The sequence below is a fragment of the Notamacropus eugenii genome, chromosome 2, assembly GCF_028372415.1.
Source record: "Notamacropus eugenii isolate mMacEug1 chromosome 2, mMacEug1.pri_v2, whole genome shotgun sequence".
NCBI lineage: Eukaryota > Metazoa > Chordata > Mammalia > Diprotodontia > Macropodidae > Notamacropus > Notamacropus eugenii.
This window is the reverse complement of record NC_092873.1, coordinates 151,265,531-151,409,709: the sequence shown is the minus strand read 5'-3', so window position 1 is coordinate 151,409,709 and position 144,179 is coordinate 151,265,531. Positions and strand designations below refer to the sequence as shown.

General features: G+C 36.3%; 1 protein-coding gene across 3 annotated transcripts; it reads left to right on the top strand.

Moving 5' to 3' along the window:
• Positions 1-38,996: 38,996 nt before the first annotated feature.
• Positions 38,997-95,247, top strand: LCA5 (lebercilin LCA5). 3 transcript variants are annotated; one of them, XM_072642662.1, is made up of 9 exons: positions 39,043-39,296; positions 48,166-48,430; positions 63,395-63,918; positions 69,639-69,776; positions 70,546-70,642; positions 71,931-72,073; positions 79,384-79,504; positions 82,055-82,907; positions 84,518-95,247. In XM_072642662.1, the coding sequence occupies exons 2-8, from the start codon at positions 48,226-48,228 to the stop codon at positions 82,885-82,887; spliced, it is 2,061 nt and encodes a 686-aa protein (XP_072498763.1). In that variant the 5' UTR covers positions 39,043-39,296; positions 48,166-48,225; the 3' UTR covers positions 82,888-82,907; positions 84,518-95,247. The 3 variants fall into 3 exon arrangements, with proteins under 3 accessions (XP_072498765.1, XP_072498763.1, XP_072498764.1); XM_072642664.1 differs by having other exon boundaries at positions 38,997-39,296; positions 82,055-95,247; XM_072642663.1 differs by having other exon boundaries at positions 39,222-39,744; positions 82,055-95,247.
• The last annotated feature ends 48,932 nt before the right edge of the window (positions 95,248-144,179 follow it).

Genomic DNA, 144,179 nt, shown 5'->3' with positions numbered 1-144,179 from the left:
GTTATATCACTGAATAAGTAAATTAACTTAGGTAGACTTGTCATTTTTATTATATTGGCTTTCCTTACCTACTAGCAAATAATATTTTTCCAATTATATATCTATATTATATATATCTGCCTTTATTTGTATAAAGTGTTTTGTAATTATGTTCATTTAATACCTGGGTTTGTCTTGGCAGGTAGATTCTCAACTATTTTCTATTGTCTGAAGTTATTCTAAATGGAATTTTTTTTTCTCTTGCTGCTGGATTTTGTTGATAGTATGATCTTATTAGGAAGGCTTCAAATTCATCCCCATTAGAGATAATTCTCTTGATTTTAGGTAGATGCTACTTATAGTTTTAAGATCTATGTTTTCTAGAATTTTTAATATGAATGGGTGCTGTATTTTGTCAGAGGCTTTTTCTGCCATCTATTGATATAATTATATTATTATTGATATAGTCAATAATGCTGACAGTTTTCTTAATACTGAACCAGCCCTGCATTCCTGGTATAAATCCCACCTGGTCATAGTGTATAACCTTTCTGATTTAGTGCTGTAATCTCCTGGCTAGTAGCTTATTTAAATTTTTTGAATCAATCTTCATTAAGGAAATTGGTCTATAGTTTTCTTTCTCTATTTTTCCTCTTCCTGATTTAGGTGTCAAAGCCATATTTGTGTCATAAAAGGAATTTGATAGGACTTTTTTCTTTACATATTTTTTCAAATAATTTATATAGTATTGGGATTAATTGTTCCTTAAAAGTTTTGTAAAATTCACTTGTAAATCCATCTAGTCCTGGGAATTTTTCCTTCAAGAGCTAATTAATGGCTTGTTCAATTTCTTTTTCTAAGATAGGGTTATTTAAGTATTCTATTTCCTCTTCTGTTAATCTGGGCAGTTTATATTTTTTTGTAAATATTCATCTATTTTATTTAGACTGTCAGCTTTTACTGGCCTATAAAGGGGCAAAATAATTCCTAATAATTGCTTTAATTTCATCATGGTGAGTTCACACTTTTCATTTTTCATATCAGCAATTTGGTTTTTCTTTTCTCTTATAAACCTATCAACCAATAGTTTACCTAGTTTATTGAGTTTTTTCATAAAATCAGCTCCTAATTTTATTTATTAGTTCACTTTTTTTTTACTTTCATTATTATTAATGTCTCCTTTGATTTTCAGGATTTCCCTTTGGTGCTTAATTGGAGACTTAAAATTTCTTCTCTTTTTAGTTGCATTCCCCGTTCATTGCTCTGCTCTTTGTTTCTTTTATGGATGTACATGTTTAGAGATAAATCTCCCCTTAAGTACTGCTTTGACTACATCCCACAAATTTCAGCATGTTTTCACAGTATTTTCATTAGATTTCATGAAATTATTGTTTCTCTGATTTGTTCTTTTACCAACTCATTCATTAAGTTTAGATTAGACATTACTTCTCAGAGTCCCTGATCCCCTAGGGCCAGAAGTGATACTGCCTCTCAGGGATCACACTCCTTGTTAATAGAAAGTGTTCCTCTCTGCTCTTTTACTATGATCCAGAAGTGGGCATAGGCAATGGACTTGTCCAACAGCATCTGATCCTACATCTCATGCTAGCACAGGGGTACCTTGTAACTTCTTTGACCACTTACCAGGTCTCCTTACTATCTTTGGCTTGAGAGCTTCCATAGTTGCTGCTGTTTCTGCCACCACCTAGTCCTACCACTGGTGTCCATCCATATGGGCTCTGGGCCAGCCTCTTCCTCCATGTCATAGATCTTTCTTTTCCAAGAGAAATGGAAAAAATGTCTCATTCTGACTTTTTGGTTGCTCTGCCACTCCAGAATTCAATTTGAGGCATTATTTTAAAGTTGTTGGGAGGGGAATATTGGGAGAGCTCAACTGATTGCTCCACTATCTTGGTTCCGCCACCCTATCCACCAGGATCATACTCTTTGAAGCTGCTTCATTCCTCAAGTGGCTATCTTTCAGAATCTGTATTCATCCTTGGTGTATATCTCTCTCTGCTTCCAATTAGATTCATATTTCTCTACTATTCTCTACTCATAAGTCTCTCCAATGGCATAATTAATGGTGGGGAGGGAGAGGAAAGGAACAACATTCCCTGTTAGCTCACTCCCATACCTGCTGTCCTCTGATACAGGTTCCAGGGTCTGCCTCCTCAAAGTGCCCCTAAACCTGGAATCTACCACCATTTGCTTGCTTTGCTCTTAGACTTCCTTTTGTTGAAATTCCATCAGGTTTTTAGCCTCCAGAGGTACATTTAGCTATGTTGGTCAAAAATTTTCTTCTAGACCCAATCAAAAAATTTCACAGGAGATCACAGTGCATGAACACATTTAGTCTTCATATTTAAAATTTATACACTTAAAACTTCATTAAGCCCTTACACTGACTATATTACATTAATTGAAAAGAGATTGTAGAACTCCTCTGTTACATTTATATTACACAAATCTAGGATTTGTATTACCTTCCGTCATGTCTCTATAGAAGCAATGATTGAATTTAGATGGAATAGCTGTTATATATTTTATGACAAGTCCACCAAGCAACTGGGATGACTCTTGATTGGCTGAAAGTGAACCTGGGATTAGAAAATACAAACTATGGATTAGAAAATACCAATTTAGATTAGAAAATTTAAATTAGAAAAGGTCTAGACAATCCAGGTAAGTGTTTTGTCTTGGGATATATTCTAAAGAGCACTCTAATAATAAGCATCAGGCAAGACATAAATAGAGAGACATGATTGCCAAAAGTATTTGCCACTGTGATACAGGAAATCCAACGGAGAGTTTAGTTGAGGACAGATTCTGTGGGAACTGTTAGGTCCTCCAGATACTCCCGTTTATTGAACAACAGTGTATTGACTATGTGAAGTCCTAAGACATTGCAAAACCTCCTGAAAGAGAACTGTAATTTCACAAAGGAGTTTGGCCTGTTCATCTACAAAGAAAGACCAAAATGGACAAAGAATATTTACTTCCTAAATTCAAATATGCACCAACCATGAGGGGCAACCATGCATCAACCATGAAAGTAGACTTTCAGGGGCTGCCGTTCTTAGTTGAGAGGAAATTAAGATAACCAGGTTGGGCCTGGGATAATTTTCGTACTGAAGAATTTGGGAAGGTTAGTGTCACCTACTTTGGAACTGGGTAATTCCTTTTTTTTCTTTACTGTTTAACTTCTGAATTTGTATATTCTCTTTTCCTTTTACAAAACTGAAAAATGGCACTCTTGTGGTCTAGCACCTGTGGAGATTGCATAAAAAGAAAAGAAGGAAGTGCCTGCTAGAAAAGGGTACCTAGACATGATTGAAATGGAAGAAAAGGAATAGGACTTACATGCAGCAGATTTCACAACTGAGGAGTCAAATACAGACAAGGCCCTAGATGGTTAGGAAACTTAAGTTGAGTTTCAAGGATTGGATAAATTAAATGTGGTGTATAATATAAAAGAGCTCTAGGGCTCAAGGTAATGAGTAAGTTGCTGATAGTCAATGAGGCCTAAGCCTCAGGGTTGGAAATTTTACATCCTTCAAAAAATAACCCTTCAATATTAAATAATCAGCAATGTTATAAATTAGAACATGTTACAAAGTATATTAAGAAGTAATTAGGAAGTTGGAAATCTGTAAGAAATCCAGAAAAAGGAGAGTTGGAGAACAAAATATAGGTATTTTTACTGCACCATTCAGTGTGCACCGTGAGACGGTATCTGGACAAGACTGAAAAACAAATTCTGGTTTCCCAGGGGTAATTTCATTAGTGGGGAAGGGTACCTTGGGCTACCTTGCTCAATAGCCTAATATATTTCTTCTGGTAAGCTATAAATTCCTCAAGGGGAGGGCACATATAATTTTTCATCTTTATACCATCAGCACCTAGCACAATTCCGTGCACATAACACATGCTTAATAATTGCTTGTTGAATTGAATCAACAATTTCAATTAACTTCCAGAAAGCATTCCTTTTGTGAGAGATTATGTACTTGGAGTCAGGCAACCTGGATAGAATCCCAGCTCAGACACTTTATTAGCTGTTTGACCTTGGGCAAGTCACTTTAACTGTCCAAATCTGTTTTGTCATCTGTGAAGGAAAGGGGCAAGGTAATATATTTATACTACCTACTTCATAAGAAAGTGCTTTGGAAACCTGAAAACGTTATATGACTGTTATTATTATCATCAGGGTCAAAATACTGTGTAACCTGGGTACTGCATTTCCTGTATGGAAATGGTTATAAAGGCTATACTCTATGCCTCAATGCTGGTCTATCTGACCTTCAACATTTAAAATTCTTGGTTTCCTTAATGACTTTGCTCAAGTGCCACCTTGGCAAGAGACCTTTCCTGGTGCCTTCAGGTGCTGGTATCTTCTCATCCAAACCCACCTTGTATCTGCTTAGCATGTGCCTACATATGCACCTTGTATATATTTATATCATACACGTATTGTCTCCTCTTTAGAACAAAAGACACTTGAAAGCAAGGATATTCAATTGTATCTTTGTAATACTTGGTGCTTATTTGAAACAGTATCTGGCACACTGAACACAGAGCCTAGTCCATACTAAGTGCTTAATAAGTGCCCACCAAATGGCAGATTGTCCTTTTCCATTTGTGGCTTTTATGTAAATGGTTTAGAAGGCAGAGAAATTTCCCAAATAAAAGCTGTTCTCAAAAACCATAAAATACAATTCTACTACTTTCTTTAATCCCCTGGAGACTGGGACTATATCTCGTACATTTTTGAATTTTCCATATGCACCTAGAACTATGCTAGAACAACAAAAATGTCAAATGAATGAATGAAGTGGAAATGGATATTTTTATTACAGTTTTTTTTTCAAGCCCTGTGAATATTTTGCTTCATTTTGCTTTCCTATTTCTCTCCTCCATATGTGCCACTCAGTACTAAGGCTCCACCTAGGGCTTTTTTCCGTAATTACATTTATATTCACTGTAATTCATTTTCTTTGTGACTGAAATACGAAAAAAGGTTATTGGAGAAAAAGAGAGTTCATTTGACTTGGCTTTGCTGAAAGTGGGGGTCTCTCCGACACAATGACAGCTCTGTTCATTATTCAAAGGTGAGGCAACAAGCAAAACCCCTGCAATGCATCCCAAGCTAAGATACAGTTAAAACCTTATCTCTGGCTCCCTGGGAACCCTGCCTTGCAGGAATGCAGCCAGGTGAACTGGAGTAACAGGTGGTCCTAGCTCAGCTCAGTGATAACCCAACCATGCGCTAATGGAGGGAAACAATTACCTCCTTGTGCACTGGGTATGGCAGGGAGCTTTGTGAGACTAGAAGGTGTAAATATGATCAGGGAGGAGAAAGGGCTTTTGTTACAGAACTGTTAGGACAGTATATATGTCCCTTAGGGTTAAGAGAAGACGTTTAAAACCTCAATTGTCTCCTTATATTTTGAAATTCTCTACCTTTTAGTAGGGGTTGTCTGCTCTTTCACAATTCTTCCAATGAGTAAACTGGTGGTGTTCTCATTTCTGCCCCTTCCCCCTCTCTCCCCCCCATCTCTCTCTGGGCAGTGAGTCCAGCGCAATGAATTGAGTTTAAAGACTCCCAGAGTGTTTTGACTCACACCTTCCATCTGTCTGCTTAGTCAATGTGCAACCATCTTTGTCTTTCTTTGATAACACCATTTGGCAGGCAGAACTTGTTATGCTAGGAGAGTGCCTGAGTCTGAGTTTTCCTTTTTCGTGTGTGTGTGCTAATAACAGCCAAACACGTTAATGTTTCAGGCATTTACTCAGCTTTTTTCTCTGGATAAACATACAATGCTTTCTAAAATCCATAACGTGGAGAGAAATTTGTGAGAATGACATGAAACTATTTCCAGAAAATGTTGTTTTAAAAATATTTATAATTTGTGTATATATGCAAATACAACATAAAATGGGGCAGAAATTTGGCAACAGATCAATGTACCTGCAAGGTGCTATGGCATAGTAGATAGAGAACTGGCCTCAAAATCAGAAAGACCTGGATTCAAGTTCTGCCTTTGACACATATGGGCAACTTGACTCAATTCAGTAAGCATTTACTAAAGAGGCTTCTGTGTGCCCAGCAATGTGCTAAGTGCTGGAGACTTACAATTTAATCAGCCCGTTACTCCCCCACCAACTCCCTGAGACTATAACTTATTTAGGAGTTTAGAGCCCCCCAAAATAATAACAACTCTGAATTCAGCCTACAACTCCAAAAAAACCCAATAAGTTCCTCATAATCCCAGTTCTATTTCATAGGTTAGAAAAACCTAGGAAATGATTAATTCCTGAGCATTTATTAGAGACAATCCTTTATAGGAAGAAATAGGTATAAAGAGAAACTTTGATCATCATGAGTTTGGGGGTGGGGTAGAAATAAACAGAAAAGACAGAGTGAATTTGACAATTTATCTGGTAGATATGCATCAGGCTGAAAAAAAATTGTCTTTGGGAATCAGGATTACAAACAGGAAGCAGAATTATCTTGTTTAATACCCATGAGTTCTAGCAATATTTTAGCCCAGGTTTTGTTTCTTGTTAATTTTGTTCCTCTATAATGTGTGGATGCTATAATAAGAGTACTAAGATAGATATATGGCACAGGTAGCTATTTTTCTATTATTTTCAACACTTAGTCACCTCAATTCTAAAAACCTAATTAAACTGACACAATTCTATTAGCTGTTAGGACTAAAAGCACAGACCAGTTATTAGCTGATTTCTGGTTATCATAATAACCTACAGTAATTCATCCAAGATTAATGAGATGAACTCCAATGAATTCTAGCCCCACCACTCTGAGTTTCTGTAAAATCTCTGAAATACCTATGTTTCTTTTTTTATAATCAATCAAAAAGGATTTATTAAGTACTTACAATGTTTGGGCCAGTAAGTGGTACCAAAATATGTTACAAAATCCCTTTCCTCAGAGAGTTTACAATCTCTAAGGTATAGAGATTAGCACACATGAAATAATGCAAAAATAATTAAGTTGTTTACATAGCATTGACTTTATAGCCTATTCACTCTTAGTGTAGTAGAGATGGATGATCTCTTGTCTCTTCCAGATCAAAAATTAGATCTCTGTGGGCTGAAGTAATTTGGAAAAGTTTTCAGTAGATTGTAAACTTCTTGAAGGCAGGAGCTATATTTTTCATTTTGTATACCCAAGTGCTTGCTACAGGGCCTTGAACATCATAAGTGCCTAATTAAAGCATAGAGAACTTCCAGTTTTATATATCATGCCCTAATCTCTCTCTCTCGAGTTCCAGAGCTGCATCAAAAGTTGCCTCTTGTACATTTCTAACTTGATGAGCCGAAGGCCCCTCAAGCTCAACGGATCCAAAATGGAACTCATCTTTTCCCCCAAACTCTTACTTCTTCTTACTTTCCAGACTTCCATTGAGGAAACCACCATCCTCCCAATCATCCAGGTTTTCTTTTTTTTTCCAACTAAGTTTTCAACCTTAGCATCATCCTCAGCAATTCACTGTTCCTCAATTTCTGTATCCAATCAGTTGTCAAGACTTGTCAATTTTACTTTCATGATATTTCTTGAATTAGTCTCCTTTCCTTATTCAGAATCCCCACAAGTTTTCGTCACTTCTCACTTGGTCTACAGAAATAGACTCCTAATCTCCTTTCTCTCCAATCTATTCTCCAAATAGCTGTGAAAAGTGATATTCCTAAAGCATCATTCTGACCATGTCAGTAATCTTCATTACACTCCAATGTCTTCCTGTGGCCTCGAGGATTAAATACAATCTGTCTGTCATCCTCACTCTGTTCTTCCCCCTACCCCTGCCATCAGACCTTTAAAGCCTTCACAACCAGGTTCCAGTATACCTTTCCAGGTTTATTACACATCATCCCCCCCCTCAAACACTCTATCATACAACTAACCTAACCTTCTTGTGGTTCCTAACATGATAGTCCATTTTCTGTCTCTGTGCCTTTGTAAAATTACCTTCTATTTATTCTGTATTTATATGCATATCATCTGCCCCCCCAAAAATAATGTAAACTTTTTGATGACTGAGGTTGTCTTATTTGTATCTTTGCATCCTTTACACCTCCCACAGTACCTGATAGATCAAGTGCTTGATAAATACTTATTATTTAATAAATGTTTGTTGGATGTAATGAAAGAGGTGATAATTGATGTGCCTCCTGAAAGACAGAATCTCATACTCCGACATTTTGAATACTTCTGTCTGTCTCCCGGAAGGAAGGCACCAGTTCTGTGTTTTGACTCTTCCATTATTTGTACTTTTGTACTCATCCTAAATCACCAGATGACCAGATCTACAGAAGAAAAAAAAAAGGCTTTATGGTAATAAATGCCTATTGACTGACAGGAGAATGATTCAAATGTTCCTGATAAGAATGTGTTAATGAGACTGAGACACTTTGTTCTATTAATCTTTTTGTTAGTCTGTTGACGATGTATTTATTCAGCTCTTACTATACCAGTCACTGTACTAAGCTCAGGAATACAGCAAAAGGCAAAACAGTAAACAGAGCTCACAATTGAATAGTGGGAGACAACAGGCAAACAACTATGTGCAAACAAGATATATAAATATAATATATACAAACACATATGTGCATGTGTAATATAGGCATACACATATACTGATGTGTCTGAATATGTATATGTATATATACCCACATGTGTATATATGCATGTACGTAACGTATACATATATACATACATATATATACATATAGTGATATATTTGTGCGTGTAAATTGGAAGTAATCTCAGAGGGTAGACGCTGGCAGTAAGGGGGACCAGAAAAGACTCTATGTAGAAAGTAGGCTTTTAGCTGGAAGGAAATCAGGGCAGCTAAGAGGCAGAGGTGAGAAGGGAGAGTATTCCAGAAATGGGAGACAGTGTATTACACACTTAAATACAGATGAGGCAATAACGTAATAACTCTAGCAGGGAGCAGTGAGGAGTGCTTTCTCCTCTCCTTCCTTGACGAGCTCTGACCACAAAGGATTTTTAGAAAAACAAAAAAATCTAATTCCTGAATTATTGCTATCCCTTGAATAAGTAGATTTTCATACTACTTCCCAGGCCCTCTAGCCACTTGAGCTGAAGATTACCTTCCTACTATTGTGTATGCATCTTGTATGATCCTCTCTCCAAACTGGAAGTCTCCTCTCCCAAGTTCTCAAGTCATCATTCTCTCCACCAATCAGGAGAACCTTATAAAAAAGCTCAGATTTGTACATTGAGTTCCACATATAAATAAAAGGTAATACTTCTTATATGTCTGTTGTCTAAATGTATATTTTTTAAATGTGTTTTTCTCCTCCACTAGAATGTAAGTTCCTTGATGGTAGCAACTATTTTTGTGCTTTTGCCTTTCTTTATACTCTCAGCTTTAGCACAATGCTTGACAGACAATTGAATGACTGGTGGTTCCCTCCCTAGTCATTTACAAGGTTAATGACTTTCCGCCAGTGGAAAGTTCTGCTTGAGGCCTATAAAGGAAAATAGTAAATCACTAAGGAAAAAAAATATTATTGCTTAGGTAGAGAGAAGGGTGAAATAATATATTCCTTATTAGAGAAATGTGACAGAGATAGAAATGAGCACTGAGAGGGTCAGTGAGGAGGCTGGCCTGATTGTAAAACAAGGTGATGTGTTGAAAATATAGGAACTAGTCCCATGATTTCACTGATATAGGGAACTCCTAGGTAAGAAAATGGAAGGTATTCAGGTAGGCTCCTACTTTTCAATTCACAGTCTTCCAGAATTGCCCAGGAGCATTAGACGGCACAGTGGATGGAGTACTGGGCTGAGAGTCAAGAAGACTCATCTTCCTGAGTTCAAATCTGGCCGCAGACATTTGTTAGCTGTGTGACCGTGGGCAAGCCACCTAACCCTCTTTGCCTCAGTTAGTCATCTATAAAATGAGCTGGAGATGGAAATGGCAAACTATCTGTGCCAAGAAAACCCCAAATGGTGTCACAGAGAGTAAGACATGACTGAAAAACAATTGAACAGAGTTGCCTAGAGTACTAAGAGCTTGATTGATTTCCTTAGAGACACAATATGTGTCACAGGTGGGACTTAAAATCAGGTCTTCCTAGTTCCAAGACCAGTTATCCACTAGCCATTTTTGTCTCTGTGTTGGAGAGTAGCACAAAATAAGATCAAGTTGAAACCAGAGTATCAATAGCTCTGGAAGGAAGACAGTAGAGTTTAGGTTTGATAAGTTAATCAATAGTGATTCTTCATAGCCTCTTGAGTAAAGAAGTAACTTAATGAAAGCAGAGCTTTAAAATCCATCTAGTCATGATTCAAAATATGTGCTGGAGGGAAGAGAGAAGGGGGTGAGAGATATTTTTGCATTAGGTAATGAAACACTGGGCTAAGATGGCAGCGATGGAAATGCGAGGACCCGGAAAATCTAAAAAACAATTCCAAGAAAGAAAGAACAGAATGTGGTAACAGATTTGCTATGAGTACAATAACCATATGTCCCAGCTTTTCTAGGTAGTCTCCATTTCAAGAAAATAAAAGTTTGTTTCTAATATAGATTTGCAAAATTAATTTCTCCTGTAAAACCATGTGCTCTGATTTTTGGTTAGGTAACTATGATTACCATCGACACAGAAAAAGGAAGATTACTTCAAAGTTTTTATCTGGCTAAGCAAAATATGAAATGCTAACTGATGAAATATCACATAGCTATTAGCAATGAAAATTATATATCTGGGGACTATGTTCATACATGGACATATATGTATATATACATACATATGTCTGAAAAATTCGAAATAAAATAAATATAACCAAATAGCACATACACATCAGTTATAAGCATATAAACTACATACACATTAAGAGGGGAAGAGGATATGGCATGACAGTTTAATAGCATTGGAGTTTGTTTGGGAGTTGGAAATGTTTCCAAATACAATTTGAGAAAGGACACACAAAAAGTTCCTTATTGACAAACATGTCAAATCTGAACTCTACTATCTGCCTGTAATATGCTCTCAACCTACCTTGTTGGCCTTATTTTGTGCTACATTCTTACAGAGGCAGAATGGTAAATGGATAGCTGGCCGTAGAGCCAGGAAAATATGATTTCACATCCCTTCTAACACATATTATACATCCCCGGGCAAACTGGGAATGTGAAATAAAAGTAGCACTACTAACAGAGTGGGAAGGGGGAAAAACTAGGGATAGGGAAAACGAAAGGTTCAGTTCTCAGACAGGATGACTTTGGAATGACAGTGATATTGCAAAAGCAGTTGTTAATATGAGACTTAGACACAGGTGAGAAGTCAAGGTTGACTGAAATAAATAAATTCAGGAGTCACAAATAATGGAGATTTTAAACGAAGTCACATAATTGAGGAACCATAGTTGCTAAAATATTAAGATAGTGAAAGAAAAGCTTACATGAATATAAAATTGTATTAGAGGCAGCTAGGTGATACAGTGGATAAGAGTACTGAGTCTGAAGTCAGGAAGACTCCTCTTTCTGAGTTCAAATCTGGCCTCAGACACTTACTAGCTATGTGACCCTGGGCAAGTCACTTAACCCTGTTTGCCTCAGTTTCCTCATCTGTAAAATGAGCTGGAGAGGGAAATGGTAAACCACTCCAGTATATTTGCCCCCTAAATGGGCCCCCAGAGTCATACACTACTGAAAATAACAGAACACAAAATTGTATTACTTTGAAGCACAAAGATTACTTTTATGCTAATGATTAAGCTGTTTTTGTAGGAGAATTTTAAGACAGCAAATCCAGCAAGTCCTAGACTTGAATTCTAATGATACAGGGAGCTATCAATGCCTTCATTTTACAGATTAGAGACTTGAAGTTCAGAAAGATGAAGTGATTTGCCCAGGGTCACACACAGTTAGTGGAAGATTTGAAATTAGAATCCAGGTCTCCTAATTCCTTGTCCAGTGCTCTTTCCACAATATTACATAGGAGCAAGTACTCTGGCCACACTCTCCCAGAGCAAGACCAGCTATATCTCCCTAAGGGGATCCCTGAGCCATTGAGGTATGTCTTCTTCTGATGTTCTTCTGAGAAGAAGGTGTTGTCCTTCCTACTGTGTCAGTTCTAGTTTTAATTAACCAATTAACAATAATTTGTTCTTGCAAAGGGTATTTACTTTGAAGATATAGCAAGAACAGAAGTCCAAATATCCATTTCCTGCCGACACTTTATGGGCACACTCTCCCTAGATCATCTCTGTCTCTGGGGAAAATGGATTCAGACAATGCAGTTGCTACATAGTTTATATCCAAATGGGGCATCACTGCTAGATGAACTGTTGTCTCACCTGGGTCTGAAGATCTCTCCAGAGACCTTCTTAGGGACCTCAAAGTTGGACAGACTGACTGCAATCCCCAGCACAGACTTTATTTCTGGAGCCTTGGTAACTTGCTCTCCTAACCTTTCAAAACTTAGAAGGTTGTAGCCTCCAATACCCTTCTCCTAAAACAAAAGAGCAAAGAACTAAAATCTATAGTCACATTACTGGTGTGGATGGGGAGAACTCAAGGCTTCTCTCCTCATAGCATTTTATCTCTTTTCTCATCAGATGTTGCCAGTCCTGAAGAAGACAGATGATGACAAATATCAAGGTCAATTAATATTGTTTGACTATACCCTCCCCTCTTTTCAAGCTACACTGATGTAGCCAACAAAGAACCTCCTATTCACCATGTAGCTGACGTATTGGAATCAGTTACAGAATGTCTAAGAATGCTCTAAAGTCCATGTAGGAACTGCATTAAGCAAGCACTCTGCACAAGCTCCTAAAGTCTGGGCTCATGTGCCAATTCCCATTCCATTGGCTGTGTGTTCTCTGCTTCATGCGGGCTGGGGGTGAGAGGGGGTAGAACCTTGTTACAACTTTCCGTGAGGTCATCTATGCATGTGAATGACCGAAGGGGGAAAATAGGTTTTTAGGACATTCACTTAACTTATAGTCACTACCGTGACCAATCAATCAATCCATAAAAGCATCTATTAAGTGCCTATTATGTGTTAGGTGTGGTACAGGTGCTGTGCCATATCAATCAATAAACATTTATTAAGCACCTATTCTGTGCCTGGCACTGTCCTAAGCATTGGAGATGCAAAAAGATACCAGACAGTTCCTGCCTTCAAGGAGTTTACAGTCTGGTGGGGGAGACAACATGAAAACAAATATATACAAAGAAAGCTACATATAGGATAAATTGGTTGGTTGGTTGTTGTCCTCCATTCTTGCAGAGGACCAAAATGACATCACTATGCTAGAATCAAGTTTTATTGTGTCCAGCTTGTGGCTGATCAGACCAATCCAGGCTTGGAATGCTCTACTACAGACTGGACACAGACAGTCCATGTGAAGATTTGGGGTGGTTACTCCAGATTTGTGTATCTTATGTTTACTTTATTCTGTCTCAATTCTGCTTTGCTCATAGAGCACAGCACCCTTTCTGATGCTGAGCAGTCCTGTGCCAGTGTCTCCCATGTCCCACAATCAATTCCAAAGTTCTTAAGAGAGACCGTGTAATCAACAGAGGGAAGGCACAAGAATTAAGAGGTGCTGGGGAAGGCTTTCAGTAAAAGAATTTTATATAAATTGTGCTAGGTACTGGGGATACAAAGGCAAAAAATGAAAAGTCTCTGCTCTCAAGGAGTTTCCATTTTTATCAGATTAGTTGGATTAATTCATTTATTGCTAGGCTGGGTGAGAAGTTTCAGAAATGCATAAGACAGTTCCTAACTTCAAGGAGCATACAGATAACACAAATCACTACAACAGAAGGCAATGAGCATTATATGACCATTGTATTGATAATGCATTTTGCTTATTGTTAATGAAATTTTGCTTCTTAATGAGAAGATCTTTCCCATCCATTAATAGGTCCACATGACCTGATTGGATCACATGAAAGTCTGAATCACATGGAGCCTGTGGTGGGAGAAATTTGCTGAATGGGGGGAACAGGAAGAGGTAGAACAGGAAGGGATAGATCTGGAGCAGAGAGGAAATTGGTCAGTGGTCAGAACTGAGGGAGAGAGAAAACAAGCAGCTGGCTAGCATGAGAGAGCTTGTCTGTGACTTATTTAAGGGGGATGGTTTGTGTGAAGTCCAACAGAAGGAAGGCTTGGGGATGGCATTGCCTTCTGCATTGTTGTGTGTAGATTTGTTGCTATGATAGATTTGACTTTCTGGTATCTAAATAAGGGTTTTGGTTCTGTCTTCCATATGGAGAGTCTGTTGTATTTTGTGATTCAGAATTGTGCCAGCATATTCATGGCTGCCATAGGAACTGTGAATATCATGTTGGTGCTACAACCACTAGAATATCAATTTCACACTATTAAATAACAATACAAAAAAGATCAAATGAATATGAAGGAAATATAAACCATCTTTAGCCTACTTGCTCAACTGATCTCTGCATTATTACTGAGGACACACCTAGTCAAAAACTTCCATCCATAATAAGCACCACTAAGAAGTAGGCATACTGTTACCATGTTTTGGGGGTGCCAGAAAAATGATGGAAACGAAAGCTAAATATTAATTTTAAAAGGGTAGAAGGAAAAAGGAGTCAGACATTTCTGCCTTCTGGAAATCTCAATAGCAGGGCTCCATCTCAAGGGAGGCTATCCCACACTAATAGCAATAATGAAAGGTAGGAATTGAATCCCTAGTGATAATGGGTTGGGCAATAAGTATATGACTTTGGTTGGAGGACACTCTGAAGGACAAATGACTACAGATCTTCTCATTCATTTTGGCCAGAGGGTTGGGAGGGATTATACTTAAAGTCAACAGCATTTATTGAACAGTTGAGTTTCTCTGGCTTTGTTCTTACCAATGCCTTTACCTAGAATAATGTCCTGTCTTTCCTTTTTGAAATCCTACTGAGCTTAAATGCCACTACTGCTGTGATGCCTCCTTGATCCAGGCTCCCAACCCCCAAGCTGGAAATGAACTCTTCCCTCCTTCCTTTTAACTCCCACAGTACCTTGCTCATAGCTCCCTTATGAACATCATGTATCTTAGTGGTTATTTTGGCAAGGTCATTGAGGATAGGTATCTGTAGCTCCCAATCTGCCTGATAATCACATGCTGAATTAATCCATCTTTTGCACTGTATTATACTGTGATGGAGAAGTTACAAAAGTCCTGTGCTTCACTGAATGTTTTACAATTTAATACTCTCTGAGTAAAAATGTCAAAACAAAACAAACCCAAAAGCATTACTTTACTATGCCCTAGCTTTTCTGTGTTCCTACTTCAAAGCTCAGAGATCATTATAAGCCTATTATCACTGAGCTCTCTTCTCAAAAAGAAGTAGAAATGTTCCTTTTTTTTCCCTAGGGTCCAGCAGAGAAGGGATTAGTGTGCAAGTCATGTGATTAAAAAAAAAAATCAATGGGTTAAAGAAGGTCGTCAAATATTCTCTGTTTCCATAGAAGATAGCACTGAAACCATTACAGACAATACCATTGTGGTACTGGTAGTCTTCCAATGGGATTGGGGTGGGAGAATGTGTGCATATGTGGGGGGAGGGAAAATGAGATGGTGGGGAAAGAGAGAGTTGGGTGGGGAGAGGGAGAGAGGGAGACAGGGAGAGAGGGAGAGAGGGAGAGAGAGAGAGAGACAGAGAGAGAACCTAATCAGCAATCCATTCCTGCCCCTTATAACCTTTGCATTTAGTTTAATTTGGGGTATGTGACCTACATTCTTCCTCCTCTACAATTGAAAAATTCCTTTCACCTTTGTTCAGTTGCCAGGGAAAATTCCACTGAATGATTCTAAATGCTGCATTTCTGGGTAAAAAGAGATAAAAAAAAGATCCAAAACAAATAAAAATCCTAGTGGGCTCTTTTCCAGAGAACACAGAAGTGTGGAAAGGCAACCCAAGTCAGTTATCTAGGGACTGAAAAATCCATCAGAAGCTACAAAAGTGATTCAAGATGGAAGTCTTTCATTCAGTTTTTCTAAACTAGGAACGGTAAAAGAACAGCCAGTACTATAGCTTCTCCTCTCTTATAAGTCATTTTATCACTAGTTGCTGAAGTCAAAAGAAACAAGTTGAAAATCCCCAGTGAACATCTCTCTGAGGAGTTTTTGTAGATTCTTAAAAATGGGAATATTACTTGCCTTTCTCATCTTATTTCATAAGGGGGAAATTACTTGAAAATTGGAAGGCTACCAGAATGGCAGGAACTAAGTAGTGGTAAGGATGAAATAAAACATTTTTAAAATTTTTTGTGGCTTAATAAACAGTTTGCCCTTCAGTGAGAAAATTGCTTTTACGAGAACTCAGGCTAGGCACAGTGGTGCACAACTGTAAAAACAAAACAGGACAAAAATTAACCCACTTCCTTCCTACCTTTCCAGTCTTCTTAAACCTTATATCCCTTCCTTGAGCAGGCACTCTTCAGTCCAGTGACTGACCTCCTTGCTGTTCCCCAAACAAGACACTCCATCTCTCAGCTCTGAACATTTTCTATGACTGTCCCCCATGAGTGGAATGCTCTCTACTCATTTCTACCTCTTGGCTTCCTTCAGATTCCAGCTAAAAATCCCACCTTTTACAAGAATTTTTTCCTAATTCCTCTTAATTCTAAGGCCTTTCTTCTGTATATCATTTCCATTTGTAATATATATAGTTACTTGCATGTCGTTTCTCTCATTCAATTATGAGCTCCTTGAGAGCTGATACTGTCTTTTGCCTTTTTTATTTGTGTATTCCCAGTGCTTAGAGCAGTGCCCAGCACATAAAGGGCTCTTAATAAATGCTTATCAACTGACTGATTAATTCCAGCTACCCAGAAGGCTGAGGCTGGCAGATCTCTTGAAATTAAGAGTTCTGAATTGCAGCACACTCTGGCAATAGGGTGGACACGCTAAGTTCAGAATTAATGTGGTGAGACCCAAAAAGGGAGGGACAAGCAGGTTGCCTATGGGCAAACCAATCAAGGCAGGAAATGGATCGAAAAAGTCCATTTTAGCCCGCTCTGGATTAATTTCTTCTAAGTATTCACCTAGTCTTTGTGGGAATCCATATCCTCCCTCCCCTTTGAGTCACTGTTTGCAGTTGTTACAGTCATTCATTTTTTTGAGGGGGAAATCTATAGATATACAATAACTTTTATACAGCATTTTCTTTGATTTACTCATCTCTCTAGCTTTAATCCCTGAACTGGGAATTTATGAATGTAGGGCCAGAACCACCCTTTGATATATTTTTGGGTAGGGTACTTGGCCCTGCTTGGTCTTACCTTAGGTTGCTACACTGATCACGACCCTTCCAATTCACCCCAGTAGACTTTCCTTTTCCCCTCTTAATTATCCTCCCAGGAGCAATATCATATTATAAGTAGTAATTATAAAGATGACCCAAAAAGAGAAAAAGACAAAAAAATTAGCACAGTTGTTCAATCCATTGAAAAGTCTGAAAATAAAATATGTGCAACGTGCTACACCTGTGGACCTCCTAGCTCTGCAAGGGGGTGTCTCCTCATATCTCCTCTTTTGAGCTTTGTTTGCTCTTTATAATTCTGCAACATTCACGTTTGATTTTGTGCATGTGGTTGTTTCCACTGATGTTGTTGCAGTTATTATATGTATTGTCTTTTTGACTATGCTTATGTCATTGTTCAATAACTCATAAAGCCTTTACCAATTCTCTCAACCATTTGATCCCTCCTCCCCTACCTTTTATTTAATCACTTTGTATTTATTTGTATTAACTCCATATCTGAAGCACCTATTTTCTAAATGTCTTTGCTGTGTAAGCTTTTTGAGGGAGGGAGGGAAGGATTATTTTACTTTAATTTGTATCCCAAGAACCAAGCACAATGCTTGAAAATAGTAGGCTTTTAATAAATAATACATGCTGATTGATTGTTGAATAAATGCTTATTGACTGACTGACTCCCAGGTTCTCATCTCACACATATCTGCAAAATAAATATCTCCAATTAGTCCTCTTTCTTGGGGGGGGGGGAGTGTAGAAGAAGTTGAGTAGATTATTTCCTTTCTCTCATGTTCTATTCTCCTATAGCCCTTACAAAAGACAAAACAAACATAGCAATGTGTCATTCTGCACCCCCCTAATTTTTCTTCCTATTGTTTCTTCTTTTTGATCATGTTGATTTCTTTCCATAATGTACCACGTATACAGGCGAAACTTCCTTGACCCTCATATTAATATTAAACCTGCTGGTAACAAAGCCATGTACTGTGCTAAATTCGGCCTTCAAAACTGTTTTTCTTTTAAGTAGATTAAGCATCTTTCTCCCTCCCCTCAATCCTGTTAATGGTATTAAGCCCATTCTTATTAGAGGGTACAAAGGCAAACATTAGCCCAGTCTGTATTGAATTATCACAAATTCCAAATTAGCAAGGTTCAAATTAATAAATCATGCGTATCTTAAAAGCTTGCTCATCCAGCCTAGATGAATACAAACTCACTATTATCAAGAGTACTTTTCTCCTGGAAACAAGCTAGAAAAATTTTAGCAAGCCAAATGGGAGCTATAGATGGATTATTACAACATGCGAAATTTAAATTAGTTTTGGAGAAGGCTGCATCTCAGGGCTCCTAATGTTATTAGCCAGTCAATGGTCTGTGGCATCCCAGCAAGCTAATTTAAGGCTACTGATAACAGTCTTCCTTCTTTACCTAGTCCAAATGAAAATAAATATATTAAATATAATTATATTAGGAAACTGTTATACAATAAAATAGTTACCAGAATTTGGGGTCATTTCTAATGTAATGGAGTGGCTTCAATTTTCACATTTCTCTTTACAGATCTTCTTTAACAATCAATACTGAATTTTTTCTTGTTTCAGGAGAATTTAAAACTTTATGCTTTTGAATTACAATTCAGAAGACTCAAAACATCTTCAATGATTATAGTTGTTTTTTTTCTCCTGTGAATAGCCATGCAGATTTATTAGGGGCCTAGATATAAGCAAAATCAGGCTGCAGGTAAGCATACATCAAAGTATACATTCTAATAAAAAAACATGACCCATAGCACTCATTCTGTATTTCTACAGGTTGATAGTGTTTCCTACCACCTTAATTCACTATCACTTTGATGTCAAATGGTCTGTAAAGTTTGCTGATAGTTTCCATAATCTGTTTATTAAAACTCCATGCTTTCCAGATTTCCTGGTCAAATGTATTAGAAATATAGATAGCCTCAGCCCATATGGATCATGGCAATTCAGAACTGTGAAAGTACAAAGGCAGAAATATGCCCAGATGACAGCTCTTGAATTATACATGCTACTAGTAGTCTTCATTTTAGGAATAAAGCCAATATCTCAGTAGTTTGCAATACAGGAATATTAATGTTAATTGCCTTGACATGGTTGTCCAGAATGAACACTATTTTAATCCTATTCCCCATTAGGGTGAATAATTAGTTTTTCTTCCATATTGCTATGAATCTACTGAAATATTGAGATTGCTTGTTTGGGAACCTAAGTTTTATATAAAACATACTTTTAATTGAGTATTGGGAGATTGAACCTCAAAGCCTTTCTAGCCTTCCAGTATCTCTCCCCCTACTTCCCCCAACTCCTTTTTAGAGCATTTCCTGTTATAATCTTATTCCTGATGCTGGCTCACTGATTCTCAAATTATAACATCCTTAAGAAGACCATCAGATTATGGCCTGATCCTATAGCAAATGACAGCGATGGCATATGGTTCAGAGAAATTTCTACCTTTATGCCCCAGGGACCATACCTGCCTGAAGCCTTTTCTAGCACTGGATCTAATGACTAACAGGGGAATGATAAAGACTTCAGATTCTGCTAACTAAATAAGAATCCCATCATCAGGGATTCAACTTAGTCAATGACATGAATTGCATGCTAATTAAGCTCTGGGTAGTTATTCAGAACTTGTTAGCTCTTGGTCATTGGATGAATGGTTGTTGATAGAAAACATTTAGAGAAAGTAACTCACAGAGGTATATAAAAAGGAACATTTTTAAAATGCTTTAATCCTTTGATAGATCTGGGATCTTGTTGCTATGGATGTAGTGATACAGAGGACAGTCCAGCTACATTTTCATCCTTTACAATTTGTCCATGTCCTCCCACAAACCCCCATAACACATTGGAGGTCAGTCACTAGATTTTTTAAAATAGTTTTTTAATTGATACCTTTATTACATTGTATAAATTTCCCTCTATATTCCTCCTTTTCTCCTCCTCCCCTGCCATCCCTTATAGCAAAGAATTTTTTAAAGAAAATTTAGAAAAGCTAACCAATACATTGAAAAAAATCTGGCCTAATAGCTAGGTTCTTGATGAGTATGAATAATGAATACACTTGAAGTGGTTATGTTATTTGAAGTCGTACTGCATATTTCCATTGGGTTGGAACCAATGACCAGATTTTACATAATTATGATTGCAAATAGTGCTAATTTAAATACACAGGATATTCAGGGGATTCATTATTCACATTTGGGATCTTGCTGTTTATATAACGTTCCACACTCATTGATTCTGCAAATGACTTAGGGAAAATACATTTTCTTATCTTTTCTTTAGGAGCAAGTTTGCTCTTTATAACTTTGAAATACTTATTTTTGCCACCAGATCTTTCAATACTTCATGGCTACTAGTGAAGTACTTGGGTTTTCTGTAGATTACTTATCTTTTGTAAACTACATGACCAAGATCATTCATTTCTTAGATAATCATTTTATGCGGCTTCTTGCTGGTAATGCTACATACAGTTTTGACTGCCTTTGGGGTCACCTGCAATTTTGATTCTTCAAAGAGCATGGTGTTTCATGACATTCTAGCAATAGAGGGCAATTGGGGGAACTTTTTTTTTTTTTTTTTTTTTTTTAGGATTGTGTTATTTCATTGGTATAGGAAACTCAACGGACTATTTATGTAATGTTATTGTCTGAGCAACACAAGACATTCTCAATCTGGTGGATTGTTAAAGCCACTTTTGAATTGCTGTATACATCACTTAAGAGACTATATAGCATTATGAAGCTTGATGCAATTAGGCCAGTGCCCTCTGCAAACAGAATTAGCTGAAGGACATCACCATTTATGGAAAATCTAACTTCTATCTGGACTTCCTTCATGGTAGTGGCAAGTACCTTTGGCAGACCTGTTTCTTCCTGTTTTATACCTGGTTCAATATTGGTAATCAGAGAATTTCTGAATAATTTACTGAGAAAATCTTATGACCAACATATACATGGGAAATTCTGTGCTGAGATTCAGAACTTGGGGTGTGGAAGAAGTATAATGATTGACATAGATGATGTATTGGTTAGATTAGTTTTTCTCATCTATTTTTTTCTCTGTTATATAACCCTTCTTTCTCTCCCATCCCTCCACAGTGGAGAGGGGTAAAGAAAAGAGGAATATATTGGTAAATGTAGATTATGTAAAAACAAAGATTATCAATAAATTTTCTAAATATTCAAATGACATACATTATTGGAAGACAGCCTACATTTTCCTCTTTATATCTTCTAGATATTGCTTCTACTTCTTTCCTCTGAAGTCAGGCAGCACACATTCTAAACCCTTTTCCAGATGACAGTCCTTCAAATACTTTTAGATAGCTATCATGACTCCTCCATCCCAAGTTTTTTCTTTTCTAAGTTAACTATTCCAAGTTCCATCAACTAATCTTCTGGCATGATGGTCCTACACCATTCCAGTCACCCTTCTTTTGTGCACTTTCTAGCTTATCATTACTGTCCTGAAAAGTACCTGGAATTATACACGATAATACAAATGTGGTCTGATCAGGAAAGAGGGTACCACAGTACCATCACCTCCTTAATCCTGGAAACTGCCTCTCCTGATGAAGCCACATCACATTATTGACTCACACTAAAACCTTCTGATCTTTTTCAGATGGAGTGATATCTAACCACATCTCCCATTTGGCATTACAAGTCCTTTATAACCTAGAGGCCTACCTACCTTTCCAGTCTTATTACATCTCTCTGCTACATACTTTTTGATCTGATGACTCTGGCCTCCTTACTGTTTCAAGAACAAGACACTCTATCTCTCAGCTCCAAACATTTTCTCTGGATGTGCCCCATGCCTAGAATACCATCCCTCTTCAACTCCACCTCCTGGCTTCCCTGGCTTTTAAGTCTCAAATAAACTGCCACATTTTGTAAGACTTTTCTCAATTCCTCTTCATTATGGTATCTTCCCTGTTTTATTTTCTGCTCATTCTGTGTATAGTTTGTTTGTATATCTTTGATTGACGTCTCTCCCTTTAAATTGTGAGTTCCCTGAGGCTAAGCACATAGTAAGTGTTTAATATTTATTGGCTGACTGACCTGAATGATATTTATTTTCTGAACCCAAATATACAGTTTCAGATTCATTACCACCAAATATAATCTCATTAGGTTCAGCCCTACTCACTCAGTCTCAGTATGGCCACATTTTCCACTCACCACTCTAGGGTATACTCTGAGGAGTAAAGGTATTTCTTCCATTGGATTTCTGCCATTAAGGTATTTCTGCCATTGGATCAAACCCCACCAGATGTATTCACCCCATTGTCAGACCAGACACTAACACCCTAGTGTCATGCTCTCTTATACCAGTCACAATTCTCTGAGAAGTAAGCTCCCTGGTTCCTATATGTGGAGAGGTTGCATCAACCAAGTTGGTACATTCTGCCCATTTGCTAAATCCATTATAAAAATATGCCATAGGAATTAAAATAGTGCTTACAGGTTGGGATGTCACAGGTATAGTGTGGAGGTGGGATTTGTCCTGGGCCTTCACTGCACAATAACAAAAGGCAGAATTCTCCTTGAGGAGAATGTTAACATTTTTAGCATTTTTTCTTTTGCATGAAGCAAGTTGTTTTTTTTCCTTTTCTGGGGGAGCAAGTCTGAAACTAGAGCATAATAAAATGGACAGGAAAACATCTGCTTTGCCAATGGCCACCCCACACATGTCTTTTCAGAAATGCATCTCATGTGTAAAATGGGATCAAGTTTTACAGGAGTTTTACAGGGAAAGTGAGCTGTCTCTTTGTAGTGATGACCTTGAAATAACGCCAGTGAACTAGTTTTAAGGTACTGACTAGAAAGACAACAGTTGTGGATAGAGTTGACTATAGTATGGTAGGACATGGGGAGAGTAAAGGGTGGAAATAATTTAAAACTAAGAAGTCAATGAAGTTGTTAATCCAATTCAGACAGAAAGATTAGAGAGATAAGGATAGGGCATGGTAACTGTCTTAAAATGAGGAAACATGGAATGGCAAATAAAGATGCTAATAATTCACATTTATATGACACTTGGAAGTTTACCAAGTGCTTTTCTCACAACAACCCTTTGAAATAGGTAGATTAAGTATTATTACACAAAGATGAGGCAACTGAGATTTAGAGAAGTGAACTGAAGTGTCCATAGTCCTATAACTAGTAAGCATCACAGGCAGGATTCTAACCTGGTATCTCCAGCACTCATTCTACTACATCATGCTGCTGCCTGGTAGGTGGCAAACCAACAAATATGTCTTTTAAAGATGAGATCAAAAGGGATACTTGAAAATGGCTCGACATGGAATGTCACACATACTTAAACCCATAAAAATGTTCCTTCTAATAATTAAATATTTCAGAGAGCTGGAGTTATCAGAAATAATCACCTGTGTGTACAATAGACTTCATTTGGATGGATTAAAGTTCAACTCAAAGCAGCTTACTTCTTTTAATCCAGGCTACAAAAAAAAAAAAAAAAAAAAAAAAAGGAAATGTGAAGGGCAAGTAATAGCATCAGAAGCAGAGACAGACAAGATCCAGAAAGGAAGTGCAGGCACGGATGAACTACCAGGAATCATGACAAAAAGAAAAGCAGCAAAGTGAAGGAGAGAGGTGTTGTTTTTTTTTTTAAAGAATAAAAAAGAGGTCATAGTTAAGATGATGAGTCAAAAGTTCAGTTGAGGAGTATTACTATAAACATGAGGAGAATTTAGGCCAACTCAAAGGCTTGATGGCTATATCAATCATTTACTTACATTCATTAACCAAAAATTGAACTTCAAGGAAAAATGTATTGTTCCTGCCTCACTCACTAGCATTCTGGTTCCCGAAGTATCTTCAATTTTCCCAGAATTTTTTATCCCTATGACATAATTTGAAGTAGTGTAACAAAGCCTTGAATTGACTGTTCTATAATATCAGAATTTAATTTTAATAGACAAAATCCCCTAACGTCGCTCAAATCTACAGACTGCAGCTGATGTCTTTATCCCTCACCAGGCTATATGGCTGAGTCATCACCACAGGAATTTCCTCTACCATGATCTATGATGAGAACTTTCTTCCTTATTAACCTTCCTTTCTAGTTCCCTTTTAAATGTTTTCTTCCTGTACTAAAATGTAAGCTCCTTGAAAGCAAGGACTATCTGCTTTTATTTGTATATCCAACACTTACTTAGCACAGCGTCTCTAGACACACAGTAAGCACTTAGCAAATGCTTGTCAATTAGCTGACTGACTGACTCCAAAGAACAATTCAACAGAAATAGAAGAATCCATACTAACTAATATGCTATGGGAAATTACATACACCAAGGCAACCTGACCCTTAGGGTACTTGTATCTGCTGATAAAAAATAAGACAAAAGTGGACACTGTTTTCTTATTATAAGCTTGATTTTAAGTTTCATTTTCCTTCCAAGGGTAGGAGATTTTTCTTATGTACTTTTTTTTCTATTTGCAGTCAGAGATTAGAATAATAGGAGTAATAACAATTTATATAGTACTGATAAGTTTGTAATATACTTCACCAGTGAAGTAGATATTACAGATATTATCCCCATTTAAGCAATGAAGAAACTGAAGATTAGTTTCATGACATGCCTAGGTATCAGATATGGGATTTAGGCCCAACTCTTGTTATTTTCATGTTTTTACTTGTATTTTTCTATTTCTTATATCTCTTTAGTTATCCCAAATATCTGTCCCCATCCAAGACAGCCAGTCAATATGACAAAAAAATTGCGGTTTTTTCAAATAGTATTTTTGTAAGAGAGAAAAAAGTCAACACAATTGATCAACACATTGAAGAAATCTGAAACCCTGTGTAATGTGTAGCACTATGGACTTAGTGGATTGGGGGTGTCTTCTAATATCTCTTCATTAAAGTTCTGTTTGATCTTTATAATTGTTACATTTTCTTGAGTTTTTTATTTTTAAATTTATTTTTAATATTCATTTAAATTTTTTTTTAATTTCAAATTCTCTCCCTCCCTTAAGTCTCACCTCCACCCCTTAAGAAGACAAGCAATATGACATCAAGTATGTTTGTGAAGTCATGCAAACATATTTCCAACTTAGCCACATTACCAAAAAAAAAAAAATCTCAACAACATTAACAACAACAGAAAGAAACCTTAAAAAAGTGAAAAACGTACACTTTGGTCTACACCAAGAGTTCATCAGTTCTTTCTCTAGAGGTGAAATGGTATTTTTTATAATGGGTTCTTTGAAACAGTTGTAGATCATTATATTTTTAGGTTCCCAACATGGGAAATACAGCACCCTGGGGTGTGCTGGAATGATCCAGGGGGACTGATAAACAGCCTTGGGGCCAAATGTTTCATCAGTTGTGTAACAGAGATAAAACTGTAGTGATTACATTATTTTCCAAACAAACACCCAAAATGCAAGTTATAATGGTTATAACAAGTTATAATCAGTTATATAACTAATCAGTGGTCAAGTCCTCCAACAGGTCTTAACAAGCAAGTGTTGGCAGGCAAACATGTTGGTCATTGTCAGGAAGTCCAGCATGCATCAGCAGGAATATGAGCATGGAATGATGTGTAATGACTCAATATTGCATCATCAAAATTTCAATACAGTAAAAAACCCCACAAATTTACAATAAATTATTAAATTTAAGATGCATCATTTTTTGAAAAAAATATTTTTTTAAATGATGCAAATAAAAAAAAAATTGGTTGTCAGTTGCTGTCCTTTGTTCTCAAAGAGGACCAAAATGACATCACTGTGCTAGAGTCAAGTTTCAATGTGTCCCAATGTGGTTGATCACACCAATATGAGCTTGGAATGCTCCACCACAGGTCAGGCACAAATAGTCTGTGTGAACATGTAGGGTGGGTACTCTAAATTTGTGCATCCTGCGTTTCCTTTGGGCTGTTTCAATTCTGTTTTGCTCACAGAGCAAAGCACCTTCTCTGATTTGGGCACGCCATGCTGAGCAGTCCTGTGCCAGTGTCTCCCATGTCACACAATCAGTTCCAAACTTCTTAAGCGAGACCTTGAGATTGTTCTTGTATCGCTTCTTCTAACCACCATGTGAACACTTGCCCTGTGTGAGCTCTCCATAAAAGTCTTTTCGGCAAGCATACGTTTTGCATTCAAACAACATGGCCAGCCCATTGGAGTTGTGCTCTCTGAAGAAGACTGTAAATGCGTGGCAGTTTTAAAGGGTTAAAGAAAGTAGATTGGTGGAGGGAGGTGTTAGTAATTTTTTTTTTTTTAAAGGGAATGGCTGGCCAAATAAATCTGGGAACCACTAACTGTATTGGTCAGAATAGCTAAGTCTTTCACAGTTGATCATCATTATTAATATTGCTGTGACTCTGCACGATGATGTTCCATTTCTTCTCACTTCACCTTACCTCTGTTCATGTGAGTTTTCTCAAGTTTTTCTGAAACCATCCTACTCATCATTTCTTATAGAGCAATAAAATTCCATCACAATAATTTACCACAACTTGTTTGGCGATTCCCTAACTGATAGACATCTCCTCAATTCCCAATTTCCTGCCATCACAAAATGAGCTGCTATAAATATTTTTGTACAAATAGGTCCTTTCCTCTTTTCTCTAATCTCTTTGGGATATAGATCTAGCAATAGTTTTGTAACATCAAAGGATATGCACAATTTTCTAGCCGTTTGGATATAGTTCCAAACTGTCCTCCAGAATGATTACGCTTGTTTATAACTCCACCAATAATGCATTAGTATCCTAATTTTTCCCACATCCCTTCTAGCATTTAAAATTTTCCTTTTATGTCATATTAGTCAATATGAAGGATGAGGTGGTATCTCAGATTTGTTTTAATTTGTATTTCTCTAATCAATAGTGATCTAGAGCATTTTTATGTGATTATTGATAGCTTTGATTTCTTCTTCTGAAAACTGCTTGTTTATACCTTCTGATCATTTATTAATAGTTCTAATTTTAAAGTTTTGGCTTCGTTCCCTATATATTTGAGAAATGAGGACTTTATCAGAGAACCTTCCTATAAACATTTTTTTGCCCAGCTTCCTGCTTTCCTTCTAATTTTGTCTGCATTGCTTTTGCTTGTGCAAATTTTTTAAAAGTTTATGTAATCATATTTACCCATTTTACTTCCCATGATCCTTTCTATCTCTTGTTTTGGACAAAAACTCTTCCCTTATCCACAGATCTGAGAGGGAAAATTTTCCATGCTTCTCTAATTTGTTTATATCAGCCTTTAGGTCTAATTCATTTAACCATTTTGATCTTATGTTGGTATACAGTATGAGAAGTTGTTCTGCCAAACTGCTTTCTAGTTTTCCCAGAAATTTTTGTCAAAAGGTGAGTTCTTGCCCCCAAAGTTTGGTTCTTTGCAATTATCAAACACTAAATTAGCATGGTCATTTACAACAGCGTATTGTGTCCTTCATTCATTCCAGTAATACATTGCTTTATTTCTTAGCTAGTAACAGTTTGTTTTTGTAATTACCACTTTGTAATATAGTTTGAAATCTGGTAGTGCTAGGCCACCTTCCTTCACATTTTTTCATTGATTTTCCTGATATTTTTGACCATTTGTTCTTCCAGATGAACTTTATTATTATTTCCAGCTCTACAAAATAATTCTTTGGTATTTTGACTGATATGGCACTGAATAAGTAAATTAATTTAGATAGAATTATAATTTTTATTATTTAGATTCTAAGAGCAATTAACATTTCTCCAGTTGTTTAGATCTGTTCTTTATTTGTGGGAAGTGTTTTATAATTGCGTTCATATAGTCCCAAGTTTGTCTTTCCAGGTAGACTTATATTATCTTCAGTTATTTTAGATGGAATTTCTCTTTCTATTTCTTCCTGCTGGGTTCTGTTAGTATCATATAGAAATACTGATGATTTATGTGAGTTTATTTCATATCCTGCAACTTTGGTCAAATTAATTGTTTAAACTAGTTTTTTAGTTGGTTCTCTAAGGTTGTCTGAGTATATCATCATATTGTCTGCAGTGTGGTAGTTTTGTTTCCTTGTTGCCTACTTTTTACGCCTTCAGTTATTTTTCTTGTTTCATTGCTAAAGCTAGCATTTCTAGGACAATATTAAATAATAAGGGTGATAATGCACATCCTTGCTTCATTACTGAGCTTACTAAGGTTTCTAGCTTGTCCCCATTACATACAATACTTACTTTTGGCTTTAGGTAGATATTATGCAACATTTTAAGAAAGTCTTAATTTATTCCTATACTTTCTAATGTTTTTAATAGAAATAGGTGTTGTATTTTGTCAAAGGCTTTTTCTGCCTGATATAATCATACAATTTTTTGAGTGGTTTTTTGCTATTGATTTGGTCAATTATGCTAATAGTTTTTCTAATACTGAACCAGCCTGCATATCTAATATAAATTCCATCTAGTAAGAGTGTATGATCTTTGTGATAACATTATTGTAATCTTTTTGCTAGTATTTTATTTAAATTTTTTGCATCAATATTCATTAGGAAAATTAGCCTATAGTTTTCTTTCTCTGTTTTTCTTTTCTCCCTGGTTTGGGTAAAAAAAAACCATAGTTGTGTCATAGATAGAATTTGGGAGGACTTCTTCAATACCTATTTTTTCAAATATTTTATGTCATATTTAGGATTAATCGGTCCTTAAATATTTGGTATTATTCACTTGTAAATCCATTTGGTCCCGTAGATATTGTCTTTGGGAGCTCATTTATGGCTGATTCAATTTCTCTTTCTAAGGTAAGGTAAAGTATTCTATTTCTCCTGTTAACCTGGGAAAATTTTATTTTTATAAATATCCATTCATTTCACTTAGAGTATAAGTCTTACTGGCACAGAGTTGGGCAAAATAATTCCTACTAATTGCTTTAATTTCATTGTCATTGACAGTACATTCCCTGTTTTCATTTTTGATACTGTTAATTTTGTTTTCTTTTTTTTTTTTAAGGCCTGCAAAGAACCTTTTTTAAAATTTTATTTGATTTTTGATTCATGGAATAAAAACGTATTCCCATAACACATTATGATAAGAAATATGATGATACATGAAACTACAAATTATGTACAATTTGCTATTCCTTTTTAAAATATAATAAAGTTATTGTGTAAATTTCTTTTTTTCCCTTTTTTCTCCTTTCCTTTCCCCCCACCCTCCACCACAATGGCTACCATTACATGCAAATAGGTAGGAAAGGCATGTTGCAGAAGGTGGGCTTTTAGTTCAGACTTCTTATTTTCTTTTTTTTTGCTTTGTCTTTTTTTAAAATTTATTTATTTAACTTTTAACATTCATTTTCACAAAATTTTGGGTTCCAAATTTTCTCCCCATTTCTCCCCTCCCCCCACCCCAAAACACCAAGCATTCCAATTGCCCCTATCACCCATCTGCCCTCTCTTCTATCATCACTCTCTTCTTCTCTTTTGTCCTGTAGGGCCAGATAACTTTCTATACCCCATTACCTGTATTTCTTATTTCCTAGCAGCAAGAATAGAACTTGACAGTTGTACCTAAAACTTTGAGTTCCAACTTCTCTTCATCCCTCCCTCCCCACCCATTCCCTTTGGGAAGGCAAGCAATTCACTATAGGCCATATCTGTGTAGTTTTGCAAATGACTTCCATATTAGTCATGTTGTGTAAGACTAACTATATTTCCCTCCATCCTATCCTGCCCCCCATTACTTCTATTCTCTCTTTTGATCCTGTCCCTCCCCATGAGTGTTGACCTCAAATTCTCCCTCCTCCCCATGCCCTCTCTTCCATCTTCCCCCCCACCCTGCTTATCCTCTTCTCTCCCACCTTCCTGTATTGTAAGATAGGTTTTCATACCAAAATGAGTGTGCATTTTATTCCTTCCTTTAGTGGAATGTGATGAGAGTAAACTTCATGTTTTTCTCTCACCTCCCCCCTCTTTTTCCCTCCACTAAAAAGTCTTTTGCCTGCTTCTTTTATGAGAGATAATTTGTCCCATTCCATTTCTCCCTTTCTCCTCCCAATATATTTCTCTCTCACTGCTTAATTTTATTTTTTTAAGATATGATTCCATCCTATTCCATTCACTCTGTGCTGTGTGTGTGTGTGTGTGTGTTTGTGTGTATGTGTGTGTAATCCCACCAACTACCCAGATACTGAAAAGTTTCAAGAGTTACAAATATTGTCTTTCCATATAGGTATGTAAACAGTTCAACTTTAGTAAGTCCCTTATGACTTCTCTTTGCTGTTTACCTTTTCATGCTTCTCTTCATTCTTGTGTTTGAAAGTCAGATTTTCTCTTCAGTTCTGGTCTTTTCATAATGAATGTTTAAAAGTCCTCTAAATCATTGAATGATCATTTATTCCCTTGAAGTATTATACTCAGTTTTGCTGGGTAGGTGATTCTTGGTTTTAGTCCTAGTTCCTTTGATTTCTGGAATATCAGATTCCACATCCTTCAATCCCTTAATGTAGAAGCTGCTAGATCTTGTGTTATCCTGATTGTATTTCCACAATACTTGAATTGTTTCTTTCTAGCTGCTTGCAATATTTTCTCCTTGACCTGGGAACTCTGGAATTTGGCCACAATGTTCCTAGGAGTTTCTCTTTTTGGATCTCTTTCAGGCGGCGATCTGTGGATGCCTTGAATACTTATTTTGCCCTCTGGTTCTAGAATCTCAGGGCAGTTTTCCTTGATAATTTCATGAAAGATGATGTCTAGGCTCTTTTTTTGATCATGGCTTTCAGGTAGGCCCATAATTTTTAAAGTGTCTCTCCTGGATCTATTTTCCAGGTCAGTTGTTTTTCCAATGAGATATTTCACATTATCTTCCATTTTTTCACTCTTTTGGTTTTGTTTTGTGATTTCTTGGTTTCTCATAAAGTCATTAGCCTCCATCTATTCCATTCTAATTTTTAAAGAACCATTTTCTTCAGTGAGCTTTTGAACCTCCTTTTTTTTCCATTTGCCTAATTCTGCTTTTTAGAGCATTCTTCTCCTCATTGGCTTTTTAAACCTCTTTTGCCAATTCAGTTAGCCTATTCTTTAACGTGTTATTTTCTTCATCATTTTTTGGGGTCTCCTTTAGCAAGGTGTTGACCTGCTTTTCATGCTTTTCTTGCATCTCTCTCATTTCTCTTCCCAGTTTTTCCTCCACCTCTCTCACTTGATTTTCAAAATCCTTTTTGAGCTCTTCCATGGCCTGAGCCCATTGAATATTTATTTTGGATGTTTGGGGTACAGAAACCTTGACTTCCATGTCTTTCCCTGATGGTAAGCATTGTTCTTCCCCCATCTGAAAGGATGGGAGGAAATATCTGTTCACCAAGAAAGTAACCTTCTATGGTCTTATTTTTTTTCCCTTTTCTGGGCATTTTCCCAGCCAGTGACTTGATTTCTGAGTGTCCTCTCCACACCCACCTCACCTCCAGATCTGCCCAGCTAGCACTTGGGGTCTGAGATTCAAATGCTGCTTCCCAGCCTCAGGGCTTTTGGCGGGGGTGGGGCTGTTATTCAGTGTGAGATTAAGTTCAGCTGCCCAGGTGGGGGCAGGGCTGCCACACTGGGCTCAGTTCCCTCAGGGGGTTTATGAGGAGACCTTCAACAATGGATCTGGGTTCCTGCCTGCTTTGGGAGCCCTTGTCTGCTGCTGCCTCTGCTGCTGCCTCCCGAGGGGACCTAAATTATGGGGACACCCCACTCCCCTCTCAGCCAGCCAAAAAGACTCTCTCACTGACCTTTGGCGCCTGTAGGTGGAGGGACCTGCGCTGCCACTGGAGATTCTGCCCCTGAAGCCTGCTCAGATCTGCTCCTCTGGGTGCCACGCAGCCAAGGCAGGGCTGGGCTCTGCTCCAGGTCCAGTGTGCAACGGACCTTTCGGATCAGTTTTTCAGGTCTCTCTGGAACAGAAATCTCCTCCATTCTGTTGTTCTGTAGCTTCTGCTGCTACAGAATTTGTTGGGAGTTCTTCTTTACAGGTATTTTATGGGCTGTAGGTTAGGAGCTAGCATATGTGTATCTTTCTACTCCGCCATCTTGGCTCCTCCTGTTTTCTTTCTTTTTTAAAAAATTGAATTAACCAATCATTTATGTCTCATTGTTTTTTTCCATAAAACTTTCAATTTTTAAATGTTTTTTTACTTTCAATTTTTATTAATCTCTCCTTTGATTTTTCAGGATGTCCACTTTGGTATTTAATTAGGGGTTTAGAACATAAATTTTCTCTAGTTTTTTTTTAGTTGCATGCCCAATTCATTGATTTGCTCTTTTCTTGATGCATATGTTTAGAGATATAAATTTTTCCCTATGTATTGCTTTGACTGCATCCTCAAAATTCTGTCACATTGTTACATTGTTGTCATTATCTTTTAATGAAATTACTGATCATTTCTGTGATTTGTTCTTTGACCCACTCATTTTTCAGGATTAGATTATTTAGTTTCCAATTAATTTTCAACCTGTGCTTCCAAAGCCCCATATTAATAGTAATTTTTATTGTATTATAGCCTGAAAATGGTGTATTTAATATTTCTGCTTTTCTGCATTGGGTTGTGAGGTTATATTATGCCCTAGTACATGGTCAATTTTTGTGGAGGTGCCATGTACAGCTGACAAAAAGGTATACTACTTTTTCTTCCCATGTAGTTTTCTTCAGATGTCCATCATGTCTAATTTTTCTAAGATCCTACGCATCTCCTTGATGTCTTTCTGATTTATTTTATGGTTAGCTATATCTAGCTCTGAGAGGGGAAACTTGAGGTTCCCTACCAGCACAGTTTTACTATCTATTTCTGGGGTGGCTTCAAGGTTACACATGGGCCTCTGTGTCCTCAAGTATGGCTCTTTGACTGAATCTCCACTTCACAGAACAAAGCCCTTTAATAAAAGGATTTGTTCTGCAAAACTTAGACTCAGTCAAAAGACTGTACCCAGGGACCTAAAAGGCTACATGTAGACGGAAGCCTAGTCTGTTTCCTCCTTTGACCCATTTAACTATGCCATTTAAGGGCAACTAGGTGGTACAGTAGATTAGAGTGCTGGGCCAGGAATCAGGAAGACTTATCTTTCTGAGTTCAAACCTGGCTTCACGTACTATCTGTGTGACCCTGGGCAAGTTCCTTAACCCTGTTTGCTTCAATTTCTTCATCTGTAAAATGAGCTGGAGAAGGAAATGGCAAACTACTTCAGTATCTTTGCCAAGAAAACCTCAAATAGGGTCATGAAGTGGTGGCTACATCTGATTTAAAAAAACTATGTCATTTGGCTCATATATGTTTAACATTGATATTACTTCATTGTCTATGGTACCTTTTCCTTTTGCTTTGAGATGTTGATGGCTAACCCCTGTCTTTTTTACTTCAGCTAAAACAGAATAAATTTTGCTCTGGTCCCTTATCTTAACTCTGTGTGTATCTCTTTTTCAAGTGTGCTTCTTGTAAACAACATATTGTTCAGTTCTGTTTCTAGTCCATTCTGCTTTGGGCTTCCATTTTACGGATTTAATTCTTCCTGTGAATTTCATAGTAATGATTACTAACTGCATTTCCCTCCATCTTATTTTCTTCTCTTTATCCTCCTTTCTTTTTATCCTGTCCCTCCTCTAAAATCTGTCTTGCTTCTGACTACTGCCTGCCATTATCCTCCCTCTCCACTTCTCTCCCCCTTCTCTTATATTCTTTCCTTCCTACTTCCCTGTTGAATAAGATAGATTTTTGTACTCAATTTAGTGTGTATATATATTCTTCCTTCTTTGAACCAATTAAGATGACAGTGAGGTTCACAAAATGCCAGCCACTCTTTCACTGTAAAATCTCTTCCTTCTATACCTCTTTTATGTGAAATAATTTTCTTCATTTTTCCTCTCCCTTTCCCCTTTTTCCCAGTCATCCCTCTTTCTCAACCATTCCCCTTATTTTTTAACATTATCCCAACATAATCAGCTCATTCTCATGCCCCTTGTCTACATAGAGTCCTTCCAAATGCCCTAACAATGATAAAGCCCTTAGGAGTTACATACATCATCTTCCTATATAGAAATGTAAACAGTTTAACCTTATTGAGTCCCTTATGATTTCTCTTCATGTTTTGCTTTTTATGTTGCTCTTGCATTTAAAATCAAATTTTCTATTGACTTCTGTCTTTTCATAAGGAATGCTTGAAGCTCCTCCATTTCATGAAATATCTATTTTTTTTCCCCATGAAAAATTGTAGTTAGTTTTGCTGGCCAAGTTATTCTTGGTTGCAATCCTTGCTCCTTTGCCTTCTGGAATATCATATTCTAAGGTCTCCCATTCTTTAACATGGTAGATACTAAGTCTTGTGTGATTCTACCAGGGGTTCCATGATATTTGAATTGTTTCTTTCTGGCTGCTTGAAGTATTTCTCTTTGACCTGGGAACTCTGAAATTTGGCTATGATATTCTTGGGGTTTTTCATTTGGGGATCTCTTTCCAGATGTTATCAGGGATAACTCTGCTTCTAGGATACTGGAGAGGTTTTTCTTTATGTATTTCTTGACATGTGATACCTAGGATCTTTCTTTCATCATTTTAGGCAGTCCAATAATTCTTAAATGAATTTTCCTTGATCTATTTACCAGGTCAATTATTTTTCTAATGATACATTTCAATTTTTCTTCTGTTTTTTTCATTCCTTTGACTTTATTGCTTCTTGATAGCTCATGAAGTCATTAGCTTTCACTTGCCTAATTCTAATTTTTAAGGAATTATTTCCTCAGATTTTATTTAACCTCTTTTCTCATTTGGCCAATTCTGTTTTTTAAGATGTTATTTTCTTCAATTTTTTTTATGCCTCTTTTACCAAACTGTTAATTGATTTTTACTTTCTTGCATTAATCATTTCTTTTGTCAATTTTTCTTCTACCATTATTATTTGATTCTAAAAATAATTTTTAGCTTTTCCAGGAATTTTTGTTGGACTTATGTCAAATTCACATTTGTCTTTGAGGCTTTGCCTGTAGTTGTTTTGATATCATTGTTTTCTTCTGAGTTTGTATCTTGATCTTCCCTCTCACCACAGATTTTTATGGTTAGGTTTTTTGTTTTTTGCACATTTATTATTTTTTTCATTTTGAACTTAAATACAAAAAGACAAAAAAGAGTACTTCTGTAAACACAGCACAAAATAAAAAGATTCAATATAAAACCATGAATTCCCATTTCAGTTTACTTTTTTGAAAAATTATGTAATAAATGCTACACCTATTTTCAAAGCTGCCCTGCTTTTTTGTGCTACTTTCTAAGTTTTCTTTTGTTCTCTGCTGTGTATTCCCCCCTCACCATACCCTAAAGAAGGCTACTGTGAAACATAAACCTATTTTTATATATATATATATATATATATATATACTTAAATATATACACATAAATATATATATACATATATGTAAATATATACCTATAAAAACATGCATGCATATATGTAGATATACACCTACATACATATATATTTATGAGTATATATACATATATATATAAAACCACAGAATACTTCTTTCTCTGGATGTGGTTATCATCTTCCTTCATAAGTCCTTTGCAGCTGATTTATTTATAAAACTCAAAATGACTTAGTCATTCAGTTATTCTTGGAACAATATTTTTATTATTATGTACAACATTCTTCTGGTTCTGCTCATTTCACTCTTCATTATTCCATGCAAGTCTTTCCATATTTTTCTAAAATCATTGAGCTCCTCATTTCTTGTAGCATAGTATATATTACATCACATCTTACCATATACTACAACTTGTTCAGACATTCTCCAATTGATGGGCATCTCCACAATTTCTAGTTCTTTCCCACCACAAGGAGCTGCTACAAATATTTAGACCATGTAAGTTCTTTTCCTTTTTCCCTACTCATCTTGGGGAACAGATCTATTAGTGATATTCCTGGGTCAAAGGGCATATACAGTTTAATAAATCTTTGGACAGAATTCTAGATTGTTCTCCAAAATGGTTTGATCAATTCACAGTTCCACAATGAATTAGCATTCCAGTTTTTCTACAACCCTCCAACATTTCTCATTTTCCCCCCTTCTATCATTTTAGTCAATCTGATAGATGTAAGATATCTCAAAATGGTTTTAAACTTGCATTTCTCTAATATCAATCCCTTATTTATGTATATGTTCCTAAACTTTTTTTTACCTTTTTGGTTAAATTTATATTAATGCACTGATTATGTAGTATTATGAACTGACCTGCCCACTGTAGTCAACTTTTATAATTCTTATTGATTTTGGGGATCACCCATATTTTTAATTATTTTACCCATCCTATGTCAGCAACTCTACGAGAATAAGCAAAAAAAAGTGTCATACCTCAATTGTTCTACTTTGAGCAATTCTGTGTAAAATTGGTATAAAGAAAATGATTATCAGTAATAAGCTCAGTTGTCTTTGATTGCCTATAAATATTACTTTTCCATCTCCTGTGTTTTTCTATCCATAAATTAAATTCAGCTATATCTAGTGATGCTTTTCATGTTTAAGTAAAATATTTCAGGTACTTTTTTCACTTATTTCCAAAAGGTTAACAATATCCAACCCAATGTTTCAACTCAAATTTTTTAAAAAAATCAAATTATACAGACTGCCTCTATTTTAGGCTATATCAATGGTCCTTGTGCTACACAGTGAATTTAGAGAAAATAAAGACTCAGTAGATTGGTGTTCATTTCATCATTGCAGTTTCATTTTAGGGATTCATCCTACTTCCAATGTCATATTGGATAGCTTTTTACAAATACTTCTGATGCAACAAAGTACATTCAAACATCGCAGTATTGGTGGGTATCTTCCACTTCATGCAAAAATATGCTGACTTGCATCAATTAATACCTTTTCTTGTATTGCAAGACCAGGTTCAGTCAAAAAGCAAAAATACCTTATTTCACATATTAGAAGAGCTAGAGGAGAAAACATTTAACCACAGTTCTCTCAAGAATCATCAAAAAGCATTAAGCATTTATGCTATGTTAGAACTGAATTTGAAACCTTATCACTTACATGTTGAACTGAATTTCTTCAAAAACATATCTCTAGTAAACATACAATAAGTGAATAGGAGAATTTAATCTTCTCCCCTCTCAAAAAAATACCCCCAAAGTGTCCTATCTGGCAGTAAGAGAATAGAATTTAACCTTCTCCCCTCTCAAAAAAATACCCCCAAACTGTCCTATCTGGCAGTAAGAGAATAGAATTTAACCTTCTCCCCTCTCAAAAAAATACCCCCAAACTGTCCTATCTGGCAGTAAGAGAATAGAATTTAACCTTCTCCCCTCTCAAAAAAATACCCCCAAACTGTCCTATCTGGCAGTAAGAGAATAGAATTTAACCTTCTCCCCTCTCAAAAAAATACCCCCAAACTGTCCTATCTGGCAGTAAGAGAATAGAATTTAACCTTCTCCCCTCTCAAAAAAATACCCCCAAACTGTCCTTTCTGGCCCATGAAAACAGGAAAGCTAAAGGCAAAGGATCCTAATGTTTTTCATTTGTTTTTGTGGTCCCAGTCTGCACACAGTGTACAGCTAGCTGTACACCTTAATAAAGGTGGGTCCCACCTTTATTAAAAGGTGTTTAATAAATGCTTATTGAAATTGGATCCTAGCTACAAATGGTACATACTCAATTTCCTAAGTACAGCATATAAATACCATACATAGCATACCTCTTTTAGAACTTTTCATAATTTCCTGAAAATCTATTTAAAAATCAGCCAATAAACTAATGAAACTTCTCCATGCCAGGCACTGTGCAAGGTGCTGAGGATATGAAGACGTTAAGATAGCCCTTGCTCTCCACGAGCTTAGCCAGACTGGGGAGAAGAGATGCAAACTTGTGCAGGCTACACTAACAACAGGATACATTGTGGGTCCGCCACAGAGATGAGGCTGGTAAGGCTTCTCATAGAAAGTAGGATTTTAGCTGTAACTGGAAGCCAGGAAGCAGAGATCAGGACAGAGAGCGTTCAGGAACCTGGGGTGAGGCAAATGAAGAATTATTTTTTTTAAATAAATGGTTTCCTCCATAGTCCTACGCATTTCATTTCATGCATTGAAAAAACACTCCACGGGAGAACAAAGGCTTCACCAGACTGCCAAGGGAAGGGAGTCGGTCCCATAATGCAAAAAATAAAAATTAAAATTAAAAAATCCTGCAAAACAAATAAAACCGTGGATGGCGTTCTTAGAAGACTATTTTTATTTAAGCTTCTCAGGCTATTTTAAGAAGATCCCTGGAAGCGGTGAATTTGTTCCAATAACTGGAAAATCAGACCCCAGGAAAAGGGAGCAGTCTTTGAAAGGGCCGACGCTAGGGGCCATCCACGCTCGTTTCTACTACCAGAGATTTCGCACCAATTCACTCCGCCCTTCCCCCCTCGACGGTCTTCCTCTCGCCTGCTTCCTTTCCTCCTCCTTCCCCTTCTTCCTAGGTCGCCTCCTTTTCCGAATCCCCTCCCTCAACCTCCAGGAATTAGGGAGGGGATGTCCAAGAAGTATATAGTCAAAAGCACCCGTTAGAGCCCGACGGAAGATACCTGGTGGGCGTTCCCTGCACAGAACCCCACGAGGTACAGCTGGCCAATGCTAGAGCCTCGCCTGCAATAGCCCCGCCCCCTCCGCTTCATCCGCTAGGGTCGTAGCCAATAGAAAAGACAGGCTGCTAGCACCACCCAATCAGCGTCGGAGAACCGCCACCATGGGCTGGGTCTGTACCGCAGTGCAGTCTGGGCCGCTGCCTCCGTTACCCTGGAGCCCGAGTCGCTGCCCCAAGAGCCTCTGCCCCCGCCCTCGTCCCCGCCCCCGGCTTCGGGTTCAAACACAGCGCAACCTGGCAACCGCAGCCCATAGTCAGCCCCGCACCCTCCCGGGGAGGGACTCCCCCGCCGCCCTCGGGCGTCTGCCCATTGGTGGGCTGACGCGGAGATCTAGGGCTGGGAGGCTTCTTAGCGGAGAGGAAGGTGGAGAAGACGGGCCAGATTTGGTGAGGGAGGCCTGGGCACTAAGAGGACCCAGGGAATGGGGCGGGGACGTGTCTGTGGGGTTTCTTTTTTGGAGGGGAGAGGGTGACGAGAGCCTCCAGTGGAGAAGGCTGTGGCCTTGCCGATGCCCTTTGGCAGGGGGTGACCCTGCCAGAGTTGGGGCGTGAGTGAGGCCCTCCTGATGGAGAAGCGGGGATGAGGCCCGGGGGTGGGGGAGGGGGAGGGAACTCTTGAGGGCCCGGTGGCCGTTCGGATGGTGCGGGCTCTTGGCCTTCCTGAGGCCTGGGAACGGACGGGTTGGTGAGGAGCGGGGCTTAGTAGGGGAAGGGGTGGAGGCTGGAGAGCGACACTGAAAGAAAGCTGCAAGTTTGAATCCCGTCCCTGTCTCCACACCATCCTTAAGACTTGGTTTCCTCATCCGTAAAGAACGTGTGTGACTTTTCAGAGAGGGTAATGCTTTATTATTACAAATATTCTGTGTTTTCAGACTACTGAGATCAATCAGAAAGCATATGTTAAGTATCTCTTTTTTATCCGGAAGCACCGTACTGAAATATAAATATAAAAAAGGCACCCCACCGGGCCCTGGAATTTTGTCAGGAAGACCTGGATTCAGATCCGACTTTAGACCATTCCTAACTGTGTAACCCCTGGGCAAATCTCTTAATGTATTAATTATTAACAAAATTATCAATAAATAATCATTATTAAGAGGGCCAGTTTGTTTCCTCATCAGTAAAATGAGCGATCTGGTGAACGAAGGGGATGGCAGAATTTGAAGGTTGTACCTGTCAGGAATAAATCGATGTGCTCTGAAAATTAAAGGATTCAAAACTGGGTAAAGTGAATTTAGGGATTCTCTTCCTTCTCCTCTCCTCTCCCTTTTTTGGTTCTTGGGTGCAGATGAATATAATGGAGGTGGAGTCATGTTTATATGATGGCATCTGAAAAGTAAAGTATGGAACTTAGTTGGAATTGAAATTTTCTTTGAGTCATCAAGCATGTGTTAAGTACCTTCTATGTGCCAGACACTGTGCTAAGGCACAAAGCCTTTGTAACCTCTGTAGCCTTTGCCCTCAAGGAGCCTACACTTTTACATTATTTGTTTTGCTTCTGACTAGTAAGAGGAATATTTAGGAAAATGATGTTTAAGAGGAACATTACAGTTAAGCTTAGGACTTGAGAATGTGGGAGCAGCTTACTTTTTGAGGAGTTTTCAAGAACAGGGAAATGATACAGAACTGGAGACAAGTGACAGTTTCACAAAGGGCTTAAAAAGATACTTGAAATAATGGGTCATTTAACTTTTCTGAGCCTCAGTTACCACCTCCATAAAATGGTGTAATTTGCTTCATCTCAACGGGTTATGAGGAAAGTACTTTGTAAATGTTAATAAATTATTTAATGTGAACTTTTATTATTCTTTGAAAATTCTAGAATTGATGAGCTCTTAGAAAAGAAAGAGCCACCATTGGTTCATTAAAAATTACATTCTAATTTTCATTTCCTTTTTTTTTTAGTAGTTACTAGATATAGTCCATAAATTTCAGCAAGCTCATGATGTCCTTATAGGCAAAGTGGAAAGATAAGGAATATTACATGATAGCATGGTTAGGTAGATTCTTTTCTGGTTGATTAACTGAAAGCAAGAGTATTAATTAATGCATCTATATGATGCTTGGTGCTGTACTGATAAATAGTTTGATGTTTAGCTTACATGAAGATGTCTGGACATAACATACAAACTTGTAGATGATCCTGAAACTAGGAGAGTAACTAATGATTGGATGAAGTTACTGAAAGCCCCAAAGATCTCATTTGGCTAGAATATGTCTGTAGCTACTAAGATGAACTTTTAGCAAAGAGGGGAATATCATAGATTTAAAACCAGAAGGGAGATAGATCTTTATAGATCATCTAACCCAGAGGTGTCAAACTGGCTGCATGCAACCAGCAAAGCTCCTAATGAGTCTGAACCAGATTAAAACTGTCTTTGGGAAATGCTTAACAAAATAAATACAGTATAGTGTTAATTTGTGATTTTCTAAGTCAGTATGCTGCTGGCAGAGATCCGTTTCTATTTTAGTGTGACACTATTAATCAAATCTAATCCTCTAATTTTAACAGATAAGGAAACTGAAACCCAGAAAAGTGATACAACTAAAGGTCACATTAATTGGGAGAGAGGGGATTTGAATGTAGGCTCTATCTCCAAACTCAGTACTCTTTGCAGCCTTCCTTGTGTCTCATTAATTAAAGGGATAAATGTAAATTTGTGTTCAAAAAATTAGCTGCACAAGTATGGGATGGGGGAACATAGTTTAAAAACAGCTCAGGAAGAACCTAGGATATTAGTGGACTTTAGGGCTCTGTTTAAAAGCAGATGTCTGCTATAAGCCGGGTACTGTAAGGCCACATGTATATAAAGAAAAATGAAAACTGTCTTGCCTCAAAGAGATTGCATTCTTTTGGAAAGGAGGGTAAGAAGATGTGTGTATAGAGATAAATAAATACAAAAGTTTTGAATGGAGAGGGAGAACCTCTACAAAGGTACAACAGGTAAGCTTACTGGGCAGGAAAGTGGCGTGGTTAGACCTATACTTTAGAAATATTGGTTTAACATCTTTATAAAGGATAGACTGGAGCAGGAAAAGATTTGACGCAGGGAGGCTAATTAGGAAGCTATTGCAGTAGTCCAAGTGAGAGGTTATAAGAGTTGAAACCGAGCTGAGTGGAGTTAGTGATCTGGTAGCTAAAACAAACAAAAACCATCTGCTAAAGTGTCGCTAGCAAGAGAGATGATGCTGTTGTCTTCTTCCTTCCAATGTGAGCCAAGCTGCATTTGGAATATCATGTAGTAGGTACCACTTCCTGAGAGGGCACTAGCCAGCCAGTATCATACTTCAGAAGAGACATTGACAGAGGGTAGCAAATAGTATAGGGAATTTGAAATACTGGATGATAATGCGTCCTGTTTAGGCTGGAATGATGAAGGCTTAGGATATTTGCAAGGTTATCCTGTGGAAGAAGGGTAGGACTTGATATGTTTGGGGCTGAGGTAGGGCCAAGAACAGTGGGTGAAAGTTACAGGAAATTAGCTCCTGAGTCAGTAACATTTAAGCTATCCAAAAGTAAAATGGGCAGCTTCAAGCAGTACTGGAGTCTCCATTGCTTAAGGTCCTTAGATGACTACTTGTCTGGCATATATATAGAATTTCACTTTGTGTAAAAGGTTGAACTAGATCCCTGAGTTCACCTCCAGTTAATCAGATTCTGTGATCCTGACTTTGTAAGGTTTAATCTATATTGATAAGTATATAATGGGGACTGACAGATTTAGAAAATTCCGTCCAGGCTGAGTTTGATGATATATCATCACATATAAGTGCGTGCACTTTGGGGGCCTTTTAAAGAAGGGATGTGTGTTTTTAAAATTGCATGAGGTGTTGTTGGAGAGGTGACAGACTTTAAAGGTGCATATGAGACATCTTCAGACATCGCCTATATATTAATATATTTTGTTTGACTGAGCATTTACAGAGGGGCAGGGGAGGAGTGGCAGAAGTGACAAATTCACTTTTTGTTTTCCATCCAGTCATTTTGAGTCATATTGACTCTGTGACTCCATTTGGAGTTTTCTTGGAAAAGATACTGGAATGGTTTGCCAATTTCTTTCCCCACCTCATTTTACAGATGAGGCAACTGAGGCAAATAGGGTTAAGTGACTTGCCTAGGGTCAAATACAAAAAGAAGCATAAAAAAAATTCAAAAGGGGCAGAAACAGGGCAATTTTGTTATTATCTTGTTAAATTTAGTTTTTGCTTTAAAAAAAACACAAACATTTCTAACAATTTCAGATACAGTCTCTTGGTTTTTGTTTTTGTTTTGTTTCAGTAATTAAGTTCATAATAAGAAAACGTTAAAAAAATTCACATGGGGGAATTGCATGGTTTTTTTAAATAATAAAATGGGATTGGGGTAATTTTAATTGTGTTTTATTTGTTCAATGAAAAATAACATTCTCAGGTAATGAGATGTATAAGTGTAGGAAATAGATTATGATTCTAACTTCATATTTATCACATTAATATAATGTTTTATAGTTTATACAGTGTTTTTCCTCATAATCACCCTATGAACTATGTACTGTGTTTTTATTGTCCTCCATCTTACAGATAAGGGAATTGAGATTTAAAGAGGTTAAATGACTTGCTTAAGGTGACACAATTTGTAGGGATCAGGGCCATTATTTGAATCCATTTCTCTTTATTCCAGTCTGGTGCCCTTCCTTCCACATTAAATGTGGTAAATGAGCTACAGGTATTTGGGGGTAAATTGTTTATGGAAGGGAATGTACATGTTATTATCAAGCTATCTGTAATGTATCTAACATAAAGAATTGTGGGAGGGCTAAAATCCAATTAAATCTGATTGGGGTCAGTGATTATAATTTTTTGTAAGAATAGTTTTTTTTTTTTTAACTTAATTGCTTTGATAGTGATGTGCTTTGGATAATCTTTAAGTTAGAATCAGATAATAGATATGTGTGTGTGTATTTTATCTCTGTGCAAGCTATAGAGAAAAATGAGACTTAGAATAAGTTTGGAGGGATTTTTTTTCCTTCCTCCTTTTCATTAAAAAGACCATTACACATAAAACACACTCAGGAGGCAATATTATTGTTTTAATATGAGTGGCCGGTCAGTTATTTTCCAATATTCTGTTGTTTAATGCTAAGTGAATTTCACATTGGGATTTCTTTGTGGTGTTCATCTGTATTAGTACGCTAACATTTATGTAAGTCATTAGTTTATATTTGGATTCTTTAATAAAGTATTTATTCAGATGGAGAATATTAGTTAGCAACTTTAAAACAATGAATTATCTACATATCTTCTGTTACTATTGATATGCCAACCTGGAAAAATTTTCTCTATGAGGTCAAAAAAAAGGACAGTGAAATTTTGATAGTTCATTATTACCCAGAATGTTTGTGTGTGTGTGTGTGTGAAGTGTTTGGTTGTCTGACTTTTTCTGAGGTATCTGATCACTGTAAGTTAGGGGGAGATCAGACACTAAACCCCATTAGTTTCGGTGATTCTGTATTTTTAAGGAACAATTGCTTAGCTGATTAAAAAGTTGCCTTGATTATAAGATTATATATTCCTAAAAGGCTGCCTTGTTTAACATAGGTCAACTCATATTCCATAAAACAGAAGCCAGATGTGAGATGATAATAGTCCTGTCTCTTAACACTAGAGTTATGATGGTAATACTGTCTCTTAACACTAGTGTTATAAAGAGGTTCTGCTTTATGAAGAATGGTCAGACTATAGCCAGATTATATTCCAAAATTTCATTTGTTACATCCCAACCTCTGAGACCAGTGTGAGCTTTTTGTTTTAGCACATTTTATTTGTGCACGTGTGATATTAGCATTTGGTCACAGATCTTTTGTATTTGTACATTGTATATATTAAAACAATAATATTGCTACCTTAACATTAATTTTTTAATATAGCTTAAAGATCATAAAAAAATCATTTGGTTTTTCTATTTCATCTGCCAGTGACTAAACTTACCATGATTAGTTTAATAAAAAAAAGAGATTATTGTAGTAAAAAAAAAAATTTATGCGAGGGGTGGTCAGTGACATCTTTTATCACATGCAGCACTTCATTTACGTACTATTGGCAAACCTTAAAAAATGGGTTAGGATTAAATTAAAAGAGAGAAAAAGACAATTAAATTGGAGAATAAAAGATGATATAAAAGGAGAAAAAGATAGCTGAGAGTGCCAACAAGGGATATCTACTCAGACATAATGGAAATACTATAATGACCTGAATTGTTTTAAACTAGGGATTCCCAGTGAATTTTTTTAATGTTCTCATAATTGTATTGTAAGTTTCTGTATAGACTACAGGAGAAAGGTAGAATAAAAGTTGATTTTCTTACTTTTCCCTTTTGGAATTTAAGAGAGGCTCCAGAAACCCTTGTCAATTCATTCGAATACTACTGCCTTTTAAAAATAAAAAGTAGATAATTTGAGAAAATAGCTTTTAGTGTCTATTTACATTTTCTAATCCAGAGGCAAATATTTTAAAAGTAAATATTTTAGTAATGTGCAGATTTCTCTACAGTTGCATTCCATCTTGATGTGAAAGTCCTTGAAGGTTGTACTAGTAGGATATAAGCTCTGGCATTTTCTAGTAATCTAAATAAGTTTTGATTATAGACCCAATAGAAGGCTAAGTAGCTGTTTATCCTAGAACCAGCATATCTAATTTGGAAAATCTCATCACCAGATAAATTCTTTGGTCACTGTAACTCTTGAAGAGAAATTGTAGAGTGGTATGATCAGTACTTTCTAATTATCACATAGATTTTTGAAAATAAAGATTTTTTATGTTAAGAATTTAAGTTGGATTTATCTTTCCAAAGGGATGGGAGTGTTATTCTTAATAGGTATTTTCAGTTGATTTTATATGCAATCACAATTGTAGAACTAGGTTGAAAATACTAGTTTTTTAGATGCTCATAATTGTCACAAAATACAAGAAAATATTCTGTTTTCATTTTTGCCTGTGGATTTTGTTTGTAAGGAAAGTATTTTTCATAGAATTAATGTGAGTTATCTTTGCAGGGGAGGTAAGAAAAAAAGTGAAATAAAGTACCCAAATTTCAAAAGATAATCCTTGAATTCACTGCTGCATGTGTTTTTGACCAGTTACTTCTTATGTAAAAATGCTTAGTATAATTTTAAAAACCAATATTATTTTAAAAGATTCTTTATTTAATTGATACTTGTAGCAGACCATGTAAAGATTTATAATAGCTGTTTTCTGCTTTAGGATTTGACCTGGACCCTTCTAGAAGATGCATTAGGGAACTGATCTCTATACATTCAGTTAAAATCAAGCATCTAATCATGGATGATAGTTTTAAAAACTCATCCTAAAAGTCTTTGGCAAGAGATATACATTTCAATATATATTCAAAATATATTTGCGACTTTCCCTAGTTTGTTTCTTTTATAACATATATATATACATATATATAGTATAACTAGTTGGTTATTATTATTAAAACTCTTTGAAAACAAATTGTTGCTTTTCCACAGTTGATACACACACATACATAAAGTCCACAGATTTTTTTTTTTAATAAGGTAGCATTCTTAGTCTTTTAAGTCTCAGAACAGTTGATGATCTGCATTGGTAAAGGAAATTTCCTCACCAGGAATTCACTATACCAATGAAATCAGAGGTCTGGATGAAAAAGAAAGAAAACGCACACACAGGTCCAGACTAAAGAAAGCTTAGCATGTGTGCACGACTGTCCATGATTGAGTCTATCAGTTTGCTTTACAGTTTTGGAATTTATCTGGACTCAAAGATGATTTCATGTAGAAATGAACTATGAGTGAGGTTTTATTGCTGTTGATAGCATTTCAATAGATGTAACTTAAATAATTTCATACATAACATTCACCAATAAAAATCTAAGCTAGTACATTTCTCATGTACACTATTCTTACATGCTCAGAGGTATAGAGAATTTTTATTGTAATTTTTATTTTTAATTATTGTAATTGTAATTTTAATTATTTAATTAATTTAATTTTAATTTATTGTAATTTTATTTTTACACAATATATATGCATTCAGTTTTGAGTGCTTATAATTACATTATTTACATGGTAGTCTGTTAACGGTGCCTCTCATTATCCTAAGGTTTATTGAACATGTTTAATATCCAAATATACAGTTATCTCTTAATGTAAGTGGACTATTCTGCAGACTTCTACCTAAAACCAGTTTTTACACAATGCAAATTTGTTCCTACCTACCATTACACTTACCTTATATAACAAAGGCATGCACTAAATAAAGGATTTACTTAAGTCACAAAATATGCTAAAATGCGGACATATTAAATAATGTACTATGATAATAAACAGATTTATGAAATGAAAGGTAAAGTTAATGTAAAGTTAACATAGGTGTGTAGTATTTTATCCCTTCCCTACCCACTGCACCTAGCCTTTATCACTGGTGGTTGGATGGGCGACTGTTTTTAATGAAGCTATCGAGAACTGTTTAGACAACAACTCTCTTTACTGTATCCAACAATAGCAAGAAAAATCATCCTCAACTCATCTTTTAACTTTTAACAATTCTGGAGTATTTGGATCCATCTTTTCAATATTAGAAAAAAATTCACTCAAATGACGAAATGCTTCTCCTAGTTGTTTCACATTGTGAATCTTTTTGGTTTGACCTTGGGTTCTGAAGGTCTTTCTTCTTCTGCAGTCTTTGCAGCTAGCAATTCAATCATACCCTCATTCAGATTTCTTTCAGAATTTTTTATGGAAAGTTGAATTTGTGTAATGCGAGTTTATATAAAGTGAGAACTGTATAATTGAGAATTCAGAATTTTTGTAGAGTTCAAAATCAGAGTATTATGGACTTCTAGGAAGTGGCGATAACTATGTTCCTTCTGCTAGTATTGTAAATCATTATGTATGAAACTTTAGTTCAGATTGTGAAATATACCCTACCTTCCCCATTTTTAAAAAATGTAAGGCAGAATATGATTATGTTTTTCCTTTAAAGCACTTCATTGGTATTACCTTTATAACACTTAAAAGTAGCCTATTTTAAAACTGTTATTAATCATAAAGCTTTTTTTAATTATACAAAAATTATAGTTTTTCTATAGGAATAAACTTTTTCTACTTTTGAGTGATATTATCAATTACTAATATGAAACTTAGACCATTTGCTTATAAGAAAAATAGGAATTACAAAGAATACGGTATATTCACCAGAATAGGAAGACTATTAAAATGTCCTTCCCTATTATCAGGGACGCTTCTGGAGAAAAGGATCCGTGAAATTATGTGAATACAGACTGTATGTCAAAACAATGGGAGAAAGAGCAAGAAGCACAGATTTCAATCATGACAAATACTCAGAACAAGAACGATACAGTGACTCCTTTTGTTCCGATGATTTTGAAAATTCCTTTGCTTCTACCATGTCATCAATCCAGAAGGCCTATCATACTCCATCCGTAAGGAAGAAAGGTACTAAGATACACAGTTCAGATAGTCAAGTACATCATCACCAAGGTAGGTTCAAGGTCTACTTAAAAAAAAGGTTCATTTTTAATTTTCAAGGAAAGTTTAGGTTACTTTTTAAAGATGTCTATGGATGAGGTTCAGAGCTGTGACTAGGAATAGACGTGATTGGTACCTAAGGTACAACATCAAGGATGGCTGAGTGGGAGTTCAATTTTAATATTACTTGAAAATGTGTATATTTTTAGTGATAACAAATTACACTCTGGCAGGTAGGTATTTATTTTGTGGTAACCTGAGTTTAATGTCCTACAATTAGGATTCAGTCTCAGTAAGCAGTAACACATATGAAGAGCAATTTTCAAACCTTACCAAGGGTCCTTATGTAGCTTGCTTCAACTCTAAATTTGTACATATATATGTCTACTAGTGGGATTGTAGAAGTCTTTTGTAATCTGTTTTGGAATGATTATAATGTTGCTTTCAAGGTAGAGTGCTATGGTATTTCTAGAATAATATTTTATTCTATGCATAATACAATAAAACATTAAGCTAAATTCAGTATGTGCTTGCTGTCCTCCTAAATACAAGCCAAAATCACATAAGATGATTAGCTTCTATCCCTGTCCATCCTTATACATAACACATTTGTAGGCACTAGTGAACCCTATTGAACAGAACAGTGAGTGGGATAATACTTTTTGCTGTCTTATTTTCTTTAGGGCCTATGATCAACTACTAGGGGAGAGTACAAACTGTAGTTAGATAAACATAGTGGCCTGCCACAAACATAGAGAGGCATATATAGACTTGGAGTTAAACCAGTATTAGTTAAGTACTCCCTGTGGATGGAGCATTATGCTAAATCATGCGGGATATAGAAAATTTAAGTAAGACACTAGTTCCTGCCCTCATGGAGCTTATAGTTGCATGCATCATTTCAGTTGCATACTACTCTGCATGATCCCATTTGGGGTTTTCTTGACAAAGATTCTGGAGCGATTTGTCAATTCCTTTTCCAGCTCATTTTACAGGTGAGGAACTGAGGCAAACAGGGTTAAAATGACTTGCCCATGTTCACATAGCTGGTAAGTATCTGAAGCCAGGTTTGAACTGAGAAAGATGTTTTCCTGATTCCAGGCCTAGGGCTTGTGCCACCTAGCTGCCCTGCAGTCTCAAGATGGATATAAAACACAGATAATATACAGGATAAAATAAATAATTCAAGTGGTACAGAACAAGTGCTTTATATGTGGTTGATGTGAGGAAAGGTAATTTCAAATTATGGGATCAAGCAAGACCATGCCAGAGATCTCTTTTGAGTTCAGTTTTAAAGGATGTATAGTTAGTTGCTCATTTGTCAAAGAGTGAGAGAGAGGACATTTAGTGATAAGTATCAGCGAGAGCAAAGACATGATTATGCAGGAATGCATAGGACATAGAGTGAATCATCTGGTTTGACTACATTGTAGATAATGTGACCAAAAAGGAAGTAGAATACCAGATTGTAGAGGGTTTGAATGCTAGCTAAAGGAGTTTGAAGTAGGGAGCCATTAAAGATTTGGGAAGGGCCAGATCTGTAAAGAAGATTAATGTCGCATCGGAATGAAGAATGGATTGTATTAGGAAGAAGTGGGACCAGGAAGAGTGCTGTTGTAGGACCAGCAGATGGGGATAAGAGCTCGTGCTAAGGTTGAAACAGTGGGAATGGAGGGAAGATATGAAGGTGGAATCAACAGGTCTTACTAATTTTGCCTGGAAGAATTGGAACACTAACATTTTGAACAAGGAATACTGGGTAGTACTGCTGGGCATGGTAGTACCACTAACAGAAGGAGTAACATCTTGGGGGTGAGGGAGGTGAAACATGTTTACAATAAGATAAACTCAGTTTGGAGCATAGAATTTTAGAACTGATTGGAACCTTGGAGGATATGTTGTATTTACAGTGTTAGGAGGGGCATCTAGGTGGTGCAGTGGATAGAGCACCAGCCCTGGAGTCAGGAGAAACTGAGTTCAGATGTGACCTCAGACACTTGGCACTTACTAGCAGTGTGACATATTGCCTTGACCAAAAAAAAAGTTAGGTTATGCAATAGAGAGAGATATTCTGTAGAGAAGCACAGATGGGAGCTCAGGAGAAAGAAAGAGGCTGGTAGATTTAGAAGTCATCTGTATAGAAACAATAGCTGAAGCAGTGAGAATAAGATTGACACTAATAATAATAATAAAAGGTGGCACATGCTGAACACTCAATAAATGCTTGCCGACTAATATTTATGTATATACATGTTCTCATTTGAACTTCCAAACAACCCTATGAAGTAGGTACTATAATGGATGTCCTCATTTTGTAGATAGGTAAACTAAGGCACAGAGAGATTGAGTGACTTGGTCATGGCCACATAGCTAATAATGGTGTTAGAAAGAATCTGAACCCAAATGTTTTGATCCCTTTCTCCCCACTACATGGCACTGCCGCTAATAAGAGAAAGTGTTACACAAAGACAGAACTTTGGGAATTACTGACTTTTAAAAGCCTGGAAGAAGAGAAGGAGTATTTAGTCAAGAGATTCAAGAAAGTATCTCTGAAACCCAGGAGGAAGACTCTAGCTTTAGAAGGAAGAGATATTTACATGCTGCAAAGAGGTGAAAGAGAGTGAGGACCAAAGAAAGTATTTAGATCTGGTGCTTAAAAGTTTATTTTTCACCCTTGAGTGTGCAGTTTCAGGAGAGTAGTGGGGAGTGGAAGCCGGATTTCAAGGGCATGAAGGAAAGAGGATAAGGAAGTAGGAACTTGGATAATTCAAGAAGTTTAGCAATAAAGAGAAAGAGAGGGGATATGATGGTAGCCAGATGTTATATATGGAATAAGGGGATGCTTTGGGGGTTTTTTTTAATATTGGGGAACGTGTATAGGCAGGTGGGAAGAAGTTAGTCGAGAGGAAGAGATTAAAGATATATGAAAGAAAAAAGGCTAATTGCTGATACAAGATGCTGGAAAAGATAGGCAGCAATAGGTGCTCATGCAGAAGGATTAGCTGTAATAACTAATAGAAATACCTCTTCCTGTGCGGCAAGAAGTAAGAGAGTAAATGGTAATGTGGAGAAGTTTTGAAGAGTAGAGAATGAAAAATGAGGGAGTTCCCTTCAGGTGATCTCGGTCTTAATAAAGTAGAAGTGAGTGTCAGGGCTATGGTTGGAGCATAAGAAGAAACAATTTGGAACACTGGTTGCAAGGAATGATAGTAAGAATAGAAAGTTTATTGGCTGCCATTGATGGTTTAGCTCAAGTTGCGTACCACAAATTTATTGTAGATCTTTATTTCAGTGGTTTTTCTTTGCATCAGAATTCATTGGATAAATCAGATCATTTATCTATCCAGGAATGAAAAATGAATGTCTGAAATAACAAGCATAAGGGAATTTAGAGTGGTGGGTTAATGAAACATTTAACGTAATGGATTGTATACTTAAAGCTGGATATGGAGATAAGTAAGGGCAGTGGAAGAGATAGAATGTTGGTTCAGTACAATAGACTATAATGGAGGTTAAATTAGGTTTAGTGTGAGGAAATGGGAGAGTTGGAAGGATAGGAGACTATGGTTGGTGGGTAGCAGTTCAAAATAGAGTATTTTGGAATACCAGAAAGCCAGGTTTCAATGAAAAGAGAAGAGGTGAAAGGATTATTGGTTGAAAAGTTTAATGTAGCAAAGTTTAAGAAGTGAGTAGGGATTCAAAAGGATGCACTAGAATGAGCCAGGGCATGGATGAACTAAACTAGAGTAAACTTGGAGAAAAGTAGGGCTGCTTAGAATTGTGCTCATGGGTTCAGTTAGAGGTAATAGGAACATGCAGGCTGTAACTATAAGTGAGAGACTGCTTGGAAGAAAAATGTTGGTATCAAGATTATAAGATAAAAAAAGTTCAAATAGCTCTTTAATTTTAGCAAAGTGGTTTATATACATTTTCATGTACATTTTCATTTGATTCTCACAACAATTCCCTGAAGCAGGTGCTGTTTTTATAGATGAGGAATCCAGAGTCAGAGAGGCTAAATGATTTACCAAGTCAGAGAGTTAGTATGAGAACTCGGGTTTTCCTGACTCTGAGTCTTGGGCTCTCTGTGCCTACTCTGTGGTGCCTTTCCAGTTAGCTGACATTTTATATAATACTTTCCAAAGTTTGAGAAGTACTTTATATCCATTATCTTACTTGAACCAAAGATCAAATGAGATCTAAAAATATTTAAGCATTTATAGTTTAAATTCTGCCAGTCAAGGAATATATCTCACATTTGGAACAATGACTCTACAGAAGTAAGTGGTGGTTCCCTTATAATATTATTTTACCTAATTTCATGTATTTTTGGAACCAGTTATCTTTAGGTGGGGTGTGTATGTGTGTGCATATCTACATATTTGCAAATATACATACAGATACGCATAAATACATACATGTATGTTATATAATTAGTTCTCATATGAGTTTATGGGAGTTATGAAGATGTTAATAATCTCACTAATAATTTGACCATTTCCCCTTTCTATTAATGACCCTCAATATTCCTTTAAAAATAAAAGAATAATAGAATTCAGTTTCCATGAAGGATGGCATTATCTCAGTTATAAGCCCTTTTATTTTATAAATTAGGCAAAATACTTGCTCCAAATAATGCAATAGGTCTCTCCATAGGAGAGTCAGAACCAGAATCCAGAAATAGAATTTAGCCTTTGAATGAGATCATGTTCTAGTGGAACAGAAGGAAATGATTAGGATGAAAATGTCACCAATCTGGAACACTGAATCCAGAGCCTGTGAAGTGGGCAAGTATACCATAAGCTAAACTAAGCTAATGAGAAAATTATAATATATAATAGAAAATTTCATTATAGCTATAACATATAAATAAAGTGTTATATATGCTACTGAAATAAAAGATTAAGTAAGGTCACATGTACATCAAGAAAATAATCTGAGACAAAATAAAGCATATAGGAATTAAGATATGATTTTCCTGTTACTTGCCTAAGTCTTGTGTCTACTTTGAAATTCAGCTTTGAAGGGCTTATAAGGAGAACAGTGATAGTGATTTTAAAATTTGCAACATAGAAATTAGGTCTCACTTCGCTTCTTCTCTGGGCAAAATAATTCAAATAGTTTAAAAAAAAAATTATTTCATTCGTCCACAATCTGCCTTCACATCCTCCCACCCCAGTCCCGTATTCCTAATTAAGAAAGAACTCAAGAAAAACAAAACCAAAATCAAATATTTTTAATCTATCAAAGCAGATTTTCACATCCATGTCCAAAAAAAATTTGGCCCATTTTACATTGAGTCCTTCACCACTCAGTCAGGTGATAGGTAGTATGTGTCATCATTTGTTCTCTAGAATACTGGTTGGTCATTGCACTGATAAGAATTTTTCTTCCATTGACTTGGAGGCCACATGATGTTCTAGGGAGTTTTCATTTTGGGCTTTCTTTCAGAAAGTAATTAGTAGATTCATTCCATTTCTCTATGGTTCTAAGAAATGTGGGCAGTTTATTTTTAAGGTTTCTTGAAATGTGATGTCTGGGTTCTTTCTTTTTTACTTTTGGCCATGGCATTCAGATAGTCCATTTATTCTTATATTCTTTTCTCCTGAACCTGTTTTTCAAGTCAGTTGTTTTTTGGGATTTTGTTTTTGTTTTGGGGGTTTTTTTGCTATGAGATTTTTTTTAATTTTTTCAACCTTTTGACTATTTTAATATTTGTTGCTTCCTAAAGTCATTGACTATTATTTGGTAATTTTAATTTTCAGAGTTTGTTGTACGAACTGTCTCTTGTGTCTAGTTGTTAATTCTTTTCAATTTTTTTCTCTAAAGCATTCTCATTCCGTTTATAAAAAACATTTTTAACTCTTTTTTTAAATTCTTCATTTCTTCCCAGAATTCTAGTTGAGTTTGAGCCCAGCTTATGTTTTTCTCTGAGGCATTACTTGTTGATGTTTTGGAGATAGTCTGTCCTCTGCATTTGTGTCTCAAATGTTCTTGCTACCAAAATAGATTATAGTTAGGGTTATTTTTGTTCATTCTTCCAGTCCACTCTCTAATTTTGGATTTGATTCTAGATCTGCAACTGTGGCACTTCTGGAGGGAAAGTCTAGGTTGGTACTGTTGCTGCTTTCTTGAGGTATTGAGCATTGTATTATTCCAGGATCTTAGGAACAGCAGGCTTTTGTTGCTCCCAGAGTGGTCTGATCCAGGTAAAGTCCAGTATGAGCTGCCATCTGGTATGAGCTCTGCAGGCTCCTGACCTGGGTTTTGTTCTGTGTAAGAGTGAACTGCTGCTGGTCCCAGCCCTGTTAAATATCTGGAAAGCTCTGATAGAAGTATAGGCCCTTTGGTCTACAACTTCCTCCTTTGGTTATTCCTCTGCAGGCTGAGCTAGATGCCAGAAAGATCTGAGCTTGGGGTCTGATCCACCTCTCTGCTACTTGCTTTTGAACTTCCTCCTTTCCCCATACACAGCCTAAGGCCTTCCTATCTGGAGACTCTACTCTCAAAACAAGTCCCCTTCTTAACTCCACTCTGGATTCTGCGATCAGGAACTGGATAATGGGTAACAAAGTTGCCAGTTGACACATGGTACGGGTCTTGTGGAGCCCATGCATCTTCTGAGACATCTTTTTGCTGATATGCAGCCTCTCCCAGAGTAACACTGCAGTGTTCCTGACCTTTACCTGGTGTCTAAAGATCTCTCTGTTTCCCTATTTAAAACTGGACTCACTATGTCTTTTTCTGCTCCATCAAGATCAGTTTGGTGTATTTTCTGAATCTGTTTGGAGGAATCTTGTGACAGGGAGCTTGCTACACTCCTTCTTACCACTCTGTCCCAAAATGGCAGTGTTCAAAAAGATTTTATTTTACAGTACTCTTAACTGACCAAACAACAGATGAATTTTTTGAGCACTACTATATGCTTGCGGGAGTGAGGGAATGGAAGAAAAAGAATCTAGTTGGGTTAAAGATATACACACAGAAAAAAGATAACAGTAAGAGGCATATATGGAAAGTGGCAGACATAAGGTAATGCATACAATATAGGGCACCAGACAGAGAAGGCTGATTTAATTTCTGTCTTTGGTACCCCTAGCACCTAGTGCAGTGCCTCAACACAGAGTAAGTACTTAGTTGTCAACTCCTGCCAGACTAACCTCAATTTCTTTTTTCATGTGGTAGATCAAGGTGGACATAATTAATCAATGCAACATACACAAAGCTGGGAGAAATATAGTTAACACACTAAAGTACAGAATCAAGATGCAAAAAGATCCTGACAGAATGATAAGACTTAAGCATATTAGATTAAATTTCCTAAAGGGAAATGAATTTGGTAAAATCAGTTTTACAAGTACAAGATAGAAATAGTAGTTCATGGGGAAAAAGTTCCAAGGGGTTTGAGTGAACTGAATTGAGTGTAGTAAGTGTTTACAATGCAACAATGCAGCCAAATAAGTTATTGTTCTTTTAGGAATCATGAAGACACATTACCTAGTCCAAGAGAGATGATAGTCCTGCTGTATTTTCCCCATTAACCACACATCTAATGTACTTTTTTCATTTTGGGTGCCATCTTTTAAAGATGACATTATCAAGTCGGCATAGTTTTCAGAGGAAGGTAACTAAGCAGGTAAAGGTTTCAAGGGGTCGCCTGCCATAGAGGGATCATTAGAAGGAATTTAGGATGTTATGCTTTGAGAAAGTAAGTCTTGGGGGGGATCAGGAAAGATGAAGACCTATGTAATGAGTTGCCTTAATCATTAGTTGGTAACCTTCTGTTCGCCAGAGATCTTCTGGGAGAGGCTACATGATCGCTTGTTGGAATTATTGTAGGAGGATACTTGCTAAGACCTGAGCTCTAGAGGAGTGACTGTGACAATAAGAGCATTTAATACCCTGCAGTATAAAGTTGAAGAAAATGGAGGTTGGTCTGGAGAAAATAAAACAGGAGGGACATTATCACTGTCTTCAAGAATTGGACTTGTTCTCCCTAGACCTAGAGGAAAGAATGGGAACAATAGGTAGATGTTTGTGCTGTGGTTTTCAACAAGTAAAATAAATTTTCAACAATTAAAATCTGTTCTAAAAGTGGATTTTCTTCATAGTATTGAGTTCTTGTTGCTGAAAATTTCTAAGGAGTGATTGGATGACTACAGTATAGGAGATTTCCCATTCATATATGTATTGAACTAAGATGACCTGGTTCTTTCTAATTCTGTGTTTCTGTTTATTCATAAGGTGTTTGAGAGTTGGTGAGTAGACAGATGTGACTGCAACAAAGAATTCCTGTATGTGAATAGTAAATGGTAAAGGATGGTAAAATAGATTGGACCAGATTTTGGAGGTCTCAAAGATCAGGCCATATATAGTTTTTACTTTATTCTCAAACTTTTGTTTCATAGAACCCTGAATTGTCACAGAGCAGCCAAAGAGATTTCATGAAGAAAAAAATTGAAGTGGTGATAGACACATACAATAAACCTGTCAGCTTTGTTGTCTCAATTGGTTGCATTTAAGCATATGCATTCAACTGATGGAGAAAACCATCAACTCTTAGTTTAATTCTATTATGTGATGAAAAATATTTCATTACAGACCAGTATTATTCATTGAATGCATTCAGTAACATGGTGCGGACAATTCTTAGTATAGGGAATGTAAAGTAATCAGTGTCTGCATATAGGCTTGAGTTTTTTAATCTGTGAATTGTATTGTTTGTTTTTTGTTTTAAATGATAACGGTCATGAGAAATTTGAAGAGAAAGCAAAAGTATTCATAGCCAAGACTGACAATGAAACAGACATGCATGACTCTATTTCAAGTACTAAATATAGAACAAATGCAAAAATTGTTATAACTCTCTCTGATTTGCAGATTTTATTTACCTCCCTACTACCTACTACCTACTACCTCCAAATTTTGTGATCTTGAATCCATATTTTAAAAAATTGATCCATGGTTCCAGCAAAATTGCAAAGGTATTTACAAACAAACAAAATAAATAAAAAACTTAAATCTTTAAAGCAAAGATATTGGCTTATGTAAGTTAAGAGGAAAATTAAAATTATTGTAAGGCTCCCTACACATAAGCTATCACTTCCAGTGTTTCCAAATATAAAACACTAATAGAATCATCATGTCCTCATTATTAAGCAAGTGATTTGTATGATCATTCAATTTGGAAGAAAAGTTATATTTTTTAAAAAATCAGACTTATGTGATTTGGTAGCATTTCTAATAGTCATTGAAGGTTGTTGAGAGCAGAGACAGTGTTTTTTGCCTTTTGTGTGTGTTCCCAGCACTTTAACACAGGGCCTGGCACAGAGTAAGAACTTGATTAATGCTTGATGACCAACTGACAAAAGTAACTTAAGATTATGCTGAGTTTTTGTTTAAGTGTAGGATTCTATGGGGTTTAAAAAAAAAAAAAAACCTTGAAAATAAATGTAATAGCTAGTAGCTTTTGGAAAAAAGGAGTGAGATGACTAAAAGTAAATTTTGGACAATAGTTACCATGTAGTCTATCACCTGTGAAAATAAATAATTCAACTTAGTGAATTATGTGTGCCTACAATGAATGTGCCTATAATTCCCTACAAGGTGTAGAGAGTAAAAAGATAAAAAATATAGTAGACATGTAGTGGTACTTAAATATTTATTGAACTGAGTTGAAACCAACACATTCAGTGTACTTGATGACATTTAAAAAGTAAATGTAAAACACCGACAGGAAAAAATTTTAAGTTAGCTCTGATGAAGCAATACCAATAGTGAAAGTTGATGAGTTTTTGTAATAGATTAGAGAAGTAGGAAGACAATGAACTATTTCATTGATGATCATAGGTTACCTATAAATCAGATACTTAAGCATCTGCATGATGATAAGTAGAGAATTTCTGCGACTTAAAGTTGTATATATATTTTCCTAAATAAAAATAATTTCTATACATTCATTCATGGGCTTTTTATTTCTCATGTTAGACACAAGTGTTTAATTTGTTTTTGAGTACCAGTAATATATTAGTGATAGCACAATTGATGACTTCAATATTAAAAATTTAGTAAGAATATTAACCTCAGTATCTAGCACTTCAGTTTGGAGAAAAAATTGTTGGTTGAAAGAACCACAATTAGGTTAGAGGACATGATTTGTTTCCAAACATCTGAAGGGCTATCACGTAGAAGAGGAATCACACTTATTCCTTTTGGGCTGCAGGGCAAAGCTAGACCAGTGGTAAAACCTAGGAACACACATTTTGACATAACATAAAAAACTTCCTTATCAGTAGAGCAGTTCTAAAACAGAATGGACTGCTTTGGAAGATTTCCAAATGACGTTTAGTATTTATTTGTAAAGGGGATTGTACCGCATGATTTTTAAGGCCTATTCCAATTTGGGGATCATATGATTCTATGAACTCCAGAGTTGAACTTCATGAACTTGCTCATGGAAAGCCTTATTTGGAGGCAGCCATTTCTTTTCCTATGCAGTTTTGAGTACTCTTCCCCAGTTAAAGAAGCAGAATTTGTGGCCCTGATAAAGTCTCACATTTTAAATTTAAGCCATTTTAATATCTTTTGCCACAAAAACCCCAGAAGGGGTCACAACTGAAATGACTGAACAACAAAACTGAACAACAGAAAAATTGTTGAGAAAGCTATTCACATCACCTTGACTTCACAGATTTTCTTTATTCTCTGACTTGCATTTGAAATCTTTGGTTAGTTTTTTCTCTTAAATTAAAAGCAAATGATAGAACTAAACTGACTCATTTGGAACCATCAACTATTAAAATAACAGTAAGTTAATTTCAGCTGGTTTAATTGAAGTCACTGAGTTATCTGAACTAAGAAGAATATTGTGACGTAAAATATATCGTTTAAATTCTTTCCTTTGTGCGTTTGTTATTTAGCTGTTTTAAGTTGTGTCCAACTTTATGCTCCTTTTTGGGGTTTTCTTGGCAAAGATACTGGGGTGGTTTGCCATTTCCTTCTCTAGCTCATTTTACAGATGAGGGTTTAAGTGACTTGCCCAATGTCACAGCTAGTAAGTGTCTAAGGCCAGATGTGAACTCAGGACTTCCTGACCCCAGACCTGGCACTCTTATCTACTACACTACCTAGTTGCCCATAATTCTTTTTTTTTTTCAGCATTCACCGTCAGTGACTGAGTAAGGTCAGAAATAAAAGTATATTTAATATTTTTAAAAATACAGTTGCTAGAAAAATAGCATTAAACATTCCTATTGCTTATTTGATCAAAAATGTCAGCATTGAATAGTAGTTTTGCTCTAGTTCATATTTTGGCATTCTCTGTTTAACCAGATGCAACCACATTACATGTGTACACATATACATGTAAAATACACCATAGCCATTTTGCCTTCTCTTTCTATCATAAATAACATTTATCTTCTATTTCACTACTCAAAATTTGGTAAATCATATACAGGAAAACCCAGAATTTTTTCTGTATTAGGACATCATCATGTTTATTGTTTAAAAGATAGAGATATAAATATAGATATTCTCTCTCTCTTTCTCTCTCTCTCTCTCTGTTGTGAGAGGGAGAAGGTTTAAAGGCCTTTCTTGTACTCAGTTTTACCCAACTCAAAAAAAAAAAATGGAAATTTAATGCCAGTTCTTATCCTACTATTCAGTAAAATTACTACAAAACCTTGTCTTCAGTGCTGGACAATTCAAATCATGTGTGTATATATATGTCAAGAATAATAATTTGGGTGTGGAGTGTTTCCCAGCCAAAATTAAAAGCATCATGTGGAAAATCCACGTATTTCCAAGAGTTGAACATTTCCTTTATTGTTACATTATTAGACACTTATTAGCTAATTATACTATCTAATAATAGCTAGTATTTAGTGCTAGCAAATAGCGTTTTACATATATTATCTCATTGTGATTTATCTTATTTGATCCTCACAACACTCCTGTGTGGCAGGCTCCATTAATGTTCCCATTTTACAGATAAGAAAACAGATGAGGCCAAGAGAGGTTAAGTAAATTGCCCAGGATCACACAGCTAGTAAGTATCTGAGTCAGGGTTTGAATTCAGGCTTTCCTGGATCAAAGTCCAAGCCTGAGTGTGACCCCAGGGGATCAACTCATCTCTGGCAGTGAGAAGGTGCATTTTATACTCCCAGTCAATGGACTTGTCCTCCAATTCAGTCATGCCTTCCCTTATCACCACATACATTATTCACTCAACACTTTCCTCCACTGTTCCAAGTTTCCAATCCCCTCCCTTCATCAACCTTTCAGGGAATGTTTGACACACGTATAACCCTCATCCCTACCCCAAACCCCCATAGCAGCAGGTACCATTGAAAAATTCTGCTAGCACCTAGCTTATATACTCACCCCCAGCTTATAGGCTCTGGAGCAGTGACATAATGAGTTAGGCACACCCCTCCTTGCCCCCTTCCCTTTTTGTTTTGGGTGAGACAGTCAGTCACACAGGATGAGCTAATATGGATGGGTTGCAATATACCTCAAAGATCTTATGACTGTCTTTACTTCCAAACCCAGTTTTCTTGTGAACTTTCTTTCTGTGAAGGGTACTACAGTCCTCATCAGACAGCAACCTTGGTCTCATCCTCAGCCCTCGTAACTCACACATTTGTTACCAGTTGACAAAAAAGCATCTGTACCTCTTGCCACTTGTTCAGGTCCTGATTACCTCTGGTGCAGACTTTTCTAACAGCCTCCTAATTGGTCTCCCTTCCTCAGGCCTCTCTGCTAATCCATCCTCCAACATAGCTTCCAAAACTGATTTTTTGAAAGCATAGGTCTGGTCATGTTTGTTCACTCCCCTATTCATAAACTCTAGTGGTTTCCTATTTATTGATTCCAGAGTCAGTTATTCTATCCTTATCCTTTTTCTATTTTTTTGTATATTTATAATGTGCATAGTTGTATAGTAATGTATATAAATATAAGTAAATATACACAATGGTGCTGTACATAAAAAAAATTTATTTCTGGGGTGCACTGGTTCAGACCCTCCTCTGACCCCACCACATACATCTAGTATAAATTACTAAGAGATACTTAAGTTTTTATTTTTTTCTTAGGCTTTTTTTCTCCCTGTAATTTCCATTTTACATACTACTCCTATTGTTAGGGTAAAAGGGAAGAGATGTAAAGAGAGCTAGAAAAAAAGATCCAGGAACTTAAGTATGTCAGTTTTTCTTGTATATTGTATCTCTAGCTGAATCATCATTTAAGAAAAATAAGCTTTCTTTTTATAGTTTTTCCAAATTTCTTGGTATATAGTTTTCTTTGTTTAGTTTAGGGATCAGACCTGTGATTTCATTAGTAGGGACAGCCTGATGGGGAACTTTCTCTGCCATAGCAAAATTGTACTTACCGTCTATGCAATTTAAAAAGAGCCTTTACAGAGTTGCCTGGGGGAACTAAGAGATTCAGTGACTTGCACAGAATCTGTGCAGCTAGTTTATGTCAGCAACAGATCTTGAAACCAGGTCTTCTTGATTCTAAGGTTCATTCTTCATTTTGCCACAGCATCTCTCTGGTATGTCAATAAATATTGATTACACTAAAATTTCAAATCTTATTCACATAAATATTCTTGTCACTCTGTCTCCTCATGGTTACGCTGCCATAATCATCTGGGCTATAATTTTTCATAATCTGAAATGGGAATGAATACATCCCAGCCTTATTTTCTGTTATTTTCAGGTGTATTGGTTTTTTAAAAAAGAGAAAATTTTGCTTCATGAGTTGTTGCTATGGTTTGTTAGTTATTTATGCCTTTAGTTCCATTCACATTAATCCATTCACAGAATTGAAACCTCGAGACAGTTTTAGACTATTCAAAACAGGTTCTATTAAAATATTTTTTTTAAAAGCAGCATCATGTAGTTAGTTTAACTCCTAGCATTTCACTTTATCCCTACTTACCTGTTTAAATTGTATCTGATTTCAGTCTTATCATGTAGTGACCCCAGGATGACCCAGGGAAGTAGGAGAGGTTTGCTTTTTCAGTTTTTTCTAGTGCTCTGTGGCCTAGAGTGTGTTTCCCTCTGGAAAACACTCAGTCACCTCGGAGATGATTCTAAACCATAGCAATCTTACAGATGCCTCTTTTAAAGGAATACACCACAGACTAAGGCCTGAGATTCCTTGTTAACTGGTGTATATGCCAGCCTCTCTAACTGGTATTAACTCAGACCTCTTGGCTCTATCTTTACTATATCTGATGACTTTTTGTCAGCATTGCATAGATCCATTGAAATATGCTGTAATTAAAGTATATTTAAAATCTTTGTCCATCTTTTTGGGTTGGCTTGCTGCATTGATCACTTGATCGCTGGACAGATAGATGGATGCATGGATGGATGTCTTTGGCTTGCATTTATACCAAGGAAACCCTAAGAGAAACCATTCAGTTTTGAATCATTTTGAATCATTGGTGAATGATGTGCTTTTAAAAAGTATCTGTTTGGGGAAAATAATGATACAGAATTATAAAAATTGATTTTTCATCAATTATACTATGTCACAAATTGGTCTTGAAGGTTTCTATGGGTTTGTTTTGTTTTTGCTTAGTTTTTCTGGTAGAAGTGTTTTTTGTTTCATTTTTCTAATTAAATTACAAACTGGTTAAATCTAAAGCTACTTCTCTTTGCTAGAGTAACAGTAATAGTAAGCCTATAAAACAGTAATTCTCTAGAAAATTTTAAAATAGTAAATATTAGGATTTGTTTTTAATTTGAATAACCATTTCTAGTGCATGGTTTTTGAGTTGTAGCCGTTGAAAAAGAAAGCAAACCTTGCATAAAGGAAATAAAAATTCATCTCAGTATGCTAAAATATGAAACTTAGTTCATTCTTCCCAGAGAGAAAGTTTTTAGTAATATATAGTATATGTTCCATTGATACTGTACTCTGTAAAATTATGTATTGTATATAACTATTATTTCCTTTTAGCCCATAGAAAAATAAGCTCCAAGTTTCCACTAAACAGAAGAAGAATTCGAATGGGACGTCATAGTGTCAGTAGGGAGCCTTCTCAGAAAGATATTGATCTTCTCACCAAACGGGTTCTTTCTGCCAGACTGCTGAAAATCAATGAGCTGCAAAATGAAGTGACTGAACTTCAGGTCAAATTAGATGAGCTGCTAAAAGAAAACAAGGCTTTGAAAAGGCTTCAGTACAGACAGGAGAAAGCTCTGAATAAGTTTGAAGATACAGAAAATGAACTCTCACAACTTATATTCAGACATAACAGTGAGATTAAGGCACTAAAAGAGCGCTTAAGAAAATCTCAAGAGAAAGAACGGGCAACTGAGAAAAAGGTGAAAGACACAGAGTGTGAACTTTATAAGACAAAATGTTCTTTAAAGAAACTGAAAAAGCTCTCTGAAGCTAAGCACTTACCTGAACGAGAAGATCTAGCGAAGAAACTAGTCTTAACAGAGAACAAATTAGATGATACTGAGAAAAAAATTAAGGTGAATTTTAAAGAAACTCCTCTAATTGTATTGTCTTGCGTCATTTTCCCATTAGAAATTTAATAATGTGCCCTGTTTAAAACCAGTTTCTGTTTTACTGAAAGCCCTTGGTAAATGAAACCTTTTTAGTAGTTTGTGTGTAAGAAGCTAGAGAAGATCTCAGGTAAACACAAAAGAGAAATGTGAAGAATTAAACTGTCAAAAATTTTATTAGTAGATCAGCTTTTGTGAGAAGTGAATTACTTCTTGGTTCTGTCATGCCATTCTTGGAATGTTCTCTACCTTCTTTGTGGTTTACCAGCTTACTGCTATGGTAGTTCTTGTCTTTCATGCACTATTTCGGGTCTGTTAAGGAAAAAAAATGCCGCAGGAAAAGTTCTTGAGGAAGCTAGATGGCTCAGTGGATAAAGCACTGCACCAGGAATCAGGAAGACCTGAGTTCAGAATCAGCCTCAGACACTTATTTTTTTAAGCTATTATCCTGGAGAAGTCACTTAACCTACCCACTTCAGTTTTCGTATCTATAGAAGATCTATAAAAGCACCTCCCTCCCATGGTTATTGTGAGGATAAAATGAAATAATATTTGTAAAGCTCCTTGCAAACCTTAGAGTATTATAAAAATATTAATTATTATTATCACTCTTGTGAATTTCTAAATTAGTTTCTTCAAACTTCTTCAAAGTTTCTTCAAACAGATACAATACAAATTAGGAGTCTATAATAGAAAAGACTGTAGTAAGATTTTTTAGCACATAAAAATAATTCACTAAAAGGTAGTCTCAATGCCTGAAAGAAGTAATGCCTCTCCAATAGTATATATAACACAGTAATTTACTTATTGTGATTTAAGCTTGAGAGACGGTCTGATATAGTGGATAGAATTCCCCACTGAGGACACAAGATCTGAGTTCAAGGCCTCCCTCAAATATGCTGATTCTCTAACCCTGGTGAGTCATTTAATTTCTGTGAGCCTCCAGTAATCCTGTAGGACTATAAACTGCAGAGCAGATACTGATATGCATTGGTAGAGGGAATTTGCACATGCAAATTCTTATGCCACAGGTCTGATCCAAACAAAAATCACTAGACCAGTTACTTTCCAGTAATGAGAAAGCTATGTTAGCTGAGCAGGGAAATTTTCAGCTCCAGTTTACTCTTCCATCAAAGGGCATCCTATAAGTCTGAAAGTACAGGTTTGCCCCCTACTCAATGCTATAATACTAATTCCCCTACTTTTTTACTTTTCCTAGGTACAATTGGTTAAAGATCAGGGAGTGTATAATAAGTTGGCTTTCCTGTAAATTCAAGTACTTTTCAGATTTTCTTGATTTTTCCAAAGTGATATAAAGGGAGGAAGAGATTTATTTCTGTCTTTATTTACTTTTCAATTTGAAGGGGAAGAAAATGGCCATAAGCAGCAGTGGCAAATTCTGTCCGGCTTTAGTTAAGCTATTCATTTTAAAGAAAAGTGTTGTGTATTAGGGACAGTACTACTAACTTAGTAACAGTTTTTCATGCTATATTTATCCCATAGTGTTTTCATAAATGAATTATTTAAAATACAGCATAAGGTTATTGTTGGTTTTTTATGGAGGGTGGGGGAAATAAGAGTTAGCTTTTTGCTATATCTCCAATGCTTAGCACTGTGCCTGGCTTTTTAAAAAAGCAGTTTCAATTATTTTCACAATGAATTCCTAGAAACTGCACATAAAACCAATCACTGTAAAACAAAAATCATTTTTCCCATAAAGATCATGTTATAATTGAGGGTAGCATTCCTGAAGAAGTACTCTTACTTAGAACAATAACGTTAGAGCCAGAAAGGGGCTAAGAAGTAATCTAACCCAATACCTTCATTTTGTAGATGTGGAAATTGCAGCAGATAAGTCATAGGTATCATATATAATGTCATGAAAACAAAGATACAATTTAGTCATTTAAAATAGTATAATTATTCTCTAAGTTCCATAAACTAAGTTCCATATATTATATGAATTGGTCATACATACCTCCTCAGTGCAAATTAAGTATTGAATAAAATTCGAATTAAATTGAATGTTTTTAAGATATGTTTGTCCCACTAAAAGGTGTTTTTAAAAATGAACTAGACATTCCTTTTTTAAAAAATTTACTTCCTCCTCAATTTATTCAGAATTGTAAGTGAAGCCACTCCATGTAGACCAAAGCAGTGTTACCTAGAAATAAATGCTGTCAGGTCACCAATTCTTTTCCTTCACTGCTAACCAGTTCTGCCATTGTGATTCTAGTATCCCTACCAAAACTGATTAGAGGCCCAAATGCAGACTACAACACTCTAAACACCTTCCTGCAGAATAAAGCTTAAAAAAAAGGAAGAAAGCTAATTAGGACATCCCATTAAAATGCCTTAAAATCATTAGACAGATTTCTCGGTATAAGATTCCAAGATTTATTCAACAAATATTTTTTATGAGACCAAGTATGTGCAAAGCAGGAGGTATATTCTTATATAGTACGTAACGGTCTTCCAGTGTAAACTTCATTGGAAAGCCATAGTAATTACCAAGTCATCAACACAAACTTAAAAAGCAACTACAAAAAAATAAAACTCTTTGAGAACTCTCAAGATTGTTATAAGACAGTACCTTCATCTGTTTGTGTTCTATTGCTTTATTCTGTGAAGAGACTGCCAAATGATCAATAAAAGCAACAGAAAATGAGGAACAGGTTCTGATAAGGTTGTTCAAAAGGCTGTTATGATATAGTAAAATCTCATGAAATTAAACCCTGAAAGTCAACTAAAGTTGTTTTTTACTCTCAGAGGGTGAAGCATAGTGCTGTGGAAAGAATGCTGAATTTGCAATTAGAGAACCTAGGTTCATATTCTGACTCTTATTTGCTGTGTGACTTTGGTCAAGTTATTTAACTTCAGGGCCTCAGTTTCTTCATACATAAAATGAAAAAGCTAAACTACATGATCTGCCCTCGGGTCCCTTTGAGCTCTAAATCTGTGATCCTAAGCAAATTAACAAAATAAACCATAGATGTTTTATAGTAGCTTTTTAAAAATAGTCATTTACATTGCTTAAAAGACCAAACTTGTCAAACCTGTAATAGGTATTTATTTACCTAGAAGCTAGTGATTAAGCCATTATAAATACTTTTTAACTATCCAAGTGGCCTTCCAAGGACCATTTATTAAATAATATTTTGTTAATCTAGTTTTAATAATTATAGGTGCTTGAAAGTAATTAAACTGAAATCCTTTTAAGATATTCTGACACTAATCATTTTTGCTAATTGAAATTGGTCTTGCTCTCAGTTTCCTTATCAGTAAGGTGTATTTGAATTACATGTGTGCAAAAAGCTTATCTTTAAAATGGCGCTGCTATATAAAATTTGATTTTTACAAACAGTGGGAAAAATATGGACAAAGGAAAAGTTAATGAACTATAAACAAATAAAAATGTGGCATTTGTGATACCACAATTTAAGCAGTTCATTTCTCAATGTAATTTAGAATTTTGTACACATAATATATAGAGATTTCAGATGTTAGTATTATATATTTCTTTGTCATTTATAAATTCCTGTGTTGGAGCTTAGTCTTAACAAAACTGCATTTGTTCTTGTTAGTAGTGTGTTTTAAAGGTTACTATATCTAATGATGAAGTTATTTTATAAAATTATACTAAAAACAAGTACAGCTGTCAGGTGATTATTACTTAACTATCACTTTGTACCAGTGCTCAAAGTAAGCTCTTTTAAATTATAGCCTGGAATTTTAGAGCTAAAAGAGAAAGACTGTCAGTGTCAAAAAAAAAAAAAAAGACTTGAGAGAGAACATCTAGTAACACCTAATGATTTGATTGAACAGGAAGTTTGGGGCCTATACAGAGTGACTAGCGTAATAGAATAGTGAGTTAGTGGCACAGTCAGGATTAGAAAGAACCTAGATCTGATTCCTAGTGCAATGTTATCTCCATTTTTCTAACAGTGTTCCAACTAAGGTCCACAATACAAAGTTCTGACCATTCAAAGTCATTCAAAAGTAAGTTCATTTTAAATTGCATACTTTAATGTATGTGGGTTTAAAATCTTTTTTTCTAAAGATAGCATAAAGTGAAATATGAAAATCTAAAGTGGTCACTTGGAAGTCAAAATATTTTGCTCCTGGCCCTTTTTCCTACCATCTACTAACTGTATATCCTTAGAAGTAATTTCATTTAGACCAGGGGTGGGAATCTGTGGCCTGCTAGGTCCTTGGATGTGGCCTTTTGACTGAGTCCAAGTTTTACAGAACAAATGCTTTTATTGAGAAGATTTGTTCTGTGAAGTTTGGATTCAGTCAAAGGACTACACTTTAGGACCTTGAGAGTCACATGTGTCCTTAAGGCCCCTGGTTCCCCACCCCTGTGAGATTAGACCATCTATTTAGAAATGGTAGAGACCCTAGAGATTATCTGGTCTAGTGCTCTCAATTTATAGATAAGGAAACTGAGGCTTACCTGGAATTCTAACCAGAAACCTTAGATTCTAACTAGTTTTTCTTTCCGTGTAGCTCTCTGAGACTCATTTTTCCTTATGTCGAAAGTGGAGATAATATTTAGAATCAGGATTGTTATTGGAATCAAATGAATTAATGTGCTACATACGTGTAAATTGCAGTTTATTTTGTAAATAAGTGCCTTCAGTGTACTTGAAAAGTTCTCAAATTAAGTTGTTTAGACTTTTGCAATTGTTTAGCATTTTGTCCTTTATGAAAAGAGGCTCTTCCCTTTAGCCCAGCCTATTTCCAAATTATCCTAAAACTTAAAAGACAGCAAATTAGTGTTTTGTTGAATTGTAGATGCTTTTTTTGTTGTTTTTGCATTATATGCAAACACATATAATCATGTTTTTTTTTCTTATAATCTAGAAAAGGAAAGGCAAGCAAATCTTCTTGACTTGGATAATTTGCATAAATCTTTCCACTTCTACTTGGCCACCTTGTGTGCTTTCATGACATAATTACCTACTTCTTAGACTTTTTCCCTGAATGCCTCTTTATCTGCTAGTTTTCATCTTCTTTATCTTTCAGTCAGGATCTAATCCTGATTCTTCTTTGATTGCTTTTTCTCCATTTTAAAAGAACCATGGATGCTCTGATAAAAAAGTTATTCCCATCAGAAGAAATAGGGATGGGGAACAATGTGAATGTTAATTATGTTCTTGATTTTTTTTTTAACAGAAAGGCATGTTATTTTGTTGATACTTTAAACCAAGTTAGAGGATATTAATCAATTTTCTCACTCAAACTATGTATTATTGAATAATGTTGCAATAACTTGTTGCTTTTTATCTTAGGAATACTTTATTTTACTCTGGGCACCCTTTAGATGCAAAATATTATTTAAATATTGCCATTGCTTTTCTCTTTCCTGCCTCCCAAATTTTCATCTGCCCACAAAACTTGTTAGCTTTAGCCCCTCCTACTATTCCATCAATGTAAATTTCAGACTGATATATGCTTGTATACAAATTGTCAAAAAAAGAAAAAGAAAAATATAATGGACAAAGCTGATTTAATCTGGATAGTTATTCCCTGATCTCTTCCCTGTAGACACAAGATGATTTGTGTGTTTAGGCCAACAACAGATATAGCATCCCATTTTAAGGTGATGGTAAAAATGGTGGTTCACTAAAAGATTTCTTTTGAAATAAACAGTTGTTTTTTTCATTTGTTTACACATATTATAGGAGCTGTCAAAAAATCTTGAGCTCAATACTAGTAGTTACCAACGACAGTTACATGCTGAAAAGAAAAAGGCACATGATGCCCTGGATGAAAATAAAGTTCTCCAAAGGGAGGTACAACGATTATATCAAAAATTGAGGGTAAGCTTTTTAAAAAAAAAAAATGTTAAAACTGCAGTACTTTTCTTATATGTCATTGTAGTCTTATATGTCATGTTATAATTGCTATATTTTCATTTGGAAAAAGATGTACTTTGTATATTATGACATTTCAGTATATACGTTCATTAGCTTTGGCTCTTGGAAGTAAAAATTCTGGTAATATAATGGTTGTAATGCACTCATAATGGTGAATTATTAAGTGCTCTGTTACAAATATACTACCATAATCAAGTACAAGAAAACTTAAAATATATTGAAAAAAAATTAAAATACCTTAGTCTGTTTCTACATATACCATTCCTATGTAGAAAACAAACTTTTTTGGGGGGGCTAGAGAATTGTTACAAATAATATCATTTTAACTGCAGAGATACTTCATATTAGGCTGATTTTAAAAATAAAAACCTCCTCCTCTCTACTCCATATTTGTTCTGTTACAGAACTATTTATTTAAATTTTGAAGGAACTGCTTGCTTACTTATACCAGTGTCTTAAGACTCATGGGGCAGGCAAGAAAAAATTTGGGAGGTTGGCAGTCCTGAGATCTGTGATGGGGAGGGGGATGGTGGAAAAAGAGATACTCTCTTATTCCGTTTCTCTGAATACTCACTTTCAGAGCACTCTTAACTTAATCAGTAATTTGAGCTTGAGTAAGCCAAATACCAGGGTGAAGGGAATTTTTCTTTAATTAACTGAGTTATAGTGGAGATTTCAAAATCTCAGCTGATTATACTGACTTTATTTTTAGGAAAAAGAGAGAGAACTGGATGTAAAAAATATATATTCTAACCGCATGCTAAAGAGAACTCCTAAGAAAGACAAAGATGCTTCTCCAAGAAAATGTGGTACAGTCAATATTTTTAATTATGTATTGACAGGACTAGGGTGCTGGGGTAGAGGGGTTGTTAATCCTTCAATCCAAAGTGAAATAAAAAGCCATGTCAAAATCTTCAAGTTTAACTTAAAACAAGTAAGAAATTCTGACTCCAGCATTATGAAATCAGGAGAAAGGCCCCTCTCTCCACATCAATTTCTCCTGCTACAGAGTGTGGTTAAAATGTCTATCCTATCTACATCACAGGGTTGTATCAGAGAATAGTATATGTGAAAGTCCTTGGAAATTTTAAAGTTATATACAAATATAAGGTTGCACTAATACCCTTGTTGTTAGTAAAGTTTTAAATTCTATGTTATAATTTCAGTATACTCTTTACTTGTTTTTGAAGGCTTGTTAACTTTTCCCTGTAGATGTTTTTCAAAAAAATTCATCAAGGTGAACTTACATACTATTTTCTCCAAAAATTTAAGTATTTTTCTCTCTCAGCACTGAAAATTGAAAAGCATAAATTAAAATATAAGTTGAATTAACCTAGTCATAATTCACACCCCCACAGTATTCTTGCTCCCACCCTCACCCCCACATACCTTCCAAAAGACCTTTGGGAGCTGCATATCTAATAGAATTGCCTATCTTTTACAGCATTCTGCATAATAGTTTCATACATCACCAGACTATTTCACAAAACCCTGATATTCTATGTGATGTCAATAAGGTTCCATGAAATGGGGTGGGGGTGGGGGTGAGAATACTGTGGTAGCAATATTATTCCCATTATGATATTTTATATGTATCAAAACTACTTAAAACATGAACTGGTTTGGAAGTGTGAAAATACGTGTTATTTCTTTTATTCCATTATAATATTTCCCCATGTTCAACATTTCTGTTTATCCAGTGGTATTTATTAATTGTAGACACTGGTTTATCCAATATATTTCAAGCAGCAGTAGATTGGATAAAAAGCCATCTTCAGAGTCAGGAAGATCAGAGTCCACATCCTGACTCTGATATTTAGTTCTGTTACTCTTGGCAAGTCGCTTAACCTGTCACCACCCTAGGCGCTAATCTGGAAAGTGGTTACCTTGCAGAACGGGATTTGTTCCATGGCATATTGCAGAACAGTAGTTGATCTGCACTGGAGGAAGGCATTTCCTCCCCAGTGATTTCCTGTACTGATGAAATCACGTGTCTAGGCCCAATTCTAAGCCCCATAGCATTTCATGGCCACATTAATTGGAGAAAATAGCAACTTGAACAAATTTTAAAATATTATTTGGTTACAATTTTTTTAGTATCTGTGACTCACAGTATTAAAGGAATATATAGCACAAAAGGAGTGCAAACCAGTGAATATGGTGAAGAAGATGATCTGTCAGCGACAGCTTTTGTTTCTCCAGACTCACCCAGACCAGAAGAAGAGGAACATCTTGCTCTGGTGAGTTTAACAATCTTAAAACCAAATTTTAGGCCCCACTTTTTCCTAAAAATAAAGACTGTGTTAAATTTCCTGAAATGTAAAAAACAGTGTCAATGGTATATCTGTCTTTCTGGATCCAGGCCAGGACTTAAGATCTATTTTCCTCTTTAAAATTTTAATTGCATTTTTATAGTCTATCCATAGTCTCCCTACTTCAGATGTGTACCTCTGAACCAATTTTTTTTTTAAATCTATACTGACTGCTTTTTTCTAATTCCTTCTAGTGATTGCAGCAGGTGCTTTGTAAATTTAAACTGCAGTCATTTTTTCTAATGGAATTTTTGCTCAGCCGATGCAGTTGAGGGAAAAGAACACTAAATTTGAAATCAGGAAACATATTCAAAGGTTGACCTTGGCTTTGTCTTTAGCTAGCTCTGTGACTTTAGACAAATCACTGAATCTTTCTCAGTCACAGGGGTGATGCTTCCTGACCTGGACATCTGGTTTAAAGCATGTTTCCAGTGTTTACTAGCTGCATAACCCAAGTACAAGTCATTTCAGTTTCTATGTTTCAGTGTATTTATCTGCAAAATGGAGACAGTACTACCTATAGTACCTCTCACCCTAAGTTTTTATAAGGCTCAAATGAAATAATGTATTTAGAACATTTTACAAACTGTAAGGTACTTTATGAACATCAGTTATTTCTAGAGGGATAGTGTGGTTTAATGAACTGAGTGATGTATTTGGACTCAGGAAAACCTACAGTCCAGTTATACCTTTGATAATTTCTAGCTGTGAGGCTATAGGCAAGCTCCTCTTTGAGCCTTAGTTTTCTAATCTGTAAAATGGGGCAAATTATACCTGGATCACACAGGATTTTTATGATGCTCAAATGAAAAATACATGAAAAGTGTATGCAATTTATTTTTAATTTATGGAATAAAACAAGCATTTGTATAACATAGTATAATTAAAAAGATAGTTGTGCATGAAAATGCAGATCTACTACATGCAACTTGCTTTTCCTTTCAAATATACAACAAAATTATATAAATATCTTTTTTTTCTGTTTTTCTGCCCTGTCCCCCCTCAGAGATGGCTTACCATTGGACAGAAATAAGTATGTGTATATATGTATGTGTGTGTATGCATATATATACACACATATACATATATACACATATGTGTGTATATGTATATATACATATATAAATTATTCTATACATCTGTTTATCAGTTCTTTCTCTGAATGCAGATGGTATCTTTCTTCATATGTCCTTTAAAGTTAATTTAATATTTATAATATTTATTATATTTGTTTATAATATTTATAAATATTTATAATTTTTTATATATTTATAAATATTTGCTCAATTTATTTATAATATTTGCTCAAAGTTTTTCTTTTTTTCTTTTTCTTTATTTTTCATTTTTAACACAGCTCATATCACATAAAACATTTCCAACTTTTGGTCAGGTGATAATTCTTTTAAAGCATTTACAATATAGACCACAAATGATTTTTTTTTTTAACATTAACCACCTGAGACACAAATAATAACTATGTATGCTAACTTCACAGGCCCTTGACCTAATTGTCTCCACACTATTACTAAGAACTAAAGGACCCTAACTTATTGTTGTTGGTCTAAGGTCCTAAACCTAATAGCTTAATTTTAGACTTAACCTCGGATGTTCCCCTACCAATAATCTATAATTGAATAGATCTGGTATGAAGCTTACAAACCTTTTGACTGTAGGAAATTACCACTAAGAGTAGGGGCATTGCAGGGAAACTATCTCCCCAACTTCATGTCAATTCCTGATAGGAATAGATTGTCAACGTGCATTGTCATTCCATTTCTCCCTTTGTCCTCCCAGTATTTTCCTCCCTCACCCCTTAATTTTTATTTTATTTTATTTTTTTGTGGATATCATCTGTTCTGATTCAACACAGCCTGTGCTCTCTGACTGTGTGTGTGTGTGTGTGTGTGTGTGTGTGTGTGTGTGTGTGTGTACAATCCCTCCACCTCTACCCAAATACTGAGAAAAGTCTCAAGAGTTACAAATATTATCTTTCCATGTAGGAATGTAAACAGTTGAGCTTTAGAAAGTCTTTTATGATTTCTCTTTCCTGTTTACCTTTTCATGCTTCTCTTGATTCTTGTGTTTGAAAGTCACATTTTCTATACAGTTCTGGTCTTTTCATCATGAATGCTTGAAAGTCCTCTCTATCATTGAATGACCATTTATTCCCTTGAAGTATTATACTCAGTTTTTCTGGGTAGGTGATTCTTGGTTTTAATCCCAGTTCCTTTGACTTCTGGAATATCCTATTCAAAATCCTTCAATCCCTTAATGTTGAAGTTGCCAGATCCTGTGTAATCCTGATTGTATTTCCACAATACTTGAATTGTTTCTTTCTAGCTGCTTGCAATATTTTCTCCTTGACTTGAGAACTCTGAAATTTGGCCACAGTATTCCTATGAGTCTCTCTTTTCAGGTCTCTTTCAGGAGGTGATTGGTGAATTCTTTCAATATTTATTTTGTCCTCTGGTTCTAGAATATTAGGACAGTTTTCCTTGATAATTTCATGGAAGATAATGTCTAGGCTCTTTTTTTGATCATGGCTTTTTTTAAATTTTCTCTCCTGGATTGATTTTCCAGGTCAGTTGTTTTTCCAATGAGATGTTTCACATTATCTTCTGTTTTTTCAAACTTTTGGTTTTATTTTTTAACTGCTTGGTTTATCTCATAGTCATTCATTTCCCTGAACTCAATTCTTTCTTTCTTTCAACGAACTATTTTGTTCAGTGAGCTTTTGGACCTTCTCCTCCATTTGGCTAATTCTGCTTTTTAAAGCCTCCTTCTCCTCATTGGCTTTTTGTACCTCTTTTTCCAACTGAGTTAGCCTCTTTTTAAAGGTGTTATTTTCCTTAGCATTTTTTTGGTTCTCCTTTAGCAAGCTGCTAACTTGCTTTTCAAGCTCATCTGTTGCCTGAGCCCAGTTTAAGTTCCCTTTGGAGGCTCTGGAGGCAGAGGCCTTGATTTCCTGTGACAGTAAGCCTTGTTCTTCCTCATCCAAAAGGATAGGAGGAGACATGTGTTCTCCAAGAAAGTAACCTTCTGTGGTCTAATTTTTTTTCCCTTTTTTGGGCATTTTCCCAGCCAGTTACTTGACTTCTGAATTCTTTGTCAAGAGGATGGTCCTATTGTCCCTCCTCTCCCTAGTGCTATGTTCAAGGCTGAGATTCTACTTAGCTACTCGATTTCCTGGGGCTTTGGGTCAGGGCAGGGCCTTCACTCAGGGCTGAGGTTTAGATCAACTGCTCCCTACCACTGGTTGCTGCTGAGGCCTCTGCCGTTACCTTGGACTGTTGCTGGAAGAACCATGTTCCATCTGGCCCAGCTGGGAAAGCCCTCCCACACTGACCTTTGGAGGTTTCTTTGTTGCTTGTGAGTTGAGGTATCTGGGACCTTCCCTGCTAGGAATCTGCCAGGAGGTCTGTTCAGGTCCTGTTCCTCCAAGTGCTGCATGGCCAGGGCTGGGTTCCACTCTGCTCAATGTCCCATGAGATAGACCTTTTCTGTTGGCCTTCCAGGTTACCTTTGGGTGGAAACTGCTTTTGCACTGTTGTTCTGTGGCTTCTGCTGCTCTAGAATTTGTTGAGAGTCATTTTTTACAGGTATTTTGTGGGCTGTGGGGGAAGCACTAGAGTACATGAGTCTTTCTGCTCCACCATCTTGGCTCTGCCCCCTCCAAAGTTTTTCTTAAAACAGTATTGCTGTTACTGTACAAAATGTTCTCTTGGTTCTGCCTCACTTTGCCTTCCATTATTTTGTGCAAGTCTTTCCATGTTTTTCTAAAATCATTAAGCTCTTCATTTCTTGGCACAGTGGTATTCCTTCACAGTCATGTGCCTCAATTTGTTAAGCCATTCCACAATTGATGGGAATCCCTGCAATTTCCAGTTCTTTATCACCATAAAGAGAGGTGCTGTAAACATTTTATAATATATAGGTTCTTTTCCTTTTTCCCTAATCATCTTTTGAAGTAGATTTAAGTAGTGGTATTTCTGGGTCAAAGGGTAAAGGTAGTTTTATAACTCGTTAGGCATAATTCCAGATTGCTCTCTAAAATGGTTGGATCATTTCACAGTCCCACCAACAAAGAATTAGTGTCCCAATTTTACCACATCCTCTCCAATACATATGTCACTTGCCCCCTCTATCATTTTAGCCAATCTGATAGGTGTAAAATGATATCTTAAGGCTGTTTCAATCAGCATTTCTCTAATCAATAATGATTTAGAGCATTTTTATATGACTGTAAATTGTTTTGATTTCTTTATTGAAAAACTACCTATTCATATGTAGGGTGAATATATCAGTAATGAAGATAAAATTAGAACAATTATAAGAAATTATTTTTGCCTAGTTATGTGCCAATAAATTTAGCAGTTTAAGTGTACTAGAAGAATATTTACGAAAATATAAATTACCTAGATTAGCAGAAGAAAAATAATATCTAAATAGAACTATTTTAAAAAAGAAATTGAATAAGCCATAAGTGAGCTTCTTAAGAGAAAGGCACCAGGACCAGATGGATTTACAAGTGAATTCTATCAAACAGTTATAGATCAACTAATTCCAATATTGAATATATTATTTGGAATAAATGGAGATTCTACCAAATTCCTTTTATGAAACAAATATGATACTGATACCTATGCCAGGAAGAGTAAAAACAAATAGAAAATTATAGCCCAAACACATTAATGAATATGGGTGCAAAAATCCTAAATAAAATATTAGTTAAAAGATTACAACAATATATATTACAAAGATTATACATTATAATCAAGTGGGATTTATACCAGGGATGCAAGAATGTTTTAACATTAGGAAAACTATTGATAGAATTGATTACATCAATAATAAAAGTTAAAAAAACGATTATATCAGTGGATGCAGAAAAGCTTTTGACAAAGTTCAACACTCATTTCTATTAAAAATACTTCAAAGTATTGGCATAAATGGATTTTCCCTTATATTTATAATAAGCATTTATCTAAAACTTATCAGCAAGCATTATTTGTAATGGGGATAAACTAGATACTTCCCAGGAAGATCAGATGTGAAATAAGGATAAAAAATTTAAAGTGCTCTGTACATGTCAGTTATTGTTATTATGCTCAAGGTTGTTTTGAAAAAAAGTGTTTTATAAAGCACTTTATAAATGTGAGTTGTTAATAATATTTTTAATCCCACCAGGCACTAAATAGAATAATATGCTGTGCTAGGTGTGGTTTTAGGGCCCAGCAACAGTAGGGCATTTTCTTTCCAGAGGTATTTTAGGCAGCACATCCTAAGGTAAGACACTTAAATATTGCTGCCTTGTTTATTATAACCAATATTAGTGACTTATATAGATTGTTTTCTTTTTGTTCCGTCCATGACATTAAATTTATTTATCCTTGGGTACATTTACATTTAATATGTTAGTAACATGGAAAATAAGCATGCTGGAATCTTTACAGTAGCTTCTATTGAGTGGAAAATGGTAGATCTGTGTTGGGCTACATCCTGTAGGATTTAGTTATACATGTAAAATGACAAAGTTGTAAAATTCTTTCATTTATAAAAACATCTGACAATCAACACCTTAAGCAGTGTAGTATAGTGAAGCTTGAGTGTATTTCATAATTGTGAATGTTAGAAGATTACAATTGTCCAGGTAATTCTGTAATCTCATGTCTGTTGGAGTGGTTAGGATAGATCTTTTCCTCCACTCCCATATACCCAGGATTGTTTTTCCCCTGCAAAGTTGGTGAGCAGGTCAATCGAGTCTCATAAATGTCTTTCTTTTAAACTTGCACCATCAGTGAGATAAACACATTGAAGATGAATTAGCTTAATGGAGATGTAAGCTAGCGATGGAAAGGTACTTATTTAAGTTGGAAAACATCTTTTTTAAATTGCCCTCAGTGTCACATGACCCTGCAACCATTGTGCTATGTCACATATTTATATATTTTTCTTCTTTAATGAAACATCTTGGAAAGACAAAGATAAAATTTGTTAATTTCTGAACATAATATATTTTTCAGGTTGATGCTACTTGTGTTTTAGCATCATAACATTTCAGTTGATGATTGTGGCTGGGGAATAGGGTTTAGATGTTAGACCTAGAAAGAACTTTAGAAATAAGGAAATTGAGAACCAGAAAGAAGGGACATGTCTAAGGTCAGACAAGATAAAAATAGCAAAATCAAAGTTCCAGCTTAAGTCTTCTTGCTCCAAAACCAGTTGACCATTTCACATCCTATTTAATTGAACTTTTCATTCAACTGATAGTATTACCATTCACTTAGTGAAAATTCCTCATTGCAGATCCATCCCTGTGAGAGCCTGTACTTCTTGTTCAATTTTGTTGATTTCTCAATTATGCACTTTTCCAGCTGTATATCTTTAATTGATATCATCACCGGAAAGTCAACATACGAAAGGATACTTCAAAATGAATACAAAGGTTAAATTTATCACTAGCTTTAAGCTAAAGAATATAAATTCTATAGGGGAAAAAAATCTTTCCTCCAGAATGAACCTATGAAGCAGAAAGCTTCACAAAGCCACATGGAATAAATATGTATTTTAAAAATCAATTCTTAATGTTAGAAACTAGAAGTGGTTGTTAAAATCAGTGGAGCAAAACTTGTTAAATTAACCACCCTTAAAGGTTGATAAAAATGTAAATCTAAGTTGCATTTGGATTGCATAACTAGCAAAGTAAACTTAGAAACCTGCTTTGTCAGGGTGACTTCTAAAACTTGTTTAGGGTGGGGAGAGGGATTTGGTGGTTAGTACTGTCTGAAGATTTCAGAATGACAGACCTTCAGGTTTTCTTTAAACCTAAAGAGTGGGCTCTCTAGATTTTTCCACTGCCTCTGACTGCTAAAGTGTTCTGGTTGCCTTGTATGCTGGTTAAGTAGAGTATTAGTTTAAATTGATTCCTCCACATCTTCAGTTACTAATCTCGAAATTTTGAAAGACTCTGGTACATCTGTTGCTCAAGTCTGCTGATGAGCTTTCTGATAAGCTTTCTCCAGGTGTTTCTTTATCAATAGAAATTTTACTAATTTTTAATTTGCTTGTAGCAATAGAAGACATTTTTATGAAATCGGTTTCCTTAATTATGTATTTAAAATGTGTAGATTTTAATATTAACTGTGATCTTAGTAGAAATTATATTTTTGATCATAAGGCAGGGTTTTCCACATTTATAGTGAGTTTTCTTTTTTTTAAATAACCACTTATTATAATAGGAACAAGAAGACCAAAAGGATGAAGATGAAGCTGAGACTCTAAGTACAGAAGGAGAAGAGAAACTAAGAAGAGATGAGGAACTGTGTGTTACAAAACAAAAGGCTGAGATTCTTCAAGATGGTAGGAAAATTGATCTCTTAAAGAGTATTGCTTATCAAAGTTTTTATTTCCTATTTTTTTCTGCTTCACATAAGGTTTTACAAAATCAGAATAATGAGGGGAAGACTAGCTAATATGAAAAGTAGGAGCTGTTTAAGGGAAGTAGATATTAAAATCACTTGTGAGAATGGAGGAGAAGATGGAGAGAGAAAAAGAAAAACTGAAGGAAACCAAAAGGTTGTCAAGATAAAGAACTACCTGGCCACCTGTTAGAGAAATTCATGATGCTTAAGTGAACAGCTCCCAGCCAAAAAGTCAGAGCTGTGGAAACATCAGTTAAACCATTCATGGTTATGGTCATTTTAGGTGGAAATTTTTCAGAATATTAATGCCTTGGCATTAGGATTAGAATGTCTTCAGATGTGATTCAAAACTTAAATTAAAACTTCAAATTAACAGCTGTTTGGAATATGCCCAGACTTAAATACAGCTGTGTATTTGCTACCTAAATCTCACTCAGCATTGATATCAGCAAACAACTATTAAGTGACTTAGCAGTTTTTTTAGGATGCTTCGAATCATTTGCTAGCTCTTTTGTAGAAACCTTAAACTGTAAAGAACCATAAATGTAAAGTACTAAAACAATGTCAGGGACGTCCTGAACTAAATTGCTTCAAAATTTAAATTCCTTAGCAATCCCATCCTGGATTAAATAGGATAGAGACTGATGTGAAAGAGAATCAGGAACTGGTTTTTGAAGATAGGAATTTGGTTTCCTAATAATTCTGCCACATATATCACTACTTAGAATTTTAATTCACTATTCAGTTTTAATTTTGAAATCTATAACAGAAGCACACTATTAGAAGCAGAAGGAAGGAACAAAAATATTTAAAATTTTAGAAAATCATTCCTTTGAAAAGGAATCTTAAAGGAACTTAGTCTAGTTATCTTGGAAAGAAGTCATAGGAAAAGCTTTTTTAAAAAGTCTTCCAAACAAATGAAGGAGTAATGTATGAGTGTGTTTTTCTATTCTAAGAGGACAAGACAAGAGGGAGTAAAGGAGGTCGAGTTTAGTTTAGATGTATATTATTCAGGAGCTTCTTAACAGTGAGAATTGTAAAACATTGGCACATATTACTAAATAAATTGTTCCAAAAAATTACCATCTTCTTGGGTTGGTTTGTACGTAATTTTACGTCATTGTAAAGGATCAAAGGACCTTTGAATTCAGTTTCATGAAGCAGTGAGTGATTCATTGTGTGGCCTGAAACTGCTACGAAATAAGACAGAAATAAGAAAAATATCCCGTTTGCCTGGTATTCTTTGAGTAAAAGATAAATAACAGCTGGAAATACTTGTTTTATTTTCTTCCTAGGCCTTGTAAGTTGGGTAATGAATTAAAAGATTTTACAAATATCTGATTTTAGACCTGGATACTTAGGCTAAGAAGAAACAAAAAACCTAATTATGTTTTCTTATTTCAGATTCCAACTTGGATTTGATCTTGGGGAAAATAGTTGGGCCAGGGCAGATTAAATAGAACTATATAGGATAAGTAGCCCCACCCAAGGCAGAACAATACTATCTTTAGCCAACAGTAAGATAGTTAAAAAATAGGCAAATTTTTATGTCCAGCATAGAGTTAAAATGTTAATAATGTCTCATTGCATGAAAGGAAGATACACATGCACACATAAACATGCATGTACACATGGAGATGTGTGTGTATATATGTATATATATATATACACATACACATAGATATACATATGTATGTGAATACATACGTGTACCCACACATACCCCATTCTCAGAAAAGTGATAAAATTATATCAGTATATATGGATGTATCACCTTGAGAAAAAGATAATTGGAGGTGGTATTTGTGTCCCTTTATGAGTCTTATCCTATATATATTGACTAAAGCTTATCATCTAGGAGTTCATGCTGTATTTATTGCCTTAGCATTACATCTTAGACACCAGTTAGTCCTTGTTTTCTTACATGATACACTAACAAATATCTAAAGCAGTGATTCCCAGTTTTTTTGAGTTTGAGGACTCCTTTTTAACATTTAGATATTTTGGGGAATCTCCAGTACTTTTTAATATCATCTATTGATTAAAAAAAAAAGCACATGATAATAAAAAATACTCTGGATTCAGTATTATTTTTAAATGAAGTAGTATTTTATCAGTAATGATTAGCACCTATATATATTTGAAAATAGCTACACATTCATGGGAGATATAATTTATTCAGTCCACAGAAGGTCACTTTGCATGTTTATTATTTGAAGTCATGCTGTATATAAATTGTTGGAGCTAAAGAAAGAGCCAAATGACAGTTCTTGGTTTACACATGGATTCATGAACCCATTTCAGTAGTTCCATGACCACAGGAGTACTAATCAGAGGTTAGAGACCACTGATGTAATAGTGGATGTGATGAAACTGAAAGAAGTTATTTAGCTACAGAGTAAAATTGATGATACTTGAACTTCTCTGTTAAAGAGTTTAATTCTGTGAAATTTATTCTGGTTTTGTTTTGTTATTTGATTCCATGTAGATTGGGAAAAAGAGCACCCTGAGGAAAATCAAACAGAAAGTATGTTTTTAATACAGAAAGAAGAAAAACCTACAGCAGAAACAGCAGTTTACCATTTTGAAAATGGAAATAGTCAGAAGTCAGACGGAGGAGAAGAAGAAGAAGAAGCAGAAGCAGAAAGACTAAAGAAAGAGATGTTACTTGCCAAATTGAATGAAATTGACAGAGAAATACAAAGTTCCCTGAACTTAAGAAATTCACACTCGCAATTAATCTCTCCAGAGAAAAAATCCCAAAGTTTCAGGTTCTTAGAATCCACTGAGAGGGTATTTAATGGGTTTCTTAACCAAGATTGCAGTTATACATGCACAAATAATGACAACCAGAAAAAAAGAAGTTTTTGGAGCCCAACCTCCACCACTGATTTCACATTTGGTAGTTACGTGCCTTCTTTTGGGAAAACATCAGCAAGGTCAAGTCTGTTTAGTCAAAAAAGTGGTTTTGAAGATTTGCCAAGAAGCACTAAAGATAGTGGAGATTTAAGTACAAAAAAGGAGAAAAAAACTACTCTCATGGAGCAATTATTTGGTGCCAGTGCCAGCAGCACCATTTCCAGTAAAAATAGTGCCTCAAGTCCTCTGACTAATAGCAAAGGGGACTTTGACCCTCTAAATGTGCTCCCCAAAGATAAAGGCAGCAGAGGCAAAGGACAAGATGAAGACGATGACTTTTTCCTCAGTGAAGAGAGAAGTTTTAACCCAAATAGGCACCGGCTAAAACACACAAACAATCGACCAGCAGTAAAGGCAGTTGATTCTTTGGAAGATGAAATTGAAGAAGTAGTACTGAGATGACTATACATATTTTTCCAATTGTAAATATTATTAAAACACCTAAATACAGTATTTATTATAAAGAATTTAGACATTTTTCAGATGTTCAAAAGTTCCTTATGTAGGAATTATTTTAATAGTCAAATAACAATGGAAATAGTTAACTAAAGCAAAAGTAGTTTACATAATATAATTTGCCAAGAGAATGAAGATTATTTTGAATGAAATAGGCTTAAAGCTTTCTTTCTTGGTTTTTCCTTTTTTTTTCCTTACTTGTAGAACCAGCTTAAGATTTGTCTTAAACCAGCTGAGGTTTTATGCCTTTGAAGACTTCATTCACCTTTCCAAGTTCCACTTTGTTAGCCTTCTACCATATTGACATCTGTCATCATCATAAAACTGAACATAATCAGTTTTCATTTATGAAAGAGATCTATCAGTAGTGAAAGGAGTCCTTTTACAGACCAGACTAGGTGATGTGGCTCCTGAACAACTCTTTGTCAGGATTCCCACGTTGGGGTAGAGATAAGCAAAGCTGCTTCAATAAATAGGGGCAACGTCAGGATGCCCAGTGTCCAGTAACCTGACCTGTCAGGTAACCTCAGCCCTTGAGTTGTCTTTTCCCCATCTATGATAACAGAGCAGCAGAGTGAATACTTAACTTTTTGCAGTCCACCTGTTTACCTGCATTAGTGCCTATGTGTAATCAAAAGTTAATGAATAACTTTCTGAAGAACATATACTAATTCTCCTTCATAAAGCTAGATGAAAAGAGTTGAACGAAACTTTTTCTTTTTTCCAGAAGAATCTTTGTAAGCCCTTTAACTATGTTTACTAATATCAGTTTTAATTAGGAAAGAGTTTCTTCAACAGGTCCACTATCTGGTTTTTCTCCATGGTTTTCTCCAGCTAGGGTTGCCCACTAGTGTACCACAGATCAGTTCAAATGTGTGAACTGGAAGTAGAAAAAAAAAATACTGGGAGAGAAAGCATGTAGGCCCCAACCCACATGAGCCTTGTAATGGTAGAGCTTCACCCTGATTAGGAAATGAGTTTACTTAGGGAAAAAAGTTTACTTAGGGAAGGGTACTTTTGTACCCTCACCACGTATATGCCTCAAGATTATGGATTGGTAAATAATAGTGATGTTTAACACATTGAGGTCAAGAGTTTTGAACTCCTTTTTTAGGAAAAGGCTTTTATAGCCTAAGATACTGATCTTAATTCCCCACATTCATTTCAGACTTAACTTTGGTTTTCATTATGATTTTAGAATAATGTATATCACCAAATATTTTAAAAGCTGCTTCAGAATCTCAGTGATGGAGAAATATTTTTAAGTAACACAGCCCTAGTCAGCTTTTTGTGAGGTGTCATTGCCTTTGATTAAGAAATACTAATAATGCTGGAATTCCAGAAATTGATGATATCACATATTGATTAGGACATATTTCATAAATTTCTGAAAGAGATATACTGCAGAGAAAGTTTATGACAATTTAAAACTATTGGAATCATTTCCCCCCTTCATATGCAAGAGTTTTACATTTATTAGATTTAATGCAGGAATTAGCCACAATAAATTGACCTAAAGACTCTCTCCATTCATTTCCTCATGCAAATCTGATTGCTATGGCTTGTCTTAACACAGCTCCTGAAGACTTCTGCAACCATACTGATTGTAAATCCCTGGCAGATGCAGACAGAGGCAAGGTCAGAAGATATTTCACTGTGTAAACAACTCATTGCTGCCACAACCTGAAAGACTTGTATGTAGCACAGTCCCTTAATTTCTTCCCACTAGTATACTCTTTGAACAGGTGCGAGATTTTATACCTAGTCTTTTCATTAAAACTACTCCAGGCCAGCTCTGAGGACAGTCCCTCCAGCAAAAACACTATCATTAGACCAAGAAAGACTGCCAGCAGAAATGTCTCCCCAGTAATAGAGATGTGCAGCTTAGTTTTGGCAGGCACAGTGATGTTTCCACTTTAACCTAGTGTCTACTTTATATTACTAAATGTTTTCTGTATAATGTAATTTTTGATGCATTATTGGTTTAAAGTGAAATAGCCAAATAAAATACATTGAAAATCAGAATATATAAATGATAGGTGAAGATCTAAATGCAATTCATTTATAGCAAAAAAAAAAAAAAGATAACATGTGTATGTTATTATACCTACAGGCATGTACATTTCTTGACTTATTCAATGAAAAATATTATCAACTCAGAGTTATGTTTCCATAGTAATGTAGTTTTGAAGTTTTAACGTGATGTTCGAGTTCTGAACCTAATCAAATGGACACTAAAGGGACAGTATTAATATAATGTTGTCTTGTACCTCTGAGTTAGTAAGCAGCTGCTTTTTAAGACAGTGACTCTGAGTCGATTTGGGCAAGAGATATCTTTTTTAGATTATAGTTACAAACCAACCACTGTAATTGACCATCAGCAGAAGTGTCCTGTATATACAGTAACTATATTCATGTTTTTTGGATTTAACAGAAAAGAAATACAAATCTAGGATGAGGAATGAGGAAAAAATGGTGTGGCAAGGAATGAGTAAAGACTCAAGAATTACATGTTATGACAAATGATTTATTCCATCAATATTATTGATGAGTTTGTTTATACAAGTTTGATTTCCAATAACGTGAATTCTAAGGGGCATTGAATTGTGATATTTATTTTGGAATCTGTACAATACCTCTTCAGTTGGTTTGACAAGATTTAACTTATAACTCTCTAATATATATTCTCCCTATCATCTTATAAAAGGTAATCCTCATATTAAAAATGGGCAAAAATAGCACTGACCTACATTAAACAGTACTCACTTTTTTAATAAAGAGACATTGATGTCTAACAGATAAACATTTAATATGTTACAAATCATTTTTAACATTTGTAAAACAATTACTATTGTAATACAGTTCTGGTATCCAATGATTTTAATTATATTTATTATGTAACGTTAATTTTGTGGATAGCTGCTAATTTTTCTGCCCAAATGTTCTAATTATAATATTGTTTAGTTTTTAAGATTTTTTTAAGAGTTTGAGTAAAAATTTTATATTTAGATCATTATTGTGTAAGTAGTTTTTTACTTATATAATGTTTTCTTACTGTAACAGTTTGCAAAGACAGCAGAATTATTTAAATTAACCCTAAAATTTAATTTTTGGTTTTAAAAAGGAAAATATTAAGCCATTAAGAATCAGATAGAAAAATTTAAAGAACAGACTTTCTCTTATGAGCAGACCTGTTGAGAAATGGCAAGTCAGCCCCTTCTCTATGTATCAGTGTTTTTTTTTGTTTTTTCATGCTCTGAACTCCAATTCCTAAATTAAAAGAATATTATGATCCCTTATTTAAATAAGGGATTACACGGAAAATATACTGTAGAACCAGAAGCCATAGGGTTAATTTTTCTTGTAATTTTTCATTTTTTTTTTTTTTGCTTGAGAGAATTTTGTAATTCAGATAGAAGGATTTGCCCAGACTCAGGTTAGACCATATGCTAGTCTTATCAGATAATTGTACTTTTAATTAATCCTGTCACCCTAAAGAGCTATCTTAATAGCCCATATGGCTTTGAATAGCAAAGAATGATGACTAAAGTAATTCATGAAATAAAAACAAACATTTCATGCCATTTTACCTATACCCCTGACTTTTCTGATTACCACCCCTTTTCCTACTCCTTTTCATCATCTACATTTTTTTTTAAAGGTTTTAGTGCTTGATTTGGTCATACTGCCTGTTCCACAGAGGTGAGGAAACCTTAGGTTACTGTGGGAGAGAGGACTCTTCTAAAGAGTGACTTGTATGGAATAAGAACCTACATATCCATCCAATCACAACTATCTTAGAAAGTGGTAGGAGGGAGTCTGTGAGCCCCACCTTTTTTTGTAGTCACAAAGCCCCTGACTCAGTGTTTTCAAGGAGTTTATCTGATTTGTTAGGCCAACAAAAGATCGGAAAGTGAAAACGGAGGTTGGAGGGACAGGAAAACAATAGGACTGACAGACATCAAACCAGAACTGCACAATACAACAATTGTTCATAACAGTATTTATCAAGAAAGAGTTAAATTTCAGCATGTTTGACATCCTTTGTGGAAGCATTCGAAGTGTCCAATGGAAAGAGCACTGGTGTTGGAATCCTGAGACCTGCATTTATACCTCACATAAATGCTGACTGACTGTGACCCAGGGCAAGACAATCCACAAACATTTATTACAAACTTAGTTACATACCAAGCACTGTGCTAGGCCCTGAAGAGAAAGTCATAGAATCTCTTAAAATTGATCTCTTCTGTGCTCCCTCTGTAAAAAATGGAGCTAATCACAGCATCATTATTAAGCACCTAGTCTGTGCCAGGTAAAAGGCTGAATGGTGTAGTAAATAGAGAACTAGTTTCTGACTCTGGGTGACCTGGGTTCACAATCTACCTCCCACTCATTGTGAGATCTCGAGCAAGTCTCTTAGATTCTTATTGCCCCAGGCAATTCCTGATGATTATAAATTGCATAATATTTGCTGATCTGTACTTTTAGAGAAAGTTTCTTCACTGGGGTTTCCCTGTGCCACTGAAATCACTGCTGGTTAGGCCAAAAAAAACTTGTTTATATCATTCTTTTGTTTGGCTTTTCACCATCCTCTCAGCCACCCCTGCCAGGTCATTGGCCCAATACCAGAAGAGGAAAATACCCAGAAAGGAAATTCTTTCCCACCCCAAAGTTTTGTTTCATTCTTTGGAAATGATAATTAAATAAGCAGTACTTTAATTTCTATGAAGGGTATTGACAATCTACCTATCTAAGCCAAAGTCCATTTCCATTACTACTCACTGCTTCTTCAGGCTGTCCATTCTGCCCCTTTCCCTTCTGTTGTGCTCTCTGAAACTTGTTCTATTGTTAACAAACTGCCCTTCAAATTGGACTGGTTCCTCTCAAGTAATCTTCCAGTTCCCTGTGTTCTCTGTCTGAAGAAACCGAATGTATGGCCACCCCCTCTAGTCCTGGAAGTACCTTCACTCATGCCCCCTGACATCCTTAAACAAAAGGAAAAATAGGCATGCCTTTTGCTCTTCACTGCCTCTTCCAGATTCTCTCCCTAAAAATATCACTGAAATCTTTTTGAGGTTCATTCAGTCCAGATAACATCTGTTCCAGATCCTGGCAGCTGCCCTTTACTAGAACCTAAAGTTCTTCCTCTTTCTCAAGGAGTTAAGTATCTAATTCATAGTCTTAACTCCACCCCAAACCCTGCCTTTATACTTGGGGAATTCAATGGACAGGATAATGTCTCCTCATATACCCTTGGTTTCCAGTTAATCAGCATCCTCAGCTCCCATGATCTGCATCTTCGTGTCATCTCAGCCATATACAGGGATGCCCATACCCCTGATTTCATCATCACTCACAAGTGCTCTATCTCCACTATCCATAATTCATATTTCTTTGACCACCTTGCTCTGGCCTCACTTTGATTCCTTCAAAATCTCTACTCTTCAGTTAACTAATTCAATTTTATGCTGACCTCTGTGCTTGAATCCTTTACTCTGCCATTGTACTGCTACTGCTTTCCAAGGCTCAACCCTAGATAGCCCCCACCATCAGCCTTCTCTACTCTAACCAGCAGTCAAATGCTGCTAGAGAAAGTCATACAAATGTTCTGACTGGGTCCAATACAAATTTATTAGCATAGAACTGTACCCCTCCATAAAAACAGACCATTTTTCATAAATATACTGTTCTTCCCAGATCTCTCTAGACATCATCTTCTGTGCTCTCCTCCTTTGTTCTACTCTAGTTCTGGTTCCAGGCAAGATACAGCAAGAGCTCACCTTTGAGAGCACAATTATCATTGAAGTGGAATCTAAGGTTTTGATGGGAGGAGAGATGTCACAGGATGAAAATAATGGCCACATTGCAGGTAACATGGCATGTATATGGCCAGGTCAAACTCCTGGAAAAAGTTGTCTACTTTTAGGGCTTCTAATTTCTCTCCTCTCACTTCTCAACCCTTTACATTTTGGCTTCTGAGATCTCATCATTCAAATGAATCTGCTCTCCTCAAGGTTACCAGTGATGTCTTACTTGCTAAATTTGATAGTCTTCCTTATCCTATACCAATGCAGCATTTGACCCTATTGATGAGCCCCTTCTAGATATTCTCTCCTCCTCTAGTTTTTGTAACAGTATTTTCTTCTGGCTCTTCTGTCTGTCTGGATACTCCTCTGGCTCCTTTATAGATTCATCATTCGTGTTCCTTCCCCTCTCCCTCTACCCCCAGGCATGGCTATACTGCAAGGTTCTCTTCTGGACCCTCTTGCTATAAACTTGGTGATCTTACCACCTTTCATATATTCAGCTATCATATCTATCCAGACACCTCCAAAATAAGATCCTAGTTTCCCCCCTGAACTCCAGTCTAGGACCACCAGATGCCTATTCTATATCTTCATCTGGATGCCCAACAAGCACTTTTAACTCAATAGATTTTAAAGAGAACTCATTATATTATCTCACTTCCTCCTAATAAGGGCCATCACTATTGTTCTAATCCCAGTTTCTCAACCTCTACATTATCCTTGACTCTTCAGGCTCTTCTATTTAGGTACCAAGTCTCATGTATTCTACTTCCAGAAGATCTCTCCCATATATCCCCATCATCCCACTTGCACTTGTATCACTTGTTCAGGTCCTTGTCATCTCACACTTATGCACTGGAATAGGCTCCTAATTGGTCTCCCTGCAACCAGTCATTCCCATCTCCAGTACTTCCCCCACGCAGCTTCTATAAAACACAGATCTGATGAAGTGACTCCCAGATCACAGTCAATGACTCCATCTTGCTTCCAGAGTAAGACACAAATTCCCTTTTAACTTTTAAAGAACCTCAAAATCTGGGTCCAGTCTATCTTTCTAGGCTTATACGTTATTCTTCATGAGCTCTACAAGCCAACAACCCTGGCCTGTTTACTGTTCTTAATAAAAAAAAAATCAATGAATAATTATTAAGTGTTTACTAATGTGCCATGGACTGTGTTAAGTACTGGGAATACAAAGAAAAAAAATAGTCCCTGTCCTTCACAATTTACAGTCTAATAAAGAATATACCATCTATATAAATCAGTATGTGAAAAATAAATATTGAATAGATGGGAAATTCTGTCTCTCCTCTCTGCACCTTGACAGAGGCTATCTCTCATCCCTAGAATGCCTTCCAAACTCACCTTCACCTCACGGAATATCTGGTTTCCTTTAAGCTTAGCTCAAGTCCCATTTCTATGGGAAGTTTATTCTGCTTCCATCAATTACTAATATCCTCCCCTTCCAGAAATTATTGGACATTTTTAAATTTAAAAATTAATTAAATTTAATTTAAAAATTAAATATTTAAAATATCTTTCCCCCATTCAATTTTTTTTTAATTTTAAAAATATTTGTTTATTGACCTTTTTTTAAATTTTGAGTTTGAAATTCTCTGCCTCCCTTAAGCCCCTTTCCCAACCATTGAGAAGTCAAGCAGTGTGATATCCATTATACATGTTAAGGGGATGCAAAACACATTTCCATATCAGCCATATTGCCACATGTGGACTTCCAGGTCTTTGAGTGCGGCCTTTTGACTGAGTCTAACTTTTACAGAACATAGTCTTTTATTAAAGGTAAAGTTTGGATTCAGTCAAAGGGTCTTTCTTGAGGATCTAGAAGACCACATGTGGCCTCGAGGCTGCAGGTTCCCCACCCTTGGTTTAGGTCTACTTTCTCTCACACTGCTTTTCAGTTTTCCCAATAGTTTTTGTGAAACAGTGACTTGTTCTGAAAGCTTGGATCTTTTGGTTTATCAAATATGAGATTACTGTGCTCATTTACATCTGCGTAATGTGTACCTAATCTGTCACACTGATACACCATTCTATTTCTTATCCAATACTATATTGTTCTGATGATTACCACTGTGAAGTACAGTTTGGAATCTGGAGCTGCTGGGCCTCCTACCTTCATTTTTTCTATATTGATTTCCTTGATATTTCTGATTTTTTGTTCTTCCAGATACCTTTTATTATTTTTTCTATCTCTATAATTCTTTGGACTTTGGTAATACACTGTATAGGTAAGATAATTTAGGCAGAATTGTCCATATTATTATATTGGTTTAGCCTCCCTATGAGCAATTAATATTTCTCAAGTTGTTTAGCTCTATCTTTATTTGTGTGAGAAGTGGTTTGGAACTGTGTTCATATAGTTCTTCGTACATCTTGACAGGCAGATTCCTAAGTATGTCTATAGTGATTTTAAATGGCATTTCTCTTTCTATCTCTTCCTGCTGGGCTTTTATTGGTAATATACAGAAATGCTGATGATTTATTTGGATTTATTTGATATCTTGCAATTTTGCTAAAGTTGCTAATTCAACTATTTTTTAATTGGTTCTCTGAGGTTCTCTAAGTACACCATCACATTATCTGCGAAGGGTGACAGTTTTGTTTTCTTGTTTCCTATTCTTATTTTTTGAATTTCTTTTTCTCATCTTATTGTTAAAGCTAGCATTTCAAGTACAATATTGAATAATATGGGTATATTGGACATTCTTTGCTTCACCCTGATCTTATTGAGAAGGCTTCAAGTTTACTCCTGTTATAGATAATACTTGCTTTTGGTTTTAGATACTACTAATCCATTTAAGAAAAGTTCCATTTATTATTATGCTTTCTAATGTTTTTAATAGGTACAGGTGTTGAAATTTGTTAGAATATTTTTCTGTATCTATTGATATAGATATGGTTTTATTGTGGTTTTTGTTATTAATTATACTTATATCAATTATATGTATGTATATTTATATATACATATTATATCAGTTATGCCTGTAGTTCTCTTAATATTGAACCAGCCCTGCATTCCTAGTATAAATCCTACCTGGTCATAGTATATGATCTTTGTAATATATTGCTACAATTTCCTTGTTAGTGTTTTATTTAAATTTTTGGCATCGCCATTCATTAGGAAAATTAGTTTTATTTCTTTGCTGTTGCTCTCCCTAGTTTAGGTATCAAAACTGTATGTGTGTCATAGAAGGAATTTGACATTTTTTACCTATTTTTTCCAAGTAGTTTATGTAGTATTGGAATTAATTGTTCCTCAAATGTTTGGTAGAATTTGCTTATAAATCCATCTGGTTCTGGGGATTTTTTCCTTAGGGAATTCATTGGTGACCTGTTGAATTTCTTTTTCTAAAATAGGATTTTTTAGGAATTCCATTTCCTCTTCTGTTAATCTGGGCAATTTATATTTTTGTAAATATTCATCCATTTCATTTAGATTGTCAGTTTTACTTGCATATAATTGGGAAAAATATCTCCTAATAATTGCTTTAATTTCATCTTCACTGGTGGTGCAGTCACTCTTTTCATTTTTGATACTGGTATTGGTTTTCTTCTTTTTTTAATCAAGTAAACCTTTTTATATAAAACAAGCTTCTATTTTTATTTACTAGCTCAGTTTTTTTTAATTTTCAATATTATTAATCTCTTCTTTCAGTTTTTATGATTTCTATTTTGGTGTTTGGGGGATTTTTATTTTGTTCATTTTCTAGTTTGTTTTTTTTTTTTAACTTGCTTTCCTAGTTCATTGAACTGCTCTTTCTTTGATTTATGTAAATATTTAGAGATATATATTTTCCCTTAAGTATTACTTTGACTATATCCCACAAATTTTGGTATGTTTTCTCATTGTTGCCATTAATGGAATAATTGTTTTCTATAATTTCTTCTTTGACCCATTCATTCTTTAGAATTGGATTATTTAGTTTCCAGTTAATTTTTAATCTATTCTTTCATGGACTTTTATTGAATGTAATTCTATTGTAGTATGGTCTAAAAAGGTGCATTTAATATTTCCACTTTTCTGCATTTGGTTGTGGAGTTTTTATGCCCTGATACATGCTCAGTTTTTGTGAAGGTACCAAATACAGCTGAGAAAAAGGTATGCTCCTTTCTATTCCCATTCAGTTTTCTCTAGAGGTCTATCATTATTTATTTTTTTCTGAAATTGTATTCATCTCTGTAACTTATTTCTTACTCATTTTATGGTTAGCTTTATCTAGTTCTGATGGGTAAATTGAAGTCCCCCCCAGTATAGTTTTATTGTCTATTTCTTCCTGTAGTTTATTTAACTTTTCCTTTAAGGATTTAGATGCTATGCTGTTTGGACAGCTAGGTGGCTCAGTGGATAGAACACTGGTCCTGGAGTCAAGAAAACTTGAGTTCAGATTTGGTCTCAGTCACTTACTAGCTGTGTGACCCTGGGCAAGTCACTTAACCCTGTTTGCCTCAGTTTCTTCATCTATAAAATGAGCTGAAGATGGAAATGGCAAACCACTCCAGTATCTTTGCCATGAAAACCCCAAATGTGGTCATGAAGAGTTGGATATGACTGAAATGAATGAACCACAACAACAGTGCATATATTTTTAATACTGATAGTATTTCATTTTTTTAGCAAGATAGAATTTCCTTGCATATCTCTTATTAGATCTAATTTTGTTTTTGCTTTGTATAAGATCGTAATTGCTACCACTTTCTTTTTTTACTTCAGCTAAAGCATAATAGATTTTGTTCTAGCCTCTTACTTTAACTCATTTCTTTCTGCTTCCAGTGTGTTTCTTGTAAATAACGTAAATTCTGGTTTCTAACCCATTCCTCTCTCTGCTTCCATTTTGTGGTTATGTTCATGTCATTCACATACACAATTATGATTGTTAACTGTATTTCCCTCCATTATATTTTCTTCTTTTCTTTCTCTTTTTTTTTAATATCTTGTCCTTCCTCAAGTCTTCATTTCTCTTGCAAGCACTTCTCTCCACCCCAGAATTGCTACCTGGAACTGGGTAATGGAGAATGCAGTTGCCAAAAGTCACCTGGCCCTGCATCCAGTGCTAGCACAGGGGTCCCCTGTAATCTCTTTATGACTAGGTATTTAGTTCCCTTAACATCTCTGGGTGGTGAAAGCTCCAGCTGAAGCTACCACCTCTACCTCCAAGGTTCATAGCTGGTGTCACTGCCATGCCACACTGTCTGCCCACCCCTCCTCCAGGGCCCCAGACCTCTCCTTCTGATCTAAGTTGTCCTGGACTGGAAAAAATGTCTCACTCTGACCTTTTGTGGGTTATGTCACTTTAGAATTTGATTCGAAGTGATATTTTAAAGTTGTTTAGAAGGAAATGTTGGGAGAACCATGCTAGAATGTGCCTTTTACTGGGCCATATTGGCCCTGTCCTTCCATAAGTTATTTTGTATATATTTTGTGCCTCCCCCAATAAAACTTAAGCACCTTGAGGGTGGACATTGTTTCTTTTTTACATCCCCAAGATCTGGCACAGAGCAGTGACTTAAATATTTTTTCAATGAATACCGGATGTCAGTTAAGTATCACTGATGAGCCACAGTGGTCTAACAGAAAGGTTCTATTCCCAGTTTAGCTACTAGCTAGCTATGTGAGTTTGAGCAAGCCATTTAACCTCTGTGGGCCTCTGTTTTTGTAGCAGTAAAATGAGGGGGGTTTGATTTAGATTAGATTTAAGGTTCTTTCTACCTTTACAAGTCTACCTTTACAAGCTTATGTAATAAGCTGGGGGCAGAAGGGAGAGGGAGATGTTCAGGTCACAGGTATGTGATTAAATGCACATCGTCAGATTTGAACTAGCTTATAATTTGGTATCTTTACTGTTTAAACTTTAGAAACTATAACAGGTTCAACTGTTTTTGTAGTCTCTTGAAGATTATATTCATGTATAAAAAAGCACCTTTTCCCTAAAAGTATGTTTGCCTGAAATTAAGAGAGCTTTTGAAATAATTTATTGTAAGTTACCTTAGGAGAAAGGGCAGATGATTTCTTTATGTTACTTTTCATCTCATAAAGGTTGACTATGTGATTGGATAAAACTTGAAAGTAAACTTAAAATAAACACCACATCACTGATATCCAGATGACTGCTGATTTGCACCTGCTTACTGCCCACGGGAATTTGTAGTGGAGGAGGCCTCAAAAGAAATTTAGTAACAACATCAAGGGAGGAGGAACATATGTCTAAACTTGTTAAGCCATGCATAGAGTCACAATTCACTTTGTTTTAGCCTCAAACCTGAAATGTACATTGTTCTGGCAGATGTACACATGAGTTGTTTGCTTTTATTAGGGATGTATACCAACGTGTAGTGTCTGGAAAACTGTTTCATGTGTGCATAATATAAAGAATCATTCATTTGTTCTTTCAGCAAGTAGGTATGATACACCTACCATGTACAAAGCATTATGCTGTATGCTTAGGAGGATGCAAGAATAAAGACCACTCTCTGAGTTCAACCTAACTTGCAACCTAGTTTGAATTACAAGATTTGCATAGATAAACATAATATCAATTAGAATATAATAATTATATGTCACTCAATAAACATTTATTTTGTACCAGGCACTGTGCTCGGTGCTGGAGATTGACACAAATCTAACAGTTCCTGCTCACAGGAAGTTTAAATTCTAACAAGAAAGTCAACATGCACACTTATAGGTATATGTAGGATACATACAAAACAGATACAAGGTAACCTGTTGGCAGAGGTGCTTGTTCAGAACATTATACTTGAGCTGAGTCTTGAAGAAAGCCAGGGGTTCCAAGAAGATAGAGTTTATAACCACCACCACCGTCCTACCACCTCTATGATCGAAATTATACTTAATATGTGAGTTCCTCATCCCAGCAAACAAACTGAGTAAAACTTAAAACAGAATTACACTAAGACCATTTTAGGGAGCATAGAGTGTAAGTAGAATACAGTACCATACAATAAGGCACTCCGAATGCATAGACTCTAAAGCAGACTCATCTAGTACAATCGTTTCATCTAGATGAGGCAACTGAGGCCCAAGGAAATGACTTGTTAAGTGCCAGAGTTGGCATCACAAACTCAAGTTCTCTGATTCTAAATCTAGTGTTTCTACCCAGTGTGCTACAGGTGCACTTTAAACCATGTGCTGGTAAACATTTGTTCAACAACCAATTCTCAAAAGTGTGCCCAACGCATGTTTACGTTTAATTGGAATTCTTAATATTTTTTCATCACTTTCTTAAGACCAGACAATCAAGAAAACAATAGATCAAGTCCTGATTTATATCATTTGCTGGTTTCTGAGGTGTAAGTGCTCACACTGAAAATTTAACAATTGGCTCTCAGAAGCTAATCTGAGCTAGTGCCCACACATCCTTGAATCTTAAATGGAAGGAGATTTGCCTCTTGAACACTGTGGACTGTTTCCAGCTTCAACCAATAGTCACTGACATTATTCTGACAAACGTTAGGTGTGGTACTTAATTCTCAATAATGAATTAATTTTGAAAACTGAGGAGTGTTCTCACAGTTTTTTGTAAGACGTGTTTGTTAAACCTAGTATAAGTTGCGATTTCCTAAAGCATTGCTTTAGTGGTGATTTCCTAGCAAACCAACAATCTAATGGTCTGGCAGTGCATTAGGATTCAGGATGTAACTTTAAAATCTTCCTGGGCCAGCAGGAATGAAAAGGACTGTCCAGCTAACATGGTTAAAGGAAGCTCCTTTATTTCCCTGATTAACTGACCTGAATATCAAATGTCAGCATTCCTGCCCCATAGAGCTGAGCTATTTGCTGGCCAGCTATGTTGCTACCCTCGACACATATCAAAATGTTCTTTTTTAACCTAATATGGAGAAAACATCAACCTACCTGAGACTGTAAAGAGTTATCCAGACAGTGAGTTAATCATGCTCACTGAGGAACTCTGTTACTGGAGGAAATTACTAAACTCTGCTGAGTAGGCTTACTACTAATTCATGTTATATAATCTCAACCGGGCTCTCAGTGTAGCAGAGCAAACATTGTATTCCTCTCTGATTCACTATCCCACCGTCCACAGTAGCTATTTAAAACTTTATTACCCCTCAAGCCTCCTGCAGCATTCTGTCCCCCAACTCTCAGCCTGTTTTTTTCTTCTCCCATCTTTCTTTTTATGTGTTATCTTCCTTCATAAAAATATAGACTCCTTGAGGAGAAGGATGTCTTTCTTTCTGCTTGTATTTCTATCCCAGCACTTAGCACAGTGCCTGAACACAGTAAGTGCTTAATAAATTCTTGTTGCCTGACTGAGAATTAACTCTTATTTCATTGAAAAATTAAAACTATTCAAAAAGAACTCCTCCTTATCCCTTCTTCATTTCATATCACTCAGATGTCTTCCTCCATTATCTTCTTCACTCCGGTCTCAAATGAAGAGAGGGCCCTACTCCTTGCCAAGGCCAGTCTCTGTACATGCACCCTTGATCTCATTCCACTTCCACCTTTTTTATTCCCCCACTCTTTCATATTTCCCTTCATTCTATCCCTCCCTCCCCCTCTTCCCCCAGAATCTCAAACCTCTCCTCATCTACCGGTAATTTCTCTGCTGCCTACAAATATATCCACATCGCCCCATCCTTACAAAACCTCGCTTGATCCAACGCTAACTCACAGTTGGCTGTCCTATGTCTTCCCCTACTTTCTCAAAGTTGAGAAAGGCATCTACACTAGTTGCTTGTACTTAATTTCCGCTCACTTTCTCCTAAACCCTCTGCAATGTAACTCCCAACCTTACCATTCAGCTGAAACTATGCACTACAAAGTTATCAGTGATCTTTCTGTTGTCAAATGGAATGGCCTTTTCTCAATCTTCATCCTTTTGTTTTTAACCTCTCTGTAGTATTTGACATTGTTGATCACCTTATTCAGGATTCTCTTTCCTCTATAGGTTTGCATGATACAGTTCTCTCCTGCTTCTCCTCCTGTCTGACCAACTGCTGCTTCTCAGTCTCCTTTGCTGGTTCTTGTTCAATATCATGCCTTCTAACTGTGGTTGTCCCACAGTCCTCTGCCTGGGATCTCCTTGTCTTTTTCCTCTATACTATTTTATCTGATGATCTCATCCACTCCTGTGGATTCAATTATCACTTATATACAGATGATTCTCAGTTCTAGCTATCCAACTATAATCTCAGACTCAGCATACCCCAAACAGAACTCATTATCTTTCTCCATAAAACTTCTCCCTTTCCAAATCTTCCTCTTTCCTCTGAGGGCATCACCATCTATGCCCCAGGTGCCCAGACCAGCAGCCACACTGTCACCCCTGACTCCTTTCTCACATATCCAATCCATTACCAAATCTCCTTGTCCCTATCTTTACCATTATCTCTCATATGTGTCCCTCCTTCTCCACGCATATAGTCAGAATACTGAACCACTTTCATCTGAACTACTGCAAGAGCCTACTAATTGGTGGTCTTGTCTCAAATTTCTCCCAAATCCAATCCAAATCCACCAAAATGATGCAACCAAAATAATTTTACTAAAATGGAGGTCATGTCACACACACCTTCCCCGCTCCTACATTAATGAGCTCCAGTGAATCCCTATTATCTCTCAGAACAAATACAATGGCCTTTGTTTGGAATTTAAAGCTCTTTATAACTTGGTGTCTTCCTACCTTTCCCAACCTCTTCCAGACTCCCCTGCATCCAAAATTAGTACAGTCACAAGGTGAGGGCAGGATATCATAAAAGGAGATGCTGTTTCTCTCTCTCATTTTTTTTTTTTAGCATTTTATTTTCTCTTAGTTACATGCAAAACATTTAATATTCATTTTCTGAAATCTTGAGTTTCAAATTCTCTCCCTTCCATCCCCTTCCCAGAGATGGTAAGCAATTTAATATAGGTTATACATGTGTAATCATGCAAAACATTTCCATATTAGTCATGCTGTAAAAGAAAACACAGACCAACTCCCCCACACACAAAAACAATGAAAATGAAAAATAGTATGCTTTGATCTACATTCAGATTCCATCAGTTCTTTCTTTGAAGGTGGATAGCATTTTTGATCGTGAGTCCTTTGGAATTGTCTTGCCTCCTAGTATTGCTGAGAAGAGCTAAGTCATTCACTGTTGATCATCATACAATATTGCTGTTAACAGTGTTCCAGTTCTGCTCAATTCACTTTGCATCAGTTTTATGTAAATCTTTCTGGGTTTTTCTGAAAACCTCTTGCTTATCATTTCTTATAGAACAATAGTATTCCATCCTAATCACATACCACAAAAAAGTAGATGTTCTCAAGGTTACACTCACCTAGGTAATGTCATTGAGTTCTAGACTGCCTTCAGGAATCTAGATTGCCAGTTATTTTATTGTCTGAGAGGTTCAGCTTCCTGAGATGGGTATTACATGTGACTCTTGGCCAGGTGAGTTAGGTCTCTCTTGGATAGCAGAATGGAAGTTCAGGGCTTACCAGGGAATTCTGTAGGCTGTTGAGCAGATACTCTAGCTGCCCCGATAGATGAAAATGGCATATAGAGATTTCTTTGAGGTGTCTCAACTACCCCAAGTTGACAGCTATGTACTCAAAGTTGACCTTTAATGCAGACTTCAGCCATCACTATTCATCTTCTTTAATAGGCAGTTTCAGGATCCACTTGTTTGGGAACCTGGCAGTCTGTAGCATTAGCCACCTAGATTCCATCAGGTCCATGATGCTATATCCCAGGTTTGCCTTGCAAAGCAGCAAAGGATCCAAAAGGGCCAGAAACTCTGCACTGACCAGAAAAGGGAGTTCCATAGTGAGACATCCTTCAGGTTGGTTGCAGAGGGTTGTTGACATTGTCATGTAGTGCTGCATTTAGAAAATCCCGTGACTAGAACCTCTCCACTAGGAGATCTACATGAGTATAGTTGTGGAGGGAGATGCTTCCACATCTTGGCTCTTTTAATTAGTTGTGTCCTGCTATAGGAGGATATAGGTTTGGACCAAGATTACTGAGTTGGCCCCAAGGACATCCAAGTTCCAATGAAAATCCTTATCAGACAATCCTCAATATCCCATAGACTTCTCCCTGAGAGTTTCTGGGTACCATAGTTCTTTATATGGCTTCTTTCTGCTCGATTCATTACATGGGATGGTCCAGTAGTAGTTTTGACCCCTAGAAAGAATAGGGAGACTGTGTTGATACATCAGCAGTAGCTTCTTGACTTTGATATCTGAATAGGGCCATAGTTTTGCCATCTTACAAGACACCTTGAACAGCTATGACTCAGCCACACTGTCCTACTTACTCTAACATTGCATTCCATCTCCTGTCTCAGGGAACTGATCCTTCCTCACAAAAGGCTTACTTTCTAATAGGGAAGATAAGAAGAAACATATATAAATATATAGAACAAATAAAAGAAAATATGTGTAAATATGTACAAAGGAGTTAAATAAAAGATCATTTGAGAGAAAAGGCACTAGTAACTAAGGGGAATACCCAGGTTGCTATAATAGAATAGATATTAATATAGGTAAATCTGCATTTATAATCTGTTTCATGCATTGTGCTGGGTGCAAGTAGGCTGTAGCAAATTTTCAATGATAGTAAGTTAGCATAAGGGAAATTAAATGAATGATCACAAAAAGACATGGGCAGGTCATGTATCAAGAACATGATGATAAAAGATGAACAGCCCAAATGTTGCATGAATATTCATAAAATCTAAAAAGATCCAGAGGAGGACCCCTGTCATATCAGATGGGCCTTCTGAGAGGCAGCATGATGTGGAGAACAGTGCTGGACTTGAATTCAGGAAGATCAGGTCCCTTGCTAGGTATGACTCAGGGCAAAGTCACTTAATCTCTATTGGCCTCTCAGGTACTCATCTATAAATTGAGGGGATTAGACTCAGTGGGTCCTTTTAGCTTTACATCTATGATCCTTTGAGTTCACATGAAAGAACTTAACTTAGAATTGCACAGGATGAGAACATATGGATGAATGAACCTGCACCAGTGAACATGGATGAAGTCTTGGGATGGTGATGCTTACTGTATGCCTCTCTATGAATGTCCTTCACCAATGTATCATTGTGACATGGAGGTAACCCTGGTTCTCAAAGGTTGTCTCCAAAGAATTCAAGCTCTGGCAAGACTTATAAAGCTGGAGAAGCTCAGTTATAGATCATGTCTCTGTGGCCTTTAAACTAGCCTTTTTGTTGTTGTTCAGTCATTTCAGTCATGCCCAGCTTTTTGTGATGCCGTTTGGGGTTTTCTTGGCAAAGATACTAGAGTAGTTTGCTATTTCCTTCTCCCTTTTACAGATTTTATAGCTGAGGAACTGAGGCAGACAGTGTTAAGTGACTTGCCCAGAGTCACATAGCTAGTAAATTTCTAAGGCCAGATTTCAACTTGAGATGATGATTCTTCTTACCTCCATACCTGGCACCCAATCATTGCACCACCTCACTGCCTCCTAAATTAGCCTAGTCAAATTCAAAGTCTTAGCACCAGAGGGCTGGCCAATAAGGGATGATGGGGTGGAGAGGTAAAAGATGGCAACTTGTGAAGATAGTCTGGTATGTGGGGCCTGGGATCTGTATCAGTCAAAAAAAGTATCCCATACCAGTGAAATCATGGTTCCCTGAAGTACTGAATTGAATTATTTATTCTGCAAATAGGTACGGCTTATGTGAGTGATGGGGGGGAAGCTGATTTCAGCTTCATGTAAGGAAAAAACTTGAGAAGTGGTGTGCAAACCCATCACCAGAGGTCTTCAAGCAGAGAGATGACACCTATTTGTCAGCTATGATATAGAAGGTGTTCTTGTTGAAATATGGGTTGGATTAGATAACCTCAGAGCTATAATGAATTTACAACACTGAGATTTTAAGAGTCTAGTCATGCTTTCCATACCAAAGTTCAAAAGGTAAGTATCATTTCATTATATAGGTTCTATTTGTCTCTATCCCTTCACTGCCTTTTAGGCAAGATGATTTGGCCTAATACGAATTACTCCCTCTGTGTTCTACTATGGTCTGTTACTATTAACATATATCAAGGTTGCTTAATATTGTACTTTAAAATAACAACCCTAAGAACCTGTTTGGTCTGTCTGATCAGATAGGTTTGAACTCAATTCCTCTAGTTCATCCTGTGGATGAGGCAGGGCAGGGATTATGGTAATCTCTATTCCACCCCCACCCTACACCCAGTAAAATCTTTAGTCTGGAGAGGTTAAATGACTTTTCCAAAGGCAGGTAGTTGATGAGTAGCAGGGCCTGGGATTTTAACCTAGATCTTTATTCTCTGAGTAATGGTAGAGTAACTAGCACCAGAGGCTCCGGGTATCTTCACAAAGCCAACAAGGCATATTCCCACCATCTAAGTCACTATACTGTCTTTCAGACTTTCAGAAGTACATTAAAAAATTGTACTTGGAGAATTCCGAGAAGACCAGCCAAATTATATTTAAATGTCTAGCAAATGTATTGTTATAATAATTGGTTTCTTTACATTTAAGAGCAGGAGAAAATTTCAAATTCAAGAATTTCTAAAACTCAGGAAAAATACCTCACTATTTAATAGTCCAGATACAAAGATTAATTTGTCTCTTAAGAGAAATCAAATGAACAGGGAATATTAACAAAAATTTAAGGTAGAAGACAGGTGAGAATTCATCTTGCCCACCCAATGCCACACTTTCTTACTTAATTTTCCATTCAGTAAATGAATTGTAAGAATTAAAGATATGAAAGGGAATTCAGGGAACATGGCTAGAGAACATGGTTTCCTGATGATTTTTCAAGTATTTGTGAGCTTTGATCCTTGCTGCTGTGTTTTTTGGTTTACTGTACAGTTCAAAGGCTTTTCTTGCTTTTATTATCAGTTTCCAAAAAATTAAATTTAAATGAAATTCCTCAAAGACAGAATGAAGTGATAGAAAGGCAAGAAGATGTAGTGTGTAACAGATTTGGAACCAGAGGAATTGGGTTCAGATTTCAACTCTGTTGTTAACTCATGAGACCTTGGATGAGTTGTTACTCTCTGAATCTTATTTTCCTCATTTGTAAAATGAAGGCATTGGACTAGATGAGCTCTAAGGCCATATTCTGCTCTAGGTCCTACATATATATACTACACTCATACAATACCCCATACATGCTTATAATAAAAATTTTTTCTGTATCTATACATCTATATATGTGTGTATACATATATATGTGTGTATGACATATGTATGTGTATATCTATCTCTATATATATCTCATACTTTACATACTCAATCTCATTAGGTTCTTACAGTGATCCTGTGAGCCAATACAAATGTTAATGTCGATTTTACAGATGAGGGCATTTAGATACAGATGAGGGAAATGACACACTCTAGGACATATGGCTAACAAGTGGGAGAACTGAGACTCAAAACCAGTTTTTTCCTTGCCAAGTCCTGTATTATGTCTAGAAAATACAACCACTACTGCCAATTGTATGAAGTATGTCAAAAGTCTTAGTTTAGTTTTCAGTTTTAATAGTCTCTTTCTGATATTAAGCTTTAGCAGCTTAAAACTTTTTTGTGTGACAATATAACCCATAGGCATTTTTACAAAGTATGTGGGCTGATAGGGAATGCTAACAGGCACCTTCTGGGTTTTGATGCTCTCAGAAGTAATGGCACAATCCATTCAATGGTCAATTAAAGAAAAATCATTGAAACTTTCTGTGGACCAGTGAAAAATCTGGCATGGCTGACAAGTTTTGAATATGTATGTATTAGGCTATGAAAATCTCTCCCCTCCTGGACCTGAAATAAGTTATCTCTTAGAGTCTATTCATTCAAATAACAAACGGTATGCTCAGTGCTATGGGAGATAAAAAGCTCTAATAAAACACAGTCTTTGCTACCATGGAGCTCATAGGCTAGCAGAGAGATAAGACATAAGCACAGACAACTAGCAAGTTCCTTGAAGGCAGGAGCTGAATAATTTTTGTCTTTGCATCCCCAACCCTTGGCGCAGCCCTCCCTCACTCAGAAACAAAAGTCAAATGCAAGTCATGTCATTGTTTCTCTGATGGTATGGTCTTATTCGACAACGAAGGACAAACACACAAGAGCAAGTATTAAATATTTAATAAATACTTACTGAATAGAAAATACATGTCCATTTAATATCCATAATCATAATCCTATTAATATTACTACCAATAACAAAACTCCTATTTTACGTCTTGTTTTAAGGTTTGCAAAGCTCTTTAAAAACATACACGATCTTGTTTGATTCTTACAACAATCCTGTATGGTATATGCTGTTATTAGCCACATTTGACAAATGAGGAAACTGGAGCTGAGAAAGGTTACACAGCCCAGAATATCTTGGGCAGAATTTGAGTCTAAATCTTCTTGACTCTCAAATCCAGAGGACCATTTGAAGCTTCATTTGGCCTCTTGCTAATATTACAGACTTAAGAAAAGATGTTAGAAAAGTACAAAATCAGGCATTAGGTGAAGTCCAAAGAAGAAAGTTATTACCAGTGGGGGAGATGAAGGAAGGGTGCTGGGAGGAGGTGACATCTGAATTGGGCTTACAAAAATGGGTAGAAATTGCACAAGCCAAGTGGAGAGAGGAAGGGCATTGCAGGAAACTGTGAAGGCCTGAGAGTGCAAGATGACCTGGCAGCAGACAGAGGCCTGGTTCTGACGCCCACACTGAACTCATCTGCCTTTCCCATTCTTTCCCTACCTTTTTCATTCACTAGGCAAACAAGCATGTGCAAAGAGAAGGCAACTGTTGTTTGAGTTGTAAACTCCTTCTTCTCCTTGCTTACAAGCTGGCCCCTTTGTGAGCTCAGACTGAATTTCTGTGTCTGTTTCCAAGTCTCTTTTTGATTAACTGCAAAGTTTGATGGCGGCCAGGAGCACAATGAAATCAGTGTACATTGTCAGCCTGGCCCTTCCCTGGCTGCTGAGAGGTTGCTAGGATACTCCTTTAAAGACACAATTCTCTTGATTAACTGCAAAACCTCAATTGCCTAAGTAACATTTTTATTAATTTGGAAAAACATGGGCCAGGTTTGCATATAAATTTAGAGCAAAAAGCAGCTTAAACGCAATGCATCTCTAGCTGCATTTAGCATTGCAGAAATGTGTTGAGGTACATTCACAAAGAATGTGAGCTGAATATCAATTTAGCAGATGAGAATTAGGCTTTGTTTATATTTTAGAGACCATTCCTTTGTGTCTTTTAACCTACATCCATAAGAAGCAGAAAAAACAAACTGATTTTTAAATCTCTGGCACAATTGATAGCTATGCTATTTCTGTCACTTGACAATCATAGTGATAGGTACTTATTTGCTGGCTTAAATAGTACCCCAAATCTATATAAAAAACCATGGTAAAACTTACTCTTTGAGCTGCCATTATGAAACATACTGATTGCTGTTTTCTGATTGTACAAAGTATTTAGTAAACAGTATTTTTCAGCATGTCATAGGGCAGCTTGGGGTGTCATTACTTTGGATCTTATAAGAAAAGCTCAAACCTGTTGTTTGGTAATTACACATTGCAAAAGAGAGCTTTGTCCTAAGAAAGAGAGCTGGAGGAATTATCTAATTATGGTGTCAGGCTTTGTTTTACCCCTTACCTTTAGAATTCTTAACAGATTTGAAAGCAATAAGCTCCCAAGAAATATGGCTCAACTTCAGGAGGGTGGTATCAGTGGTATGGTATGCTCTGGCAACACAGATGGCTAAAGACAAGAGGAGAGCTTTTAATGGAGAATAAGCTTGTCTGAGTATTATTTGTATGTTAAAACTAATAAATACCAAAAAAAAAAAAAAAAAGACTGGCTAATGACCACAGCAGGAAGGACCATGAGAAACTGATGAATTGTGTTTCTGTTTATGATTCTATTAATAAGTATTTTGTTTTTATTGTTTGTTTAAGAAAAGCTTTCCTCCACTTACATCGTACACTGGTGCGTGGAGTTGAACTCGGGTTCCCAAATGCCAGACATACCATGTGAGCTCTGGAAGGGTCTACAGTATGAAGCCAGCCATGTCTGCCATCTGAGGATAAACCTGGATCATCCGGAGCAGTTTATCATTAGATTGGACACTTGGTGACCAACTTTTCAAGCCTGTCAGCTTTCAAAGTTCATCTATTAAGTCACGATCCATGTCTTGGTGAAAAGAGTATCTACTCCAACAACTCACAGTCATTTGGGGTATTAAAGGACCGAATTAAAAAAAAAATCCTTTGTCTTTTGAGAATTAAATTATTTTCTAGACCTAGCTTCTCAGATGAAATTTGAGATTTAGCAAAATGCAAATCCCTTTTTGAAACCCAAATATAATTGAATTTACTAATAGATTTTATTGCCACTGATATTGTCAACAGATTGTTTATTATATAGTCAAAAGAATAAGTGTGAATGTAAGCTCCTTGAGTATGGGGACCTTTTTTTCATCTAGGTTTTGTATTCCTAACACTTAGTACAGTGTGTTGCATATAGCAAATACTTAATGTTTCTTGAATGAATGAATGAATGACTTGTTATCACCACAGCTTCTTCTCTTGCCCTGAAGAGGTAATATGTACAAACACCAAGGTATTTTTATAAACTTTTAAGGTGTCAATATGCTCCTAAAATGGCTATATAGTATCTCTCTCTCCCATCATGTCAGAGCATCCCTGTAAGCTACCCTACTCCACTCTACCAAGTTACATTAATATAGCTAAAATATTTTAGGGCATTATGAAGTTCAAATTGCTACATAGTAAAGTGGATATATCAGAACTTCAGTTTTCCTGGACAGCCCTATAAATGTTGCATGTGATTTTGTTGTACTGAGCCCAACCAAACAGAACCTCTGAGATCAGGAGTCTTAAGAAAACTGACCAGAAAATTTGTCTCTCTTGTTTTCATTTCTTAGTCTCTGTCTTTTTCTCTCCCTGTGTCTATCTCCCCACTCTCATTCTTTTTGTCTCCCTCTCCCTCTTTTTTCCTGTTCCTCCCTCCCTTTTCCTCTTATAAACACACGTACATATAAACAAACACACTGTGAATGTAACACTGGTAATAAAGAAGTAATTAAATATTTTAAAACTTTGTTCCCGATGATCTAATTATGACAACAATAACTTCACTGCAGCAATTTATATCCAGGATTAACCGCCATCTGTAGTTATTGACTTTTTGTGTCTTGAAGGCAGATATTAATCTCCAAGACTTGCCCAGCACCTGATCAATAACAACGATACCTGTGTGTGCCAAATATTTCTTGTAATGTTATCAAGCAATTTGTTTATACCTCTAGGAGTATCACAGATACAGAAGACAGATGGAAAAACAGAAGAATAAACAGAGCTTTCGTTGAACAAATAAAAATGCCTTGCATATATTTTACAAAATTTTGCTTTCGGTTTTTCATCTACTGTCTGTCTCTTTATAAGAGAGCTGATCAGGCAACTTTCTCAATATAGAGGATTGGGGTCCCCTTCCAAAGGTAAAGTGCTGACTATGTATGACTTTCTACTGACTTTTCCTTTCTTTCTCCCTTTCTCTTCACACCAAGTTGGGTACTCTTCTCATCAGTGTAATACCCTTCTACAAGTCACCCTGGCCACTCAGTTATTCAGGTCTACCTGGGTTCCCCATCACTTGTCACTCTCTCTAGTCAGGGCCTCACCATCCCAGCCTCAGGGCTTCCTGCTTCTCTACCTATATAAACAAAATTTCCAGAGCAGCTGGTGGCAGAGATTCATGATAGGCACCTGCCGTAAAGTGCTGTATTTCCACTCCTCTCTCCCATTTGAAAGCAGTTTTCTGGTCCTTCACCTCATTTTGAGATCTACATAGGCAGCCACTTATGTCATCTATGCTCAGGGCCACCTCTATTTCTTTTCATAATTCATGACCCAAACAATGATATATATTTCATTTACAGTATGTGGAATCTTGGCAGAAGAAATGCTGTAATAAGCCCTGGCACTCATACCTCCTGCAGCTTTCCTTTAGAGGGCACTATTGGCTTCTCTGAAACACTGGAAACCTCTGCTCTTCTTTTCTTGGTAAAGTTGACCATTTCAGAAAGCACAGAATGAATTAGAAACTAGTTTCAACTTTTAATTATTGCAGTTCTTCTGGAAAGATGTACCTAAAGAACGTACTGACTCATTTGCTCTGGGGGTCTTTATTGAATTGGAAGTTTCTTTTGTGAGTTGAGCCAGATTTACATTGAACCTGATTCAACTGTTACTGTCTTTGTTTAAATGGAATAGTTAACTCACTTTTGTAGTCTGTTTAATGGCTTGTTCTCCAACAGGCAGAATTAGTGAGATACTGTAGGAAGAGCCATCTTTATGGTGTTTTCATCCAAACATTTACAGTAAGTCTAAAATGTTCTCTCTAGGAGAGTTCTTTCCAAATCTGACACCGAATTTCAAAGATGCTACGAATTCAGAGAATTTAAATAAGCATGATTTGGGGAGGGGTAGGGAAAATCATTCTCCCTTTTAAAGATTCCACTCTCTGAAATCAACAGACACAGATTTGGGCATACACAGATGGCAAATTGGAACCTCATTCACTGCTGAATTCTTTTCTCAAAATTAAAAGAATCCCCAACCATATGAACCCTCAAAAATTCTTTTTGCTTCATTCACTCATGCAAAACAAGCATTTATTAGGTACTTACCAGGTGCAAAGGTCTGTGCTAGGCAATAAAGAAACAAAGACAGAAGTAAAACATAGTCCCTTTCTCAAGGAGCTTACATTCTCTTCCTTTCTTATATCATCATAACCATCAGCGAACATTTTTATTATAATTCCTATGCATATCTTACTGTGCCAGATACCAATCCAGGCAGTTTCAGTAGGGTTGTGAACCTGGAGCTTTGTCCCAGAGTTCACAAATATTATCTTGTTTGATCCTTACAACAAACTTGAGAGGTGGTTGCTATTATAATACCCATTTTAGAGGTGAAGAAACTGAGGTAGAGGTAAAGTGACTTGTGCAGGGTTACAACACTTGTAAACATCTGAGGCCAAATTTGAATGCAAGTCTTCCTGATTCCAGGCCTACCCCCCAACCTAGTAAATAGCTGCATGGTAAGCTAGGACAGCTAAGACAATGTAGTGAGGCAGCAGTAAGGGCTATAAGCATGGAAGCAAGTTGAATCTGGGAAGGTCCAGAGACTAGTAGTCAAGATAGACGTAGGTAACATGGACTAATGAAAAAAACCAAAAGTCATCTTTGACTTCACTAAAGAAACAAGAATGCTCCTATCAAGTGAGGATAGAGTTCGCACCTTACCCTCCAATATCCAGATCATATTTGTTGTACTATTTTCTGTTTTGGCTACCAGATTCTAGAGGGATCTTAATGTTCTAGAGAGATTAAAAATAATTGGGTTAATGAAGGAGTTAGAGACCAGGTCTTATGAATAATAATTGAAGCAACCTGGGCTGTTTACCTGGAAGAGAGAAGATTTAGGGAAGATAAAAGCTGCCTTCATATTTTTGAAGAATTGGCCTATAATTGTAATCATTTTGGTATCCTTGTATTCTATGTTTTGACATTCTATACAGCAATATTAAGAGAATCTTGATTTAAAGAGATAGGCTTTTGCAACATCAAATAATTGGGCATTGTTGAAAGCACTGTATAGTTTCTCATAGGTAATACTCTCTAATCCCCTATTTTTACTCAATTATGTCCTCAGCTAATCTTCTAAAGAACACATATTGATGGATTAAGTTGACAGGTGCTTCATACACCTTCATGTCAGGGTCCGAGTAATGTGTTCTTTTCATCTACTTTGTTTCCCAGTATGAATTGTTAGATCAATCCCTTTTGCCCTGCTATGGATTTTACTGAGAGGGCTTCATCCTATTCCTGGGATTAATTCAAATAATATGATGTCAACTGCAAGTAGGAACATTTGAAAAGGTCACAACTGACCAGAAATTCTTTTATTTGGACTTTTTGTAGGATGCTTTCCACAACTTTTATCAACCTTTTTGTTGGAAAAAATGCCTCCTTATTTATTGCCTCACTTGAGGTTAATCCTCAGCAAATCCTTTAACAAAATAATCTCTAAAATCTCTATTATCATGGAATCTTGAATATTTCTTATATAATCATAAGACTATGTGAGAAGAATGTGAATCAGTCAGTCCACAACCTGCTAACCAGTTGCTGCATTAAGTTCTGAGAATACAAATTAAAAAAAAAAAAGAAAAGAAAAGAAAGACGGTCCCTGACCTTGAGGAGTTTCCATGCTGATAGGGAAAGATCACTCACAAAAGGAAGCTAAAGTGGCAGTAGAGGAGAAGTAAGGTTTGGGGGCTTGGTTGGGAGGGTTCAGAGTGCATCCTGGAAATGAATGAGAAGTGGCTAGCACAGCCACCCTTCCTCCTTAAATGGAGGTCTTGGATGAGTCATCCAATCAGAGGGAGAGGCCACAGGGACACAAGGTACTTTCTAATTTGTGAATTCCAGGGCAGGATTGAGTTTTAGGATGAAGTTTCTGGGCCATCTGGAGTGAAACCTTGGGAGCAATGATGGTGACTAGTGACAATGGACAGAAGGTTGTATATGGAACCAGGAAAATCTGGGAAATCACCCCAGTTATTTACTCTCTGTATGAACCTGGGCAAACCAGGTTTTTGTGCCTCAGTCTCCTCATCTGTAAAAGGATAGTGACTGTGTTTACCTAAGAGGGTTGTTGTGAAGTTCAAAATGATATCTGAACGTGAGTTACTATTATGTCCAAAATCTGCCTCATTTTCCCCCCCAGAACGCCCATACTAACTAATGATTAATGTGAAGAGTGGGGGAAAGATGAAAATATCAAAAATACCAAAAGCAAATGAGAAAGATAACCTAGTCCTGACATTTTAAAAAACATTTCTTCATTTTCCTTTTCATCTATTTAGCTTATAAACACTGAAGCAAGAACTGTGGTTTTTGAATGTTCTTTACAGCACAGAGGACACCATTCATTTTATTTGCTTTTTTCAATTTATAAAATTGTGCCCTTCTGGGTAAAATGGCCTCAGGGTGCAAGTACAACATAGAAAACATTTAATTAAAATACATAAAGCAGAACACTAGCATAATCAATGTTAATGATAGCATGAAAATAAAATGAAGACTTCCAAATATGCTGCAGAAAGCCTGAGGTTAATGTGAAAAAATAGAATGGGAAATCTTTCAGCTACAGTTCCACCTAACAATAAAATGGGGGCTGGTGCCCCCAGCATACACAAAGTGTGCTTTTTTTTTTTTTTAACAATAATGCTGTTTACTTTCCCTTTGCACTGTTTTCCCCATTTCTAAGGCAAGTGCACTGAAAGCAAAACATTTGATTCAAGGGGACTTCTGTGCTCAGCAGAAAAAGCAGGTGTGGGCAGAGAGGGGCATTTTTCAGAGGGCTTTCCATTGAAAACACGTGGTGTTATGAGTGAATTGAACTCTTTTATGTCTGTACCTTATAATTTTGTTGAGAAAGCACTTGTAGAAAGCACTTTATTTGCAAATAAGGCACCATAGTGTTTATAATCTATCTGTCAGCCCATACAATGTCTAATCTGACTTTTAATGATTATCTATCTAATCAGCTTTACAATAGGAATAAATGTATACTGCTAAACATTAATGATAACTAAAAATAATGACTTCTTTCACTTTTTCCATCTTTTCAATTATATAGACCTATGTATTTACATGAGTGATCAGGAGCAAAAGAATTAATTTTTTACACAATTTTCATAATTCTGTATACATTACTCCTCATTTTTTCCTCTTTCATTATGACTGCATTAAAGTCCTGACCATAGTCCTGTCATTTTTACTGTTCTTGATGGTGATGGAGAACTTACTCCATTGGATAAAGGTATCATAGTCTGCTTAGCTATTCCCCATGGTAATATTTACAGTTGTAGCTGTGTGTACATACATGTATACATGCATATGTACGTAGAATTATATATACATAACATATATATATAACAATAAACCTATGTATAAATAGGTCTTCATTTTCTTTTGTTTTTTTTCCTTTGAATTATAATCTCCAAAGTGGAATGATTGAGTTGAAGACCATGGCCAGGTAGTCACATATTGCTTGATGTCTCTCCAAAAAAGACCAATCTGCATTGCTTATAAAAATGTCTGAGGTTATTGCCAACACTTTCATCCACATAGTTTTATCTTTTAAAAAATGCAAATTTATAGAATGAAAATTTGCTTTTACTTACATTTCCTTCACTGTTATGGTGATGCAATATTTTTTCTTTTTCTTTTTTTTCTTTTATTTAGCATTTTATTTTTCTCCAGTTACATGTAAAAACAATTTTTAACATTTATTTTTAAAGCTTTGAGTTCCAAATTCTCTCCCTTCCTCCTTTTCCACCCTTTTCATTAAGAAGGCAAACAATTTAATATATGTTATATGTGTAATCATGCAAAACACTTCCATAATAGTCATGTTGTGAAAGAAAACATAGACCAAAAAAAAATAGACCTCAAGAAAAATAAAGTATAAAACATGCTTCAATCTGTATTCTGACAGCATCAGTTCTTTCTCTGGGGGTGGATAGCATTTTTCATTATAAGTCTCCAGAGTTGTGGTGGATCACTGTATTGCTAAGAATAGCTAAGTCATTCATAGCTGATCATCTTACAATAATGTAACATTTTTCTGACTGTCTGTTCTATAGAATCACACAATCTGAGTTAGAAGGCACCCAAAATCATGTTCATCTTCTTTCCAGAAGGGTTAGAAGGGCCCTTTAATGGTTAAAGCAATAGACCCTTTTATCGAGTGCATTCAAGAGAAGGCCAGTTTATTTAGAGCAGGGGTGAGGAACCTGCAGCCTTGAAGCCTATGAATTTTTCATTCAGTCAAAGGGCCGTACTTGAGGCTCAAGAGAGCCACATGTGGTCTCAAGGCTTCAGGTTCCCCAACTGCTTTAGAGACTCCCAAAGGAGTCCCAAGGCAGAGCAAGGAGCACTGCACACTAGGGAAATGAATCCCTTCAAAACTGATAAAGCTTAGTATTTTAAAAATAGTATGATAAAGCCCTCCTTATGCTGCATTGGAGGCAGGGTTGACATCTCCAAAACTTAATGGGGAATGTCAGAGAAGACAACCAGCGATGATGTCTACAACTAGCCTCCATAATAGGAGAAAGAAGTTCTTTATGCTCAGTTGTAACTTCCTAAATTGAAAGAAATTGCTGAGTACGGTGGCAGATCTCTTCTCAGAATGTGTTTAAATGTGTAAAATAAGATACACAAGAAAAAGAGACCAATTATATATTGAAATGCAATTATAATATTTAAAAAGAAACAAGTTCACAGACCCCAGGCTAAAAAAGCTTTAGACAAGATTGATCTCTGTGGTATCCTCTAGTTCTGTATATATGGTCCTATGAGCTGATGATCCTGTGACCTTGTGCAAATCATTAACTTCTTTGGGTCTCATTTTTCCTCATCTGTAAAATGAGGAGGTTGGTTTTCTCACACCCACCAGCTCAGCCCCAGGTTCTTTAGCTTCTAGTTGAAAGAACCAGAGGTCACAACACACAAAGCCTCATCATCATGAGTAAGAAGAAGCAAATTAAGAAGGAAAAGACCATAGAATCTTTCTATGGGGACAAGGAGCAAAATACAAATATCAAAGAGGTCAGTATTGAGACTGTACTCCCATCTGAAACTTCAGAAGGCACTATGAACTGCTCGCATACACAAAGAGCACTCTTGGAAGAGGTGAAGAAGGAAATAGAAGAAAAACTGGCCATTGATTTTAAAAGTACGAAAAAAGAATTCACTGAAGAGAACAGCTCTCTAAAAAGGAAAATTGAACAAATGGAAAAGGAAGGACAAAAACTAACTGGAGAAAATAATTCCTTAAAAGGAACAATTGGACAAATGGAAAAGGAGATGCAAAAGTTAAGAAAACAATTTGATAAAATTAGAATTGGGCAAGTAGAAGCTAATGACTCTACGGGACATCAAGAATCAAGTCAAACAAAATCTAAAGAATGAAAAGATAAAAGAAAATGTGAAATATCTAATTGGAAAAACAACTGACCTGGAAAATAGGTCCAGGAGAGAAAAATCTAAGAATTATTGGCCTACCAGAAAGCCATGATGAAAAAAAGAGCTTGGACAATATCTTTCAAGAAATCATCAAGGAAAACTGCCCAGAAGTGCTAGATCCAGAGGGCAAAATAGTCATTGAAAGAATCCACCGCTTACCTCCTGAAAGGGATCCTAAACTAAAAACACCAAGAAATATTGTTGCCCAATTCCAGAACTATCAAGTGAAGGAGAAAATACTTCAGGCAGCCAGAAAGAAACTATTCAAATATCGAGGACCTACAGTCAGGATTACACAGGACCTTGCAGCTTCCACATTAAAAGGCTGAAGGAATTGGAATATGATATTCCATAAGGCAAAGGAGCTGGGACTACAAATAAGGATCAATTACCCAGCAAAGTTCAGCATAACATTTCAGGCAAGGAGATGGACATTCAATGAAATAAGAAATTTCTACAACTTTCTGCAAAAAAGGCCAGAACTCATTAGAAAATTTGATCTTCAAATGCAGGTCTCAAGAGAGGCATAAAAAGTAAAGATATCTTTCATTTCTGGGGGGTAGAGCCAAGATGGCCGAGTAGAAGGATGGACCTGTAAAAGCTCTCCCCCCACAGCCCATAAAATATCTGTAAAAAATGACTCTAAGCAAATTCTAGAGCTGCAGAAGTCACAAAATGACAGAGTGAAAGAGATTTCTAGTTCAAGATTGCCTGGAAGGCTCACCTGAAAAGTCTACGCCACCTGGCTCAGAATGGAACATAGCCTAGCCTTGGTGGTGCAGCATGGCAGGGACAGGACTGGAACAAGCCTCAGGGGGCAGAATCCCTGGCAGCAGCAGTGGTTCCCAGATTGCTCAACCCACAAACGCCAAAGACATCTTCAAAGGTCAGTGAGAAAGCTCTTTCATCTGAGTGAGAAGGGAGCGTGGTCTTACCCTTGTCTCAGGCAGTGGCAGCATCCATTTCTGTAGCCCTTGGTCTAAAGACCCTGGGGGAATTGAGAGACTGCTCTGGGTCTCAGCCCTGAGGGGTGGTCCTGGAGTGAGGAAGAGCACTGAAGAGGTGGAACTTGTGGAGACTCTGGACAGGAATCCTACTCACAGATCCTGGGCAGAACAGAGTGCTTGTGGTTGCTCCCAGACCAGAGTGCAGGCCAGGAGAGGAGTAAAACTCCTCTCCCTTGATTGTGCCACCTTGGAAGAACTGAGAACTTATAGTTTCCTTGTATACCCTCCTCTTGTCAAAAGACTCAAAAGTCAAGTAACTGGTTGGGAAAATACCCCAAAAAGGGAAGAATATAGGACTATAGAAGGTTATTTTCTGGGTGAACAGGTATTTTCTTCTCCTTTCATATGAGGAAGAACAATGCTTACCATCAGAGGAAGACCCAAAAGTCAAGCCTTTTGCATCCAAAACCTCCAAAATAAATATGCAATGGTCTCAGGCCATGGAAGAGCTCAAAAAGGATTTTGAAAATCAAGTTAAAGAGGTAGAGGAAAAATTGGGAAGAGAAATGAGAGCCATGCAAGAAAATCTTGAAAAGGAAGTCAATAGCTTGCTAAAAGAGACCCCAAAAAATGCTGAAGAAAATAACACCTTTAAAAATAGAATAACCCAAATGGCAAAAGAGGTTCAAAAAGCCAATGAGGAGAAGAATGCTTTAAAAAGTAGAATTAACTAAATGGAAAAGGAGCTTCAAAAACTCACTGAACAAAATAATTCTTTCAAAATTAGAATGGAGCAGATGGAAGCTAATGACTACATGAGAAACCAAGAAATTACAAAACAAAACCAAAAGAATGAAAAAATGGAAGATCATGTGAAATATCTTATTGGAAAAACAACTGACCTGGAAAATAGATCCAGAAGAGACAATTTAAAAATTATGGGACTGCCTGAAAGCCATGATCAAAAAAAGAGCCTAGACATCATCATTCATGAAATTAACAAGGAAAACTGCCCTGATATTCTAGAACCAGAGGGTAAAATAAATATTGAAAGAATCTACTGATCATCTCCTGAAAAGGGTCTGAAAAGAAAAACTCCTAGGAATATTGTAGCCAAATTCCAGAGTTTCCAGGTCAAGGAGAAAATACTGCAAGCATCTAGAAAGAAACAATTCAAGTATTATGGAAATACAATCAGGATAACACAGGATCTAGCAGCTTCTACATTAAGGAATCGAAGGGCATGGAATAGGATATTCCAGAAGTCAAAGGAACTAGGACTAAAACCAAGAATCACCTACCCAACAAAACTGAGTATAATACTTCAGGGGAAAAAATGGTCATTCAGTGAAACAGAGGACTTTCAAGCATTCTTGATGAAAAGACCAGAGCTGAAGAGAAAATTTGACTTTCAAACACAAGAATCAAAAGAGGCATGAAAAGGTAAACAAGAAAGAGAAATCATAAGGGACTTACTAAAGTTGAACTGTTTGCATTCCTATATGGTAAGATAATATTTATAACTATTGAAACTTTCCTCAGTATTTGGGTAGTTGGAGGGATTACACACACACACACACACACACACACACACACACACACACAGCCAGAGGGCACAGGGTGTGTTGAATAGGAAAGGATGACATGTAAAAAAATAAATTTAAGGGGTGAGAGGAATATATTGGGAAGAGAAAAGGAAACATGGAATGGGGCAAATTATCTGTCATAAGAGGCAAGAAAAAGCTTTTTCAATGGAGGGGAAAAGTGGGGAGGTGAGAGGGAAAAAGTGAAGTTTACTCTCATCACATTTGGTTTAAAGAGAGGATAATGCACACTCAGTTTGGTATGACAATTTATCTTGCACTAGAGGGAAGTAGGGGAGAAAGGCATAAGTGGCATATGGGGAGGATGATAGAAAGGAGGGCTAATGGGAGGAGAGAGTAATTAGAAGTAAACACTTTAGGGGAGACCCAAGATCAAAAGAGAGAATAGAATAAATATGGGGCCAGATAGAATGGAGGGAAATATGGTTAGTCTTTCACAACATGACTATTATGGAAGTCTTTTGCAAAACTACACATATATAGCCTATATTGAATTGCTTGCTTTCTCAGTGGAGATGGGTGGGGAGGTTGGAAGGGAGAGAAGTTGAAACTCAGTTTTAGGAATGAATGTTGAGAACTGTTTTTACATGCAACTAGGAAATAAGAAATACAGGTAATGTGGTATAGAAATCTGTCTTGCCCTACAGGAAAAGAGAGAAGATGAGGATAAGGGAAAGGAGAGGTGTGATAGAAGGGAGGACAGATTGGGGGAAGGGATAATCAGATTGCAGTGTTTTCGAGTGGGGAGAGATGGGGAAAAATTTGGAACTCAAAACTTGTTGAAATGCACGTTGAAAACTAAAAATAAATGAATAATTTTTTAAAAAAAATGTGGAGGTTGGACTAGCTGACCTCTAAGGTACCTATTAGCTAAAGATTCATGACCTTAAAACTAGAGAATATCACATAAAATGTTCTGAAAACATGCATGCGCTCCATAATATAGCCACAAAGGGTTTCTATTCTATCTCATTTTCACAAAAAATCATCTTCAAAACTTGCTGATCAGCTCTCCTGTCTTCTTTGAAATTTAAGGTTACTCAAAATACTTAATGAGCACATCCTAGATTATACCTCTACTCACTCCCTGTGGTCATTGCTGACTCAGTCAACCCAACCCTTGCTATCTATGCTGCCTTGACTCTCTTTTGTGACCTTAGAAGATGTTGCTATATCCCTTGTTCCAAAGACTAATTTCTACTTATTTGAGGAAAAATTAAGGCCAAATGCTATCCCTGCTGAGCAAATGGCAAACCTTGACTGTACCCATTAGAGAGCTTGACATGACCATTGTAGATAATCAGCAGAAGAAAAGAGCAGTTAATACTTTATGACAAACCAGGTTCTTCCTAAAGACAAGATGGGATTGCTCTGGGCACCATGAAGAAGACCTTAATTTCTAATCATATCAATTACCAACTATGATTTCAGTCAGAAGATTGATGATGAAACATGTTACCACCTCCTAAAAGAAAAGTGATGGACTTAGGGTGCAGAATGAGACATATATTTTTGGGATATGACTAATGTGGGAATTTGGTTTTTCTTTACTATGAATGTTTGCTGTAAGAGTTTTTTTTTTCTCTCTCTCCAAAATTGGGCAGGGAGGGGAAGAAGGGAAAACTAGTTTATGTTAATTCTTCTAAAAATTTAATTTTGAACAATGACATTAGTTTATTCCCTACTTTGTTCCTAACTATGGTTGGACATGGAAATTAATTTTTCCATACCTCAAGTTTTTCATCAGTAAAATGGGTACATATGAAGGCAACAGACAACTTCAAATGAAAAGTAAACTGACCTTGGGCAAGTCATATAACTTCCCTGGGTCTCAGTCTCCTCAACTGTAAAATAACACAGTTGGATTAGATAGTCTCTGAGACTGTTTCCAGCTCTAGACATATGATTCTATGAACTGTACTGTGTGCCAGTTCTCTCAGAAATTACCTCTCTTGCTGGCTCTAATTCCATGAGGTTTACTTTGGGATTACCATAACTTTTCCCTTTGCTGGAAAAGTGAAAATTACTAAAATTTCACCTAATAGTAATATTTTTTTAAAAACGCAGAAAGAAAAGCAGGAGACTTTCAGATTTCACCTTGATGATGTTGCAATAATACAGAAAATAGGAAACTTAAATAAAGAGTTTGCCAATGGTGTCTCTCAAGTGTAGAGTACTACAATTTTCTACCTCTTTTTATAATGGGTTTTTGGCAGAATTCACATGCCCTTAGGAAAAACTCAGGAATTGTTGAGTTTATTTGCTACTCAACTAAGTCTCTCTCTCAGCCACAGATCTACATAGGGCTTTTGATACAATATTTGTTTTTTAGTTACTACAGTTAATTGACCTGTTCATAGTTTCTTGCACAGCAAACTTTTCTCATGCAGTCTCTCCCTTTCAAAGTCTCCTAAAGCCCTTCTCAAATTCCACTTTCTCCATGAAGCCTTCCTTATTGATTTAGTCAATATTCATCCATTCTTATCCCTCACTTAGAATAGTTTAGAATCAGTTCTGAAAGGGCAAGAAGCTAAACAATAATAGTTGTGATGGGGTTGGGCATGGACCCCCAAAAGCCCTTGAATTTTTCCACAGCTTTCAGCAACCAAGTTTGGCCCATCCCAGTATAATCCTTTTAACTCTCCTTTCATTGTAGTCCCTGACCCAGCCCAGCCCTTCATCCTCTGTTACTTTTGGACCACCCCAGGCTACTTGCCACTCCTTAAACTCATCAGGATTTTTCACTGATCCATTTTCCCTTTCTCTGTATAAAAGTTTCATTCTCAACTCCATTAAACCCAGCCTCACTAGGAATCCTTGCTCATCCAATTGGTGTCTTAATAAACTTGCTACTTGAACTTAAAGAAGGCTTGAGTGGTAGAATTCTTTCAAGGCAGACCTCCACCTTGTACCTTTGCATTTTGGGGGTTCCTAGTACCCCTGGACTGAAGCAATAGCACTTTAAGCATTTATATGGAATTTTAAGAATATCATTTTATCTTTACAACTATCTTGGAAGATAGGTGGTGTAATTATCCCCTTTTACAGATGGGGAAACTGAAGCAAACAGAAGTTGTGTCTATCTTGTCCAGCATTACACTGGTATGGGGAAAGTGAGGGAGCAGATTTGTAATTCTGTTGTTTTTAGGAACTGGAGGATGAGGAAGTTCTCACAGTTGATAATGGCCCCAGCACTTTCTCCGAAAATTAGAATCTCAGAGAGTTGTTCTGCTCATAGGATCAGAGATCCAGTCAGAAGGGACCTAAGAAGGCAACTATTCCAAATCCCCTTATTTTACAGATGAAGAAATTGAAACCTAGAGAAGTAAACTGACTTGGCCAAATTCACTTAGATTACTGGTGTAAAACTCAGATAAAAAAACCATCTCTGCTAGCTGAATACTGACCTAGAAAATCATAAATTAACATTAGTTATATTGTACTGCATTTTAATTTATTTTGTCAAACATTTTCCAAATACATTTTAATCTTGTTTGGACTGCCCTCATGGAAAGGAGATTAGCACCTTTAATTTAGATAGTAAGCAGCAGAGCTGAGGAATTGAACCTAGCTCCTCTGACTCTAAATCCATCATTGTTTCCACTGTATCACTTTTCATACTAAAGTCTTTCAATAATCATTTCATCTTTAATATTGTGAGTTGCATGCTTACAGTTTAGGGCAATGGTCTCAGTATACTCGGGGGTATCATGTGTCTGTGTGCTCAGGGTTTCTGGGTCAGAGTGATAAACCAGTAGAATAAGAAAACCCTCTAAAGTGTAAAGACGCTTACTCATCATGTCATATAAATCTCTGACATTAGGGTTATAGGTTAATGATCACTGAAAGGTAAAAGTTCATTGAATATTTTTCTGTCTACCAGAGTACCAATGGGTACATAGATGCACAATAAATACTTGGTAAAGTCAATTGCTATAATAATGAGTCCCAGAATAGGAGATCAAGTGATAAGAAAACATTTTTTTGAACATGTATTCTTATGGAGGCTAGGATAATGACCTTTTTTTCTCCATTTCCCCCCAAACTTCTGAATTAAATCTATCTTAACAAAGTAGAGAGTCCAACCTATCTCCAAGGATACAATAGTTAAGGCATCCTCATTCCTTACTTACTCTTCGCTAAGTCTTAATAATCAAATGTCATGCCGTACTTGAGACCACTTGTAGCCCCCATTATTTTACTTATATTTACTTTTTGTTACATTTTAAGATCCCCATTGTCTCCATTTCTACACCAGAGAAAGCCACCATTTCACATACACACACATATACGTAAAACTATACTACAAATAATTCTATTTCAGTTATTTCTCTGGAGGTAGATAGTATCTTCCTTCCTTTGTAGTTGATTTGAATATTTATAGTACTCAGAATAACTTAGGTGTTCATTTAATCTTCGAACAATGTTGCTGTTACTATATACAACATTCTCTTGGTTCTGCTTCATTTTGTTCTTCATTATTTTATTCAAGTCTTTCCATGTTTTTCTAAAATCAACCTGCTCATACCACTGTTAGTTCTGTATCTCAAAGAGATAATAAAAAATGGAAAAGGTCCCACATGTTCAAAAATATTTATAGCAGCTCTTTTTGCAGTGGTAAAAAATTGAAAATTGAAAGGATATCATCAGTTGGGGAATGACTGAAGAAGCTGTGGTATACGAATGTAGTGGAATATTATTGTGCTATAAGAAATGATGAACAGGTGGACTTCTGAGAAAACTGGAAAGACTTATATGAACTGATGCTGAATGAACTGAGTAGAACCAGGAGAACATTGTACATGGTAACAGCAACATTGTGTGATGATCAGCTATGACAGACTTAGCTCTTCTCAGCATACAATGATCTAAGAAAATTTCAAAAGATTCATGATGGAAAATGTTATCCATATCCAGAGAAAGACTACAAAGTCTGAATGAAGATTGAAATATATTATTTTCATTTTTTTTTTGCTTTTTCTTTCTTGTGGTTTTTCTCTTTTGTTCTGATTCTTCTTTCACAACATGACTAATATGGAAATATGTTTAATATGATTATACATATATAACCTATATCAGATTTCTTGCTATCTTGGGGAGAGGGGAAGAGAAGGAGAGAGGGAGAAAAAATGTAACACATATTCTCTCTAAAAGTGAATGCTAAAAACTAAAAAACATTTCTTATATCACAATCCATATACCTCAACTTGTTTAGCCACTCTTCAACTGGTGGGTGTCCTCTTAATTTACAGTTCTTTGTCATGACAAAAAAGAGCTGCCCCAAGTATTTTAGAACATATAGGTTCTTTTCCTTTTTCCCTGATCACTTTGGGAAACAGACCTAATAGTGGTATTACTGGGTCAAAGGGTATACACAGTTTTATAACTCTTTGGGCATAATTCGAGATTGTTCTCCAAGCTCCTTTATTTTTTAACTTTAATTTTTTTTCCCAATGAGCAAGTGTAGCAGCAAGCAAAGTAGGATTTTTTGCTGTTTTTCTGGATTGAGTTTTAGCCAATCAAATGTATTTGATTGAATCAAGAGTCTTTGACTGGAAATAGTATCTATCTATCTATCTATTTATCTATCTATACACTCACACATATATACCTGTATACACACACACACACACACGCACACATATTGTATTACTTGGAGGGAGAGGAGAAAGTAGAGAGAGAAACAGAGCTGAGAGAGAGAGAAGTACTACTAGAGGAACTTGCTTGTGGGGTGGCCTAACAGAAAGAATGTTTGTGATATCAGTGCTCCTTCTGTTGATCTGTATTAATTCCTCAGACAGAAGCCCCATCTGTTGATCTGTGTTGATTTCTCAGGTAGAAGTCCTGTCTGTTGCTCTGTGTTAATTTTTCAGACAGAAGCCCTGTCTATTGGTTTTTGTGAGTTAGTTGAACTGAAGAGCAGAGATCCACTTTTAAGCCCCTTTTAAGAGCTTTTAAAGTGAATTAAGACAATATTGTTGATAACGTGTATAAATATTGTTATAGTCCTATTAAGCTTTGTTTTCCTAGAAATAGAACCTGTGGGCAGGAGCGCCTGGAGCCTGCTGTTCAGCAGAAACATGAAGAGTTTGGAGTGGAACAGTACCCATAAGTTGAGACAAGGAGCAGGAGCAGAAAGCTCCCTATGTGTGAACCCAGGCAAGAGCTGAGAGAGGTTGGCTCACAGGAGCCATGGGGTTTGGAAGTCAGTCCTGAGTCAAGATGAGAGAAGACTTTACTTGGATGCTGTGTATTGATTAAGGAGATTGTTTTTACAGTGGCCTAGGGGTGGATGGTGTGGTATTTTCTGCTACCCCTTAATGATGTATCCTGCTAGGGAAGACCCTAGCCTGGGACCCTCTGACTTTGGGGTACAATGACATATGCTATGTGCCATATGACATACTGAGTGTTATGAGATACATACATATATTAGATGATATGTTTTACTTAAGGATATTGCTATGAATGTTATGCCTTACTTTATTGAACAATGTTTAGTCGATTGTTGAAGAAGTAGTTCATTATACTATGCAATTAGACCCTTAAAATTACTCACAGCAACAGTCCTCAGGTGTGTTGCTGTGATTACTGTTACAAGCATATATTTATTTCTTCTTCCCACCTCCCTCCCAGCCTCCTTTTGAACAACAACCAAAAGAATGAAACCTTCATAAAAAATACTCATAATCAAGTGAAGTAAATTTCTGCATTGGCCATGTCAAAAAATAATATATGTTTTATCTCAAGCCCATCACTTGTCTCTCAGGAGGTAGATAGCACACTTCATCTCTGGTTCTCTGGAATCATTATTTGCTATTGTATTGTTAGAATTCTCAAGTCTTTTAGAGCTGTCTGAACTGGAATCTCATGAAAGATAGGAAGTGAATGATGCGCTCATGGAAGGATATGACTTTAGTGTGACATGAATGAGAGGATGGAAGAATGGTTGGCTCTGCAATAACACAACTTCCATTCTCACTCACTTGTCCGTTACCAGGACTGAGAAAACGAAGGAAAGAGAAAGACTGTGGCTGCTACCAGGTTGCTGAGAGCAATAATGATGAAACTCTTAATTTCTCATTTCCTACCTTTTACTGGTTCTCTCACTGAGCCTACTTTGAATTTCTAATTTCTTTAATTTAAAAAAAGTCTATTAATTTTCTGTTTTAGCCAAATATTCTCCAAAAAGCAGCTATTTTTCGAAGATATCATTCAGTATGTATGAGAGTGTCCATAAGTTAAGGGTCACAAGTGTTTATTAAGTACCTACTCTGTGCCAAGCATTATGTGAAACACTACAAATATTATTGCTTTCGATCCTCACAATAGCCCTGAGAAGCAGCTATATTTATAGTTCCCATTTTATAGTTGAGGAAATTGAGGCAGGCAGAGGTTAAGTGACTTTTGCCCAGTACTGCACAGCTAGTAAGTATCTAAGTCTGAATGTGAACTCAGGTCTTCATGACTCTAGTCCCAATGTTCTATCCACTGCAGCATTCATTGTCCTGGGGGGTGAGGGGAATTAAAAGAAGCAGTGGAGCAAAAGGCTATGGTTGCCCAGGGATACACACAAAGGGTAGGAAGTTCTCTTTCCAAAATTGTTGTGGAGTTTCTTGACTGAGGGCTCAAAACAAATCAGAGGAATTTTTATTGAAAACATATTACAAACTCTTCCAAAGTAGAGGTTGAAAATGTATCTAGACTGTTCTCAGATTGCCCTGGGTCAAAATTGAGCTAAGCAGTGGTGTTATGGGACCAGAAGCAGGGTAAGGAGAAGCTAAATCCCTCTAAAGCAGTGGGCAACTCCTTAACCCCATTTCTCTATTTTCTAGGAAAATTCAAGGAAACCCTTGCTTGGGTCAGAATGAAGGCATTAGCTAGGAGAAAGTCACCCTCAGCGACCCTGAAGGGAGGAGCTAGAAAAGAATGACTCTACCACATGAGGTGAGAGCCATCCAGAAGCTTCTCAGTTAACTGTGGGTTTACTGGCTACATTTCACTTTTTCTTCCTTCCTTCCTCCCTCCCTCTCTTCCTTCTTCCTTCCTTCCTTTCTTTCCTTCTTTCTTTCCTTCTTTCTTTTTTCTTCCTTCCTTCCTTCCTTCTTTCTGTCTTTCTTTTTTCCTTTTGTTTCTTTTTTATTTCTTTCTTTCTTTTTTCTTTCTTTCTTCCTTCCTTCCTTCCTTCTCTCTTTTCCTTTCTTTCTTATTTCCTTTCTTTCCTTCTTTTCTTTCTTTCTTTCTTTCTTTCTTTCTTTCTTTCTTTCTTTCTTTCTTTCTTTCTTTTTCTTTCTTTCTTTTTCTTTCCTTCCTTCCTTCCTTCCTTCCTTCCTTCCTTCCTTCCTTCCTTCCTTCCTTCCTTCCTTCCTTCCTTCCTTCCTTCTTTCCCTAAAACCTTAAACCCAGTGAACTCTGAAGCCCATAGGGACAATGATATGTCCCTGACCAAGCTGCACTTAATGGCTGTTTTTTGGACCCTCCTGGTTACAGTGATTATCAGTAGTAACTGTTTCTCTTTCCCTCCCAGCTAGATTTAGTTATTTTTTCCTTTTTCTCATTCAAGGGACCATCTTCTGGCCTATTCACTGAATGGGTATTACCTCACTCTAAGTGAAGTCCTGAAAATGCCTTAGCCTAAAAAGGTCAAGGTCTCCTATTGCATCCTGGGCCAGCTCCAGTCATCCTTATGAATATCTGGTCACTGGATCCAGAAAGCTCTGGAAAAGTAAGTGAGGCTAGTGACCTTTCACAGCCCTCCCTCACTCAAATCAAAGTTAAGTGCAAATCATGTCATCATTACCCTGATGTCATGGTCCTCTTCAAAAACGAAGGACAAGAACAACAAGGGCCATCCAGGTAGGAGTAGTTGGTATTCCTTCCAAACCAAATACATAATGCAATCACTGTTACATAAGGAAAAACTTCCTACTTTAGAACTATTCAAAAGTTGAATGAGCTGCCTTGGGAAGTATAAGTTTTCTTCTCTTTGGAGGACCTCGAGCAAAGTACAGAAGTTGGATTATAAATACCCTTTGAAGTCCCTTTCACAGCTGAAATACTATGATTCAGTGCCTATTATAATATAATGCCTTCCCAGCTGGTCTTCAAGCCATGAGTATCTCACTATTCAGTCCATCCTACATATCAGTGACAGAGTGATCTTAAAACATCCTTTCTTCATGCCATAATATATCATTTTCCAGTTCATAAATCTTCCGTGATTCTACACAGCTTATGGGATAAAGTCCAAACTCTTTCCTTTGGGGTTTAGGGTTCTTTGCGATATATATATATGTATATATGTATACACATACACATATACACACGCATACATACATATATACATACATATACATATGCACACACATGAGCATTATGTATATCTATGCATATCTGTGTGTACATATGTATATCTATGTGTATGTATATATGTGTATATATGTGTATGTATACACACATATATGTATATACATACATACACACATACATACATACATACATACAATCTTACCTTGACTCTCTTCCTAGCTAATCATCTGCTAACACTCACCCAAATGAATTCTTCTCTACTATGGCTTAACAAGTCTGTTCTCTGTCTTTTGAACCTCTCTTCTATTTCTTATTTTAGAACTTTGCTCATTCAAGCCACTTGAAATACCTGAAATTCCTTATGTTCATTCGTTCACTCAACAACTTTTTATGAAGGGTTTGCCATCTTGAAATGACTTTGTATTTCTTTTGTCTATATCTTGTATTTATATATTCCGCATATTTGAGAAGCAATGCTGCATAGTGGTTAGAGTTCTGGCCTCAGAACTAGGAAGACCTGAGTTCAAGTCCTACCCCTTTGATGTGTACTGGCTGTGTGACCCTTGAAAGTCAATTAACTTCTCATTTCTCTAAACAATGCTTTAATACCATGAGTTACATAGAACGTGATGACCTTCATTGGTAGAAGGAATCTCCCTATCTTGGAATTCCATGTATCAATGAAATCAGAAGTCCTGTACCTACCCCTCTAGCCTTTATTTGATTCTCTATGGACACATTATCTCCTCCACCTCCTACCCCCAACCATGTAAGCTCCTTGAGGGCAGGGACTATCTCACTTTATATTGGTATCCTTAGTACCTAGCATCTGGAACACAGGAGCGACTTAATAATGCTTATTGATTTATTGATTGGTTTAGCCAGATTTATTGATACTCAATATAAAGTCTCATGCTAAAGTATTCTCCTACCTACCAAAATCCAACATATCCTGCAATGTCCAGTTCCAATTGCCGTTTCTTTGAAATCTTCTTTGACCACTCCAGCAAGAATTGATCATATCCTCCTTTCCTTTTATTATCTGAATCACTTTTTTCACACATATGCTCCTACTATATTTATTTTTTCATGCGTACTACATCCTCATTCCTCAGCATAAGATATATCTGGTTCTTTTATTTGTTTGTTTTTAGGAACACGCCATGATTTGTTGTTAACAGATATATTTGTTGATGAAAACACCATGGAAAAATGATGGAAACTAAGTGACCCTGTCAGTCTTCTGGTTCTAATGCAGTGAGACAGATTACCTTGCCTCAAAACCCACTATGTTGCAAATGCATCAAAAAGTGACCATATTCCCTAGTCAAGTCAACAAGCCTGCTATATTAAGCATCTACTATATGCCAGTCACTGTGTTAAACTCTGAGGGTACAAAGAGAGGCAAAGGGCTCACAGTCTAATTGGGAAGTTAATATGTAAACAACTGGGCACAAATAAGATACATATAGGCTAAACTGGAGACAATCAAGAGAGCTTCTCATAGTCAAAATCATGGCCTAAAGTAAAGTCTTTCTGGGAATATATGGAGAAGTTATGGTTCTCTTTTTGGGGACTGTTCCAATTATTTTTTCCTCCCTAGACTGATATCAGCTCCATTCACTGTCTTGATGCCTTTTTGACATATTATCAACATCTTAGGATCACAGATTTAGAGCTAAAGAAGACCTTTTGGATCATCTAGTCTAGGGATTCTTAACCTCTTGTATACAGATCCCTTTGGCAGTCTCTGGATCCCTTTAAAGAATAATGTTTTTAAATTAATGAAATAAAATGCACACATTTCAAAGGAAACCAATTATATTGTAAGGCAGTTATCAAAATATCTTTAAAAAGTACATACATGGACCTCAGTTCAGGGTCTCCTGATTCTAGTCTAACTGTCATTTTACAGATGAAGAAATGAGGTCTGGAGAGAAGCAGTGTGCTGCCTGAGATCACATAGCTTTTAAGTGGCATTACTTGGGATTTGAACCCACATTCTGTGACCCTGAAACCAGCATACCTTCTACCATAACACAGCATCAAGAAACACAATACAGGTAACACCAGCAGTTGTCACAAGAGTATTTTAAGTTACTGCACATTATTCACATGAAGGCATTTTGAAAGGAGAGCTATTCATTGGGCAAATACAATAAATGCAGGATTACAAAAGGAACCAGATTTAAAAAAAACAGACGTTCTGTCTCTTTGACTCAGAGTCTGACTCAAGAAACCGCTTCATGCTCAAGATCCAAAAGGGAGTGATCCCCAGAAATGGCCAGAGAGTAACCAGGTGTAATAAAATAGCTTTGTAGACAATCAAAGGCCCAATAAACATTCATGATGGACTTGTGAAACTGAATCCTGATGGTATTTATTTTATTATCTGAATCAAATAGGTTTATGTAACTTGGGGAGAGAAGGAATTGATTACAAAGGGAAAAAAATGCTTTTTGACTGGTAAATACTTAGTTCTTGTCTGCAAAGGCGTAATTGCATTATTCACTGCTAAGCCACTCAAATAATAGAGTTGTCTTTCTTTCAACCACAGGAAGGTAGAAGGGGGAGAAATTCAAACTTTGGGGCTTCCAGATAATAAAACATCCATGCCAAGCTGGGGGAGGAAGTATAAATTCCTGTTTAAGCCCAATTGCTATCTTACCTGCAGGAGCTGCCCTATAAATCTCTCTACTCATTCGTGAGACATGTTTCTTAAATTATTTCTCTCCAGTAGATTAAACAAAACTGATCAGACAGTGAGACAGGCTTGTCAGGAGCAGAGGTGAGACAAATCACACTCTAAATGATCTCACAGGCCATGTGGAATGATGTATGTCCACTTCGCTGTATCAATGCTCATGGAGATCAAAGAGCATCTCCCTAGCAGCAAGAAGAAATCAGTCTGTTCCAAGCAGCCTGTGACTTCAGTGACTGCAGGCAGGAGCTGTGGTCCACAAGTGAAGAGTGAGGTGACATTAATTATCCATGCTCCATTTCAAATTCTAATAAAGATCAAAGAATGTTTGTGGGTGCGGAGAAAATGTAAGAACTCAGTAGAAGATTATGGAAAATAAAATTTCTCCTCCCTTCCTCCTCAAAGAAAATGATAATATAGGTTGACATGTATTTGCTATAGAGCTGCGGTTCTTAATATCGAGGTCTGTGGGGGGCCTTGAATCTGGATGGAAAAGAATTACATCTTTATTTCAATATAATTGGTTTATTTTATGCTTTTAAAAACATTATTCTTAAAAAGGGGCCACAGGCTTCACCAAAATGTAAATGGAGACCATGACACCAAAAATCTAAGTAAGTACCCCTGTTAATGAAAATATAGATTAATGCTCAGTTATTGAGTGCCTTAAGTAAAAGCTTCCTTTATTTAAGTTTTTAAAAAAATTATCCTTTCCTCCCCAAATAAACCCTTCCCTTCAACCCCAAACTGCTTTTCTACTCCTCTCTTTCTGGCAGGTGCTAACCTCATTTCCTGCCTCCCACTCAACCCACCCCCCTTTCCATCTCTTTTTTGTATTTTATAATCAAATGTTGGTGGGTTGAGTTTTTTTTGGAGACATTCATGCTCTTTGATTTATTACTGGCAATTAGTTCATATCTAGTTCATTATCATATTCCTGCAGGGTTAATGGAACTCCTTCTGCCCAGGCAAGTCATGAATGTTTTGTGAAAGGTTCCCATTTGGAGACTTTGAAATCGAATGTGAAAACAAGCTTACTCATTTTATTTAGTCAGTTAGTGCACTTGAATACTTGGTTAAAGGCTGCAGGATTTATTGAGTCCAGATTTGTTTCTTCCTCAATACATATATTACCTGAATACTCTTCTGCACCTGATTTAATAGATGCCAATCTTTCCGTTTTTAAGAATAAAAGAAATCATCCCCCTTTCAAGGTAGATTTCTTGCCTCTGTAACTTTACTAATCTAGGAATGAGGTGGGGGTGGGGGAACTTAGGCAATTATTTAATCACTTGAAAGATCACTTAAAATCATTTAGTTAATTAAGGTATTTTCCCCTTATTGTTCTCAGGTAGGACCTTAATGATTTGATACGAGAGAATAATATTTATAGATTAATATTTTCAGCAGAATCCTCTAACAAATTTCCAGCAAGGACTTCAATACAAGTCCTTCTAATTATGAGGCAATCTGCTTCTGTTTTTATGTGCATGAAAGTGTACAGCATGCTGATGTAGCTCAATATTAAAAACATTTTCGCTTAAATAATTAGCAGTTAGTTCAGCCATAAAAACCCCAATATACCAGAAATAGCTGCATTCCATTTTTTCCCCCAGATGGTGCCTTCTGTGCTAACATCAGTAACAAATGTTGTAAAAACAAACATTAAGGTGTAGAAATGTCATTTAAGACTGCCCTCCCCCAATCTTCTGCTGGAAACACAATAAAATGTCGATCTGTCAAAGGTTTTGGCCATGTTAAATTGTAAATCTCATTTGTAAAAGAGAATAATAATAACAATGTCTTCTGCCTCACAGGGATTGTAGTGAGGATCAAATGTGATAATTAATGTAAAGCATTTGGCAAACCTTAAAAGTCTAAATAAATGTTAGCTGTTATTGTTATTGTGGTTAAGAGGGCAGCTTGGTGCCTGCCTGACTTCCCCTCTGTACCTCTCTGCCTGGTTATTCTCTGCAGGCCAGTTACTTCACTTAGAGGTGTAGAAAGAGCTGAAGAAAGAGGTGTTGCACTTGGGAGGGGCCCAGACCCAAAATTTGGAGCATTTGGCTGGTGTGGGGAAAATTACATTAATACCCATTCCAATTCATCATACTCTTCAAGGAAGAGTCAGAGGATCTCTTTCTGTGTTAATCATAACAAACCATTTCATTTCTAGCTAGGGCCACTGTTTAGCTTTAGGGGACAGAGTTCTCTCAGTCAGGGTATGTATGAGAAGGCTTCCTGTGAGTTGAGAGGGGAGACTGTGAGAGAACACCTGAAATGTGCCCATGTCTTGTTCTCACATGCCCAGACATATAACAACCTTTAGAGCTCCCTAACAACCAGTGAGATTTGGTGGCTTCCCCAAAAGCTTTCTTTATTGCCAGAACCATAACTAAGGGGATATGACCCAGACTTTGCCACAGGACATCAAATTTAGAGAGCTGATACCAGCTCTTCAAGTGCTGTAGACAGTAGAGCTTAGCATCTAGTTAGCAGGAAAGATGAATTAAATGGGGAGCTACCAGATGGTATTTTGGTACCATATCCTTTCCCCAACCCCATGGCCATTTTCCGCCTCTCTCCCCACCCCCACCTCCAACTCCACTGAGTTTGTTTTAAAAAAGCTGAATTAAGGGCATAGTTTGCTGGTTGCTGGTTTGTAGATCTTGCCTGCGGCATAAAAATTGCTAGTTCTGACTCTATTTATAGAGCTTCTTACAAATTAAAAAACGAGATAGAAAAAGAGAAAAGAGCGTTATCAGCCATGTTTTGTGAACATTGTTTAGTGAAGCTGTTGAGAGGAAATGGGCTCCATTTTTTGCCTAAGTACCTAGGAAAACCTCAAAAAGCTAAGACATGGATTTGACATGAATACCATGTTGGTTAGTTAAGTGACACTCTCCATGTACTGACTGAGACCCTCACTTATGTCCGACTGTTTGTGACCTCATTTAGTGTTTTCTGGCCCAGAGTGGTATTCCATTTCCTTCTCCAGTTCCTTTTACAGATGAAGAAACTGAGGCAAGTAGAGTTAAAGTGACTTGCCCAGGGTCACACAGCTAGTAAGTGTCTAAGGCTGTATTTGAATTCAAGACAACTCATCTTCCTGATTCCAAGGCCAGTGCTCTATCCATTGTGCCACCTGCCTGCCCCCAGCTATACTTACTGAACAATAAGTCTTAGTCTAGCAGAGAATCCATTGGAGAGAAGAGACCCTCTCTAGGTCTAGTGCTTTAAGTTATTATTTTATTCTGAGGGAACATTTGAGAGACTCTAAATAATATTCTAACATCATAGGCTCATAGATCTAGTACCGAAAGGGATCATAGAGATCATCTAATCAAACCTCCTCATCATAAAGGTAAGGTCACTGAGGCCCAGAGAAATGAAATTATAGTAGTTAAATAGCAAAATGGGACTTGAACTCCTCCTATGGCTCAGAATTCAGTGCCTTTTCTACTGGATTAGAAGACTCTCAAATTGAAGGAAGTTATTCATTCATTTGTAAATAGTGCTGCAGTTTTATTCAAATAAAATCTTATAATTTGCTAATAAAGAAATTTGCTAACTTAATATGGTCTTTTTTCCATCCCCCTGTAAGCAGTGAGCAACCTTAAAGAAATTTTCAAAGACTTCTCAGCTAAATATGCTAATTCATTATACCTAGGACCACCATCTATAGGCAGATCTAGACAACCGTTTCCATATTGTTCTTTTTTATACAGGTTATAATTTTAATAGTAATAACTCACACTTATATGGTGCTTGAAGGTTTACGACATACAAGTGGTACAAATACTATCTCCACTTTATATATGAGAAAATAGAGACAAGAGAAATAAAGCAGCTTGACCATGGCTACATAGCTAGTAAATGTCTAGAACTAGTATCTAGAACTTAGTTTTTTTTACTTCCAAGTGTTCTTGAATAATTCCCCAGCTCTTTCTACCAAATAAGCATAGTAAGTAGAATCTTGTGTATCAAATGGTAATTAAAGCAAAACAAATTGATTACAATTGTTAACCTGAGTTTGTCAAATTTTTCCACAGAGAATAAATGGCAGTGTCTACCTCCTCCCCCAAAATACTGGCTTGATAATGATGAAAATAATAGCTAGCATTTGTATAACTCTCTAAGGTTTTCTTATTAATATGTTCTCATTTGAACCTCACAACAACTTGGGAAGTAGCTGGTGTTATTATTTCCATTTTATAGATGAAGAAACTGAGACATACAAAGGTTAAGTGACTTGTCAAGAATCGTACGTAAATAGTAAGTGCCTGAGGCTGGATTTGATATGAAGGACTGCCATATTGGTTTGCATTTAGATATGCGCAAGGCATCTGACCAAGTTTTTCATGATAGCCTCATGAACAAGACAGAGAAATATGGGAAGGATTGAGTGATAGTACAGTTAGGTGGATTTAATTCTATCACCAGACTAAGACTAGTTGGTGGAAGTTATAGGAAGATAGAGTTATGGCTCAACATGCATGACATTTCTAACAACTAAAACTGCCCATAAATAGAACGGACTACCTCACTAAATAATAAGCTTCTTCTGAACTTAGTCCAAGTGACCAGCCACACATGGATGTTTTCATGTCAGCCTATGGGAAAGTCTTGGAAAGTATGTCACAGGGTACTTGGCCTTATTTTCACCCACACTTTTTTTTTTTTTTTTAGCAACTTGGGTGAAAACACAGATGGAATGCTTGTCAAATTTGTGGATGACAAAGTGGAGAGAAACAGCTACACTTTTGGCTAACTTCTTATTCTTTCTTCCATTCAGGGATGTGCTAGAGCCAGCTGGAGCCTGCTCTGAGAGATGATTGTTAAATTTTCAGTGTGAACATTTGAATGTCAGACATCAGCAAATTCTACTAGTAAATCAAGGGTTCCTTTATTGCTTTGTTGATTATACTTAAGAAAGTGATCATGAAAATGTTAATAATGAAGATTAAGAGTGTATCCTGTATACGTTTCCCTTTACCCCCTTTCCCAGTCAGTTGTTAAACATTCACCAACTCACTGCTGCAAGGGATGGTGCTCTGAATGGGGGACTGGAGAGGAGTGGGATATATTTGGAAAACAAAAGAGACCAATAAAAATAAATATAAAAACTCTGACTGACACAGTAAGGATCCCCAAAGTTTACAATTGGTTGCAATAATGCCCTGGAAAAAACAAAATTTCTCCCCCTGGGGGAGAGATTTAGACTTGTGATTTCACTGGTGTAGAGTTGCCTATGAAGAAATTCCTTACACCTATGCAGATTAGCAATTGCTTAGGGACTCACACTTTTAGAAAGTTGCCAAAAACACAGAGTGAAAGCTCCTGATCCATCCCCCTAGTGTGTATCAGAAGCAGGACTTGAAACCAAGACTTCCTGAATGAGAGGCCAGTTTTCTGTCCACTATACCACTCTGATGATGAAATTTTTTTAAATGGATAAATGTAAATGCATAGTATCATGAGTTCAGATCTGGAAGGAACTTCCGAGATCATCTGGGCTCTGCATCCTCTCTGTCCTCCAATTTGACAGGTAAGAAAATGGAGGCCCAATGATGTTAAGTGACTTGCCCAAGTTCATAGGTAATAAATCTATAACAGAAAGAAACTCTAAAAGTCATTTAGTCCAGTGGTGTCAAACTCAATTAGAAGCTGATTTCTTTGGGGCTCATATTGACTTAAAAACCCACAAATGAACATCAATTATGATGTATTGTACTTAATTTTTTTTTATTTTGTTGTACATTTCCCATTTACATTTTGAACTGGTTCAGGCTACACTTAGGAGATTTCATGGGCCCGAGGCAGTGAGTTTGACACCTCTGACACCAATCCCTTCATTTTACAGGCTCACAGAGGTGAGACCCACTTGCCCAAGGTCACGTGGATAATAAGTGCCACAGACAGGATTTGAACACAGATCTTGAGTCTAGAACCAGGGTTCTATCAATTGTACCACTCTGTTTCCTAGTCTAACCACATTATTTTATAGAATCTAAATCCAAGATAAATGAAGTTAGCATGTCAAACTTATGAAGGTGTCGAATGGAAGACAGTGGTGTGGTTTAAAGAGCACTGGACTAGTTATCAGGAAGATCTGGGAATGTCATGGACTACATATGTGATCTCAGATAAATCACTGAACTTTTCTTAGCCTCTGGTTACTTATTTTTAAAATGAAGGGGCTGAGTAAAATGATCTCTAAGGACCATTTAAATTCTAATCCAATGATGCTATGATGAAGATGAGAATGAACAATATGGACAAAATGGATAATATGGAAGCTGGTTAGGGTAGAATTGATTTAGTTTACAATCAGAGGGCACATAGGGAGATTAGTTAATCAGAGCTTTATGAGGTTCTAAGAAGTTTGACTCATGCAAAGAGTAATGAGCAAAGGGTATTAGAAATTACTATTATTATCTTATCCTCCTTCCTAACCATATGTCAATATTGATCTGCCCTGCAGATTTTAAGCCCACCTATACACACTTGATTAGATTATCACCCCAACTATACATTCTGTCCTGTGGATTGTTCCAAATATACCCTGAGGATCACACTGCATGAAAGGTGCTCCCAAAATCAACTGTTAAAGATAAATTCGGCTTCACATTTGTGGAGAGAAATCTGGGGAGAGACTTTGGACCTGAGGGCACAAGACCTTATTGAGAGAAAAGCCCTAGGATAATACCTTTGTTATAAATCCTGGAGAGGCCACCTATGAAGGATGGAATGGAATGATGCTAGACTGGAGAGGAGACCACTCTTGGTGTGGCCGCCTAGGGAAAAGTTTGTTCCAACTGGTAACTTAGCTAATTATTGTTGCTAACAAGGTGATAAATTCAATTATTTTCAATCTACTGAAGGAGTACAAGTATTGCTAGCAATATATAAATTTCTGTGCCCTGAGAAAATGCCCACGTGGCCCTAATCTAGTTGCCCTAGTAGGAAGAATCCAAGAAAATGATATCTCACACAGACCTTGTCTTGATGTCAGGTTCTCTCCCAACAACTGTGTGGGGCAGGATGGCGCTATGTTTCCTGTTTTGTAGATGAGGATTTAAATGTCTTGAAAACTTAGAAATAGCAAGTATGGAAGCTGGAATTTGAATCTAGGTCACTTAACTTGTCACCCACTATATGATGCAGTTTTGACCTGACTTACCTGACTGGAGTCCTGACTTTTAATAATCTTAAACTATGGTTTATCAATCTGAATCCCTGACTTGCTCCTTCTTTTGACTTCAGAGAATTGCAGATTGACCTACTAGTGTTTTCTTTATCTGCTGCCCCCCATTCCACTAATGCCTCAGAACTAATATAACAAAGATTTGAAGATTATGTTGATAGGGTAATATGATATTTGAGATCCATCCTGCTCAAAATAGATAAGTGCTGTATTACAGAGGATTGATTTTTATTAAACAGACCACTACTAGATGTTAGAGAGAAGATTGTATTAGATTAGCTATGAGATGGCAAGGTTTTAGAAGGCATTGGTATGGGGGAAACAAAAAAAGGAATATGAGGGGCTGCTGTTCAGTCATGTGCAATTCTTCATTTGGAGTTTTCTTGGCAAGGCTACTAGAGTGTTTTTGCCATTTTCTTCTCCTGATCATTTTACAGATGAGGAACTGAGACAAACAGGGTTAAATGACTTGCCCAGGATAACATAGCTAGTAAGTGTCTAAGGCCAAATTTGAACTCGAGAAGGTGTTTTCCTAATTCCAACTTTATTTCCATGCTGCTGTTACAATGGGATAAAGAAACTGAGTTTCATTTAGCAAGGCATATGATTGCAGAGACAAGTTGTGCTTAAGGTTTCTTAGTAGCTCAGGACCCAGAACTCTGGTTCTATAAGTTTTATACACTTTGGAGGGAGTGGAAAACAGGAAAACCAGGATGTAGGGATTGTGACACCTGATTTCTTATTGGTGGAGAGGATCGGAAGACATTAAGGTTCTGAAAGTGAAAGTGTTGGTAGAATGGATCAGAAGATACTGAAGTGAGAGGGAGAGGGGCAGTTTTGTGACATTCCTTAAGTAGGGTGATAGCTGGAAGGGGGAGTAATTTTGTGACTCCTCCAAAATCAGGTGAGTTACATGAAGTTTGAGACTTAACTTCATAAAGAACAAAGTGGGATTATTCATGCTAATTTTTAAATGTAACATTGACCCCCTTTGGTCCTGGGGTTCTCAGGGCCCCCCTCTCCCCCAGGATCACTTATTTAAATGCTTCATATATTAGGGATTTCTGGATGGAATGATAGTCTGCCTTAAAGGACATCAAACAGGTGGGGTGAGAGACGCAAAGAGTACAAGCAGAGTCATAATCTTATATGTCCTCTAAGAAGACAAACCTTTTAAAATAGGCTCAACAGGTAAACCATCTCACAGATCAAACAACTTAGAGGGACCACTATGAACTAATTTGAGAGGGAAGACTTACATGTCACCAAGATAACCAAGAAAGCTCAGCAAACATAAATACCAGAAAGCAAAAAGTCAAAGTAGTCCAATAATGATCATCAATATTAAATAATATCAAGTTTCCTTCTGACCTGATAACCCACTCCCAATGTTCATTTAATCAGCATATTTCATCTTGAGACCCAAATGTCTCAAGCTAATTTGTCTGACCTCTGGAAACCACCTTCCCTTGGACATTCTGGAATAAATATCATACTTAGGGAAGCTTGGAATGGGGTTCCTCCTATTAGATTTGATTTTCTTGTTCCAAGTCACTTGCAGAGATTCCTAGATAATTCTGCTAAAATCTGCCAGTAATAAAACTCAATACAATTTAGTACAGTTTCCTAACTTTGGTTTTTCAATAATTAGTTCATGTGGTGAAAACCAGCTCAAGCCTTATGGTTCTGATCCTAGTAACGGAAGAGCTATAAGAAGAAAACCAAATTAGGAACCCATAATCCACCTGAAACTTCAGAGAATTTCAATTTTTAATATTACTTGCTCTTTGTATCTTTACTTGAACCCTATACTTGATATGGACAATGTCATCAACAGACTGAAGGAAGAATCTCAAAAAAAAAAATCCATGAGAGCTTGACTTGGAAAATGAGTCCTTCTGTTTCTTAATATTATCAGACAGAGACTTCAAAGTAGGAAAAGGATGATTTAAAATTTCTTTACAATTATAATGCAATTTTATATGTAAAATTCTTAATCCAATTTTGAAAACTTACTACTGAAACATATTTAGGGCATGTATATCCTATTAGAAAAATTTGGAAACCGATCATGTGTGTATATGCATACATACATACTGCTTTCTCTAAGAACTAGGATATACACACATACATATACACATACACATAATGTATATTCATATATGTATACATACATATATGTATGTGTGTATATCCTAGTTCTTAGAGAAAGCAGTCTGATCCTATGACTTTCTCAGGATTTACTATTTCATTTAATTAGAAAAGTTTTTCATCTTTGTCATATCCCTCCATTTTGAGTATATTATCTCCATGTTATTCTGAAAGAATGAAATACTTCTAGGGCCCAATCTTATACATGAATATATAAATATTAGCAAGTAGATGACAAGCCCAAGAATTCCTTTATTTAGTTGCTTAGGATATGGAGTTGACTACAAATTCAGATTAAAAGTAGTAAGATCTTTCATATATGCATTCTACTATAGTAACTCAGAGATGTTTTAGTATTAATATATTAATTAATAGATTTAACATTACAACAACAAAATTTCTGCTCTTTATCCTAATTATAGAAATTTTCTATGAATGGAAAGGAAGGGGTATGGTTATAACAATATCAAGGCTGTCTCCTTGAAGACATAGATGGATTGACAAAAGCCGTAACAGGGAAAAATTCCCTTAGTTTTGTTTGATTTTAGGCATAAATCATATTTGCCAGCCAATCTTGTAGCAAAGTTCTATATTATTCACAGGGTATCAAAAGCCAGGCTCAAAATTAACCAGATAGGAAAATTTCCTGTTCAGAAAGAAAATAGCACTATGGAAAAATGAGTCAAGAGGATCCTACCTTCATCTATGCAAGGTCATCCCTTCAACTTATCCAGACACAGATATCCACCTATAGCAGTTCTCAAACTACACTTTCTTTGGGCGGCACATGGCATTTCCTTTGAATGGTGCACTATTCACATCATGATATTCGCTTCAGACGATCATATCTGAAGTCAAAACTTAGAACAGTATCAGATTACAATCCCATAAGACTATTTTTTGAAGACTTTGAAAGTTCTTCAGAAAAATTTTCACTCTTTCCACTCTTTTCCTTTGGCTGATCAGGTCAAAGGAAGAAGTTAGAATGTTTTATCAAGACACAAAACAGACATAATGCCATAAGACAGACACATAGATGTACTTGTCAGCTAAGTTTTTCCCTCTTATCTCCCATTGAAAGGTTAATTAAGAAAAAAGTCATTATGCATAATTTTCTAAAAGCACTCTCAAAGCCTTTAATTTTCAGTAATTGAAAGTCTCTTCTTTAGACCAGATCAGGGACTTATTTGGATTTTCACATATTTTAGATAAATTTTTACACAGTTTGAGAGTTTTATTTTCTTCTGAGACATCCAAATGAGAAGTTTCCCCTGTTCTCAAGCCAATAAGAACTTCCCTAATAGAGCAGACCCTGATGGTACACTCATCAGGGATCACTTAGCTCTAAGGAGATTCATCTGTGTGTTGTGTGAAGGGACATGGAGGTCTGAGGATCAGTGATCCTTCACCAAGGATGTCCATTGGAAGAAATAGCACCTTAGAGTGTTCCTTTGGCAAAGTTCCATTTGTCACACAAAGACTCAAAGTCTCTGTCCATTTGTGGTTACCATAACAGTTATGGTGGAATTTTAAGAAACTGAATTTCATCCAGAAAAATGTTTTATTTAGCAAGGCATAAGACTGCTGAAACAAATTGAGTCCAAGGCTCTTGGTAGTCAAAGACCCTAAACTTTGGTTTCTACACAGTCAATATAAAATTTGGAGGGAGCGAAAAACAGAATGTAAGGACTGAGACACCTGGTTTCTTATTGGTGGAAAGAATCAAGAGACACTGAGGTGAGAGGGAGAGGGGTGGTTTTGTGACATTCCTTAAGTTGAATGATAGTTGGGAGGTGCAGTAATCTTATGACTTCTCCAAAATCAAGTGACTTATCTGAAGTGGAGACTTAACTTCACAAAATGGTGGATAAAAGGCAAAATGGAGTTGCTCATGCTAATTTTTAATGCAACAGTGCTCATGTGCCAGTATCACAGCAGGAAGATAAAGGAAGAGTCAACAATTTTTTACGACCAATGATGAATGGCCAATCTATCCTCTCCTCTTCAGCAATTTAAATTTGTTCATAGCATTTCCTTTTTTTAATTATAAAAATATATTGATTTTATATATTATGACCATTATTCATTATGAATAATTTTAAAAATTTAAAACTATACTCAGAAAAGAAGAGTATTCCATTATAAACTCTGCTAGACAAAACTGAGATGGTGTGGGGGTTCGGAATAATATTTGTTATTTGCTAAATTAATACAAGGCTATTGCGTATAACAGTCCATGGGTATATCATTAATAAAAATTGGAGGTAAATTATACAATATCCTCTAGGAACTATTACAGTTAGATTATATTATACAAATATTTCTATTTACTTGAAAACCCTAAGAGTAACAGTTGAATTAAATCTTAATACCTAAAGGAAAAAAATAGATGCTTATTTCAGCTAAACTCCTTCTACTGCCTGTAGAATGTCAAGATATATTTAATTTCTATACCTGTGTTGTAAGCAGCCCAAATGGTCAGTTTCAGGGCACATGAGAAAGCACTGGGATTGACCAAACTAAGAGCAGTGAGAATTGTCACCACACCTTTGACATCATCAGTTTCAGTCCCAGGAATGTCTATTACCTCATCATGACTAATGAGAATTCCATATAGGTTCCAGGTACCAGCATCTACTCCTTCTGTCTCATAAACTTCTGTCCTACTTCTACCTGACACCTAAAATATCTGTTCCTTTTTTTCAATTCTTCTAAGAAGAATGGCAGGGCATAAACAGACAGGGAATTTCTCCTTCGTTTTAACTAACTCATCAATCACAGTCCTGGGGATAATGATGATGAACCTGCCATAATCCTAGCTTTGGTACTCAGTAGCTATGGGACCTTGAGTAAGTCATTGAACTTCTCCAGGCTTCATTTTCTTCATCTCATCTTCTGTTAGAATCACACTTTCTTCAAGAAATTTGTCCCCATCCTCCTTAATGTTAGTGCCTTCCTTTTTAGATTATCTCCAGTATTTCCTGTATGTATCTCATTCGTTTATAGTAGTTTGCTTCTTGACTCCCTTCATTCCAATCAATTATGAGCTCCTTTTAGGTAGGGACTGTTTTCTTATTTATTTATTTATTTTGTAACCCCATACCTCAGAGTGGCACCTGCTTAATAAATGCTTCTTGATTTGATTTGATTGTAAAATTCAAATCTGTTCAGTTCACTAAGCATTTAAGCACTTACTATGTATCAGGTGGCGAGAGGTAGAATGTTCTACAAAGAAAGCCAGCTTCAGAGATATGAAGAACAGGGTTGAAGTCTTGTCTATAGATAGCTACATAAATATGTAGATAGATGTAGATATAGATAGATGGACAGATAGAGATGTAGACATAGACAGATATAGAGAATGATATTCTCTATATGACCCTGGGTAAGTCACTTAAATGCTTAGCTCCCTAGGCAATACTCTAAATTGTAGGAAGCTTGTCAATTTGCATTTAGAAAAGAAATTTCTTCATGAGATCTTTCTATACCAGTGAAATCACAGGTATGGACCAAAAAAATTCAAGTGCTATGTTAGACTTAGGGGTTGGACTAAATGATAGGTCCCTAAGGCTCTGGCATTCTATTTTCTTATGATTCTGAAATCAAACTAGGATGTTACAATTGTGGTATTCTACTCAGTGCTAACCAGAGTGGAAACTATTATTTTTCTTTTGCATGGGGAATTGGATTTGCTCAAACAGTTAAAGCATTAGGATTGACTTCACAAGTTTCCCAAAGCAGGTTGACCCAACAAGATCATGTATCTCTTGAGATTCCTGTGGAATAGTTTTCCAAAAGGCTAATATAAACAATGAGGAACTCTTATGTAGCTTTGGGTAAATCAAATTGGACTGAAAAATTCCATGTGCTGAGCTGGCCCTTTGTATATCTCTGCATGGCAGAGCTAGGGGCTGGCCTACTTCCAGAAGCATTAGTCTTGATGCACCCACATACTGGTGAAGTCCAATGGGTCTGGCTAAATCATCTGACACTTTGCTCCTGATATAAATTACTTAGAATCATAGAAACAATTACCTCTTAACCATTTTGTATGTCCTTTACCACTTTGGCAGTGTAACCAAAGGACTACTTTGATAATCATGTTTTTAAATGCAGTAACTAAAATACTTATTACAAAGGAAACTAAGTATATTGAAATGGTTATTGAAATACTAAAAAAAACCCCAAACCCATCACTGACCACAAATTGAGAATCCCTCATATAGATATAACCTCTATCATTCAGAGAAGCTAATGAATAATTTTATTTAAATTCGGAGATCTACTTTGTTTATCTTTTCCCTGTGTGTGTTTCACCAATAGCTTATTATTAGATGGCACGAATGAGCTGTCAATGTTGCAGGGGAATGATATCTTTGCAGAAACACCAAAGAATGTAATCAGACAATACATTCAGGCTTTAAAAAGAAAAGAAAAAAAGAAAAAAAAAACCCACTTTACTCAAAACATACAGTGTGGGAATGGAAAATAAAAAGTTATTAGATAATGCTGAACATAATCAGAAAAATCTGATTTTCAGCAGCCTGAGGGGAAGTATTAGAAGGCTAGTTCAGAGTCAGAATTCTTTCCAGCTGATTTTGACAAATATCCCTTCAGGTGCTTGTTGCTCTAGCAGATGTTGAGAAACACAAGGCAAGAATAATAAGAATGCGAATGAAGCTTTTATATAAAGGTTTGGGGTGGCTGAGTCTCAGGTGTGCTTTGTGACAAAAGAAAAAAACACCACCACAAAAAACCAAGAGCAAGGGCATTTAGTTATCCATCTTATCTTTTTGAAGGCTTACCCTTTTATTTTTTTCTTGGCAAGTGTCATGAGAACCCTAAGGATGAAGTGTCTTCTCTCTTATCCTTGGTTACCATCCAGGAGGACACTCCTCTCCTGACCAAGATGTTTCCAGGGATAGGAAAAGAGGAGACAAGACTTCAGCTCGCTCCTGTTGTGTCAACAGAAAACATGTATCCCTCTAGTCACAATAGCTATGCAGAAATGCCTTTTTGAAGGTTTGGAAAACCAGACCTGTTGTTCGAACATCATTCTATTCAGTCTCTTGGAGGGCATCAAAGAAATCAGATTCTACAAGAATGTTGCTTCTCAGATTCCAGGTCTTGACCTGATGGTGTCAGCATAGTGTGACAGAAGGCGTATTGGATTTGGAGGCAAACTGGATTCAAAGCCCAGTTCTTCCATTTACTACTGTAGGCAGGTACTTTTCTGGGCCTCAGTTGTCTTATCTGTAGTATGAAGGGCTTGGGCTACCCTTCTAGCTCTTGATATATGATTGCATGAATAACTGGAAGCCAATAAAATGTTCATTCTCGTCAAATGAAGAGACAGACAGACAAAAAAAACACATACAAACATATAGTTACTGAAAGATAACACTAAAAGAACCTGAAAGATAAAGACAGAGGAGAGAGATATAGAGGGAACTGAAATACTCCATCTGACATTTCTGGCTTGGATTTCAGGAAATACTACCTAGGGATAAAAACAAACAAAAATTAGATTTACCAAATCATATTCAGGAGGCCAAATTCGTCTATAGATATGCCCAGGGTTCATCTATGAAAATATCAGCACATCCAAGACTTTGAGATACCTTCTCTGAGTAGCAAGCAATTCCATTAGAAATTGTATCTTATTGGATAAAATTTAAAATAATGCTTTGTGTCAATATCTATATATTTACAGATATATATTTGTGTGTATACATATTACATGTATACTTGTTATTGTACATTTTTAATATATGCCACACTTCAATGAAATTTCTTTTTTGTAGTCCGACATCAAAAATGATGAAGAAAAAGAAGTTGGATGTATAAGAAGAGATATTAAATTTACTCCCATACACATACCTACCCAACACGCACACACAAATGCAGGCAACTTTTTTTTAATATATTCATTTTATTTATTTTTAATGCTCTACAATCACTACCATAAAACTTAGATTATTTCTCCCCCTGCCTACCCCACACAACCCCCCTCCCTCCCCAAGACGGCATACAATTCTATATAGGATCTACACATACGTTCCTACTGAATACATTTTCATTATAGACATGCTGTGTAGAAGAACTAAAATAAATGGGAGAAATCATATGACAAACCAAAACATAATACACACACACACACACACACACACACACACACACACACGAAAATGATCTGCTACATTCTGCGATTGAATTCCATAGTTCTTTCTCTGAATATGGAAGGCATTTTGCCTTAGAAGACCACTGGGAATTTTTTTTTAATGTCTTTGCATTGCTATGAAGATCCAAGTCTACCAGAAAAAACTCTCGCACACTGTGGTTGTTGCTGTGCACAGAGTTCTCTCCTGGTTCTGCTCCTTTCGCTCAGCTTCAGATCAGA

Coding starts and splice junctions, on each gene's coding strand:
- LCA5 (XM_072642664.1), top strand. CDS start 39,012: ATGGGCTGGGTCTGTACCGCAGTGCAGTCTGGGCCGCTGCCTCCGTTA. Junction 48,431..63,394: donor TCAAGTACATCATCACCAAG/GTAGGTTCAAGG, acceptor ATTTCCTTTTAG/CCCATAGAAAAATAAGCTCC. Junction 72,074..79,383: donor AAGAGGAACATCTTGCTCTG/GTGAGTTTAACA, acceptor TTATTATAATAG/GAACAAGAAGACCAAAAGGA.